This window comes from Athene noctua, chromosome Z, assembly GCF_965140245.1.
Source record: "Athene noctua chromosome Z, bAthNoc1.hap1.1, whole genome shotgun sequence".
In the NCBI taxonomy this organism is placed as follows: Eukaryota; Metazoa; Chordata; class Aves; order Strigiformes; family Strigidae; genus Athene; species Athene noctua.
In genome coordinates this window covers 59,457,403-59,577,059 of record NC_134077.1, presented here as the reverse complement: position 1 = coordinate 59,577,059, position 119,657 = coordinate 59,457,403, and the positions used below count along the sequence as shown (strand labels likewise).

Genomic DNA, 119,657 nt, shown 5'->3' with positions numbered 1-119,657 from the left:
TTAAATTGCATAGCTTTAACAGCTTGACACTGATTTAAAATATCTTAGCAAAAGGGGATGGATGCTGATGGTGTATATTTGCATCTCCCTGCAGTTCTGTTAAGACTCCTTACTTCTGCCTTTATGCAAATATTACATCCTAACTTTACCAGTTTTACCCTGATTCACCTTATATCTACAACACCAGACAAGCTTAATGGTGAAACAAAGCAAAAATTTAATTAACAAGACAGGTGAGGCTTGGAAATAAAAAATTTGAAACAACTTGTTACAAATAAAGCACAGTACAAATAGCATAAAATATAATTCTTGATCTGTATTTAACTAGATAATTCCTTCATAGCTTCCTCAATATTCCTCATCTGGAATTCTTTCAGTGTGACCCAGCTTGAAAAAAAGGGGTAAGCATCTGCAGAATATGTTACATTCTCGACGCTCCCGAGTGGTTTCTGGATCCTCTTACTCACATGACTATAAAAACCATTTGTTTTGCTTTGGAGCTGTCATTCAGATGTCTGAAGGAAGATTATCTGGAAGTTTATCCAGTGATACTGGCTACCTTACCTTTTCATTTTCAAATTTTAGCATCTGGGGGGTTTTTGGAAATGCAGAAAATGTTTGTGGGTGTTGTTTGGACTGACTTGAAATTCAGTTTGCTGTCAAAACATGTCCAGGTGTTTAGTCCTATTTCTGTCAGAACATTAAGATCCTATATTTCAAATATTCCCAAAGAGATTAAGTCTACACATACAATTATAAGTCCACATGCCTTTGACTATAAAATATGTTTTCTGAACTATTATTTCCTTTACTGCATTCTCTTATTAGTCATTATATAATATCCTCGTTCCTGTGCATTTATATACTTGAGAAAGACTTCTAATGAAAAAAAAAAAAAAAAAAAAAAAGCAAGAGAACATTCAAATAATCTCTGAAAATCCATAGTTAGACCATGTGTAGTAAAACATGAGTTTAAGAACTCAGAAAAAAATTATAATTATATTCTATAAAATTCAGTTGGTATACTTCTGTACTTCTTTAATAATGGAAAGAAGAACACCTTGGGAGGAATGATGAGTATGGTATGGTATGCAAGTTAATGATTCTGCAAGTACTCACAGAAAGATGCAGGGAAAGATTTGTAACGAGATGTTTCACAGCTGCATTCAAATCAGGACCATACCTTTTATGGAACTGTGTAAGTCTCCATCTAAAATTTAAGTTAATACCTCACTTTCATTTATTAGCCATATTTGATATGTTTGACTGGATATATGAAAAGGAAATGGACATACATGGAGAGCTGATTTATTAATCTTACCAACAAAAATGACATTTGTCACAAACTGTTCATAAACAAAAAACTTTGTAAAGAGAATGTCTGTAACAACTCCAGTGGGATGTCCTGTGGGGGAGAAGTGGAGAGAGCTCTGTGGAAGTGGGGCGGTGGGGCATTTCTCTCCCCCTCCCTCCTGTTTTTGCCCAGAGACAGAACTTTAACTGTGCAGATACAAGTCAGAGAAAGTGAGAAACTTCTGGAACAACCTACTGCACATGCATAAGAAAGACTACATCAAGGCAACACCCCACATGTGTCTTTGTCCAGCCACCACCATGGTCTATGGATCTTGGTCTTGGTCTATGGACCAAGCTGGGTATTCCGGTACAACGCAGGATCCAAGGGTGGTGACTTCTCCTTTTCCTATCCCCTCCCCCTCTCTTTTCTCTTTCTGCTCTCTCTTCTTATATATATATATTCATGTGTATAAGTTTTGTAGGAGTTGAATTGCAATAGGTTGATCATTGATGGGTCATTAGGAGAATACTCTCACAGCAAAGTGTGTTTATTCATTCCCAGACTGCTATGAGTCGATTGTTGCCAGATTGTCTCCCTTCATTCACTAGAGTGGTCAGTTAATAAAGTCACCAGCACAATTGTTCCTCAGAGTCATTGCGGCTCATTGCTGAGCAGAGATCGGCTCTTCCACCAGTACGCAGGCTCTCAGGGAATTTAAAAGATTCATCCCCCTCATAACCCATCACGTGAGGTGAGATGAGACATTACATAAATATCAAAGATGCAAAGGCAGTATTCAAAAATACAAAAAAATAAAAACATTAATGTCGTATACAGAGTCTGAGTGTGATCTCCGGGTGAACATTTGCTACGATACAGGCGAATTGCACACTCCCTTTTATTTGTTTCTCAGGGTCTCCTGACTCAGAAGTGATCAGATTTAGTTAAATACTTTTACCGCAGCGCAACTTTTTAGTGTAGACAAGCCAGACCCAATCTGGTTTGTGGTTACCTTTTGTGGCTATAGGAGTTAACTCTCTCCAAGAGTTTACTACTCACTGCCCTCGTTGGTGTACCACTTAAACTGTTCATGAGGCTGCCCTGAAAACTGGGTTACTAATCAAATCAAATAATCATTTTTGTAAGTCAGCTTGGTGTAGCGATCCCATCTACAGCACAGTCCCACAAAAAATTGTATTAGCACAGAAGGGGGAATCAAATTGTGACATGATGTAGGAAAGGGCAGCCAGGATCAGAAAGCAGATAGAGGATGCAAACCTCTGAGGACAGACTTGCCACTGGAGTTAACATAGCACAGGGCTACATCCTATATTTCCGTTTACCCTGGGAGACCAAGTACTAAGCAGAGATTAAGGACAAACTACCAATTTAACCTCATGGCACCCTACTGCTTCTCTAGCACAAATATACATTACTTCATAGAGAACACGGACAGTTTCATTTACACAAGGTCTCTTTACATCACACAAGTCTTGCAAAGAAAAGGACTTTAATTTAATTTAGCTCTATTTAATAGCAATAAAATCAGAACAATACAGAGTAGTTTTAATACATAATAAACTATGAAAATGGCCCCAGTACAGTCAGTTTCAGAGAACTGGACTCATTTCTATATGAGCTTGTTAAACACTGCAGAAGCTTCTGTTGTTAGCAAACATGGCACATTTTTGTTTCTTTCTTCAAATCTGTACCTCCCTGTCAGAGACACTTACTATTTATTCACAGTGCTGAAGCATGCATGGCACATAAAAGATGAGCATGGAAATACACTATTAACCCTTTACCACAGCTGATATTCATGGGAAAACCTGTAATGAAGGAGAAATAGAAAGTATTGGTCTGCATACCCTTCCTCATACTGTTAAATTGGTAACCCATTTGATATAGACATCTGCCAACAAGATAAATCTATCCAAAGGAAATAAAGATGACCTCAAAGAATGATAACATAACTATGTTTGTTACAAACCTTAGTGCCTCAGTAAATTTACAAGCATCTGTTTTGCTTGTAGTCAACACTTGTTACAGTGCCACAACATATTCACAAAAAAAATAGCCACTGTAATTTCTTTCCTGCCACTTCTGCACATCAGCTGTGAACCCTTTCTACCACAAATGAATGCCCTGAATGTTTCCCTGTTTCAAGGTGCATTTTCCATCAGTTTCTAAACATACTGCAAAACCTAGAGCAATAAACTATTTTCTGCCAGAAAGGTGATACTTTTCAGGATGAGATTGTAAACTGCCATTTTGTTTTGAGGCACAGAAAATATATATTCTGCCCTGTTGAAGGACACGTTAAAATCAGGCAGTTCTGGAAGTAGATATGAAAACAAGCTGAAGTCATGACACTCTAGCTATGCCAGTAAAAATGCCTTTTTACTACTTAGGTCAATCTTTCCCTAATGTGCTGCATTCAAATGAGTCAGACGACCCTGAAGTGTGTTAAATTGTAAGTCTGTGCCTATCATCCTCATTATCCCACATCTTTTTATAGCTGAGTGGATGATTAGGCCAGTCATGACTGGGAGTGGTGGGAGACTTACACCAGGAGGTGGCCAAGGTGGGACGGGGGTCAAAACCTCCCTGAGGGGCACCATCCCACAGCAGTGCAAGCAGAGAAGGGTGGGGGCACTGGTACTGGGAGGACACTGGTGAAGGTGGGAAGGCATAGTCAGATAACAAATCAAATTGATTAATTTCATGCAAGAAAATCTCAAAAGCTGGCTTGCATCCTTTTTGAATATTAACTCCCAGGTCAACATGTACAGCTCTTGAACACTGATTAGGGAATGCCGTGTAACAGTAACATGAGTAATCTTGTTCTGATGTTGCACTGGTATTCACAGATAAAATAGCAACAACTCAAATCTACTTGTAGAAAAAAACCTTATTTGGGTAGAAGTCTCTTAGCTCATGAAAAGAAATTCTAGCAGCTAAGTTGAAACCACATGAAATTCCAACAGACTTCTGCAATTACTGTTCATGAAGACATTTGTAGCTTTTCTGACATTTCTGAAATACCCCAGTTCAAGTTTCTCTGAAAAAATGGAATTTAAGCTAAAAGTACAGTGGGATGTATTTTTCATTATATTTAGGTGCTTTACACTCCTCTGGTATACAGGATCACGAAGTTCAGAGGTAAAATATCAGAATTCTCATAAAGAAGACATTTTAAAATTTTTTCTAGACAATTAACATGGATCACAAGAAATTAGGGTGATATATATGATTTAGAGGAATTTACCCAAATTGCTCTTGATCACTGAATCTATCCTCTATCATTAAACAGAATGTTTTATTAAAAGTTCAAAACTGGCTTTAAATTCCTAAACATTCATTAATTCTAAATCCATTTTTTATTAAAATGGGAAATATTTAGCAGAGTTTCTGCACAACCATATGTTCTGTTCTTTAGACCATTTCTGCAAATTTGTAGCCACAAGCATTTGGGAAGCGCATCCTAAGACACGTGTATATCTATTTCCTCTAATGATAATGTTACTTAGAATTAGGTAATTCTGCTTAGAATCACATTCTTGGCTTTATTCTAGCCAAAATGAATGGCTGACTGAATGGTTGTTAATACAGCTCCTTTCTTTAATAACATCCAATATCACATACTGACAGCTATGTCTGACTGCTCTCAGCATCTGCTATGCTGACAAACGGTCACACTGCTCAGAAAATTGCATTTGCTGTGACTGCACTCAATGGAGGGACTCCAAATTTACTTCTTAGTGCAACCCTTTATTGCTTATTTGTTCTAAAATGAGATTTAAAAAACCACACTAGTTGTTACATCTCTTGAAGTACTTATTTGTATAGTAAGTGTAGCTGGAGTAGCCAAAAAGGAGTGAATATAAGTCTTAGCCTGCACAGGCTGTACTAAACTCTTGTGCCTTTATGACTCCACAGCTATCGATGCCGCATGTAAATCAGATCAGGTCCTCCTAAATACCATGCCCACTTCAATGTACTCTACTACACCAAGTAACACTTGCACAAGACATTATCACTGAGAGAACATAATGTTCAACGGTGACTGCTTTTCACTCCAAGGTTTCATTGCATTTTTCAGGCAGCCTGTTTGCAAAGGACTTAGTAGGCACAGGTGGCACAGCTCAAAACTTTCCTCATGACTGCACATGTCAGAGGAAGTTCAAAGGTTGCAATCATTTTCAGGGACTCCTCTCTTTGGACTTTGACCATTGCATGTTCTTGGAGCAGACCTGTCTATATCTCATGAAGGCACTAGGATCGTAACAATTTCCATATATTCCCTAGCTAGCATCTGTACCCTACTTTGGTTCCTCTGCTGTCATGGCAAGTGGCAAATTCTAGAAAACCAACAATGATACCTCTTTTTTTTTTTTTTTTTTTTTTATTCCAAGGGAAATCATAGAGCAAAGAGCACCAAAAAAGAGCACCAGAAGCATGTTCTATCACAGTCAGGAGTTAGAAAGTAAAATCCCAAATGTGACACTTCAGCAAAATAACAAAACCCTGAGGCAAAAAAGCAAATTCTGCAGAATGACCAATGATGCATGATGCCTTTAACCAGAGGAATCAGTCTATTCACACCTCTCTGTTTCATATTGACTGTAAAATCAAGTGAATACAATACAAATGAAAGGAGTCCATGGAAGAACAATGCAACAAGCAATTGATTCAATGACAAGTTCTTCATTCAGCCACTGAATGAAAGATTATTAATAATACTTCCTATAGTCGTACAATGTACCCAACTAGTGTCTGCTCCTAGGAGCTAATAAGTGTCCTCAGAAGACAAGGTCAAACAAGCTAAACACACCAGAAGTCTTTATTGTAATACTGGGAAAAGCCTAGTACTAGGCTTCACGAAGGGGAAAAAACAAAAAACAAAACAAAAAAAAAACCAACAACCCACAAACAAACAAAAACCCCCACAAAAAAAACCCCAAACATACTATTTAGATTCTTTTCAATTAGTCATATGACAAACTTCTCATAAAACACATTTGCCTCAGGGTTGTTATGAGAATATGAATGAAAAGTTATTTTTTAACTTCCATACACATTCAGCCTCAGTTTTGTGAGCTGTGTGCCAGAATGGATGCCAATCAGTGTCAGTGATATCAGTCTTTGATACACAGGCATCCCTTCATTAGGAAATATTTTGAAACTACTAATTCATTCTTTACTGACCTCTTGAACAGCTGCTGAACAGCGATAACTTTTATTATTTGGCAATCCTGGGCAAACACATACAAGGGTTGAAGTTTTAACAAGTTAACTGCAGGCTAAGAGTTTCCTAGACTATTACTGATGTCTTGAGATACAAATTCAGCAGTTCAGCTGATGAGGGAAATAAATATTCTTGTATCAAGAGAACATATTAAAAACTAAGTAAAACATAAAATGTTTTGAAAACAAAACATGAAGACCTGCAAAAATACACACATACATACAAGCCAACAACAACAACTGGAAAAACACTAGTATGCTTCAACCCTGGACACACAAACTGAGGTTTGAAATACGTGTTTGAAACCCTACAATCACATTCTCATTAAAAAGCAAAGCTATAAATTTAAACACCCTTGAATGAATGATTTGCAACATCTAAGATCCTTTGAAAAAACATCAGTAAGTGTATCAGAGACTAAAGCTTGTCTTAAAATTACTATGATCTGGGCAAAATGCAGATCATCAGGTACTGAAAAAATTACAGAAAACTACACCATTATGACCTGCAAATGAGCTTGTCTTCACATAAGCTTTGATAGCTGCCAAAAGACAAAGGAAATTTTGCAAGAGCTTTTTCAGACTACCTTTGTCCTTGTTCCTAACACAGCACTATTGTGTCATCATTTATCAAAGGAAGATCCTTGGAAAAATCACAGCCTTGCATTCCTGAGCAGAGACAACTCCAGCATTGCTGTGATAAGATGCCACAATCAAAGTTTTTATATTAGTGATGTTCCTGGTGCCTCAAACCCTGGCCCAGTCTTCTAGCCATCCCCAAGAGGAGGCAAGGATGCTGAGCACAAGGCATGAAAAAAGCTTTCTTTTCTTTGCCTCTTAGTGTTTCTTAATGCCTTGTAGGTTTCAGGATCCACTGACTGTGCCTAACATGATGTGTCGCACAGTCCTAGCCAAGGCCACTGGGCCAAATTCTGGGGAAGAATATGAGTTTTCCTAGTGCATACTTGTTTTTATTATGTGATGCAACACTCATCCATTAATTTCAGCTCTCCACATACATATATATCTGTCAAATTACATTAATTGACTTAATACTCCTAACTTCTTCAGAAGTAGAGAAAGATAATTAGTTTATTATTTCTGTCATTCTCTGACTATCACAAGGAAAAGTGTTGGGAAAGAGCTTTTGTATATCTTCAAAACATATCCCTGTAAAACTATGAAAAGCTAGAAACATAGGCAGTGGTGATGAATGCTGTATCTCTAGCGCAGAGAGAAAGAGAGAGAGAGAGAGGTTTTGTTAACTATTTGGATTATGATTTGATGTAAGAAGCTTCAGGCCGTGAAAACTTCTGAGAAGCTGCAGTTTCAGCTGCTATCAGCAGATGGAAATGTATGTGAGTCAGTCGCACCTTAATGCAAGAACTCCATTCACAACAAAACCAGCAGTCAAAGAAAAGTTACAGTCTCATTACTTAAGAAATCAGAGGACCACCTAGCAGAGGTTTTGCTTAGAAGCGGCAAGAGAGCATGAAACTAAACATTAATCTTGCACCATATCAGTTATGTCCCTGCTTTCTATGATCCGTTAGATTTAAATTGATCAAACATTTGGATGGCAGAGATAAAATACGATTCTTGGTCCATGGCAGTGACATAAACAATGTTCTCTTCTGTTTCAGGGTGTTTGTATGGCTCAAGCAAAACAACTTCAGAATGACACCCAAACTGCAGCTAACTAGAGGAGATAAATGCTCTGAAGACAGTCCACTTCGGGCGTTACATGCAAACCTCAATTGTTTGGCTATTGTTTCAAACAATAAATGGATGCTGACATGCACAAAATGCACTACTTGATGATGCAAACTAGAAAAAGGAGCAAGAACATATATATATTTTATACTAGCTCTTCTTCCATCTGGCAGGAAAAGTGGGTTTAGAAACATAATTCTATCTCCATGTATTCAGAAGGCACGTAAATAAAAACCCTAAATGTGGCTGTAGTACTTAAACATCTACAAATAGTTTTGTGAACCTGTCCTTACAGGACCAATATATACCAACAAACTGTTACAGAGAAGACAGACATAAATACAGAGACAAGCAGGTGACCTTGCCATTCACCTGTCCTCTCTTCTTAAATAAAGTCCAGTTTTCCTCTAATAATCAGTCACATAAATTTATTTACCTGTAACATCCCTCTAAATCTATGACTATTACTCCCATCTTCACCATAACATTTGAAGATTTCCATCCAAGCATATAAAAATATGTAAGGAATAAGCAAGAGGAGCTAGAAACTTTGGCCCAGTCACAGAGCTAGAACATCATTGGCATAAGCAAATCTGTCCCAAGATACTTTCAAAAGCAGCAGAAAGGATAAGGAGAGGGAAGAACCATTACAAGTGAAGAACTAGGGTGCCAAGATATATATTGTGTTCTCCCGTGGACGGTCTGGGTGCAGATGTCCGGGGGTCTAGGTCCTGGATGCAGTGGGAGATACAAAGGTCCTGTTTGGGATGCATAGTGAAGAACTTACCCTACAGTCCTGATAAAGTATTGCCACCACCACCAAAGCTCACAGTGAAAGCTATTATGAAGGAGCTAATATGAAAGTGCTTGTAAAAGTCTGTCTGTATATATGACGTAGGGAAAGTGCCAGTAGGTGGCACTCAAGAATATCTAGCACTCAGCCTGGAATTGTTAAGGAGAGATAAAACCTGCTATTGTACATGCCTTCAGGTTTCTCTGCACTGCTTTTTACATGCAGGAGGAAATCTGAATCTCTTAGGGATGTTGCAAAAGCAGGTGGAGGTACAAGACATCTCCAATACCAGTCCATACAAGTCTGTTCCTGGAGGCCTTTGTGGTCCCCAAGCTGCTGGAGGGACCTTGCAGCCTCTATGCTGAGTCACCAAAGTTTCACTGCTCCACTGAGCAAGACGCAAAAGTCAGTTAATCAAAGTCAATGTGCAAATCAGAGTAGGTGTTAACAGAGGAAAGTGTTTTAGAAAAATAACCAATAGAGAATGGCTGTGCTCTGAATGCACAGTTCCTTCTTGTCTTCTGACAGGATGCAACTTTTTGTAGTGCTTCTTTAAAGAATTTTCTTTTACCAGCAACGAGCTCAAAATTACAGCTGACCATGTTTTCAGTCCCTTGGAGCAGCAGTGGTCTGGCTGTACCAAAACAGCTCAATGAGCAGAAGCAGTGTACTGAAGATGCAGCCTGCAGTGCCTGGCCACATACATACCTGGAGGTGGAGAGGTAGTACTGAAGCAGACCCAGGCTTCAGCAAACCCTTCCAAAGAGCTCTGACATCTTCAGTGAAGAAACTGACACTAAAACGTTCATAAAATCCAGTATTTCTTTAAGTTTGTGCTTCATGTAGCAGCTAAATAAAAAAATCTTGGAGGGGATCAGTTAGTCTGTCAAGTATGTTTCTTCCATAAGGTCCTTTACAAAACATTTTATGTCTTGTCCTTTTAATTATTTTTTAAAAATAATGAGGTCTTGCTGAAGGCTTGAATTTCCTTTAAATTTTCATCTCTTTCTAATTATGAAGAATATTTTTCATTGTCTTCATGTAAACAAAATACATGAATTTAAGATGGAGAAGCTGAGCAGTGGTATAGAGACAAAGCTTTTTTTCTGGAGCTTTCTGGAAAGGTTCTGCAAGTAAAGCAGACTTAAATTGTCCTTCTAACACAGAGTAGAATGTAAGTCATTTAAATGAGTCTGTGTTTGAAACAGGGTAGAAATCTTCCAGACATTCAGACATTCAAGGTCTAGGAAACTTAATTTCATTTTCACTGGTGTAAACCCTACATACCCTAAAAAACATACTATAGTAAACTGTACAAATGAGACCAGACTTATGTCATAAGAAGGAAAGACATGAAATTAATTACCACAGTGGAGCCTCACTAAAATTTTTATGAACTTTGGATTCAGGATTTTCATTTAAGTCTGACTTGGGGATGTGCACATATATTTATGGGTCATGTTCTGCTCTCTGCAGTGTCACCCATATGCAAAGCAGTCTTCAGTTTCAGTACTGTAAACAAAAGCACATTTAACCCAGATGACACGCACAGATCCTTTAATATAAACACTAACACCAACCAGTAACCACAAAATGCAGCTGATTCAAGTCAGTCTGCCAAACACAACCTTTTTCACAGCCATTTTATCAACAGCCATGGTCTATTGTAGGCCGTTCCAACTCACTTAGCAATTATTATTTAAGGATATTCTCCTCGTAAATCACAAAGGACCTTTTCATTGTAGAATTTCACCATACTTCTGTTTCTAACAAATCATGGACTAGTTCTTTAAAAGTTGTTTTGAAAATTTAAAAAGACACAGGTTTCACTTGCCCCTTTTGCATAATAGAACTGCAGTCTGAAGGGAGATGGCAAAAAGGCTCTGCCTTGCTGACCTTAAAACCACAGAGGCAACCTCTTTCATGTGTCCACTTGTGGGAAGAGTTTGTTCCCCAGCAGGCAGAGGTAGGCCTGTCACTGGAGTGCATAAAGTGATGGCTTTAAATGAAAACATCAATGTCTACCCAAAATTTCAGTCATGTTTTATGATGTTCCAGTGTCTTTCCCTTGTTATACTTTAATTGCCACAGTAAATGGGGCTACATGTTCCCCGTTACACAAAAACCTAAAAACCTGTAACACTGTGAAAAAGTGCAATTATCAGAAAATATTCATTTTTCCCACAGAATTAATGTGTCACATCTATCCCTCTGTATGGTACAGCTGATGTAGAAAAAGGGATCATGTTCTCATGTACAGCTCTGGGGAACAGTTGCCTTTCAAACTGTACATCCTTCATATTATGACATAGTATCTGTAAATTTTTAAGTCACTTTGGTTCACTATTCAAACTCAACAGAAATGTGAAGGATGAAAGTCCTGAACTGGTGCCTTTTTTTTTTACTAAACAAACGCTTTCCATGAGCAAAGAAACCTTAAATGTTATAAGAACAGATAAATTTATAAGATCGCTAAATCCTCAAGCCAGGCCACAGCAATTGTGGTCTCATTTTTACTATATTAGCTTTTCTTTATCCTGATCAGGCAAAATTGGGAATACAAATAAAATGCAAATAAAAGATATATATGTTTGATTCAGTTTTGGCATAGACACAAATTGGTTTGTATTTTATTCCTCTTCTTTCTTCCATCCCTACTTTTTAACTGGTAGCAAACAATAGCATTGCTATACTGTCAATTTATTTTGAAGTTTCACAATATTCAGTATTTCTTCTAAAAATTGTCAGTCTTCAGTCATCTGAACATAGCCTCTCTTTCAAAAACATAGCCCTCATAATAAGTCTACAAATATGCTCTGAAAACTGCAATTGCTAGAAGGTATATGTAAACATTCTATATGTTGTTACTTAGACTCTTGATTTCAGAACAGTTTTGGCTGGCATGCATTAATAAGATGACAATGTTCATTTTTAATTGAGAGTGCATCAGATTCTGAGCTTCCAAGAATTCTAGATGTGTCTAAGTTATCGCTTCTGCTTTTTTTTTTAACTTCTTAACATTTGCTAGTTCTTACTCTTTTTCTCATCTGACAGAAATTCTGCTAGATCATCTATTTGTCTATACAGATCCCTGAACGTATTTGGGAGTAACTCTGGCCTGTTGCATGGAGAAAGGACTGCTACTGTTTGGGAGACTTGGATCTAATATGAAAATGCTTGGCAGAACATCTCACCTCTCGGTGGTCTTACTTCCTCATTTGCTACAAAGGGATATCACCACCTTGAGACCTAACGATACAAAACTGCATCTGTACAAGCTAGGCTGTAGTTCACAAGCTACAGCAAGCATTCCTCCTCCGGTGAATTTGCATCCTGGCTACACTGCTGCAGGGTGAGTAAGAGAATACTGCAATACTTTTGTGTCTTCTTTTATTTCTACTTCTGCATCTTCTGGTTTTATTTCACAGAGATTTTTAGGAATTAACTGAACCATACTGTAATTTTTATTTAATGTAATTTTTTTCTTCTGAGTCTCTGCAAGAAGGAAATGAAACCTTCAGAAAGTGTAGCCACCTTCTCATAGTCTACAAAGGGCCACTGTTGACCAGGTCCAGCTCACTGCAGTAGAGGTTGCTCAGATGACTAGTGGAGACCCTGGGTCAGGTGAACACCAGAGTACATGCTTACTTTGAAGCATGTGAGCAGTCTCATCCAGGAAAACAATTAGCCATTAAATGTTTAAGTAACTAATCTTATTCCTACTTACCAAATGGCATGAGCATGAGCTGTTTGTTTCTCAGCAAAGCCAATGGCAAACCCTGCACAAAGAGCAGACCACGTCAAGCTCAGTGAGTAGAGATCAGCCTAACCGCATGCTCCAAAGAGCCCAAATCAGACCGTGGAGGTCTGTGGGAGTCTTCCTATGGATGGCAGGGCACTGCTGAAATTCACTTTTTCATTATTCTGGTTTTGGACATGCACTACACTGAAAACCAGTTTTGAATCTATAGAAGTGATGCCATCCAGAAGTGAGCAAATATAAAATCTTTTGTAGGAATTATTTTTTCCTTAATGTTTTAGTTGGTTAGAATTAATGATTAACTTAATGAAAATTTCTCTCTTACTTTCTTTTCAGCTTATTCTCTTACAAGACAGTGGTCTCTCCTTTGCTCCTTTTGTTTTCATTCCTTTTTCTTGCCCTCATAATTTAATTTTAAAAAATACTACATGGATGACATATTTTCAACAAAAAAGATTGATTTTTGGTAAGATGAAATATCATCAGATTTTGTTATTGAAAGATCTGAAGAAGTTGCACAGTAGACTCTGCTCAATCATAAAATGCACCAGGTGAATTTTGCAAATTTCTAGTGCTGTGTTTTATGTATAAGGCCTACTGGATTTACTCAGGCAGGACAATGGACATGGACAGACAAATATTCAAAAAAGAATATCAGATAACTTTCACAACTAGAATTTTAAACTGAGCAAAACTAATACAAAAGTTACTTTTGTACTTGTAGGTTACTTTTTCATTGAATTTCATTTTTAAAGTCAAAAGTTCATTGACACAATTATATAATGCAGAAGAGAGAGATAGAAAAAAAAAAAAAAGTCATATAAAATCCCATTTTCATGGATGTCATGGTTTAACTCCAGCACGCAACTAAGCACCACACAGCTGCTTGCTCACTCCTCTCTGCTCCCAGTAGGATGGGGAGGAAAATGGGGAAAAAAAAAGTAAAACTCACAGGCTGAGATAAGAACAATTTAATAAATAAAATAAAATTAGTAGTAGTACTAATAATAATAATAATAATAATGAAAAGGAATATAACAAGAAGAGAGAGAAATAAAACCCAGGAAAAGACAAGTGATGCACAATGCAATTGCTCACCACCCGCTGACTTATGCCCAAGCAGCAATCTGCTCCAATCAGACAACTCCCCCTAGTTTATATACTGAGCATGATGATGACATGGAATACCCCATTGGCTAGTTCAGGTCAGCTGTCCTGGCCATGATCCTTCCCAGCTTATTGTGCACCTGCTCAATGGCAGAGCACAGGAAACTGAAAAATCCCTAAAGAAGTATAAGGGCTACTTAGCGACAACTAAGATGTCAGTGTGTTACACCATTTATATAATGCCCAGGTCCCACACTTTCCAGTACCTCCCAGTTAATCACTACCATCTTTCCTGTTTCTTAATACCTACACACAGAGAAATCATTCCAACAGTCTACAGGCCATCCCTATAAAAAGTCTGTTGAGTTCATTCAGTCCATGATTTTGGGCTCCATCTGTCATAACAATCTCTCTGGGCAGGAAGGATGGTGCAAAATCCGCTCAGCTGTCACAGCAGGACTTCAGTGCAGGGCAGCAGGTGCAGCAGGATGGTGTGTAGTGTTGGAGTGTTGCACTAGTGTTCTAGTTTCATCACTACTTTGCTCGGTTTTATCAAAGTTCATTCTTGGTTAATCTAAGTGATTCTTACTGTAATACTTTGATATGGCATACAAAAATTATAGTAATGATTACCTACAGTGGCAGGGTTAAATAGCAATCGACATTGTACAATTTAATTTATTTGCTATTCTCACCTAAAAACAAAATCGAATACTTGAGGTACACGTAAGACTTCCCCATCCTTCTGAATCACCCATCAAGTGCACCCAGGTCCTTGAGCTAAAGCAATCCCATGACTGGGTTTGCCTTTGCCTGAGGGAGGAATAACCCAGACTGTTCCCTAGCATATTTTTTTATGTGTCCTACAGGAAATTTACCTGCTTCTACAGTACATAAGAGTTCTGATTGGGCAGAGCCAGCTCAATTGATACATCCTCTAGTTCTGACTAACCAGGTGGCCTTTGCTAAATGTATATCACAATGTTTGAAGGTGCCCCTAGCCATTGCTCTCAACGTAGTCTTATCAGTCCATTGTATCATTCAATTTTCCCAGAGTCTGCTGCATGATACTGGATGTGATATACCCACTCAATGCCATGCTCTTTGGCCCAAGTGACTAAGAGTTTGTTTCAGCAATGAGTACCATGGCCTGACTCAATTCTTTCTGGGGTGCCATGTTGCCATAAGACTTCCTTTTCAAGGCCCAGGATAGTGTTCCAGGTGGTGGCATGGGACACAGGATATGTTTCCAGCCATCCAGTGATTGCTTCCATCATTCCAAGTAAATGGCGTTTGCCTTGGTGGGTTTGTGGCAGTGTATTATAGTCCATTGGCCAGGTATCTCCACATTTATTTCAGCCATCATCCTCCATAATACAGAGGCTTTAACCACTTGGCTCACTTGACTGAAGCACGTTTCACATTCATGGATAACCTGTGTGATAATGTGCATAGTCAAGTCCACGCCATGATCATGAGCCCATCTATATGTTGCATCTCTTCTCTGATCACCTGAGGTGTCATGGGCCCACTGCCCCATAAATAATTCACCTCTATGATGTCAATGCAAATCCACCCAATCTTAGAAGCCTGATCCACCTGTTGGTTGTTCTGATGTTCTTCAGTGGCTTGACTCTTGGGTACATGAGCATCTATGTGATGTACGTTAACAACCAGGTTCTCTAGCTGCAGCAGCCCAGATGGGCTTGCCTCTGTGTTGCCAATTATTCTGCTTCCATTGCTGCAACCACCCCCACGGGGAATTTGCCACCATCTATGAGTCAGTATAGAGATAGAGCACCAGCCATTATTCTCATTCAGCAATGTCTAAAGTCAGCTGGATGTCTTTCACCTCAGCAAACTGACTTGATTCACTTTCTCTTTCTGCAGTTTCTGCAACTTGGCACAGTGAGCTCCATACAGCACCTTCCACTGCCTATGTTTTCCCACAGTGACAGGACCCATCAGTGAACAGGGCATATTGCCTCTCATTTTCTGGCAGTTTATTATACACTGAGGACTCTTCAGTACACATCACATTCTTCTCAGGTGACATTCCAAAATCTTCGCCTTCTGGCCAGTCCGTGATCAGTTCCAAAATTCCTGGGCAACTGGTGTTTCCTATTTGACCCTGCTGTGTGATCAGTGCCATTCACTTACTCCATATGACATCAACTGCATGTTGTTTAGAGGGAACCCTCCCTTTAAATATCTAGCCCAGCACTGGCAGTCAGGGTGATAACAGGAGCTGTGTTTCACTACCAACCACTTCTGAGGCAGCTCAAACTCCGTCATATGCTGCTAGTATCTCTTTTCAGTTGGAATATAGCAAGCCTAGGATCCTCAATATCCCCAACCCCAAATATCTAGGGGCCTGCCTTGGATCTCACCAAGTGCTTTCTGCCAGAGACTTCAGGTAGGACCATTCTCTCCAGCTGTGGTGTAGACCACGTTTTTAACATCTTGTCCTGCCCAGACCAGTCCAAGAGCTACTACATGAACAGTCTCCTGTTTAATTTGTCCAAAGGCTTGTTGTTGCTCATCGGCCCACTTAAAATCATTCTTCTTTCAAGTCATTTGATAGAGAGGGCTTACAGTGCTCAAGGGTAGGGAGGCTCTGCAGAGAGACCTGGACAGGCTGGAGCCATGGGCTGAGGCCAACTGGAGGAGTTTCAATAAGGCCAAATGCCGGGGGCTGCCCTTGGGCCACAACAACCCCCAGCAGCGCTACAGGCTTGGGGAGGAGTGGCTGGAGAGCTGCCAGTCAGAGAGGGACCTGGGGGTGCTGACTGACAGCCGGCTGAACAGGAGCCAGCAGTGTGCTCAGGGGGGCAAGAAGGCCAATGGCATCCTGGCTTGTGTCAGCAATAGCGTGGCCAGCAGGGACAGGGAAGGGATCTTACCCCTGTACTCAGCACTGGTGAGGCCGCCCCTCGATTCCTGTGTTCAGTTTTGGGCCCCTCACTACAAAAAGGACATTGAATGACTCGAGCGTGTCCAGAGAAGGGCAACGAAGCTGGTGCAGGGTCTGGAGCACAGGTCGTACGGGGAGCGGCTGAGGGAACTGGGGGTGTTTAGTCTGGAGAAGAGGAGGCCGAGGGGAGAACTCATCGCGCTCTACAGCTCCCTGAAAGGAGGGTGCAGAGAGCTGGGGATGAGTCTCCTGAACCAAGTAACAAGCAATAGGACAAGAGGTAATGGCCTCAAGTTGCACCAGGTAAGGATTAGACTAGATATTAGGAAGTATTTCTTTCCAGAAGGGGTTGTTAGGTGTTGGAATGGGCTGCCCAGGGCAGTGGTGGAGTCCCCATCCCTGGAGGTGTTTAAGAGTCGGGTTGACATCATGCTGAGGGATATGGTGTAGTTGGGAACTGTCAGTGCTAGGTTAATGGTTGGATTGGATGATCTTCAAGGTCCTTTCCAACCTAGTTGACTCTCTGATTCTGTGATTCTGTGACTGTAATTTGAAATATTCATTCTCCAAAACCCCACAACACTTAAGAAAGCTTGTGGGTTTTTTTACTAGCTGGTGGAGACATAGATGCTCTTTTATTGATCACATCCATTGGGATGTGATTACATCCATCTTGACATTTTATTCCTAAAAACTGGATCGCCTGTGCAGGTCCCTTAGCCTTAATTTGGTTTATGGCAAAACTGGTTTTCACAAGAATTTGGATTATTTTCTTTCCTTTCTCAAAACTTCTTCTGCTGTTTTGCCCCATATGATGATGTCATCAATGTATTGTAGGTGTTCAGGAGCTTCACCCTGTTCCAGTGCAGTCTGAATCAGTCCATGGCAAATGGTGGGGCTGTGCTGTGTTTCCATCCCTGGGGCAGTTGATTCCAGGTGTACTGGACACACCTCCAAGTGAAAGCAAACTGTGGCCGATACTCTGCTGCCAAAGGGATTGAGAAAATGCACTAGTAGTATCAATTGTTGTGTACCACTTGGCTGCCTTTGACTCCAGTTCATACTGGAGTTCTAGTATGTCCAGTATGACAGCACTCAGCAGAAACATGACTTCACCGAGGCCATGGTTACTATTGTTACTCTCCATTCTCCATTAGATTTTCACACTGGCCACAGGGGGCTGCTAAAGGGTGAGAATCTTGCTGATCATCCCTTGGCTCTCTAGTAGACAAATCGGCATATGGATGGGAATCAGGGAGTCTCAGTGTGATATTGCTGCCCATGGACTATTGTGGTTACAATTGGCAGCCATTGTTCTTCAACCATCAGCAGCTCCACATCCTTCAAGAGACTAGGCAAGGTGGACACCTCTTCAATTTCCAAGGCAGCTATATCAAAGGCCCACTAGTAGTACCCTTCTGAGTTCCTGAAATACCCTCTCCTGAGATAGTCTGTGCGAAGGATGCACAGAGCCTCTGGGCCAGTCACAATGGGATGTTTTTGCCACTCATTCTCAGTTAGGCTTATTTCAGCCTCCAATACAGTTAGTTGTTGGGATCCCCCTGTCATACGGGAAATACAAATGGGTTACACCCCTTTATAGCTTGATGGCATTAGGGTACACTGTGCACCGGTATCTACCAGAGCCTTACACTCCTGTGGGTCAGAGGTGCCAGGCCAATGGATCCACACAGTCCATTTTTGTGGATCACACTCTTTATATACTGTGGGTATATATTTCATTCAAATTTCAGTACCTATATTATTGAACTAACATGATCAGTTTATATCCCTAGGTTCTTTCTGAAGGAGTGAGAACAGAGGTGGTCCTTCATAAGCACAAGCCTAATTGGTGTTCTCTGAATTAGATTTAGTATAAGTATTGGTGATTGTTTCTCTATTCGTTTCCTTTACACTAACCATTTAAAAAACCTTATTCATATACACACACTGTTTGCAAGGGTATTGTACCTGGATTCTGTGCCTTTCAGAGTAATTAAATCACTATTGTCAGTAAGTTAATTAAGCCAGTGCAGAACACACAGATAGAGTAATATTGCCAGTGATGACATTATATCAAGTCTCAGATGCTTTTATAGAGGGCCTGCTCAAGAAAAAGCATTATCCTCCTAGCTGTCAGAAAGCCTCAGAACAAAATTTTAACCAGGGGTTATCATGTGTGCTCTGTCTGCATTTTCTTATGATTTAGACAGCAAACAGTTCAGCACATGATTTTTGTTTTGATGCAACAAAAAATACGAATTTTATATCATGGCTCTCTCATTATTTGTGCTGATCTATCATGAGTCAATACAAAGAGCACAACCATGATAAAACGTACTTCAGGGTAATTGCCAGCTTGTGACTTTATGTCAGTTACATTAATTAACTGCACTGATCAGTGCTAGCTATAAAAAGCTCGCATGTGCTCCTGTTTATACAGTGACCCATGATTTAAAAATGGAAGTTGTCCTTCCTGTTTTTAACCACGCTGTTCTGTCATGTGAGAGTTGTGCCACTCTTGCAGACAAAGCCAAGTGTAGCTAGGTTACTCATTGCCTCATGAGCTAAGAAAACTTTGTTCTGGACTATCAATGTTATCCCAAAGACCTCAGCTAAATCAATTTTTGGAGCGCAAAGGTTATAGGGATTTTCTAAGGACGGTTTCCATAGCAGAGGCATGTCTGAGGGCAAATAAAGTCCTCTAAACACCTTACTTTGGCTCTGGGACAGAACACAGAGCACAAAGGAAGATACTCACTAAAATGCAGCAAGTAGCCAGTGAGATTCACGATGTTTAGGTAGTTGGGCACTTAACACCCACTGAAGCTTATTGGACTTAGTCAGTTAGAGGCAGTTCCTGATGACATCTTCATTTGAGCACCCAAACACTGAGCCACACTACATCAGTGGGCTCTCATGAAAGCACTGGCACTAACAATTAATATCAGCCTCCACCGTGAGTCACAGGTACTAAAATGTATGTGGGAACACTTGTTGCAAAGGCAGAGACTGGCTCTGGAAACAATTCCACCTACATTTTGTATTGTAATTTCCTTCGAACTCATGGGATTCCTAAAAAATGTATGACTATACACTTATGACACATTAAAATCCTATACAAAAATTCCAAGTTTAAATGTTTCCCCATTTCAAAGGCCAATCCCTATTCATGATAGACCCCCTCAGCAATGTCATTATTCCTCATCTTCATACGAATATTTTAGAAAATTTTAGAAGAGTAAGCAAGAGAACAGTATTTTTAAAATCATCAGGAAAATCAAGAGAGTATGTCATTTCTGTCATCTTCATAAATATTCCCAGGTCATTTTTCAAAGAAACACTCTACTCTTTTAATGTCTTGTTATTTCAAAATAAGTTGTGTACTTTTGCATGTACATAAATAAGAACAGCTTTTCTGGACCAAACCAAAGGTCCATCCTGCCTGTAACAGTGGCCATAGTCTTCCAAGTTATGGAAGACGGGTGTGGTGGTTTAGGCTCTGCCAGGACCCAAGACCACACCGCCGTTATCCTTCCCGCCTCCCTCGGATCTGACGGGGCAGGGAGTGAGATACAAACCCCGGGGCTGAGATAAGTAAAAATTTAATACAACAGTTAACAAATAATAAACCAAACAACAACAACAATAACAGTAATAACAATGAATAGAATAAGAGATATACTGCATGGATACAGCGAATGTACTGACCACGAACACAACACGTCCCCCCAGCTCTTCCCGCACTTTGGCGCCCGGACCTGATGTCAGCATGGTATTGAATAACACAGCTAGAGCTCCCTGCCCACATTCTGGGGAAACTTAACCCTATCCTAGCTGAACCAGGACAACGGGCATCTCTGACTCTTTCCTCTAGTACCCTCCTCACAGCCTCTAACCTTCTTTGGTTCACAGACTTCCCAATGCTGACATTATTCCTGTGCATTAACCAGGCCTCAAGGGACTTCTCTTCCATGAATTTGTCCCTCAGACCATGCATTATTTTGGCACCCTTTCACACCCTGCCCCCTATCAGACTGATGAATCCGCACCTCTATTCATACCAAATCCAGCCCCACTTTTGTTCCCTCCAGCACTCATATTGGAAGAGACCACAAACGAATGACCCTGCCTGATGCATTGCATTCATGATTTGACAGAACCCTGAGGACAAACCACACCTGCCTGATATGTCAGAAGTGGCTGGCCTCTGCCAAGTCTTGCCATGTGTCGTGCGGTGCACGAGCCAGCTGAAGGTTTGTCATCAAGTTGCTATGGAGCTCAGTGGCAGGGTGGTTTTCTGCCTTCTTAACATTAGCTTTCCAAAAGTCTATTATTTTCTAAATAAGTGTCTTATTTAATTTGCATGTAGAACTGGTAAAAGCTACATAATAGACATCAGCGTAGATGTGAAAGAATTTCAAATGTTTTATTTCTGGAAGATTCAATGTGAGCTAATTTAGTGTGCTGGGCAGTGAATCAACAAAATCATTTCAGTAGAAGAAAAACTGAATCCAGACCTTTGATGGGACTTAATCCACTGACATAGTAGCATGGTATGAGGAGAAAGGAGCTACCTCAAGCTTTTTTCTGAGCAGTAACAGTGAGATCCTATGGGGAAAAACTAGGATAAGTCATCACAAGTTACAGTCAGAGATGCCTACTGAAAAGTGAAGCAGGGACAATTTGGACCCTTGGGATCTCTACACAGAGGCAAGCATGATTCCCAGAGCAAAAGCCACACATTGCCACTGGGAATTAAGAGGCTGGCTCTTGTTTGGTTTTTTTTTTGTTTATTTATTCATTCTTGCTGACTTTGTCTTTCCATGATTGCTAAAAAGAGAAGTAAAAACTCCAGCATCTACTGAGCCTAATGAGCAAAGTTCTTTCTTCTACAAGGGGCGAGAGGGAGGTTAGCTTTTTACACACCAAAAAAATTAGTAAAGTGATCTGCATCACACTGTAATGTTCATGTGTGCTGGCAATGTGATTTTCAAAGCTCACTTCTAATGCCCCACGTACACTGGAAAGGCTCCTGCTGCCAGGGCCTCTGTCTGCAGTCTCACACATTTTCTCCCCCTTCTGCTCCCACCCCTATCTGTTGACTTTGGGTAGTCTCCCTGGCTGAGACTCAGAGGCACAGGTACAGAAGCATTTTGTGGTCTCGTTGACTCCAAGGAGTTGAACAGGTGTCCTCAGCTAAAACTTATCATATGGGGATGGGGCTGAGAACCTCCCACCCCTGCAGGGCTGTATCTCATCACTTCTGACTATGGTATAGCGGTGTTCATGCTATGCATGCTGCAGCACAGGGATGGAAATTAATGTCCTTACACAAGAGCTCTTACTGAAACACAGCATCACCCTGCATCTCCTCTTGGTCTTGGCTCTTTCCCTTTTTCAATTACCCTCTACCATATGGCTAAATCTTTACCTACCCTTTCCCTGTTTTTTTCCCCCTTCCGTTCATCTCTCCTTTCCTTAAGTTGCAATAAGCGATTCCTCTGTCACAGAGCTCTGATCTGCACATGTCTCTCCTCCAAGTCCAGCAAGTCTTTGACACTCTTTTGTGTTCACCTGATCAGTGTGTTCTGTGTAACAGTCACAGGTGCACTGGGGGAAAGAAGCAGGAGACACTGGAATTGTTCAATGCCCTCAGGGAATGTCTGTGTTCACTTGCCTTAGGCAGCCCCTATGGGACAGCTGAATTCTTCATTCCAGGTCTGTATTCCAGAAAATTTACTCACTCTCTGTTTGCAGATCATGACACAATTTCAAGACACAATCCTGCAAGCAGAAAACAGAATGGTCAAGTTTTAAATAGTGTCCCTATGTCCTTTAAGCACATTCACCCATCCATGGTAACAGTACCTTCAAGCAGCAAAGCCATGCACCAAATTGGTTTGCCTTCCTAAAGGAAGCTATAGTTGCTGATTGGGGTAATTAGAAAGTACCAATTCACTGCAAGACAAATACAGGTGAAGCCACACCAGTGACTACTTTTTTGATTTTGCCGATGGGACAGAAACTGTGTTACTGCATAAGCCTCCATCCCCTTCAGGGGCAGTCTTAGGAAACCACAGAGATTGCCTCAGCTGTCCTCAACAGCCACTCTTCAGCAGGAAGAAGTAGGCCCAGCAAGCCTGACAACAACAAACCCTGTTCTGCTATTAATGGTCACAGACACTTGCCTTTCCTCTAATCCCCTTCCCTTGGGCTGCCAGGACTTGCTGCAGAGCACTGAAAAGAGGGTGGTGGCAGCTGTCCCTGCTCCCTACTCAGGTCCACACAGGGCAGCACATCACAGATGCCAAGCAGCTGTGAGGGTTGTCCTGAGCTGGACAAGTCAGCTGCTAGCATCCTGTGACTTTCACATCCATCATCTCCTATCACCTGCTTGTAGTGCAAGCAGGCAGGGGAGAGAGTGGAAGTAATTTGAGATGGAGGAGTTGGCTCAGAGAAAACTCAGAAGACAGGGAGAAGAAGACTGGCCCTCATCTATAGACTTTCAAACCACCTTTTAGTGGGTGTAACCCCATTTTTATTTTGGCCTTTGCACACAATACATTGAACTCTGTTCCTTTTCTGCTATGTAGAAGGTAGGTGGGTACCCCTGAGCCCTTGGCATTTAAAACTTTGCAAACCTTCCAAAATCACTTGCAGATGCTTAACTGTTTTAAGAAAGCACTTGTTGCAGCAGCACAAGTAGGTATGTCTATGTGTACAAAACCAAGTTCCCTGCCTGTTTGTACACATGGATGCTGTAGCTCTGTGTGCCTGGAAGCCACAAAACTCTTCTTTTTGAGACTCCAGCCAGAGCATCACTCCAGCATATACTGCACCACACAAAAAATCCTTGCGCTGTCCCTGACACTAACCCTACTCTCAAATACACAGAAGAGTGTTCCTGTTTGACCAGGGCTGTTGCCTGTTGTAACTCCTTAAATCAAGAGATCAACAATTCTGTCATCATAGAAGGAGTAGCCCGGTGCTCAAATCTGCGTCAGAATTTCAAAACAAATATTGAGCAATGTAAGAAATGACACAATATTATTACAGGTTTTTTACTGGTGCAGTTGGATGAAGTGAACAAAAATAGAAGTACCAGCTGGTTTTGAACAACTTTTTCAACCAATAACAATAGGACCATCTGCTGAGTCACCCCGGAAGATGCCATCGCAGCCACACCTCACAGTATTTCCCCAGTCACTAAGAAACAGTCTTCTCTGACTAGCCTATTCCCCATTCTGTTCCGGATTACCCAAGAAATTAATCAGGGGCTTATCACACTGTGACTGAAAAGCCTGAGAGGTATTTTTTTCTTGGGAAAAAAAAAGAGCAGAAAGCTGAAACTGGTAAATGAGTTTAGCAAAGTAAGGACTCCCAGCTCCTTTGACACTTTTTTATTTCTCATTGCCAGAAGATATTCTAAGTAAGGCTGCCCAAACTGGCAGACACAGCAATCAGGTAGCCAAGGAAATGCCAGGTCTCGATCTACTTTCTAACAAGCTCTTTCCCCAGATCTGATACCAGGTGATGCTCCCAATTAGTCTGCATATTAAATAAACGGTGGACATGCACTCAAAATGCCTACTTTCCATGCTGCTACTCTGGCTTTAAATTTATTGCCTAACAGCCAAAGCATTCATATTTACAAATGACTGCAAAAGCAATATGCCAGTGCACCTCACCAAAGCAGCTATATACCTCTTTAAAGAGTGGATCTGATTCTCCTTTCCATTACACCAGGTTTACACCTGTGTAGTTCTGCTGATTTCAACCAAGGCAATGTGAGGATTCTTCATTTCAACGAGAAAACCAGATCTGCAGTTTGGATGAACAGTGCTAAAATCATGAGCCATTACAGTCTTTTGTTACCTAGTAAGTCTTTGCTAGCAAAATACAACTTCTCGTGCTGTAAAGAACAAAAGCTGAGCTCCGTGTTAACTTGAGAAAAACCATGGTAACTGCTGTCACCCCTCCCTGCCCCTCTATACTACATCACGCTGGCTGCAGGCACTCTGGGAGCATTGAAATGAGGCAGTGCTGCTGGACAGGGTAAGGCAAAGACTTTGTATCAGGAGGTGATCAGGAAGGAAAGCATAATGATGAAGGCAGAGTTCCCTCCGAAACAGGTTATTGATTAGTAGCTGGGAAAGACTAAGATGGTCTACTACATGTCATGAACATGAAGAGGGCTCTGCTGAAGTCAATAATCTGGGGCTGATTTACATGAGCTTAAAAACAAGTCAGCTGAACTCAGCAAAACTATGTCATTTTGCAGGAGCTGAAGATTCTGTCTGTACAGCTATGTGTCACTCATTCCACTAAGCCTGGTCCTGCAGGACAGGACACCACAGGCAGCCAGGGCTCAGGAACTAGATCTCCATCTCAATATAGCTGTTCCTGAAATGTCTACACTGTGAAAAGTCTGTTTTCTGTTCCCTCCTTTTTAAGTATTAATGCTGAATGTGGCTAATACTTCTGTAGTCATGTGATGCATCCATTGGTTCCTGTGTCCTGTTCATTGTGACTTTTTTAGACTAGCAATTTTGATCTGGAAGCCTGATGCCATTTAATACATGACTTTCATAAAGTCTGAATAACCCATATGGTTTTGGTTATATTCAGTAGATCTTCAGCTATCTGTTTTAGGCACTCTCTCTGGTAAGATAAGGGAGGGATAGTAGTTTGTAATGTGTCCAATGTGAGGACACAGAAAACATCAGTTAAAAATCTGCCTGAAGCAAGCATTCTCATAATGTTCTTAAAATACTTTCTGCTTTCACTAAGATAAAGCCCTTAGTTCTTAGGCAGAAGACAGTGCGCAGATCACACTAGATAGAAAAACAACCAAAAGTGGGGGAAACTGAGACGTTTTCAATTTATATTCTTCCCATCACAACAGTATCTCAACAATGTGGTAAAGTAAAACAAATGGCATGTGGGGCTCAGGCACAGGCATGAGGGGAACACAGATATGTCCTAGAGACCTGTATAGGTCTGAATGCACCTTATCCTTCAGTTTCCAGTTGTCCCTCATGAGATGTGTGGGAAGGGCTGACAGTAAGAACAATAATTGGCATTCCTGAGCCTGTAAAAAAGGATATTAAGAATTTCACCTCACACTGTCCTCCTCCTTCCCCTTCAATAAAAGCAAGAAAAGATTGAAATTATCAAGCGATACTACTTTGCAGCTTCAAATTAGTAAGAACCTTCCACTGGTACATAGAGTTAAGGTTCTGCTTTCCTTTCACTCGTATCAGCTTCCCGAGGAAAGTATTCCTCCTGTTAGTCAAAAAACTTTTGTCTTTTTTTGTGTCATATGCTTAAATAAAATATTCTACCAATACACAAAACCACTCCAACCCCTGATTCAGATATCACAAACCAAAACTGTATCTTTGTTTTCTTGTTTTTACGACGTCTGAGCTAATGCAGGAGAAATTATTCCCAAATTGTAAGCCTGTTTTGAAACTGGCTATATTTGCAGCTCACAGAAACCTCCAGTGTGTGAAAACATTCATAAAACTTGTCAAATTTCCCTGAGGTGGATTTCACTGAAGTCACAGTAATTATTAAAGCTTTAGCTATTTTGTAATACCATCTACACAGGGTACACTTTGCTAAGACACTAGCAAGGTAGGGAAGTGGTACACATCTCATTGTGCAACTCATCTAAGGAATATGCATGACAATTCCAACTCGCTGTACCACAAATTCTCAATACAAGCAAGGAAGCATTTCAGACCCTCACAGAATGCTTATTTAATATCAAAGCACTTAATTGCTTCGCTGTCATAGTCCCATTGCCAAAGCAATTGCACCAAATGGGACCTAAAACTACACATTTTACCTAACTGCATTTAAAAAATGAAACTTACCCGGAATGAAAAAGAAGCAGATCTTAACCATTGTTCAGTGCAAAACAGTGCTGGATGAAGATCTATACACTTAGCTACTCTTTTAGGCCAGGACAGAAGAATAGCTAGGAACAAAAGGTATTCTTGTGAATTAGAAAGCACAGAGCATTTCCCATTTTTCATTGTCAAGAGCCATCTGAAATGACTTCTTGCGGATATAGCTCTGGAAAGAACACATTTAGAAAGCTTTTGTTTCAAGAACAGGATCAGCTCAGTCAGTGAACTGGTTTTCAACTACTCTACAGGCTTTAGAGTTGCTGCGTGGTTGTGAGGGTAAGAATCTGTTCACAGTTTCCTGAACAAGGAGACAGACTGTGATTCAGACTACTTGTACCCCTTGTATTGCTGGATATTTACAACCTTTCATCTTACAAAAGGTTGTCTCACTTGTGTGTTTTGAAACACAAGACTTCACATTTCTGGTTTATTTTTTTCTCATCAGACACATCTGCTGAGAGGTGAAGATAAATCATTTAAAGTAGAAACAGAAATATTTGATAAATACTGTCCAAACAGGTCATAGAAAGAAAATCACAGGAGCAAGTGAACTATTATAAGATAAAGCTGCAACTTCTGAATATTAAGTATTGACTGGATATTAGCTACCAAAAATCCCAAAACCCTTTCAAAAACCTGTTTATTCAGGTTTGTCCACAAAACCCCCCAGACATCAGGTTAGGTTTTAGCGTAGCCAGTTCCCACACTTTGTGAATCCTGCCCAAAATCTAGAGTAAAGCCAGAGGCAGAAGACAGACCTTTGCAATCCAGGCTGAAATCTGTCTAGGTTAACTTTGGGTAGTGAGTTGCAAACAGTTATGTAGAACATGCTTGTCTGAGCTAACAGAAACTCCACAGTCAGATTTGCAACCTGAGGCAAGAGGTAGGCAAGACACACTGAAGTGCCTGCTCAGAAAGGCAGGATTCCTGTCCACCTGTATGAACACAACCTTCTGGACCCTGTTAATGTCAGTAAGAGCAAAGGCAGAGCTACAAACTGCTTCAGTACCTCAACGCCGCATCTTCCTCCCTGTAATTTCTGTACTGTAGTCAAGGTGAAAATTAATATGAAACTTCTCCAATTAATTTTTCAAAACCTGTACTGAACTGCTCTCTGTAGAGATGTTAACTGATGTCCAAAGCCATGTTGCCATGGTAGGTAGAGCATGGGCACACAGGAAGCAGAGTAAGAAGCTTTTCATTTGAACCTAGGAGATCTCACTCAGCAAATCCTTAGTTCAGGATTTGTTTGGAGGTTTCACCATCTGCCAATGCAGTATGACTCTCAGATGGCAGTCTGAGGCAGTGCCTTGGTAAACCCCCTCAGGACTTGCTCTAGACCTCCGAATGACTTCTGGTTATAATCGCTGGAGTCATTTAGCAATCTCAGTTATTAAAAGTGAGGATACAGATTTGTGTGTCTCTCTCAGCATGCAACAAAATGAGCAAAAAAACCTCTCAAGGAGTTGTACACAGTGACTGTGATATGCAATAATCTCACAATCAAATCTGAATAAATCTAGTCTAAATGTAATGCTGCATGACATTGTATGCTTGCCAAAATAGACTTGTTAATCATGGAACAGAAGAATTCTTGGCAGGGTTTCAAAGCTAATTCAGAAGTTTATTAGAACAAGGCATTAAGTCATGGAAAGGGAAAAAGTCAGAGACAACAACAGCACTACTCATCTATGTTAATCATTCTTTTAGCATATTACATAGCAGACCAAAATGGCAAAGAGGATGGGTTAAAATCAACGTGCTACAGGATTCCTGACAGAGAAGGTCCCATTTTGTAGCTTGCTGAGCATATATTACAGCGGGTGTCATCTTTTTAAGCTTTATTTTTCCTTGAAAAAGGGAAAAGCAACTTATGGAGACACATTACAGAACGTTATGGTTTACCTGGCATCAATAGTCTTTATTAATAGATTGAGAATAGCTACATTTTCTCCATATTTCTTTACTATCTTCCATCCAAGGATCACAAAACAAATAATAAAATTAGTATATTGATATATATAATTACAATAATTGAAGTGTATCAATACAATATCCTTTGTCTCCATCATGCTAACCTGGTACACTATTTGCCTATGCTTGTGGCACCAAGAAGTAATGCCATTTTTATTGGCCTAAATGAGCTTCAGGAAGACATAAATCACAAGCAAACATGCAGGAGGGGAAAGACTGCCCTCTTCCCATGCAGGTAGGACTCTGTGCTCTCTCTGTCCTGACAAAGAAGTATTCAGGCCCCTGTGAAGGACAGCATGGAAGCAGTGGGACACATTGGGACAGGGTTTGGAGGTCCTGTTCATACCTGCTCACATCAGAATGGTTTGCTGAAAATTTGGAAAGTGCGTGTTGTCTACTACCTTCACTGGGCAGACAAGCAAAAAGCTGTCATGGAAACTGCATGACCATGTATGTCAAAACATTGCCAATTACTATTTCAACAGAAGCATGTTGAGCTTCCAGGTAGTATCTGATACCCATTGGATACTCTTACCATACTTTATCAGGGAAGCAGAACTTATCCCAACCACTGTATGAAATGGGTTGGCAATGTACATAAACCCCCTTACTAAAGTATTGAGGCAAAATTCAGCCACAGGGAAATTAACGTGCTGAAGGACCTTGAAAAAATAACAATTTCTTTTGAAACAACATTGCTTCAGCTCTTCAGTTGTAACAGCTCATGGAGCTGATTTGCCTGTGAAATTTTTTTTTTCTGTCTTTCTTCAAGCTTTTGTCCTAGATGAGTTCTTTAATCCAACCCACAGACAGTTGGCATCTTTACAATTGAAAGTGTATGTAACAATATTGAACAAAATCCATTCATAAAGGCACATTTTTGTGGGACAGTCATTTCACTTGTGACAACAAAGGGCAGAGTTAAGGATTTTCAAATATATCAGGATAAGAATAAATGCAAGGGTTAAGAGACTCTAACAAAAGCACCACTGTTAAAAGAAATATTCATTAAGTCACAGTTTGAATTTCCCTATGAAACCTACCTTTCAGTAAATGATAGTTTCGTCTTAATGTCCAAGGACTATTTATGAACAGTTTTTGCTATGCAAATGCAGTCATCATCAACCAGCTAAAGAACTACATTAATTTTTCTATTGTTTAGTTGGGGTCTCTAACAGGTGGTATAAAAAATCAGTACAAAGTTTGATATGTAATCTGGTTACAAACCACAATACAACTGCAGTTATAATCAGTTCCAATCAACAACCCTGAAAATTGTTCTGCATGTCTTCTGAAAATGTGTACGTGTTTTCCCAGGTGGGAACACTGAATATCCTCATAGATTTCAAGGATACAACTCTCTGAAAACAGATTTTTTTTTAAAGTTTAAAAAAAGTGTAAAGTTATTGAGATTTTTAAACTGCTTCTAAATAGTACACATAGGACAGAGAGGGAAAACAGTCTCCAGATGATCTATTATTTATTTACTCTGCAGAAAAGAGAACTGTTAAAGAAAAAAGGTGAGTATCAAAGCAATTAATAACACCTTAAAGAGGAAAAAAGCCACACAAACTGGCACTATAAATTGAGGGTTTGAACTCAATTACTGTATATCTTACTGTTCAGAAACTGAATCTAATGTCATATGGCAGAGAAAATGGGTGCTTCTTATAGCTGGTAACCCAGAAAATGTAACAATGTAAATTAATTGTTTTTCTATTGTATGGCATCTGTAAGAGTTGGTCAGAAGATCAGCATTGTCTCAACATTGTCACCAGGGACATGGACAGCGAGGTACCCGACAACGGCCTGCTTGGCCTTGCCGATCCCTGGAGCGGAATGTGGTGCAAAGGCTCCGGGAGGCAGAACTGTGTGGCACGGCGAGCGCTGTGCAGTTCTCCTGAGCACTGACCCGTGTGGTGCAGGCAGTGCTGGGCTGTCCTGCGGTGCCTGAGCCGCGCAGTACCAAGAGTGCTGTGCTGGTGTTCGGTACCTGGGCCCAGCCAGAGCTGTTAGAGATAACCGCATGGCCGCTGTCAAAAAAAGATGGATCGCAACGGTTGCCATAACATTGATGAAGAAATCATGAACCTTAGATGAACTTGGCTTCATTATAATACCAAAACACACCTCCTGGTGGAAGGCTGCCCGCCTCCCAGACTGACCACGCCTCGGACACTCCCCCCCGCACATGTGCGATGGCCTCGCTCGAGAAAGGCAGAGACCCCTGAGGCGGAGGTGGAGCAAGGTGTGTTACTGAGCATAAAGGGATGACTTCTGGACAACGAAAATTGGAAGCTTCCCCACCAAGGACCATGACAATTGACGACGCAGTATCAGCTGGACCCAGGACCGTTAGGACGTCGTGAGATCAGCGGTGGTAGCTATAACCTCTCTCTCTCCTCTCTCTAAAACTTAACTTTACTTTTCTCCTTTCTTTCACCCGTCCCTATCACGTGCCACTTCACAGGCAACACAATAATGTTTCACTGTTTCATTACTGCTATCCCCTTTGGTGTTGGTCACCTTAATCTCGCACTTTCGAGATCATAGTAAATGAACCATCACGAGTCCACTGAGTGGACCATGACAGGCATCCAGTGAAATCATCTACATCAGTTAAAAATGCCCTTGTGCTTTACACCTATTTTTTTCTCATGATACCATCAAATAAAGAAGTTCTTCCAAGAAAAACCTCCCTTATGGTGCTTGACTTAGACACAAACTTCTGAGAGAAGGTTAATATGGAACAAAGATATACAACTATCCCTTCTTTCTCCTCCGTGAAGTTATGTCTTTGTGTGGTACTAGACTGCAACAGTTATGATTATAGGACTTTTTTTTCCTTAAAGTTTTAAGAATATTTTAAGAAATATTTCAAACTCATAACAAAAATGTGCAGCAAAGCAAAAAAACCCCAACACACCTAAGCAGAATGAAACAGGCTAATATTAGTAACAAAAGGCCATGCTTTGCCCAGAGCAATATGCTGTACAATGGAAGTGCAGTGATGACAGTCACCAGCCACATTGTCCTTCCTGTTCTAGATGAATCATCTCTATCTTCCTTGTCTTTACTCATACTTTCGATACCAGCTCCTTCTGATAATAGCCTATTTATCGGGGTTGTTGGACAATGCATCTCCTTATTAACACTGTCAAGAAAAGTGATTTTAATAGAACAGGCCTCAAGGTCAAACAGAATGGCTGGTTCGGGTGCATACTGAAACTACTGCTTCTGCTATTTGATGCCCTGTCCGGGCTCTTAGCAAACCTAGCCTCAAGTGTGTGGCCTTTTGGTAAGTGGCTGCTTGATAAAAATATGTTTAGTTCCACGTGAACTTCAGTTCTTACATCACTCTTTCCATCATTCTTCTAAGATTTCAAGGGCACAAATTGTTAGCCTGCATTTAATTTATGCAAGCATTGTGTTGGCAACCAAATCCATCATGAGCTATTTAAGCATTTTACCTCAGGTTTCATTCTCAGTTTGGTTGAATATGGCAAGTGCAATTAAGTATGAATAAACTGTCATGAAGACTGCAGAAAATGCACATCATGTGGGGATAGTTCATATAAGGAAGGCTTCTGTTTGGTATACCTGATTCATAGATCCCTTAGGGAAAGAAAAAAAAACCAAATCAAATAAGAGGGAGGTGGGGGTGGGGGGTGGTAGACAAATGCTTATCTGTAAAATTGGTGTTCTGGTTGATGATCTGGTTGGGGGTCTGCTACAGGCCACCCAACCAGAAAGACAAAGCAGATGAGATCCTCTATAGACAGACAGGAATAGCCTCATGTTCACAAGCCCTGGTCTTCAGGGGGTACTTCAATCACCTCAATATCTGTTGAAGGGACAACACAGCAGGGCACAAGCAATCCAGGAGACTGGAATGAGTTGATGATAACTTCCTTCTCCAGGTGATAGAGGAGCCAACAAGGAGAGATGCTATGCTGGATCTTGTTCTCACCAACAAGGAGGGGCTGGTGGGGAGCTCCAGGGCAGCCTTGACTGAAGTGACCATGAAATGGTGGATTTCAAGATCCCTAGGTCAGTGAGGAGGACGCACAGCAAGCTCACTATCCTGGACTTCAGGAGAGCAGACTTTGGCCTCTTGAGGGATCTGCTTGGCAGTCCCATGGGATAAAGCCCTGGAGGGAAGAGGGGCCCAAGAAAGCTGGTTAAATTCAAGGATCACCTCCTCCAAGCTCAGGAGCAATGCATCTCAACAAAGAGGAAGACAGGCAAAAAGTCAAGCACAAAAAGGACGCCTAAAGAGGGTAAAAGCAAGGACAGGTAGCATGGGAGGAATACAGAGAAACTGTCTGAGTATTCAGGAATCGTGTTAGGAAGACCAAAGCCCTGATAGAATTAAATCTGTCCAGGGCAACAAGAAAAGCTTCTATAGGGATATCAGTGATAGAAGAAAGACTAGGGAAAATGTGGGCCCTCTCCATAAGGAAACAGGACACCTGGTTACCTGGGATATGGAGAGGACGAGGTACTCAATGGCTTTTTTGTCTCACTCTTCACCAGCAAGTGCTCCAGCCACATTTCCCAAGTTGCAGAAGGCAACGGTGGTGACTGGGAGAATGAAGAGCCACCCATTGTAGGAGAAGATCAGGTTCAAGACCACTTAAGGAACCTGAAGGTGCACAAGACCATAGGACCTGTTGAGATGCATCTGCAGGTCCTGAGGAAACTGACAGATGAAGTGGTTAAACCACTATCCATCATATTTGAGAAACTGTGGCAGTTTAGTGAAGTTCCCACTGGCAGGAAAAGTGGAAATATGCACTCTATTTTTAAAAAGGAAAAAAAAGAAGACCAGAGAAACTACAGACCAGTCTCACCTCTGTGCCTGGCAAGATCATGGAGCGGATCCCCCTAGAAACTATGCTAGGGCACATGGAAAATAAGGAGGTGACTGGTGACAGCCAGCATGGCTTCACTAAGGGCAAATCATGCCTGACAAATTTGGTGACCTTCTACAACAGGGTTACGGCGTTGGTGGATAAGGCTAGGGCAAGTGACATTATCTACCTGGACTTGTGTAGAGCTTTTGACACTGTCCCACATGACATCCTTGTCTCTGAATTGGAGTGGCATGGATTTGATGGATGGACCACTTGGTGGAGAAGGAATTGGCTGGGTGGTCATGCTCAAAGACCTGTGGTCAACAGTTTGATGTCCAAATAGGAGTGATGACTGCTGTTCCTCAAGGGTTGGTACTGGTATATGGACAGTGGGACTGAGTGCACCCAATGACACCAAGCTGTGGTGCGGTCAACATGCTGGAGGGAAGGGATGCCATTAAGAGAGACCTGGACAGGCTTGAGAGGTGGGCCCATGTGAACCTCATGAGGTTCAAGAAGGCCAAGTGCAAGGTCCTGCACATGGATCAAGGCAATCCTAAACACAAATACAGGCTGAGCAATGAGTGGATTGAGGGCAGCCCTGCAGAGAAGGACCTGGAGGGATTAGTGGATTGAAAACTGCATATGGGCCAGCAGTGTGCCATCACCACCCAGAAAACCAATTGTATCCTGGGCTGCACCAAGAGAAGTGCAGCTAGCAGGTTGAAGGAGGTCATTCTATCCCTCTTGCTCTGCTCTCATGAGATCCCACCCGGAGCACTGTGTCCAGCTCTGGGGCCCCCAGTATAAGAATGACATAGACCTGCTTGAGCGGGCCATGAATATGATCACGGGCTGGAGCACCTCCTTTAGGAAGACAACCTGAGAACATTGGGGCTGTTCAGCCTGGAGAAGAAAAGGCTCTGGGGAGACCTTATAGTAGCCTTCCAGGACTTAAAGTGGACCACAGGAAAGATGGGGAGGGAGTCTTTATCAGGGAGTGTAGCAATAGGACAAGGGCTAACAATTTTGAACTGAAAGAGGGTAGATTTAGATTAGCTATAAAGAAGAAATTCTTCACTAGGAGGGTGGTGAGGCACTGGAACAGGTTTCCCAGAGAAGCTGTGGATGCCCCATCCCTGGCAGTGTTCAAGGCCAGGTGAGATGGGGCTTTGAGCAACCTGATCTACTGGAAGATGTCCCTGCCCGTGGCAGGGCAGGGTTGAAACTAGATGATATTTAAGGTCCCTTCCAACCCAAACCGTTCTGTGTTTCTGTGATTCTATGATTAGTTGTTACCATCCTCTGCCAGCCACAACCAATGTTGGAAAAGGGATTACAGGAGCACTCCCTTCTCCATTTCAGAACTGGTTTATTCAGCCAGGTGGTTTGAGTGGATAACTCTCAGCTCATGGGATCCCTTCTACTGGAACAAGACTTGGGGTTTTGACCTCTGCTTGGCAGATGGCAGCAAAAAGCTTGTAACAATAATCTCCTCATCTGGCCGAGAAACATTCAAAAGTAGTCAGTCCCCATTTTAGATGACCCAGGGCTTCTGTGGACTATGGAGCCCAGGAGGTGCTGGTCAAAGCACTCTACATACAACAAATGTCAAAAGAAAGCACTGACAGAGGAAAGATCCTCCCTGATAAAATCAACCCATTACTTTCAGATATTTATAGATTATCCAAGTCCTTGAACAAGCATCTTGAAATTAAGAGAGCATTATACAGTAGGCATCTCTGGACAGACACTATCAAGTAAAGCTGGTCAGAGCACCACCACAAAATACAACAATGTAAAAATACAGGCAGGTATGGTTAGCAGCTATTATTCTGTCAGAGATAAAATAGTTGCAGGCCTCAAGGCTGAGAATCCTGAACACTGAATTCACAATAGAAAAGAAAAAGTCCTCCTCAGAGTAGGATAGATTTATAAGGTACCTCAACCATTTAAAAGCCAGAAGTCTTTGATGAACAAAGGTTCACTAAGCTACAAAGAGATGATTATTTATAAGCATTTCAGTAGCACCACAAGTGAACATGCTGCTCTACAAAGTCTTCTTTAGGCAAGCACAGCATAAGCCACAATATCCCTGCCCTGCAGAGACAGCAGTCTAAGCTCATTTATTCTTGAAAACAATTGTGGTACAGTACTGTTAATTACACAGCTTAAAATATGTCTATCCATAGTCAATAAATGACTGATTTGACAATCCTTTCTTGTCCAGAAAGCAACAGAGTTGATCATTAGAATATATAGCTTAGTGATATAATGGTGTGCACAAAAACACTACTAAAATTTTCACACAAGTGTAACATTCTTATTAGGGCTCAATCAGAACTATTTTTATTTTTTTTTTAAATTTTTCTCCCCTTGCTTTCTCTCTCCCCTCAGTATTAACAACTTCATAATTATTTGTTCCAAAAGAGTCATTCCATTCAGCAGATACGTGTAAGAATATCTTAATACTTCTAGTAGACTCTATGAAAAAAAAAATAAAACCATGAGGCTATTCATAGATGCAATTATTTAATCCAGGCATCCCTTTCTGCAGTACTTTTAAAATAAGTGGAAATAAGGCCACCATGATAAGATGCAGTGAAGTCACTGCAATGATTCTTCAGCAGGTCCTCCTCCCCCTTTCTCTACCACTCTTACTTAGGCACCAAAGGGTTTCCAGTTTTCTTTTTCAGTCAGTGCTTCTTACCTGCTGACATGATTTCCACTTCCATCTCTCCGTTGATCTCCCATGACTGCTAGTTCTACCTAGACTTCCTTTTCCATGTTTTAAGCTACTGTCTTGAGCTATGGGAGGAAGGCAGACTACTACATGGTTGACTTTATTCTAGCTGAGTCTGAACAGACCCCTGTTTCAAGCTTCTCCTACACCGACATTGTGCTTCATCACTGCAAAATTGTTTCCCTGGACTTTTATATAGGTGTTACATTTGTTTGAAACTTTCAAGCTTTGCTGTGTGATGATCGAGTACTTGCAGCCCTCACCTTCTGTTCCCTTTTCAGATTTGCTTTTCCCCCATTTCTTAATCTCCTCTCCTGCAGAAAGATATTACTACTATGATAGCACTTATTCCTCCTTCTGGCTGCACAAAACACTTTATCTCACAGAAAATCTTTATCTATGGTAGTCATCTGCTAAATAGCTTCTTGAATTGATTCACATGCTTACCTTCTATGCCTTTGCATTTCTCTTCACAACTCACATCTATGAATTTGACCTTATTTAAATTAAAAAAAACAAACAAACAAACAAAACAAAACAAAACAAAACAAAAAAAACAAACAAACAAACAAAAAAAACCCAACCCCAACACCAAACAGCCACCACAAACGCAAAGAAGCTCTATAAACAACTGATAAGTTTTAGACCCCAGAGGAATTATTTTCCATGCATCCTGTCTATTTTCTTTGTCAAAGTGCCATATGCAATCTTGATAACATAGGCAGATAGAAATGTACAGGTGCAAGATTAGCCTTATCTTCTAGAGCTGCTATGGCAGTGGATATGGTAATGCGGAGTTACAGAAACTGGAAGCACTTTTTTTTTTTTTTTCTTCAGGTAACTCTGTTCATTAACCAGTGATTATTAACCAGTAAATTGGTAACTATGTCCATTTTGTGTGTGTAATCTTCTGAGATCTCCTTAAAAAGTTATGAAGAAAGCCAAGTGATGATGAACTACAGCACTTTGTTTCCTTTGGGGGTTTGGGTTTATTAATTTTTCCTGTACTTCCACTGATTTAGCAATGCAAGTTTAGGCACCATTCAACATAAAGGGGAAAGAATAAACCCATAGGAAAAATGGGTTGCCAAGATTACAAAGACAAAGGAACTTAAAGTAATGCACTTGCTTCACTATTCCACAGACACATGGTTATGGGCCAAATGGCACTGCTGCTGCGGCTGCTGCTGCTTACTCCAAAGAGTACCCACTTCCCACATGTCATGACAATGCATGTGAATTACAGTGCCAGGACTAATAGGGCAGAAATAAACTCTGTTCCTACAACTATATAGGCCACAGGGTATGAGCCCAAAGCAGATGAACGTTGAAGTGGTTTATACTCCATCCAGGCTGCACCTCACTTAGATTAACTACGGCCTACTTCAAAGAGAAATAAGCAGGGTTGCAAAATGAAGGGAGGAAAAAGTAGACTGGAGACATCCTAAGAGTACATTAACAGCCTCACCCTTTGGAACAAATTAAGATCCTTGTCCATAGTTGTTTGAGAGGATCATCTTTCCTCCATGGGCAAAATCTTCACAGAATCACCTGTAAAGATGAGGAAGATAAAGATGATTTATCTAGAATAGAAATTGCAATGTGGTGAGTGTCCTGCTTATTTCTAACTTCTGGTTCATTTTTTGTTCCAGAGCCATTCTGGGTCCTCCCACTATACCATCTACCTCTTCTCATGTCTGGGTACCCTATCTGAAGGTGATTTGCCTCTGAGAATAAGCAAGAATTTTGGGGCAATTTTGGTGGTGCACTATTTGTGTTAGTGTTCTCACTCCTGCTGTTACTGGTGGGACAGGACAGCAAAATGAAAATGTGTCACAGAATAAATGAACATGCAGGCTCTGCATGCTAGATTTTATTTGCTATTTATCTGTCCAATGTGCCTTGCTCTTCTTTGTCCAGTTTCACTCCCCTTCCTGAAATTGTGAGATTGTTTGGGTTGAGGTTTTTTTCATTTTCAAGATTCTGTAAATGTGTCTCTCTACATTCACTGTCTTTCATGGTACACCACTCCAATGAGCAATCACCCATGTCTCTGTGACTACCAGTTTCTCACATAGTCACTTCTATGCCTTTGTTGACAGCCCTCCTCCAGCCCATGCATGAACTTACCCAGAGGCCATTATTTCCACTTTTAATTCTCTCTTCAAATCCCACCACAAACACACTACCGGTGTCTTTGGGGTTTTTGTTCTTTTTCTTTTTTTCTTATGGAGAATCTTGTTTGTTTCAATTAGCTTTTACTATTCTCCTTCCCTCCTCTCTGCCACTTTGCCTTCCTCTTAGATGATGACTCCTTGTACTAGATATTCTTCTGGTGTGTTTGGAAAGTACTTAGCATGTCATTGTCACTCCTGTAGGAATAAAATCTTAATTAATTCCCTATGCAAAATCACGCCAAGTTATTTCCCAAAATCTATACAATCATGTGGTCACCCGAGTCTTACCAGTCAACCCTCTAGAACATTTCAGGGTACACTTATAAAGGACAAATTACATTTGTAACAAGTTCAGTCACAGTCAAATAAAAATCTTAGAATCATAACCACTTGCACTTGAAATCAAGACTTTACCCTTTAAAACTTCACTTTTAACTGTAGAGTATCAAAACAGAAAGAGTACTAAGAAATATCGACAGTTCTATGGGGACATGCTCTAATCTTTCATTTTTAATTTTATACAGATTTATTCACAAATAAGATCCAAGAAACAGTGACTGTTTCTTTAGTGGAAACAGGGTAGGTGCATGTCAATGAGAGGTGACTTTATTGAAGAATTTTGGCTTGAGGTTAGAAGGGTGTTGTGGACCCTCAGCTTCCTCAGAACAAAAAAAGTTTTCTGCATTCTATGACTTGGATCATCCTTGCTATGAACAGCGTCTGCTAATAACAGACAGTAACATCCCAACACCCCATTCCTTCACTCCATGTTACTCTTCTACAGGAATGCTCTTTAGGAGAAATTCATTGAAGAGTCACCTATTCTTCTGACAACCTTTTTATGTGTCTGAGTAAATCTGTTCAGGCATCTGAACTTTTTGACCCTACACCAGGAAATGTGAAAGCTGCTGACTCTCCCAGTCTTTGAATTTGTCTGTTTGGCTAATTCTCATGTCTACTTAGCTGGCATCTCTATGCAATTTGCTTTTGCCTTTGGGGGTTTGCAACCAGCCATGAATTCCCTTTGGCTTCTCATACCTTAAGCAGTTTAACCAGGAGAGACAAGACATTTTGAAAAAAGGAATCCTCAAACAATAAAAAATCTGCACTCACCTCTTTTCATTTAAACTCTTACTGGCAGTGACCTTGCAAGTAGAAGTGGTAGAGCTCAAGGAAAGGTCACGGGACTGCAGTTTGAGAAACCTTTGATTGAAATCCAGGTGACCTCTTCCACCACACCACCAATCTCTAAAACCAAATCAAGCTTCTTAAGAAATCCAGGAAGTGCTTCTCACCAGCTGAGCAATTTCCTAGAAACCTACTCCTAACAAGAATAGGAGTCTTTTTACTGCTCGTGTCCCCTGCTCTTGCCAGTTCCCCAACCACCGCCTGATGGAATGAAATGGCCCCACATACTCAGCAGGAGGTCAAGCTGAACTCTGGAGTAGACTACAGTGCGCACTTAGTGTTGCCTATCATGTCATTTATCACCTTTTTTCTTTTTTTTTTTTTTTTTTTTTTTTTTTTCCTGAGCAGCTCACAGTGCTTAACTTTATTTGGAAAATACTGAAAGGATTGTGTGGGACTCCCATAGGGAAGTCCCTGTCTACCTGGTGTCACTCACTCCTCATAACAAATACGGCTGTAGATTTACTCAAGAGTTCAGCAAAAGGTTACTCATGGATCACTCCAACTTGTCCATACTCATATTTGATGGGATTTGGGAACCGTTTGAAGGAGGAAAACTTCACCTTTCCATGTGCAAATATGTGCTTATCAGAGGAAGAATATGCTGGATAAGGATACAGACTCTATAACTAATGAGCACATTGAGTCCAGTGTGGGTATATCTTATCCTTGCCACAAACCTAAAAAGCCACTGTGAGTGATTAAGCCTTTTTTTCTTTGTCTTTTTTTTTTTTTTTTTTTAATGCTTGCAAAACTTCCCTAACAATTTGTTCTTTATCTGAGTACCATACAGGCCTTCAGCAGCAGCATGTACTAGATTTACTTTAGCACATTACATGGCAGAGTGTGTACTTCCTTTGCTGTTAAACATGTGCAATTTAATGAAGTCTTTAAAAAATATGAGATTTTTAAATGCCAGTTGAAACACACAAACAAGCAGCAATTTTTTTTTTTTTCCCCTGACAATGGAAATGCTACAAAAACAACTAGTTCCAAATTAATCTGAAACAGATGAGTATCAAAAGCAGTAGACAGGATTGAAAATATCTGGGGGGTGGCTTTCAAATAAAAAATGTCACCTAATTAATATCAAGAAAAGTAACCAGTTTACTTTTTTTTTTTTTTTTAAGTGATGTAACACTGCTATCGGCATCTGAGGTCCAAGCTAGGTTGGATGTGGTAGAGACTTCACTATAGTTCCTTTTTTGTGAGCACTGTTTGGCTTTGAATATGTTTTTTTGAGAAACCAACTGAAGCTTCACTTTCTATTACCAGTGTACTTTACTTAGCTCTATGATGGCTGCAAAGCAACAGCTGAAAAGTTTAATTGATTGGAGCTTGTCAAATGTAATGTAAAAATTGGAAGAAATTTACCTGCTAATATCTTGGAATGACAACTGATAAAACAGCACCTGCAATAAAGGAGGTGGAATGGTAAACACTCTTGGGTAATTGCTTTCTGGTATTTTTGGATCTCAGAAAGAGCAGAAGTGTGCTTTTTGTTAATTACATAGATTGCTGTAGTCTTTAAAAACAGGTTAGAACTTAGCAAACCATGTGCAAATAGCTCTTGCACAAAATCAATTTATGTGCCTGGAAATCCAGCAAAGGCTAAGGACCTTCCTAGATAACCGCCCATGTTGTCATCATCAGCCTGCACACATGAAGCTGCGAGAGTCTTATGCCGTCTTCCTCTATGGGAAATGACTCCTTTTACTCCCAGCTGAGGTTCCAGACTCAGTCACTTTCTCTCCCATGTTCATCAGATACTCCCTGGAGTATTGCATGTCCCTGTAATGTGAGATTAAAGAGAGGCAACTTGTTGACGTTAGTAGACTATGCCCACCTTCTTTTTCAGCTAGACGGATGACTTTCAACACATTATTCATGTTAAAATTAATTAATTTTTCCACAAATTTTTGGTTTGCCCATATTGCCATGTAATCATGTGTCTCCATGAACAACTCAGCAAGGGCTCAGTGTCTTTTGGGATGACAGAGCACAGAAAGAATATAAATATTCATACTCATGCTAGATGGAGAAAGATTCTTACTTCAGCCAAGTACAAGAGAGTAGAGGACGAAGAATATAAAATGTCCCAGTGACCTTTTCAGTCCCTGATCTTGAAGTCCAGTTTAAATCACACTCATAGTCATACGCATCACCCCATACAGATAGGAACCTCTCCCAGGATTAGAGAGAGTTCACACGCTCCTTTGCACTTCCCAGGATGCCTCCTACCAGCTAACTCCTCCCAACCTCCTTTTCTATTGGATGTGAGGGGAAACACACAGCTGGCCATTTTCCAGTGTTTGCAGCTTGTCTTCTGTGTCTCTTTGGGGTAGCTTTCCTGTGCTGCCTGCCACCCAGTTTACCAGACTGAATTCAATCGTATTTAAACCAGGGACTGATTAAATAACATCATTTCTCCTACACTATAAAGCTTGAGTCTCATTGTAATGAACCTGTAACAGTGGTAGATCTCTTAATAAATGCTGGCCTAGACAAGTCTAAATGAAACAGCAGAAAGTGTTTGTGACTGGTTTGACAACTGATTTGCATTCACTGGCAGAATACCACCATTCTTTAATCTCATTCACTGTTTATATGCTTGAGCTCTTATCTTGATGCCCATCACCAAAGCATCTGATGTCTCACAAGGATTAAATTAACAATAATAAATATCTCATCTTTCCCATCAGGTAGGAGTTGGAATGTGATTAGGAATAATTTAAGCCATTGTCACTCCTTCATTCCCCCCCCCCCCCCCCCCGCCCCAGGCAGCAAACAACTCTTGTTGACTGAAACTTGAGTAAACAGGAATATGATGAAACAAATCATTAAAGAAAAAAATTGGGGTGTGAAGCCCAAAGCATTTATAGAAATGCATTAGTCATACCTTGGAAATCAATCAAGAATTTGAGGATGGGGGGGGCAGAAGGCTAGAGAGGCCAAGAGGTAGGGAGAAGTAGCTGTAAATAACTTCCCTCAAGACAGCTGACTAACATACAGTACATGAACTGAAACTTGTTTATTTGAACCCGGTGAACCACATACAGGTTTCTACTGGTCAAACTTTGGAGCTGGAGGCAGATGCAAGTGGCAAAGGTTACGCCCTAGTTACCACCGTCAAAAAACACCATGTTCTCCTGCACCTTTCCACCCAGGGCTGGCACAGGGACGGCCAAGCAAAAGGACCTGTCCCTTAACCCCTGGGAAACACATGGGTGACAGGTGGGAACAGTCCTGGAGAAAAACACTGCACATCCCCCTTGGGCCATGTTTAAGCACCAAATATTTGGTACAGCGCAGGAGTAAAACAAGCAGATGAGGTTGGGACAGGCTGTTGTGGGGTTTCTCATTTGTTTACTTATTTCCTACAAATTCACAGCTACTGAAGGGGAAAGAAACAAGGGGAATTAAAAGGGTGCTTATCTCCCTCATCATCTCTCCTCTCCTCCTTTTCCTTCTCTGCCCATGTCGTTCTGTTGTCTTGTCATCATGTCTTTGTTGCTGGAAATGAGTGCTTCGGCAAAAAAATAGCACTGTAGCTAGTGAAACTCCCCTGCATAAATGCAAAAACCTAAAAAATCCCCCTAAAACTTCTCAGAAGGAATGCTTTAAACAGTTTATAAAACTGTAGGATCTAATTTTATCAGGTTTTTGCCAGTCAACTTCTGGTTATTCAAACATCTCATTAATGAGATTCATTCCTCTACAGATATTATCTCTCTTTTTAAAGTGTCTTCATTAAGAATTTTAAGGAGGGAAACACTAGAAATGGGCAGAAACAGAAAATTATTTTGCAACATTAATAAACTTTTCACATCCCAATACTAAAGGTGAGCTGTAATGAACATGTCAAATTACTCAGAACTCCTCTAATACTCTAAGCCCACATCATGGTCTGCTCTTGCTTAAGCACAGGTCAGTCAATCAGTCTGCTGATGTCTGCCCCACTTCATGACTGAACACAGAAGCTAATCCAAGTTAAAAACTGAATTAACTTGGTTCCAGCTACCTGAGACAGATCTCTGCTTCACGAGACTAGAATATCTCAAGGCACTGCTGTTGCACTGTTATGAGTGGAAATGTTTATTCATACAGACAAAACCATGACCCAGATTTTAATTGGAGGAGGATGAAGGCTGTACCTAATTGCCAGCTGAAGTGAGAATAGTTTTTGTATTCAGTGCACAGTAAAGTTAGTCCAAAACCACCTTTTCACACAAACCCACCTACTGCTATGGTACTGCCTTCTTTCCTTTACTCTCATAGTTATGTATATCACTGAAAGGAAATAAATGCTCTCTGTTGCCCATTCCTTACTGTAAAGGAAAGAGAAAAATAATGTCATTTTTACAGCTGCTCCGGATTTCCTGCTGAAGACCTCCCAGATTAAATGGCATTTTCTCCAAATAAAAATATTGCTTGATTTTTCTAGAAAAAATGCCAAAATAGCATTATTCTGTTTTAACTGCTAATTCGTCATGAAATCTCATTTGAGTATAGCCAAATAACAACTTGCAGAAGTTTCAGTACAGCAAAAGCAATAAAGCAAACTATGAAAAAAGAAGCTATTTGGACAGTGAACTGGTTCTTCAACAACTTCAATTGAAAATTAACATTCATCACAAGAGTAGAACTTTGTTATTGTTATTTCAAGAGATATGATTATTAGAGAAATAAGAGGTTAATATTTATAATGCAGGCTAATTTGATGGCTGCTCCAGGAGGAATATGGTAAGGCATAAACAAGTTTTGACTAATTATCAACTAGGTTAACATGATACAGTGTGTTTGTGTGTGTGTGCATTGGATGGAGATGTTACTCTTCCAAAGTATTATAAATGTGTCATATCTTCAATACTGATTACTCATCTCTGTTTGCAGACAGACTGAAAGTACTTGCTGTTAAGTGTATGTACCGATCTAGTCAGTGTACCCTGATGGATTTAGTGGAGAATATTGTCATACAGGGCACTGGTGAATCACATACTGTAGCTCAGTGAATGAATTCTGATTGGATTTTTAAAATCATCTTCTGTTTCTTCTTGTTTCAGTAACTTCACCATCCTAAGAAACTAGACCATGAGCTGGAAAACCATGTCCACAATTTAACCAGTATTGGCCCAGCATTACACCACAGGACACCTTAGTTTCTCCCCACTGCTTTTGTGGAAGTTCACAGAGTAAATGGCCTTGACAGCTCTCTGAGCCTGCAACAGCTCCATTAGTACTTTCTGGTGTTTATCCCTCAAAGGTCAAGTGACCTCATGTGACTGCACTTCCCTTGCTCATTGTGTAGCTGTGTCATCGTCTTCTGCAGTTACTAAGCTAAGTAGCTGCTTAGTTCTTCTACCTTCAGTTACTTCTGCTACTAAGTCCCACATGCAGCATCACCCTGGTCCCCCCAGTGATACCCTGGTGATAGGCCAGACCTAGCACCACTATCAGTCAGGAGCTACAACCAAATACAAACCATTACACTTACAATTTTAAAAATGCTTTCCACTCAACTTCCACTAACAGTGTGAGGAACCCCAGCAGCAGATTAGTAGGATGTTTTTATATTTACTGTGGCAGGAAAAACATCCACACTTCTATAATGTTGCTTCAAAACAACTGGAACATTTTGTTTAGAGGAATTCTGTGCAAAATGAAGGCAGAAACCCTAAGGACCTTCACAGTTGTGGGTGCCAGTCTGTTTTCCTGACAGCCTTACAGGAGTAAAAAAAGAGCCAGGTTTTTTTTTTTAAATATGGGTCAATGTGGATGAATTAGCAGTCTAAAAGGCTTGAGAGCCCCAAATTTATACCTGCAAACTGAGGGCTCAGCCACAGACACCATTCCCAGGGCTTCTACTTCTTCCATGGAAAGTTTTTATGCGGGAGAGCTGAGCACGCACACGACCAATGTGATCAAGCAATGCCCGTTTATTACAACTAAGAAAGCCCTTTTATAATGTTCTCCCGTACACGTGAGTAACATGCAGTACAAGTCCTCAAGATTGGACAGTTAACTTAGCCCGCGCTTTAAACCTTCTTAGGACTGGATAAAAGTGCCCCATCAGCCTTGCCAGGCTTCCTGCCTTGGGTAACTTCCTCTTCCGTCCCAACCCCTTCCGGGGGTTGTTTGTCTCGTCGAGTTTCTCCCCCCTCATTCAGGGTCACATCCTTATCGCATTCTTGCTTGGCTGAGGCTCTTGTCAGTCTTGTTCTCATGCAGGATTGCTCACATGTCCATTCTCTCGCAGAAAGCCCTCTAGAATCCCAACATTTTTAAGTCCTGAGAGCTGCAAAAATCAGGTTTCAGGAAAATAATTTTCCTTTGTCCTGATGATGCCTTGCACTTGGCTGAGACAACACACAGCAAGCTAAGGTGTCCCAACTCCAGAGTCACATCCCAGGAAATGGCTGTCCAGTGCCTTGGCACCCCCAGCTCTTGGACCACTGCTTATGGACAAAATATGTCCAGGACTGTAACATGCAGAAGGACTGCCTTCCACATAAGAAGGGTAGAAGGGGAATGAAAACAAATCCACTTCCAAGAAATAACATTAACACAGATCTTACCTAGTGATTTAATAAGATGTTTTGTCCTCTATGCAGTAGTTTCCTCCTGTGACTATTTCCTATTAACATCTTTCTCCAGATGAATTTAATGACAAGATTATGATTTTAAATGCCTGGAAGGTATGCCTAACATCCACAGCAGTTCAGCCTGGAAACAGTATGCATAGAAACTGGAAAATTTTGACACATGTATCTGCTCCGAGATGAATAGAAGAGATAATCTATGCACATTGGGGTTTAAGAAGAGTCAGTAAACAGATTTATTTCAAAACCTGAAAAGCTGGAAGCTTAATGGAAGGGTTGGACAGGAGTCATCTCCACCTTAGTGAACCAGATGGCTTTGTCCATTTAAACACCCTGTCACTGCAAGATTATTTTGAAACAGAGGAACCTTGGACCAGCCAAGAAAGTAAACACTCCTTGAACACACATTTCCTGAATATTAACAGATCAGAATTTCTGGACATGAGTGAGAAGCATCGCACAGGAGACAATAAATTATTATAACACACTTATCCATGTCTTCTTTTGTCTTAAAAGATACAACACTGCCTGTCTGGCATTTCATGTTAATAGACTGAGAAGCAAGCTGTTGATGCTGGGCCTAGAATTTAGCCACCCAGGCAGACATGACCCAAGTCATGTCACACAGTGCCTATTACTACAGGACCACATCCCTAGCTGACCCAAGGAGTCTTTCTAACAGGCCGTTAGGGAGCTGTGGTTAGACTCCCAATCCCATGAAGGATCATGCAGATTAGTGTGGGGTGACAATGGCTTCTATTCTTCTAAGTGTAGGTGCCAGATGTACAAATTACAACTCTGCACACCCCCACAGATTCTCATCCTATCCTGTGACTTCTTTCCTTCCCATCCCTGATCAACTTTGGTGATCCAGAATAACACTATTCCTTGACATCAGCACAGGTTAAAACACAAGGACTGAGCAGGTTGCCATGCTCAGAACTTCAGCTCTCATTCTTCATTTCCAGATCTTGTACAAGTCTACACCAGGGCCTAGTTTGGCCTCCAAGTATCATTTTTGTGCATGCAAGTAGGTGAACTGTACACCCATAATCATCCCATTTTACAATGGCTGTTTAGTTCCCAGTGTATGCATTTATTATGGGGGGTTTTGCTATTTCTAAGAGTTTAGCCTTTGTTCCTGAAGAAGAGAAAAAAAAAATACTGTGAACACTAAAAGTTTAAGCTAGACAAACATTCAAAGAAGCCAAAGTATGTTACCATTATACAACGGTTTAGAGGTCCTGTGATTTTTGAGTGCAAGGAGTCAACACTACAGGGTTGCACATGTACAATCGTTTTTCTTACAAAGTGCAGCACTGCGCTTCAGGAACGAGGACAACGAGTTCTTGAAAAGGTAGAATGTTTTTTCCCTAGTATCAATGAGGCTCTGCATATTGAAACGTGCCCATGTTTGATGGGTTAAGGCTTTATGCAAGTGGTACTTGGCAGACATGAACCAACTGCTGAAAACAATCCCATCTGTAAAACTGCATCAATTTGGCTGGCACCGATTTTCCTCTCATTATACCATGTGCTGGCTGATGGAATACATATAATAAAAATTAAAGATAGAAAAGATCTATTAGCTCATCTATCCTTCCAGTCTTATTCCCTGCCATATATTCAGCACTACTTTCAAGTCCTTTTATCAAATTTGCATACCGACTTCCACCAGTTCTTTTGCATTACACAAGCCTAATGGCTCCCAAGTTAGAAAACCTTTCTTCATGTGTAGCTTTTGCCTAATTTCATGCCATTACCTCCTTGGCATGTCCTCAGCAACTTCTCTATATGTTTAAGTCTCTTTCCACTTGTTTCCACTTCTACCACATCATTCCTGTCAAATGCCACAGCAAACAAGCAAATTTGCAAAGGTGATGGCTTTTAGCATCTTCAAAAATTTTCAGAGCAGCTCTACATAGAACAGTGGCTCCTGGGGTGGATGATGATCAGCTATTAAAAGGAAAGGCAGAAGTACACAAAACTACAGTGACAGACTTCTGCTGGAGGCATGACTGAGGAACAACAGGCTTTTCTGAATGTTGCTATATCTCACACAGTCTGCTTATGAAATGCTAACAAGAACCTACAAAGAAAATACTGCAAGTCAAAATCTGAGCATTCTCCTTAATATTTAAACCTTCCTGTAATGGAAACTGAAAGATTTCTCCAACTGGGCAACACTTCTCCATTCTTAAAATGCCACACTCATCCATGGATATGCTGGTTACAAGTAGACATGGGTATGTGTTGGTTACAAGTACACAGGTAGCTTCCTGATGCAGCCTTTCCATGTAATATATTTTCTATTCCATTTCTATCTTTCAGACTGAAATTGCAGGTCCTGCCATAAATATCCCACTTTAGAGCATGCCAGTTGCTCAGTATGCCGAAAGTCCAGTTTAAGAGACCCAGCTCTAGACAGCATACTTGTATTCACTACCTTCCTACCTGCACTCCTTTCTTCCCACTACAAAGGTGACAATGCCATAGAAATTAGAAGCGTTTGGTGGCTTACCATTTGCCGTGAGGTCATTCAGCATTTGATTTAACTGAAAACTTCAGTTGTCTCCACCATCTTTCTTCATGAAAAATTTGCCCTATGTGGCACACAGGAAGATGCAGCTCAGGACGGTGGTTTCTCATCTTCTGATAGTGTGATATCACAGCACACCCACTAGTGCCAGGCAGTGGTCTGAGCATGAGTAATACACCTCATTTTGCTGTTACTAACTATAAGGCTTGAAAGCGATGGTGAGCAAATTTTAATGGGTTAACAGCACATAGTACTGGGTCATAAAATCAGAAAAGTAAAAGAAAGGGAAGCAGTTGTAGTTCATCTAGTCTTGTGATAGCTTGTTCCCTAAAACATATTTTCTAGATTGTGGCTGTCTCAAATCAGTTTCTTCCAGTTTCTTTAAAGTGTTACATCCAATCTATTATCATCATCAAAGACACGTCAATACGGCAGTCATCACTAGTACTAAGCAGTGACAGGAATTAAGTCTTATGAAGGATTTTCACTTTTTATTTCTTTGTATGGCCAACAGCCCAAAACTTCAAAATTCTTCAGGAGAAATTCCAGGACCTGGAGAAAAAAGGGAGGTGTTGGAGGGAAGTGTTGGAATGGTTAAGACAGTTTAAACTCATCCTGTAGTAATGTAAATTTTTCAACTGTTATATTGCATTATGTATATAAGGCATACTGAAATGAAAAGTCACTTATTAAACACTGTAGATTTTCAGCTTAAATATTGATCGGGAAACTTCTTACAGTACAAACATTTTTCTGTTGAATTTTTTTAAGAGACGTTCCAGCCAGCAAAATAGGCTTGATATCTTCAGAACTTTGATACTTTTTACTGCATGTTTTCCAACAGAAAACTTGTCAGAAATGTAGTCTTGCACATTTTTGTTGTTGTTCAGCCATAGCAAATGCTAGTCTAGTTTTATGGTATGTATGTTCCTATTTTGATCGTTTCATGTGCACCAAAGTATATACAGTGTACACCCCAGAGTGTATTCCATCTTCTAAATCTAAGTATAAACATTTTCTAATTCAGAACACATATAAACCTGTTGCACACACCTCCTTAAAATAAATTTTATTCAAGAGAGAAAAATACATCATGTTCTAGTTTAAAAGCAGGTGTGGGAGTTTTCTAATCAATTCTGAATGGAAGAAAGAGGGATGCTCTGCTGTCATTTAAAAGACACTTGTGCAAAACTGCCTGTAATTTTATAGTTCCACAGAGACTTATCACGGTTCTAAGTATTAAGCAACACTTACATTTTAATGACAATTCCCCAAGGGACTGTGACAACTGCTAGGGTTCACAGAAGAACTTCACTGTCAACAGTAAGAAAAGTTCAGCTTTGGCATAGAGTCAAACAGTGCTGATGTGGTAGGATAGGCTCCACCTTTAGTTGTTTACACTTACGATAATATTTTTAAAACGGCCCAAGCAAATCATATGATCCTGAAAGAACAGAGAGAGACTACAGTAGCCTTAGAGAAGGAAATTAGCCCAGGGTTTTCTTTTCTCATGTTGTCAGTTCAAGAAAGGACAGCAGAGGGCCCTGAATTTTGAAAACATGTTCAGATTTAAATAAAGGAACAAATATTTTCAGAATTAGGGCTAATGTTGAATATTAACCAGATACTGCAAGTTGCTAATTCATGTATTTCTCTCCAGTGCTCCAGTGGAGCCACTCATTATTGCAAGATCGTGTTATACCTGCTCCTCTTACTCAGGGAGATACATGGGGAAGATGCATGGTGTCTTTACATTTTGCAAAATTAAATAACAAGGCAACAGCATACAACATAGCTTACAGAAACCTTTTGTCAAGACACTGCAGAACAAAGCTTTAAAGCTTGGGCTGCTAAACTGCACCAATACAATCTGCATGCACACCTCATGCACATGTAAAATAGATTCTTGTATATTGTGTTATATTTATTTATTTGTATTTTGGTAATTATGACAATGTGCTTGGCATGCTTTCACCACGCACAGAGAAAAGACAGTTTGCACACACACATGCACACACACGTAGTCTTCTTTCATGCAGTTTAGGAGAGGGTTGAAACTGTGGCCTTTCATAATATATAGCAAATAAGTAAGCAGCAGTTAGCTGTAAGACAAAAAGTAATTCTATCTCACAATAGTCAAACTCAGCAAATGTGGCTTCTCTTTATTAAATTTTGGGTTTCATTACAAAGAAAGCTGGACAATGAAATTAAGACAAAATTGTGAACAGAATAAAGGAGTTTGCTCCCAGTTGTTACTCTCATCTCCGAATTGGCTCTACCAGTGTTTAGAGTAGGTCTGGTTTTATTTTCATGCACTTAAATTATCATTTTCCCCACAGAGCCGTGAGGACAAAGAACTGTGACATTTGTGTAGCAATAATGAATCAGTGAGATAAATGTCCTGCATTCTCCAACCATTTGCTGACAAGCTTTCTGAATTAGTTTTAAGGGAATTTGCAGTCTCCTGGCCCAGCAGCATCTCTGAGTACTGTGATGGTGTTCAGAGGCCTGGCAGCTCAGCCTCCATACCCTGACACAGTCGTAACTCTGGTCTGTGGCATTTTATGGCAATATACAGAACTTGCCGTTCTGTAGTTAGGCCGTAACTTGGCACAGAACTGGCAAGACAACACAACTTTTATTTAGCATAATTAGTCTGGGATTGGTAGCTAATTCTGTGTAGCTTTTTCCTAGATATTGTGGCAATGAAATAATGTTGTTAGACTTCACCACCAACTTATAGCTGTAGCCTTGGTGCAATACAGCAGGAGTTATCCCAGCCTGTTGAATGCCAACATAATTTTATTTGGTAAAGAGAAGCTAAATTCTAGTGTCGTGGCCAGATTTATTCTGGCTTTGGATCACATCAAACAAGTCAACATCTCTCTAAAAAGAAGTCTAGAGGAGTTGTAATGAATAAATACAACTCGCTTGTGCAAGCCCATTTATTTCAGTGATACCAACTCAAGCCAGCTCAATACAGAAAAAGATTTAGAGCTCGTCTGCTTTCTTCAGGTTACATCAAGGTGGTGTACTTCATTTTAAGTGTACCATCTAAGCAGGCACACAGTGGTGGCATCCTAATACCTTCCATTTTACAGTGTTAGTGCTTTCAGACAAGGAAGGTTTTCTCTGATGGCTTCACTTGCTTGCAACAGTGTTGACCTCCATTCACAGTGGCATTTTTCTAGCAGTTGGATGGGGGCCATGAAGCAACTAAAAACTACTGCGCCCCACTTTGGGATTACACAAGAAAAATTGTGGGAAATCCTCCTGCCATATCGTGACCTGACTTCTGAACAACCAGAGCCAGTGAACAGCCACAGCCACCATAAAGGCAACTTGCACTTCAGACCGATAGTCAGGCAGACCCATTACACACATGACGTGTGTACATTTGACATGATGCTGATTGCTACAAGCTGGCTGCAAGCCAAGCACTGTGTTAGTCAATAGCTGTGACAGTGGCTTTAGTGGCCACAATCACAGGTTTCTCTGTCTCATCTGCAGCTGCCCAGGAAAGAGAACAACCATGAGGCCAAAGAAAGGGAAGAAGCCACAGGGTAGCTGCTTCAGCAAGGACAACACAGAATAGCTTCATTTAGCACACTGCTGTTCTGAGAGAAAAAAAGAGGCATTGCCAGGGAGATGAGCACAACTTGTGGATGCAGAAGATGGACATCTATGCACTTCAGCAACAGGAACATACACAAATCCTGCAAGCATTTAGAGCACTTGAAGTTTGTGATGCTTCACTGCTGTCTGCAAATGCTAACCAAAGAAAGCCTGACAAGCAGAGCTGTTGTGATGAATCCCTTACATTACAGATATTGCCACTGTCTTGCCATCAGCAGTCTTCAAGATTGTTACTGACTGCTTGGATGCATGGACTTTACTGTGTGTTCTCCTACTTTTTTCTAGTCTTCCTGTTACCTTCCAGCTACCACAGCTGATGAAGACTTCTTTATACCAGGAACTGTCTAACAGTCATGAAAGCAGCTGCAGGGTGACTACAGAGCATGCTTTTGGGAAACAGTGATCCCTGGTGTGTAATATCAACCTCAGAACCCAGTTCTGATGTGTTGCCTGCAATATTGTCTGGAGCAGTATAGGAAGCATTGCCGAGAGAGAAAGACACCAATTTCAGGCAGTTCGAGCACGTTAGAAGATGCCGCTTCCTAAGGGAGAATTGCTGGAGATACAGTAACAGGGATGTCTCAGACATGCAAACATTTATTTGGCAAAAGAGGCTTTGCTTAACATATTGGGTCATTTGTCCTAGCTCAAGGGGTGTGACATCACTAGCTAAGGTCCATGGTCACCTGGGCCCACGCTTTTGCTGCATCTTCAGTGTGTTATTGAGGGTACAGTGCTATGAGATACTGACAAGAAGGTGATAAGTGTACCTTTGCTATGTGATCTATTTAAGCATTTTGGCCTACTGGCTCAAAGGAACAGCTGCTATTCTACGTGGAATACCTCCTCAAGGGCTTTGTAAAACGGCATTTTCTTAAAGAGCACTCTCTGGCAACGAACACTTGGTTTAATGGGCAAAAAGAGAAAATGAAATCACATTTGAACAAACAGTATCTCTGTCTTCCTTAAACTGCAACTGATTACAGGCTGTGAAAACATTTAGCATTTTAACTGTAGGATCAGAGAGGTCTCAGTTTGGAAACTTTAATCTTTGGATTCAAAGCTCCTGATTGTCTCTTAAAACCCCCTCCAGAACCCCAGAGACTGAAGGAGTTCATGAAGCACCAGCTTCACCTCCAGAGGAATCAAAATAACTCAGCTTCCATAGCCCACTGTTTTCACTACTGAAGGATTTACTAGCTGAATGGTTACGACACATTATGTTCCTTGAAGGAGGGAGTCATTCATGCCTGTCAAAGGGAACTCCTCACCAAAATTCACTGCCCAGTAGCAGCAGCTCTTCTACTGATCCTTCACAGAGCTGCAGGAAGTATCTCACCAGCCCCTAAGTTTGTTGGACACTTCCCAGTGTCCAGGTCTATGAAGACTGCCTGTATATACCTCTGATTTTTTATTTCCTTTGAAGCACTGCACCGTATAGCTTCACCCTCATCCACTCTGGTTTTCCACTCTCTCATTGCCTCCACTCTCTCAATTTTCATGGTATAAAGAAAGGAAAGTTCATTAAGTGGAACAATGTCAATGTACAGGATACATATTTCTAGTTAAAGAAAATGCAAATGCAAACCTGATTCATATTTAACAACAGGGATATTTCTTAGCTGCTTCACTACTCTTCACCTACAATCTATCAGTCAGGCCTAGATGTGACAGTGGGGAGTAGGGTTTGTATGTGCTATGCACGTATTGTGGGGCTCTAAATCCTTTGCAAGAGCCTAGGTGAACACTCAGCTGCACGGCAATGCCATGTTAGGACAAAACACAGTCCATAGCATCCCCTGTGTCCTGCTTTCCACATAAGGGAAGCCCAAGCACAGAGGTGAGAATGAAATCACAGTGCTGTCCAAGAACTCCACTGATCATAAGGTTAGGACCTGGGAAGTAGACCCCAAAGGACATTTACTCTGCAAGGTAAACAGCCTCCATTACCCTGCCCCTGTGTAGTGTCCTCAGCATAGGATGGTGTAGCTGGAGGCCTTATTTTTGCAGGATGCGAATGAGAGGCATGACACACACCAATATGGTTAACAGTCAAGCTCTGATGTTTATTAGAAAAACAAATTCTTACATATTCTTGTGACAGCAAATCCATGTGTTGCTCTGGCGCATGTTCATTTCAAAAACTCGTTCCTCTCAGCACTTTCAACAAGCGCTACTAAGCGTGCACAACTGGTAGATAAATTTCTGCTTTGTTATTGTAAAGATTCCTTTCTTATCTGTTTCTTCCCTAATGAGCAAAAATACTTTCACTTTTAGTCGTCATTAATCTAGATGCCGTTAGTCTTCTAACACAAGTGCATCATTAATTTAGACATCGTTAATCTTCTAATTTGAATGCTGATGACACTTTTACATTGTCAGTGACGCAGACGGTTCACAACCTGGCATACGCACCCACAGGATGGAGTCCCTTCCACCCAAACTGTCCACTCCATAGTCTCTGTGTCTAGGTGGGACATCCAGCATGTTTACCACTGGGCTTGTATGCTCTGGAGCAGCATCAGCTGCCTAAAGCAATCATACATATTATTAATATAGGTGAAAGAAACCTGTTGCTTTGCTTGACAATGCCTCTTCTTTTTTCCCAGCTATTATGAGAGTTTCTGAGTCACAGGTTTTTATGGGCAGCTGTTTCTCATGCACAGACAGGGTTTTCAGAGCCTGCTGCTGATGGGACTTCTGGTTAATGGAAAGGCAGTCAGACACTAAAGAGGAAGAAGTAGAAGAACCACAAGAAAGCACTCCTTGTTAGTTCATTTATCCACAAGATATGTTTCTGCAATTCCTTTCCGGTTCCCTGATTATAGAATTTTCCTTCTTTAGCAGTTCTTAGATTTTGCCTCCTTGCCCTGCTGCCTTCTTGACTGTCCTCCATGTGTAACACCTCCAAGCCCAAGCCTCTCTCCTTCATTTCACTGTGCTCACATAAGGTACCAAACATTCGTTTGCAGATGCTGTGCAGCGTTTAGCAGCAGTATTCCAGAAAAGCTCTGATACACCTTCTGCTGCTCATCATTCAGATTTTATGATAACAAAGCCAAACACAAAACCCAGCAATATAGCAACTGGTAGTTATGTTAAGCTAGGGGAATATGCTGCCTATATGCAGATCTTTATGCAGATCTTTTTATATCAATGCAGCTTGAGTTACTACTAAGTAAATTCAACATGCACAGAAGTCCCCAGGTAAAATCAAAAGTCCCCAGGTACAAAATTAACATTTCCTTGTTGTGCCATCCATGCTGCTAGGACCTGGTCACACAAAACTGAAATCAACTGAAAGTATTTATTAAGAGTTAATGCAGACCAAAGTCTATCACAAGATTGTTCTTGTGAAATAGAAAAGGAGGGCAAACGTAAATGAGGACATATAAACCCACTTGAAATTAATCATGACTTCGCACGTAAATTGGCCATCACTCTATTTGTACATACGTCATAGTAACTATCCAGTCTACAGCAGCACCCACAGATTTTTAACCAGTATACATCAAATACACATTGCCCATGTCATTGTTAATGTCCCTGGCCTACAGACATCCCTGAAAATTCCACTCCTCTCCTCCAAACTAAAATTAGCTATGGATGTCTCCCAATATTTTTTGCTCAGTGAAAGCCATATATTGTGAGAAAAAAGTATACTGTATTGGACAACATATCATGAAGCATATTGTTTCACTGATGAAGAGCCTTTTCAGATGATGATGAGATGTCTTAGTAGATAATGCTCAGCAGAGGAACTGATAGATATGTGGAACAAAAGGGTGGGTAGTTGAGCCACTCTCCACCACCCCACTGCAGATAACTCCAAGTCTTGCTGTATATTGGGTGTGGTCTTTGAGCTAGGCATTTCTGCTAAGCATTTTATCTACATGGAGAAACTTATGGGTGAAACAACGTTGGTATAATTATCTCAGTAGAGCTCTATCAGCAAAAATCCTTGCATGAACACTCTTCTTTCTGATTAAGACTACTCATATGGGAATTTATTCCAGCATAACTATAGCACTATAATTAGATCAATCTAGTTCTACTGTCAAAAATTCCCATCTAGAAAGTGCTGTCAAAATTACTAGAAGAAACAATATAAATTCACCTTAATTTGTTCAGCCACATTTCTTCACTGCTATTTTTGTACACAGAAAAAGAAAAATAAATTTATTCTCTGTATAATGCAGAAGGGAGAATTTTTTACGTTGTCTTGTATCTTCTTCTGTGTCAACAGTAATTGCTATAAAACTTCATACGAAGAATATGGTAGTATAATGTAACTCAGAACCCAGAGAATCAAAAGGCAACACAGAACCCCAAAAAGACTCAACAGAGCTTGGTGAGATACGATTCAGGGGGAAAACAGCAAATTTCCCATTTGTACTAATTAAATGTAATCACAGCTGACAAGTAACTGCTCCACCCCAGGGTCTTACCAAATCTGTTTGAAAGTTCTAATTCTAGATTAAATCAAAGTACAAATAGTTCCAAAAGGCATCAGAGATAGCATGGTCACTGCTGGAATATTAAAATATAACATCAGCCATCTGACACAAATCAAGTGATTTCTTATCTGGACAGTTCTTGGCATGATGAAAACCCCTGTTCATACCAGTTCAATACCATTCTTCTCCTCTGCCTGCACTCAGTAATTTGCTGAATTTCTCCACAGCCAGCAACAAACTGTGGAGGTGGAACAATGAACTCTTTCATGGCAAGAAAGAGAAGAAAATAAAACCCCTTTCACTGGACATCTTTTGCTCTTGGTTTCTCTCTTTTCCTGAGACAATGGCTGCCGCTGCATTTTCAAAAAAAGAGGAGGCTAAAGAAGACATAACTAAAGTCATAATGGACAAAGAGGACACCCTTTTCATAGCACATCTCTTAGGTATACAGTTTCAACATTCAAAGAGCTAGATCCTTAGCAATTATAAGAATGCACCCACTTGTAAGTGCTGAAGGATCTCTGCAGGCACTCACCGTTTGACACTGTCTCTCCCTGCACACTATAAGGCCTTCATGATGCAAGTCGCTGCAGTGGGACAGGTGCATACTCCCCTGACGGGAACTGCAGATGGGCTCATGTGGGCACAGGGCACTGCCATGCTGGAGCACTGGACTGGGGAGAGAAGCCAGCATTCCTCACCTCCACACACACATGAGAAAGCCAGCGTAACCCTACTGCACAGCGTACAGAGTGATGCACCAGTCAGATGCACTACAGCAGCACAGTGCAGGCACCAGGCTGGACAGAGCTCCTCCTTGTGCTGCAGGACTGTCCATTCAATTGGCTTGACAGACCCATGCTAGTGCTGTTGCCATCATTCTAAAACATTCCCAGACAAGATAAAAATATGTTGATAAAAGTATAAAGCAGAGACCAAGCCAAGCAAAGCTGCCGGTTCTCTCTCTTTAAGACATAAATAAGTAGTAAAATCAGTGGAGCTCATGGTGGGTAAAGGAGTTTCCCCATCGTGGAGCAATGTGTTAAACTGGAGCTTTCTTCTTTCTTACAGTGGTACAACAAGAGGTCACATAATGGTTTCCATAAGGATTCCTGGATTATTTTTTTTTAACAGAATCCCAACAGAAGCTTATGGTTTTAATTACAGCTGGTGGAGCTGGAATCTGTATTCCATCCTCTCAACCCCAAAGATCTTTTTCCATGAGCCTTTGATTTTAAAAATATTTTCTTATTGTTCCTCTGAGTCTTTTCAAATGCCTGCTCTTCTTTAAGAACAGTGTCTTAGGCTGTCTCAAGGGCTTTTTTAAAATATTAATTTATTTTCTCCTCCAACGTATTTTTTTCATTAGAAAAATACTTTGTCATTTTCTACATGATCTGGGTCCTTTGAGAGGCTCAGCAGCACCTGCAAAGTGCAAGTGCTTAGCTCCCCTATGAAGGAGAAGTTCAAGACAGCATCCCTCAGAGAACACTGAGAGGGAACTAGGAAAATGCTGAATGCAATTCCCATCTAACTGAAAAGCAGATGAATAGCTGCCATGAGAACAAAGGCTGCATTCACTGGCAGAATGAACTGAAACTAATTCAGCATTATGGATCTGGAACTTTGATTCTTCTTGAGGCATCTTCAGATTTATATTCAACCTCCTAAACTGAAAAGGACAGGAAAAGGACAGGAAAAGGGAGTTGAATGTCACCTGGGAAGAGAGGCCAGTAGCCCAGGCTGCTTTACACATCTCTGATTTTGCTGTTTAACATTTTAGGAAACTTAAGCCGCTTGGGTTTTACAGCTACAAGTCACTCCTTTAGTACAAATAAATGAGAAAAGTGTTAGGACTCCTTATCTCTGCTAAGGACATATATGAAAGGTCAAGGAAAGTTCAAGAAGATGGCTTCTTCAGCTTAAGGAGTTACTTCCCTTTTTAAAAATCCCAGGAAAAAATATCCCTGTATTTCCAGCTTCATCCACACCATAAGAAAAGCCTGATGCAAGAGAAAAGTTAACAATGCAGAGGTAAACACTGAAAGATTCATAATATGGTAGCATAACAGAATGCAAAATTTGAAGCAGAAAAAAAATGTATGCAACAATTACAGCTGACAGCTGTATATAATATAATGCATAACCTCAGGAAGCCTGAACTAAGGCTGCCCCAACAACCCCAACTTTATTAAATATTAGGTTTCACAATGTTGGTGTTTCTTTCTCAGAGGTTTCTGGACTGCAATGAATCGACTATCAGCTTTGCTTGTGACTGTATGGAAAGAACTATTTTTTTAAAGATCCTGGCTTCAAATACAACCTTGAAAAATATGGTTTTTTAAAATACTCTAAATAATTTTTGTGGGGAAAAAAGAAAGTAGCAACTTACATTAATTTGCAAAGTTTCAAATTCCATGATGTCTGCCTGTTCCTAAAGTCAACTAAAATGCTATGGTTACAGTGACCATGAAAATGTATACTGATTAGCGCTCACTTTTGAATTTCATAAAAAAATCTGCTAGAAAACATACACCTTAACTGCCAGTTATTACACTGAAAACCTAGTCTGGTTGCTGATACTTTAAACTGCAGTATTTCCAGTATGAGAACTTTTCCTGTAAGCTCTTATTCAGCAAAATTCTGCTGATCTGATGAATGAAGCCATTATTGCTAAACACCTCCAGAAGTTCCTCACAAATGTACCAGCATCTTCTCTCCTTTCTGCCTAGGTGAGCGTGCACAAGCGTCAGCAATTCAGCAAAGGGAGTCTGATAAACTTAAGATTGGTGATTCTCTATGATGCACATCTAACACAGATTCACAGGCATATCTCCAGCTCTTTGGTTTCTACCACTCCCAAATTCAGGAATTTTGCTTAACAATCCTTGTTTCCATCTGTGGCATTTGTAGTCTGGTTGCCAGTCAAACTCTAATACACAGAGATCCTATGAATATATAATGACATAATATTTCCCATTAAGTTATTCAGCAAAAAGAGAGAACCAGCTGATGATACTAAGACTCACAAACGGGACATTGCCACCATTGATGGATCTTAAAAAAACAGCTCATCCTGAAATACTTTGAAAGCTTCAAAAATAAGTGCAAGACTCAAGTGTTGTCTGAAAAGTGGATTTGTCACTTGGCGTGCAATAGGTCGTCATACACTGAGGAGAGACATTGCTTCTTTATTTTATGCTTGCACAAGCCTAGGTGCTCAGTGGTTTCCCACCAATCAAGCACACCAGTAGGACTTTTTGTGCTACACTTATACAAAAACTTGCAGAGTTAGAATTTTCCAAGTCCATCCTCTCTACAATGATTGGTTTATAATATCACTGACACAATACTTCTACTACTACACATGCTCAGGGGAAGGGTCTTCACCTGAGCAAGGGTATTCTTGACCTACAGGCATCATTTTTGCATTATAATGAGGATAGTTCAGCCAAGGATACGTGGACCTTGAGTTTACTTGCCAAGTTGGTGATGTACCCTCTTCAAGGTCGAATTGCTCTGGGATGTCCTTGCTCAGAGAAGGCTATCTACTTGTTGTTCTGATTAGGGATGCCTTTGGCTTTAACATATACAAAGAACTTTCTTGACCTAAGCATTGTTTTAAAAGTTTATGCTTCAACAAAAGGTCACAATGTCATCATGCTTGACTGTTACTACAGTATTTTGTCATTTGTCACTGGTTTGGAAAAGCTTGTTCTAATAGCTGGGTGATTTCAGGCATGCAATGTGACTTCTTCAGGATAACCTTTTAATCTCATAAGCTTGATTTCTTGCAGTGTAAAGTAGCTTAAAATAAAACAGAAAACCAGACTTGCAATAGTTAGATCAGACTGCAAGCTTCTCTGATCAGTGACAATTTTTTTCCTCCAAAGTGCTAGGTTTATAGAGACTGAATTTTGTGTTGTTTTAATGACAGCAAAATTCAAAAAAATAACTATAGGATGTATCTATTTTGCTTTCAAATACAATCTCAATCCAAATTTCCTGGTTAGTTAGAAATAAATTAGTGTCAGGGTCACTAGGAACTGAAAAAGCATGAAATTAGAAAGAGTTCATGTAACTTTAGAAAAAGCAGATGAAAAAATCTTTAGTGAAACACTGGAGCTCCTGAGCCAAGAGAAACTCATGAAGATGGTGCACAGGTAATTTTCAGAAAAATCAAAACTGTTATTAGCAAATGCTAAGATTCTTCAGTGGGTGATAAACACTAAGATACAGCCCCTGTCCATTCCCCCAACCAGTAATAGTTCATTTTGTAGCAGACATGAACCAATATGTCGATTAATGGCGTGATCCCCAAAGCTGGAATACACTGCAAGTCTTCACCAAAGTTTTTCATTTCAGTAATATAAGCAGCACAGTATATTGAAAACCATGTAGGTGAAAATCAACACCTTAGATACTCCAAAAATTTTATCTGGCCTAGTAATTTGCATTGCGTATCAGACATACAGTGACTCACAGTAACTACAGACATGTAGACAGAAACAAGACTATCTGCAAATAGGCTGCACATCAAAGATGAATATAGACCTTCGCAGCTGGTTTGTTATCCTTTGACCCGCTGGGACTCAGTTTAAATGCACATTTTAATAACACTGTGGTTTCCTGAAAGATGGTCCACAGGATTATTTCTGCCACCAGCCCCTGTGGGCTGCCAGATAATTCCTTCGATTAACAGGGTGTGAACAGAACCCCATATGGCCTTTTTGTCATCCTTGCATTACCATGCAATAGGTTGGCTTCCCCTGTGCTCCATCTACACACTGATACATAGTTAGTGTCATATAACTTAACACTATTCTGACCACAAAAAGGTAAAGACAGTGGCATTTTTACATAATTAAAAGAAGGAATAAAAATTAATTCAATTTTTATAATACACAATTAAAACTAAATTCACAATTAAAAGAAGTAATAGTTAAATATATTACAACGGCATGGGGATGGGGCTTGACATCCAGGGCTAAAAGCAGGAAAAGAAGGAAGCACAACAAACTTTCCCAAAACACATTTGAGATGTGAAAGTAATAAGGAGTTGTATCTTTTCTCCAAAACATAACAGTAGGTAAAAGGTAGGGAGGAGGAATCAAGCAAAATGTCATACAAAATCTACTGCTTACACCGTGAGAATTAATTTAAAATTTTGATTAGGGGAAGAGAAGCAAGCAGAGTATCCAGACACTGGCATCAGGTAAAACCTCACCCAAAGGCAAACAAACATATCCCAGTGGGCTCTGCAGATCTCTGCAGCTTCAAGCCTGTAACCAGACAGCAGTTCATTCATTTCCTTTAACAAAAGCCATGATTCATGACTGTAACCTCCCCAAAGTCACTAATGCACCAGCTTGGCACAACCGCTTACAAGCATGACTAATTTTACAGTTGAAATGAGCAGAGTCCTTGCACAAAGGGGAAACGGGAGCCAGAAGCGTGGAAAGCTTTCCACCACCCTCCTGCCCAAATCCACAAATGAGAAAAGGCAGTGGCATGCATACAAGCCAACCCTTTGTCTGCTTTTATTCCTAGAGCACACACTAGTGCCACTACAAAACAGCTGCAAGCTGGAAAGGGACTCAGCACATTCACACTGATCTGCTCAGCCAGGAGTCAGGCCAGAAGTGCCCACTAATTCCTGGCTATTTAATAGCAGCACCAAAATCAGTGTGTTCTGGCTCTCTCTTCATGAAGGGAATGGTAAAATAAATCCATTAAGCAGTGGATATGCCAAGATGAGTTTCTAAGTCATAAACTACAACATTTTCATTTGATGAAGCTGGGTTTTAAATTTTCAGTATTTCTGCTAATAGCTGCAGGGGCTGCTCTAAAGTCGAAGTAAAGAGCCTTCATGCTAGTATGAATGAAAGCTAATACACTGAATGTGTAGGTTAAATGGCAGGGTTGTCATGATTTCTGTATCACAGGAGGGAGACATGGACAGATTCACTGTGACCCTCTACTATGGAGGATTGCATCACCATGAGAAGATGAGAAGTTGATGGGGAAGTAATGCTCTGGCCACCACATGCAAGTGGGGCAGGAATCCTGGGCAGGCCATGGCCAACATAAGCAAGAACCCGACAGAGCCATGCTTTACCTTGCCACTGCCTTTCCATTATCCCATTTTCAGTAAAGGTTTTTGGGCGAGACATCTTAGAAAATCTCCATATACAGCATCAATTAAAAGCTTCTGGTACACTCACAAATAGAGAGGTCTCAAGTCACTTGGACAATTCTCAGGATTTCCACAGAAAAATCACTGGTATTGTATTTGAAACCTTTCCCAACTTACCTCATACTTATTTCCCATGCACTAGATTCATCAAATCTAGGCCTAGGCTAGAAACTTAAAAATGTATTTATTTTCCACTCGGTGTAGCTCTGTGTAGTGAGAGACCACAAGAGCCTAAACTGAAATAAAGACAGCTAAACTGGTTAGACTATGGGTAAGCAAATACCATGAAGATCTTCCCATTGTTTTGTTGAGCAAACACAGAAGATGAGCTGCTCACGCAGCACCCTCCCTATTGCTCCTATAATACCATCTTGCCAGCAACATTAATCTAACCTCCAGCAGGCAGTCACCAAAAGGCTGTCCTGAACTGACTCACTCACAGTCTCACCAGACATGGGCAACCCCCCATTTGTGCCCTGGCTGGCAGCAGTTCTCCCCTGCATCCAAGGAAACATCTGGCCACTCTCTCCTGTCTTTCTGTCACAGGACAGAGTCCCAGAACCTGAATTTACAGCAGAAGAAACCAGCGTAACTCCACACAGCACTTGAGTTAATTTTGCTGTGCAGAGGAAAGTGACTGATGCCCAACGTTCATCCACAAAACTTCGTAAGTGTCTGTTGGAAGGGCAAAGCGAGGTATTATGACCAAAAGGTTCATGTCAGTGTTGTTTTCCATGGGAAATGCTCTGAGACACTGAAACTACAAGCAAGAGTTATACTAAGAAAATCAGTATATATTTTGTACTTCTCTTTCATTACTTTATATTCTTTTGTAATTTTATCAGTAATGACCTTAGCAGTTAGACTAACAATCTTCAAAATGTTCTGGGATAGACAGCCTCAAGTGCAGAGGGTAAACACACTGTTTCCTTTAATGACTAAACATTGGTATTTTTCCCAGGGTATAGCTAACAGAAGCAGAGAGTGACAAAATACAGATTATAATCTCTTAATGGTTCAGATGTCCTGATGCCCTGAAACCGTTAATGCCATTTTCTATGCTTTCGCACCTTTGGTAGCTTCCTTTGGAAGAAGTACTTCTCTTCATTATCTGTTAGACATAAAATCAGCCTCCCCAAAAGAGAACAACTGGTATTTGGTACCATCTACCCACAGATATTTCCAGAGGGTTCTGATTAGGTTCAGTAAATGCTGCGTTTATCTGTCTTTGTCCATCTACTGTTGTCCTAATTGCAAGTATGCAATGTGCAATATTATTTACATTTTGCTCTGCTACGGTTAGTGAGAGTTTCACCATGAATTACAAAAGGAGCCAAGCTACATATGAGATAATATACCAGCCCTAATAGTACTCCTCTGTCCGCTGTTGTGTGAGCTGACACAGGCAGGACATGGGAACAGCCACAAAACCATGGATGAAATGTAAAGATTAAATTTATTCTCATTACCTCACAACCTGGGGAATCTCTGCAACAGCACCCGGGCAGAGACATGCAAGCTGGTTTGCAGGTACTGCAGAGCTCGGTCTTTGTTAGCCAAAAGAAGAAGAAAGGAAAGATCTTGAACCTGCTGTTTTCACCTACATATCAAGGATCTTTGCAAGCATAGTCCTCCACTGTGTTTTGATCTTTCCCACAGCAGGGCAGGAATCGCAAGGCTGTTCAATAAGGTGCCTCTGAGTATCCCACAGGCCTCTGTTAACTAAACACACATTCTACCCATCAAGCACACAAAGCTGAAGTACAATTACTATATGTGGTTTTCAATACCCCAGCTGCAAGTCACTTGAGCATGTTTACAATCCTTCTCACCAATCTTCCATTGTATCCCCACATCTGTCATCTTTAATAATTACTTCTTAATCTCAGTCACATAATTTTAACTACTTTGGGGTTCATCATTTTGCGACCGATGACAATCACATTTATGTTTCTTTTGGTTCCTTGAATGACTCAGGCGATTTCCTAAGCACCTCCCTTTCCCCCCTTGCTCAGCTTTGATCCCATCAATACTTGGTTGCACTTCCATTTTCCTCATATGGCTCCAATATCGATGAGTATGCAGGTCAACTATAACTGGGCTATGCACCTTCTACCTCAAGTGAAGTGGGCCCCCAATCTGAACCCTGGATCTCAGCATCATCCCAGTTTGTACCTGATGAGCAGCCCTGGAGAAGAAACAGAAAGTGGCAGATACAACCTAATAGCTGGCGTTTAAACAAGTAAGAGACATTTAATTAGTGGATTTACTGGCAGACTCAGATTTACTTGCACAGCCTCAGTAGCACAGGTTCCCTGTCTGATCTCCCTTCTCCCTGGTAAGCCCATCCCACACAGCAGCACTTCCACTCTTAACTCTCTTTTTTGTCAAAGGGTGTGAGTTTCCACTGACATATGGAAAGCACTTTTGTTCTCAAATGGTTTCTTAATTTTCAAAGGACATGGGAAGAAGGCTAAGATTGCAAAGTGACTCAAACCAAATTACAAGATGACAGTGTTAATGTTGTCTGCAAACAGGTTACAATGCAGACATCTCTGTTTTTGCCAGAGAAAACTTCGCCGTACACCAAGTCTGCTGTCTTATACTGACAAATCACTCCTGTTCCAGCAAAGTACCTCTGGTACTAGTATAATAAAACCCCTCCCCTATTCCTGAAAGAAGCCACATGGATGAAAACATACTTTTGTCATTATAAAAGTGCTGGCACCAGGAGAGCCTGTAGCACAGTGTCAGTCTGAGATAACACAAGACACATCCGTAGCATAAACCTGCCCCACAGTTATCTAATCCCTAATTTGGCTAAGAGGCAGACAAAAAAATAGGTACCTACCTTATTAGCAGGCTGTCTACTTAAATATCCACCAGCTGTTTTCATTACTTTCCGTGGACTGGAGCAGTGAAAAATTCCCAAGTATAAAGCTATAAGTTTACAAAAAGAAAGATGACACAAATATAATTTTAGACTATTAGTTATACTTTAGATGTATCTTTTTTGCAAGTGAAATCAAACTTCATGAAGCTCTTCCATACTCTATCTTTGTTTCGTATTTTATAAGCTGTAGTAATCATTTTCTTCAAAACACTGCTCAGGTGTATTGCCTCTGTCTTGTAAAAGCTGGTTCCTTTGTAGAAATCAAAAGGAAATGTTTTCAATATTAAACTACACTCATGGGTGTAATTATGGTCCACTGTGTTTTTCAAATGTTGAAGTGATAAATCAAATGAAGTAGAAAGATGTCAGTAAGATAAACCACCTCCTTCAACAAATAGCTTGACTAGTAGAAGAGAAGGGAAAAGACCAGACTAACAAGATCACATTCAATTACTTGCTGAAAACTGACCACCTAAGAAAGGTACCTGACCACTGAATCGCTTCCCAGGGGGAAAAAAAAAAAGTTTCTCTTATGCGTGCCTAGTTGGAACACACTGAAGAGAAGGCTTTCTTCAATGTGTACAAAAGGACCTTTCACAGCTTCTTTCTGATGACATACTGATGGTAGAGAGAATGCCTTGTGAAAAAAACCCATGAATGTTCTGGAGATGTTATTACTGTGATCTTGGGGACACAGAATTGGATGGGCAAGCAGTGACCTCAGTTTCCACAGGACTGAGATTCCAGAGCCCCAAAAGTTCAGTGCAATCTGACAAATTTTCAGCAAACTCCTCAGTGACTATCCAGCTTTATAATCTGCCTTAGTCATAAACTGTGCGACTTAAAAAATAAAATGTGATGCGGATAATAGGAAGGTTCTCAACAGTGGAAACGCAATAGAAGGTACAATGCTAAAAGTTTAAAACAAGTACATTAAGCCCAGGTATTGAAAAACTAACAGGATGAAAAGATATACAGGATGCTTAGACATACTGCAAAAAGAAGCAAGAAAAGAAGTCCAAAGAATTAATACTTCCTTGGAGTTCTGGTAAATTACATATTATCCTATGTGGAGAAATCTTTGTAACATAGCTTAGTAGCAGTAGTTATTTGTTGTTGTTGTTCTTACTGTTGGAATGCTTATTTTACAAAAAGCCAATAGACATTTTCAGGCCTATGATGACAGAGTATGCAAGATGACTGATGGGCCACAGTGAATGAAGCTGAAGTGCCAGGGGAGGTAACACTGGCTTTGCTCAGGATAGGCCTGGAAATCTCCATTAGTACTTACAGACTGAATGCCAGCTCTCAAAGGAGATTCTCTCTGCCTCTGCAGATTTCAAGCTCCAGAATATCAAGCAATCAAATTTACCCAGGGGCAGAGTAACTAAACTACCCATCCAGTCTCTGCCGATAGCACAGTAAAAATAGTGATCCAATGCCATGAAGAGACTCATTCATATGAGTAAATTTGCTTCTCAGGATCATACAATATCTAAAACCAGATTTGAGATTGCCCTGGTTTGAGTAAGTGGCAGGGTTTGGTAGCAGGGAAGGAAGCTACAGCAGTGGCCCCTTGTGAGAAGCTTCTCAAAGCTCCCCAGCTCCGAGTCAGACCAATCTTTGCACCAAGACCGGGCCAATTACCCATTAGTGACAATGGCTGAACCTCTGTATTTAAGAAGGGGAACCTGGGAGGAGTTGTGAGGAGAATTTGAAGAACATCTATGTGAACACTGATGTCAGTGGAATAAAGGAGGAGGAAATGGAGGAATAAAGGAGGAGGAAATGGGGGAGGAGTGCTAGAGCAGAGGCTCCCCTGTATCCCCTGGTGAGATGGCAGGGCTGCCCCCTGCCACCCATGGGGGTCTACGGTGGAGCAGATGCTGATTCGCAGCTGTGGGGGGCCCCACGCCGGGACAGGTGACTGCACCAGAAGAAGGCCGGGGCCCTGTGGGAAGAAGCCCCCGCTGTTGCAGTTCAGCGCTGGGAGGATTGCCACACGTGGGGGTGACCCACACGCCCATGGGAGTGACTCGTGTCGGAGCTGGTTTGTGGGGGACTGTCTCCTGTGAGAGGGGGGCTGTGATGGAATGGGAGGAATGCCAAAAGTTCCAGCCCCCTCCCTGAGGTGGAAGTGGCAGGACTGACTGCAACCCCCATTCCCTGTCCCCTGCACTGCTGGGATGAAGGAGGTAGAGATATGGGAGAAAAGCTGAGCCCAGGAAGAAGGGAGGGGTAGGGGAAAGTATTCTCAAGATGTGGTAATGCTTCTCACAGTCCTACTCTCTCTGTTGAGTAGTGTTGTTAGTGTATGTGTTAAATTTATGATCTTTATTTTTGTTCCTCTAATGAGCCTGTCTTTTACCTGTGCCTTAAAGGATGACATCATCCCTCCCTGTCCTCATGTCAAGTTCCTGGGTCTTTTGCTTCCCTCCTTCTCAGCGCTGGGGTGGAAGGGAGGTGTGAGCAGCTGCATGGTGCTCAGTTGCCCTCTTAGCTCAAACCATGACAGTGAACTAGCATGGGCAGGCTGGGCTAATCTTTTACGAGGATGAGTACTGTGAGCACTGAAGCAGTCTGCTAGGGATTAAACAAATGGCAGGGCACCAAGGCTCCTGGGGTCCTTCACTGACTCTCCCATTGTCATAATACATGCCCTTGTCCCAGTCTTTTAGGTCAACGTGTTCAACTAAACTTAGGTACATACATCCGTATTTACGTATTGACTGCCCTTCTAGAAGTACTCCCACTTTCCCTAATTCCCACTTCGATGCCAGAATAGCAGGCCCTCTCCAGACCAGGAGAGAAATGCATCTTCTCCCTAGCAGCTGGGGCTTTCTACAAGAAGTAAATGTAATGAGATAATCAGCAGCAAATGGTTATGTATGTTATGTATCAATACTATAGGTTAATGTTGTGATGACTGGATTTCTTTATTTTAGATTAAAATGCAAGGGAGCATGCAGCATTACCCAAAATGGCACGACAGTCTGGCAAATGAACACAGTTCTCCCTGCTGCATCTTCATTCCCTTCTGTTTCATCACTGTCTTATATTCCAGCCCAGATAAAAGCTATCTTTATTCTTTTATAAGCAAATTCTCTTTATTATTTCATTTGTGGTAAGACTACCAAAGGGAAAAGCAGAAGTTAGAAACTGATGCCATCAGATACCTGGAACGGTTCGGGAACAAAGAAATCTCCTAATGCAGAGAAATTAAGAGGCAGGTAACATGAAGTTTTCTCTAGGCTTGCAGTGCCTTTGGAGTGCAATAAAGGAAATGCTTTCTCAGAGTTGCTAATCTTGCTATTCAATATGTTTCAATCTGCATTCTCAGCAGTGGTTGTGGGCTTTTTCCCATAAGTATTTTAATTCTGGAAATGAAACTTGAATGACAAACTGACATCTTAATGAAAATCACCTGCATTTGTTTACGCTTACAAGGCCTTTAAAGTAGACTAAGTTACAGAGAGTTTAAAGACATGCCAAAACAAGCAGATGGACACTTGTGAAAAGAGTCTGAGGCAAATGGCTTGTGAGTGAAAGATTTGCATGAATGTTTTTTAAATTCACAACTTAAGTAAATGTCTTCTGTGGCTATATGAAACCAGAAGCTGTGGAAATTAGACTAATAGACATCTTGGTTTTCTTGAGTTGCTACATACGTCATAAAAGTCATTTAAGATTTTCAAAAGCTTTTAGGAAATTTGACTAGTTGGATCTCTAGGTTCCATACCTTGGGTACCTTGAAGGACACATTAGGCTTGTGTCCTAATGTGTCTTACAGGTGTGGCTTACAGGAACTTTACAATCATCTTCTTTAAAGGATATTTCAGTCTGGGTATGCACCAGACTGACAGCTTCTCTGGAGAAGTAGTGTTTTAAACCCTGTGTGAGTTACAACCAAAATACTAGGGGATACATGAAGATATTTTAGCTTTCTAGAGTGCTTGCAGATCTGGTGTTACCTACAGATTTGGTGTTATCAGTTAATGAAACTCTACTAATGAGTAACTATGTGGTTACAGAGAAGTGCCTATTAAGTCACCTTAAAGCTGCAATAGCTTCAATACCATGCCATTTCACAAACATGCATACACTACAGCATGTCGAAGTACTATAACTGCATCTTCCACATGTCACAGAACATTTTAAAAATTGACAATAATAAGCATCATATCAGAACAGTGTTAGCATTTTAGTTAAAAAGGGGTGCATGTATGCTTTCAGTTTCACCAAACAACTTTTATAACAGTGCTCTATGAAGGTCATATGTATTATACAATGTAGTCCAAATTTTCAGTTGATCCTTACTGTCCCAGAAAAGCATTTTATCATTAAAAAACACGGATTTGCAGAGAGAAATTATGTGTATACTGATCACTTTTCATCCAGTTTTGCAGGCATGCATGTATTTGTGGACATCATTTCAGACACCTGAGAATAGAAGCAAAGCTCAAACAAACTGCTTTTGATTTCCCAATACTGAAGCAGGCTCTCCTCAGCACAAAGATGTAAACAAGAAAAACAGAATATTATTACCTACCCTGTTACTTCTCTTAAAACATGCATTGTTTCTATTTAAATGTATGTCCACCTAAAGTGTCTGAATATTTTTTGTTTACTTATTTAGCTTATTTTAAGAGCACATAAATATTGCTTTTGAATTGTTTATTTTCCTTTGAAGTCAAATTGTATTTAATAGTTTGCTTTGTTTAAAAATTACTATTTTCTTTTGTCTACAAATTACACAGACTGTTATATACCCATATCTAGCACTGACATCCAAATAAAATTATAAATAACACATAATACACAATGTGAGTAATGCTATAAAATAATATAATAATATAAATAACACTTAGAATCAGGGGCTATCCATAGCTTCCAACACAAAAGGTATCTTTCACTCTCAGCAAAAAGCATAATTCCTATCCCTCAGTTAAGCACTGCTGAAAACTTAAGCAGGAGGCAAATTTTCAAAGACCAATAACTCAGTAATGCTTCATATAATCTATAGTCTTCTGAAGTTAGCAGGACTCTGTCTTATTCCTGTTACTGGGGAACATTTTTGTCCTGATATGCAAGTTTTAACTACGCCTTTAAAACTCCAACCTTTTAAATGTTCCATATTGGTCACAAAATAAATTTGGCGTCTATACATCCAAGACCCTGGAAACGCATTATTACAACTTTGCTACTACTGCGTGAATCTCCATATTACAGCAGATGAAAAGCTTTTTCCTTTCTATCTCATTGATCAGTCTTAGCTCCCAGGCATGAGAATTCCTGGGCCTCTTTTGTGTGAAGGATCTAAGCAGCTTAAAAGGGTAAATTCCTTTTATGGTTCCACCAATTCACATTCACAATTTTCGTTCTCTGAGTAAATTTACTATAAGTTGGTTTTGACCCAATACTATGGTTCTCATGGGGTTCCCACAGAACAGCACATGAAAGTGTTGGGGTATAGGGAATGGAGATTAGAAATTATTTTCTGAGCAAATTGATTAATTATCCCTGAGCTCTTCCCAGAATTAAGAGAAAACAAAAATAGTATTGTCCTGAAAAATCCTGTGAAGAGAGAGTTAAAGCTGTGTTGTTTGTGGGGTCTTTTTCTTCCTTAAACTGAATGAGGACATTCATAGACCAGTAACAGTGGTGTCCTGGCAAATATTTACATCTCTGTGGTTAGCAAATTATAAACTTCATATTCAAATTAGCTGAAAAGAATCCCACTCTGAAAAGACAGAAGGGTGACCTGCTCCAAATTAAGTCCTTCCCTTACTGGAGGAATCTTTTTCTGTCACATAGAAATCTGAAGAATTGATGTGCCCTGAAGAAATTATCTTTCATATCAGATATGTCCCAGTTTGGTCAAAAAGGAGGAGTTTACATTTACAGCAGAGAGAGAACTGTATAAAGACAAGGCAAACTTCATCCACAAGTAGAGCTCAGTAGTCTAGCAGGGTCTGTACAGCTACACAGACACAAAAGAACCACCAACTACATGACACATTGCTGTATTGATCAAACAAGCAGATCATCCTGAGTACCATCATACAACACACATGTGAGACAACCAAATGACAAAGCCCAGTCAGCATGGGTTTATGAAAGGCAGGTCCTGCTTGACAAACTTCATCTCCTTCTATGACAGGGCGATGTGCTTATTGGATGAGGGAAAGGCTGTGGATGTTGTCTACCTTGACTTCAGTAAGGCCTTTGACACCATTTCCCACAGCATTCTCCTGGTGAAACTGGCTGCTTGCAGCTTGGATGGGCGCACGCTTTGCTGGGTAAAAAACTGTCTGGATGGCCGGGCCCAGAGAGTTGTGGTGAACGGAGTTAAATCCAGTTGGTGGCCGGTCACGAGTGGTGTCCCCCAGGGCTCGGTTTTGGGGCTACTCCTGTTTAACATCTTTATTGATGATCTAGACGAGGGGATCAAGTGCACCCTCAGTGAGTTTGCAGATGACCCCAAGCTGGGTGGGAGTGTTGATGTGCTCGAGGGTAGGGAGGCTCTGCAGAGAGACCTGGACAGGCTGGAGCCATGGGCTGAGGCCAACTGGAGGAGTTTCCATAAGGCCAAATGCCGGGGGCTGCCCTTGGGCCACAACAACCCCCAGCAGCGTTACAGGCTTGGGGAGGAGTGGCTGGAGAGCTGCCAGTCAGAGAGGGACCTGGGGGTGCTGATTGACAGCCGGCTGAACAGGAGCCAGCAGTGTGCCCAGGGGGCCAAGAAGGCCAATGGCATCCTGGCTTGTGTCAGCAATAGCGTGGCCAGCAGGGACAGGGAAGGGATCTGACCCCTGTACTGGCACTGGGGAGGCCGCCCCTCGATTCCTGTGTTCAGTTTTGGGCCCCTCACTACGAAAAGGACATTGAATGACTCGAGCGTGTCCAGAGAAGGGCAACGAAGCTGGTGCAGGGTCTGGAGCACAGGTCGTACGAGGAGTGGCTGAGGGAACTGGGGGTGTTTAGTCTGGAGAAGAGGGGAGATCTCATCGCGCTCTACAGCTACCTGAAAGAAGGTTGCAGAGAGCTGGGGATGAGCCTCTTTAACCAAGTAATAAGTCATAGGACAAGAGGGAATGGCTCAAATTGCACCAGGAAAGGTTTAGACTGGATACTAGGAAGCATTTCTTTCCAGAAGGGGTTATTAGGTGTTGGAATGGGCTGCCCAGGGAGGTGTTGGAGTCCCCATCCCTGGAGGTGTTTAAGAGTCGGGTTGACATAGTGCTGAGAGATATTGTGTAGTTGATAACTGTCAGTGTTAGGTTAATGGTTGGACTAGATAATCAACAAGGTTGGAAAAGACCTTGAAGATTCTGTGATGCTGTGAAACAGGCACTGCAGATCCACCTGTTTTCATAATGCAGCTTCTCTGCTTACCTCAGCCCTCTTACCTCATCGTTTATCAACACTAAAGTCACAACGTCCACCTGTAAGTATTTCTGTCCTTGGTAAAAAATGAAAACATATTTGTTGACCCTCTAGAACTAAGACGTGGTCACGTTTCAGGCTTTCTATATCTGGATAAGTGGTCATACCACACCACAAGTACAGTGTGATCTCTGCCTATGAGATACCCAAAAGTACAGAGAAATCTAACATAGAAAATGGGGGCCATATTTAATTGTCAGGTTAAATAAAGTAACAGGTTGGGCAGAAATTCCCTGCAGTCTGAGTGACCATATCTGGCTCCTATTTAAATGTAGCAAAAAACCCTAGAAAATTAAGATTATCAAGAAAAGTGGATGTACAGCACCAGTACTGCAGTTTTCTCAGGAAAATCATTGTGAGGAAGACACGTGGCTGAATAAAGCAAACTGTCTGTCCTCCCATATCATTGAAAAAAAACCAAACAACAACAAAACCCCTAGAAACCCCCAACAGATAACAGATGCATTGGTACGCCTTGCTAACACTTCAGAATGACGTATTCAACAGTGTTCAGCATTGCAATAATTCTGCTCTCACCCCAGTTTACAGTAAGAGTACATTAAAGTCACTGGAATTTCCACTTTCAGCTGTGATGCAACAAGAATTAAAACCATGCATAGATTTTCTACATTTCAAATGTTAGTGTTTCTTAAGCACTTTTTACCAGTTATCATTCAGCTATTCCAAATCTCCACTGACGCAACTAAGGTCAGAACTGGGTCCAAGAAAATGAAAAACTGAAAAAGAAGTCTTTTTGTTTATTTACCTGTCATCTTTCAGGCCAGCTGAAATGAAGACCTGTTACCAAAATGAACCAAAAAAATCACCAAAACCCAAATCCAAGACATCAGAAAATGTACTGAGAATCTATCTCCCATATACACTTCTGATAAAACATAAGGGTTTTTCATTTTTATTTTATTGATGTATTTAAGTGTAACACACCCCTTTCTCAAAGAATTCATAGACAGCCAAAACTGAAACAAAGAACATGAAAGAACATGATGCAAATATGGAGCAACTAGGGAAAACCAAAGAGAGATCTCAAGGTCATTACATAGATCAATAGCAGAAAAATTTTTGAAGATCATGCAAAAAATTGAAGTTGTTTACAAGCTTTTAAATTATTCTATTTATTATTTATGTTCATTATCAAAAATGCTATAAAAATAATTTACCAGCAACAAAGATTTCAGTAAATGAACAATGCACATATCCATTTCAGGACACGTGGCTGATGATGTTGTTAGTGACATTAATGTGATCTTTATTTTTGGTCAAGCAATATCTTCTGGTGAATAATTTGGAACGTATTATTTTTATGAAAATGCTCATCTATCTCTACTCATACTACATTCTATAAATTACATACTTCACATATGTCAAACAATTATGCTCATAAAGCCAAAATTTAGTCTGCAGCAGATTGTAGACCAGCTGAGATACAAACAGTGTATCCCCAACTCATACTGTATACTCATATTTCAGTACATCCCCATGGACTGGCAGCAGAAGATTCCACAAAAAGCTTCTAGAAGTAGAGAATGGTCTCCAATTTGATGTGCTTAAAGCTGAATAATCAATGCTTAATACAACATGGTCAATGTCTGCAATATATTTGAGTCTTAGTTAAAAAGCTTTAGTAATTACCTTATGAAAGAATCAATGTATTTCTTCAAACACAACTAATTATGTATGAGATCTGAGCACACAACACAGTGCTAATTCTGTGAATGCTGTGAAATTCTTTTCTTATAGCAACCAGGTTTGGTGGATGTGATTGACATTTAGATCAGTGGTCTGCAAACTTTTTTCATGATGAACCCCTATCAGTAAAACCTTTTTGAGCATGCCCACCCACCACACATATATTTATTTAGAAGGTACTTACGTGTGTTACTGAGGTTCTAATATTTTCTTCATTCACCCTAATGGATCATCTCGCACACCCCACTTCAGAGACCACTGATTTAGATGATCTAAGTATCAAACAACTGCAGTGCTTTGGATGACAAACACCTGGGCTTCTTCCTTGCAGTATTGCAGAAGACAGTTGGATGCAGAAATCTGTAGTCCCTGTGGTCAGATATAGTTTGCCAGTCACAAATACAGGCTATTAAACTATGGATTATATTCTGCATATTGATTTCCATTTTAAAATAAGGCAGCAATTAGGGAAACTAAACTAGTAGTCAAGCCAGCCACCTAGTAATCCATTGATACAAAACTATCTAAAGAACCAGCAGAAAAAAAGCACAAAGTATTAAAGTATCAAAATATTAAAAAGAGCTCTTAAGGGGTGAAAATGAGACATAAGAGAGCAGGATGGGAGGACTTGCACTAAGAGTGGGCATACTATGCAGAATAGCCCATGAACTGATGTGTCTTTGGGAGCCCATTAAGTTCTGAAAGTTAACATGAGTTTGGACAAGACTGAGGTGCCACTAGCACAACAAGGAAAGGAAACTGGGAAGCACTGGCTAGGATCAACACAGCCAGCCTTATCTGAGGCACTCATTCAATGCATTCACAGAGGTTCATAACTCAGCATGACTTAAATCCAGGCCTGCTCTAGGCTGTTCAGGTAACGTAGATTACCTTTATCCACTCAAGAAAGTGGACCTTTCAGTCACATAAAGGTCTTGCTATACCCAATTATGCGATTTCTTCATTGTAACTAGACTACTATATTGTCCATGTTTGAACTACCCAGGATTTCAAATTAATACAAAATATATAGAAGATTTTCCTGCCAAGCCCTTTACCACTGTTCTGCGGCTCAGACTTGCATCTTATCAAGCAACAAATAGAACTGAATTTGATAATTAAAGCTCAAAAACAACTTAGGACCTGCCTGCCTAGGAGATGATGGCTTTTGACATGTGGCATTTCCACTGATCAGAGTTTAATGAAGACAATAGACTTAGATATTCAGAGTACATGCAACAAGGTATTTTCCATGCAAGCATTGTGGTGGGACAGCTTACACAACTGGAGTATGCTGCGACAGACAAGCCCTGCAGGAGAGACAGGCAGGGAAGAGAAGGAAGGGGGCTGCCCTCTGTATGAAGGAACAGCTCACATGTGTGGGACTCGGGTCTGGGTGACAGCTTGTGGGTCAGGACCAGTGGAGATGTTGCTAAGTGTCACACTGTGGTGGGATGTGTTACAGACCACTGATCAGAGTAAGGAACTAGATGGAGCTTTCTCAGAACAACCTGAGGAAGGTTCTGTGTCACAGACCCCCATCCTCATTCAGTAATTTAATGCATTGGGACACCAGCCATCCAAGCGATTCCTGGAGGTTCTCAAGGATAACTTCTTGTTACACAGGTACTGGATGGGTCAATCAGGGCCAATGGACAGTGGGTGATGCTGTACTGACCATGAAATAGTAGAGTCAAGTTCCTGAGAGAGTTGAGGGAGGAGGCCAGTAGCAGAGCACAGAGCCCATGCTTCAGCTGAGAAGACTTCGGGTCATCCAGGCAACTGGCAGCTGGGATACTATGGGAGTCAGCTCTGAAGAAAAAGCATTCCAATAAGGTTGGTTGGCCTTTGAGAAGAGCATCCTCAAGCACAAGAATGGCCCACCTCTACATGCAGAAAACCAAGTAAGCATATCAGGAAACCAGCCTGGCAAAACAGGAAACCCATGACAGAACTCCAACACAGCAAAAAAAAAAAAAATAAAATCAGCATACAGAGAATGCAAGCAGAGACGGCCAACAAAGGGAGACTCGAGAAACACTGCCCAGGCATGCAGGGACTGTATCAAGTGAAGCCAAAGCTCAGCTGGAGATAGAACATAACCAGGAACATCAAGAGCAACAAGAAGAGTTTCCACTATTACATCAGTAGTAAAAAACTAAACAGAGAAAATATGTAACCGCTGCTGAATAGAGCGGATGTCTTAGTCACAGCAGACACAGAAAAGGCTGAGGTACTCAGTGCATTAATTCAAAAAGTATGTTCTTAAATTTAATTTCAGTAAACCCATATAAAAAGCAATTAAAGCAGAACTTTTCTCAAATAGAATGAGGCAAGTTCATTAAAATTGATACTCACAAATGCATCCTTGAAAACAGGTTATATAAAGATTTGCCAGCAGACCTTCCTATTCTGTAATCATGCAAATAATGAGTCATTCTTTCAAACCCTCCATGGTAATAATAATAATTACCATTATTATCTAGTTGTACCTAGAAACAGGAGCTGTATCTAGGATCACAATATGTTAAGTAGTACACAAATAGAGAAAAGACCCCAAAGAGCCTGTACTATAGTCATTCTCTACATTCCTTCTACTGCCTACAGTGAAGATGAGACCATTAGAGTATGTGTCATCACTCAAATGTCAGCATTACTAAAGAAAAGTAGGGGGGAGAAAGTACTGGCAGCCTTTTACTACCCTCCTTAGGTAAAAGCTCAGAATTATGTATCATGAGGTAGACTAATACACTTTACAGGAGGAGAATCTGCTGGAAAGTTAGGCACTTGTCCCCTCTGTGTCAGACTGCTCAGCAACTATCTCCAAAAACAACACATCTCCACCAAAACTTTTCAGAGATGCTACATTTCACCTCAATGTTCTCCTGAGGGCAGCTGCTCTTCATCAGGGGGCAAGCTTGCTCTTTCAGAGGAGTGCCCAGAACCTTGCTCCATAACCTGTGACCCTCAGATTTCCAAACTAGGCATTTCCTGCCTCCCTCACCTGCCAAGGTCCAGGTGCCTACACCCTTGAACAATTCACAAAATACAACCAGGAACAACAGCTGTAAACCAGTGGAAGGTATATGTTTCTGCTTTACTCATTGACTTACCTGAAAAGACTTGCTTAAAATTCCCTCTCTATAACCAAAGTTGCCTGCTTCCTCAGAAGCACAGCTTGTCTATGATACCACTGAGTGGACAAACACAAGGTCCAAAATCATCTGCTTTTTCTAAAGCTGTGGTTTCTAAGGATGCAGGTACCCTTTTGCTCTCTGGGTAAAATGCTGAAGAGTGGTCTACCTTTACAGGTTCCTCATATTCCTATCATGCCAAGTTAGAAAAGGTCTCCAAAGCAGCTTGCATGAACCTCATAGTATTCTTGAGGGTATCGAGCTCTTAAAGGATAAGGTAATCTCCAAAATAGGGGGTAGAATTAGCTCTTTAGCATTGAATTAAGTAAAATGCATGGTTACTTCTTTATTCTGGTTTGTTTTGTTGGGTTTTTTTAAATTATGTGAGAGTTTGCCCTGAAGAAGATTATGATGACCCAACTGGCAATGAAATTCACAATCAGCACTTTAAATTGAAAGTTCTGTTTTAGGGCAATGCTTCTGCATTTTTGCTCTTGATCTCACAAGACACCTAGATCTTGTAGGTAAATTTAGGTCAAATAGAAAAAAAAAAATTAAAGGGACATCTATTTTCCTTAAGATACTGTGTAGTGGGAACGTGTCCCAGTGACTTCAAAGCAAACAAATGGTCTCAGAAGTCTAAGCCTTGAAGTTAGAAATCTCTGGTAAATATGCATAGGGTCACAGAGATATTTTTTCTGTGGCTTGGGAAACTGGAGGGCATCCCAGTTTGCAGAACGCCATAAAAAAAATGTGATACTCTTACATACTCGTGCACTCTCCTAGTGTCTAGGCCTGACACTTGCAGGAAAAATACTGCCTTTCTAAGACAGCTTACATATGGAAGTTAAAAACTATGAGAAGAACACTTAGGCAAAGGACCTCAGTAGGGAATTCCACACATTTTGCGTTCCTCTGGGGTTCCTTATCTTTGAGACAAACTTTGTCTTTTGATGTACCGCTTGAGCAATCACTCTGCTTTTTGAGATTTACCTTGGAAAAAGACAGAAAAGTTAATAGCTTTCAGCTGAAACTGCTCTTTGTCCTCAGCCCTGCCATTGTAAAAGAGGCCAAAATCACTCTCCAGGGCTACTAGTAGACCAATCTGAATTTTCACATGAGGTTTACTGTCAACCTCAATTTTGGTTCTGGTCATAAAGTCTCTGCAAGGGAAAAATAATACACAACTTCTTTTTTCAGTTTTCCCTTCAAAGTGATAAGGATATCCAACTCTCAGCACTGAGTCTTGAGAGCAGCGATCTCAGAAGATTTCTCTCCTACATCATAAATCAGGAAGCCATGCTTGAATGTTTTCTTGTAATAGTTGAAATATTTTGTACTACCAAGTAGCAACTACCAGCTCAAACACTGCAGATAACAGGAGCATTACTCCAAACATTGGTTATATAGAAGCTGCTGTTCCACTGCACAATAGCAGCCTTCTGCAGCAGTGCCCCATACTTCTGTAGAGTGGGCTATACTGCAGCACTGAGCAAGTCCACCTACCCAAAGTCTTTGGGTCTCATGAGACGCCTCTCTGTCAAACAAGGAAAAAGATAAACTCTAAAAGACACATCAGGTAAAAAAACAAAAAAAAACAAAACAAAAAAAAAAAAAAAAAAACCACAACAAAAACACCAATACTTTCTAATGATTTCTGGGGTGTCTTTCCCATAGAGCCATATGTTCCAATTCTATCTCTTTTCTTCCAATTAATTGGGTTAGAGGAACATAAATATATGCCCCAATATACTGTTGCCATAGAATATCACATGGCAGAAACTGTGTTGAAGAAAAGTTGAATTACTCAGAACACTTATATAAAGGAACTTGGATTTTACAGCTGGAGATGTTCTATCCTTGAGAAAAATGTATTATGCTTGTATGAAGCCATTTATTTTCCACTTCCCAGGAACACTGCCTTAAAAAAAAAATATTGCCCATAGTTTACTATGCCAAAGCAAGTAATAATCATAACTACCAACAGTGTTTTGAAGCCACCAGGTGCCCTGTGCTGCTCTTGGAGTGAGAAAAAAGTCTAAAATGACAAGTTTTATTCTCCTTCGATCTATTTCTCTTCCCATGCTGCCCAGGCTTTCAAGACCTTCTAATTTCCTCTCCAATACAACTCAACCATTCCTTCTGTCTTACCCACCTAGATCAGTGCCACATCCTCTGAGTTTAACAGCTTCATCAACATCCAGTAGACATGAAGTCTATTTATTGTACCTGTACCATCTTCAAAACACAGTTTGGGCATGCAGAAGAACAGAAATATTTAATCTGCAGGTTCAACGATTCACAAATTTGCAAACCTGAATGCAGATCAAGGTCTGGTCTTCAGGTCCTCCCTGTGCCTCTACATGGTGACAGACAGTAGCTAGTAGCAAGCCCGCACAACATAAGCGTTCAGTTAGAAGATACGTGGCCCTCTGAGAAATGTGGCAAACCCCTAGGGCAGCCAGGGCACGAGGGGGAATGGGTCTGCTGGACAGCGGCCACAACCCTACACAGTAGCCTGAAACATACGTGTTTCAAGACGACACCTTTGCATAGCACAGAGCTTATTCCGCTCTTGGCCGAGTACATTTACAAACACGCAAAAATCAAGATTTTTAAATCGCTCAGCTCGCAACAAGCAGGACTAACTTCTCAGCACTGACATCTAGCCGAAAGAAACCATCACCCAGCAGGCAGTCATCCCTGCCTCCGAGGCACCTCTGTCACCACAGCCCACTCGTGGGGCCTGACAGACCCTAGAGAAGTTTCCCGGCATATATTTGCCGTACATCGCATTACGTACATCGCCTTGCCTTAGCATCGCCTTACGCCTAAGAGATTGTAAGCCGACAAGAGCCAAGGCACCCAGCCAGGGCTCTCATCGCGATCACGTTCGGCGGCCGGCGCTGAGGCACTCCGTACGGATCCCGGGGCGGACCTGGAAAGCTACCGGTGAGCGGCCGCTCTTCCGCCCGGCCGCCCCGTCTCCACCGCGCCGGCCGCGTCCCCGGCAGGGCGGGGCGGCCGCTCCGCACACGGCTCCTTCCTCCCTACCGGGGCAGATGTAGCTGCGTGACGGCGTCCTGCCCTGCCCTGCCCCGCGACCGGCAACGGCAGCGGCAACGAACTGCAACGCGGCCAGGCTCGCCGAGACTTTCCCCGACCCCGCCTCGCCTCACTCTCCCTGCGCGGCAGCCGCGCATGCCCCGACGGCCCGCGGCGGCGGGGAGGAGGCGGAGGCGGAGCGGAGGGCGGGCACAGCTCCCTCCTCCTCCTCCTCGTCTTCCTCTTCGCCCTCCCCGCTGCGCCTTCCCGCCGCCCGCCCCCTGCTCACGGTGCGTCTTGACTCGCGCCGCCACCGTTGTCTGCCCGGCCGTCGCTGTCGACGCGGCCGCCGCCGCCGCCGCTGCGGGAACAAAGGAGGGAAGCGGCGGCGGCACTGCCAGCTCCGCACCCCCGTCCTGCGTTCTCCCTGCAGTCGCCCGGAGCCACCCGCGGCGCCTCCGCTGAGACCCGCCGCGGGGTTTCTTGCCCCCGCCGGGAACAGGTACGTGAGGGGCGGCGGGCTGCGCTCGGCTTCCCGGGGCCCTCACGGCGGCGAGGGGCTGTCAGGGGCTCCACGCGGCCGCCCCTTCCGCATCTCTCGGCGGCCTCCTCTCGTCCGGCCCGGGGGCAGGCCGCGGCCCGGGCCGGTGCGGGGCAGCGCCCACGGCGAGACAATAAGGTTTCCTTGTCCGGCGGCGGCGGGCCCGTGGGGGCCGGCAGCGGCGCGGGGCCTGGGGGCGGCCGGGCCGGGCGTGACTCAGGGGTTTGCGAGGGGCGGCCCGGCCCCGCACCCCCGGCTGGGGCACCCCCGCTCGCCGTCGCTGTTCCCCAGCCCGGCAGCCTCCGGGGCTTTTGTGTTCTGGTGTCCTCGGCGGGGGGGTGCAGTTAAGCCGTACCGCGCTGCGGGCGCTTGGCAGCGGCTCCCCCTTTGTCTGACTCACCCAGCCGGGCTTCACCCTCCTCGGGAAGCGCCCGGTGTCGGTCCGCCGTCTCCGCCCCGCTTCCCCCGAGCGCGGCCGTGTAGGGGCGAGTGCTCTGAGCTGCCTCGGTGAACCCCTCTTTGTCTTGTGTTTCTCTTGCTTAATTGTGGCCCCTCTTCGAAGGGAGGATGTTGAGATAAGTATTTAGGTCAGCAAGCCCATCGTTGACGCAGTTCTCGGGTTTTATAGTTGATATCAGTGCACGTTGGGGTCTTTATTTCCGTCGTTACGCTAGAATGCGGGATGGGGCGGCGGGGCCTGCGGTAGGGACCCGGGCTGTGCCCGCGCTGCCGGCATGGGTGGCCCAGCCGTCGCCTCGGGGGTGGAAGGGCGGCTTCGGTGAGAGGCCGGGGTAGTGACCGGGATTTTACGGTCCCCTCCGGGATTCGCTGGTAACGGCGAGGGCGAGCGGTGTGAATTGCTGTTGGAGTTCACATGCTGAATAAAAGGGCTCCGTTTCGTGTCCGGAGCTCCCAGGGCTAAGCATCGCTGAGGTTAAGACCTGCTCCTGTTGGTGGTAGAACGAGACCTCTTTTTATTCTATTTTCCTCCCCCCAGATAGGCATAGCTGAGTTTAACCACCCACCCCCAAGGTTGTAGGGTGCATTTGTGAAACGGTGGCCGCCCGCTAGGCCTTGATCGCACCCAGCCGTCCTCCGTATGAGCTGGCAGCGAAAATGGCTGTTGGAGATGACGGGCTGGTGATGCCGCATTTTCTGGGTTGCATTTCAGCATCCGCACTCCCCACTGGAAGGAAAGGGCGTCCGGATTTCGCGGGCGGGCGGCGCAGGAGTCAGCAGCCCGCCGGCGGTGCAGACGGGACCCGGGGGCGGCGGGGCGCCCGCGCCCCTCGCGTCGCAGCCGTCTGACAGGCGGAAGCGCCGGCGCTGCCCACGTGACCCGGGCCGCCGCCCCGCCGGCGGAGCGGGACGCGGCTGGCGGAGGAGGGCGGAGCGGAGCGGCCGGCCGGTGCGCCCGTCGAAGGGCAAAGCGGCGGGAGCGGGGTCAGCCGGGGTGAGCGCACGGCGGCGGGCTGCCTGCGGGCGGCTTAAGGGGAAACACAGGGCACAGCCGCGGCACTCCCACAGTGCGGAGAAACGCGGCTTAAGCGTCGGGGTTGACCTTCCAGTTAGGGGCGTGCATCCCAAGTAGTGGAAGGATGTGCTGACAAAGGAGCTGCGGAGACTCTGTTTTGTAGTAGGTTAATAGCAGCATTAGCACCTAAAGCTCGATTTAGTAAGTGGTGAAACATGTTCGCGAGCATGCTAGTTTGGAAGTGGAGCAAGTCAGCCGAGGTTGGTGGTGGCAGTGTGTTTGGTAGCAGTTTGAGTTTACCTGCTTAATAAAAGAGCAGAAGTACGGGCTTTCCTTGTATTATATAGACATAGGCCTACGGTATAGACGATGGGATTTTTAGATTTCTCTAAGTGCGTCGTGTTTTTTTCTGACTCCCTTGACTCGTGTGTAATGGCTGTAAAACTGCATGAGTGTGAGTGTGAAGCTATTTTGTAGTCCTGAAAGGAAACTGTTTATGCCTGGAAGGTATTATAAAGGCATAAATAATAGTTATTTTTACCTTGAAAATGAGGTCCCATGCCCACCAGCAGGCAAGCAGATTAATTTTTCTTGTTTACTTTCTCATACTCTTGGTTTACTTTTGATCCCAGAAACTAACTAGACAAAGGCAGCTGTTAGTTACGGTTGTCATACTAGTCTAACATAAGTTTTTCTGCTTTTGTAGTGTGAGATTTCATGATTTAAGAAAATAAGAAGAATAATACTTATATAGAAGCACTTCTCTATACACAGTAATCAATATACTTTAGGTGTTTTCAACTTCTCACAAGCATTAGCATCAAGTATCTCTTACTGTGACTGTTCCTGAATAGGAAGAGAGCAATCTAGAAATTACACTAAAATGTCTTCAGGTGCCATGTATAGCGCTTCTGCTAAATTTAAATTTGGGAGGACAAGTGCCATATTCTTACGTGTCCTCAATTTGTAGCAGATTGCTTGATTACTGTGTTCCGATTTTATTGCCCTTGGGAATCAAGGATTTCGTTGCTGTTCAGTTTTTCTACTAACCTTGCTTTTCAGAGGTTAACCAGCAGCGAAGGTGAAGTATTTTTATTCCTAACCTCGGCAGTTCCTGGCAGAGTTACCATTGTCTGCCTTCAGGAGGCTCAGAAGCCTTGCTATAACTTTATTAAGGATCTAACTGGCTTCTTTTTTTTTTTTTTTTAAATGCGTAGGCTGTGTAATAGAACATATTCAACATTTGTAAATTTAATTTCTCTTGGAAGAGTAAGGCTTAGTTTAAACTTATTTCAGAAATGCTTTTTGGGTTCTTGGTTGAATTGCCCATTGTACACATGTTCTTGCCAGTTAGTACTTAGTATTGGGTTTCATACACAGTTTAAGGAGTATTCACAGTGTTGTTTTGGAAATTCCTTCTAAAGATAGGACTACAGACTTTAAATGGCTGCTGCCAATACTTCAGGGATTTTTATTGGGTTTTTTGACAAATGTGAGAGTAGGAACTGTTAATAGTGGGATTAGCATCAAAATTATGTGAGATCAACATTACTGATAAAGTGGGGCTCTTCTGCTGGAGTTGGGGGAAAAAATAATCTATGTTATTTGCCAAAACTGTTTAGTAGACATGAACTTGGTCTTGCTTTTTCTGCGTATCCCTGTTAGTGCTCAGAGGTTGATAATAAAGGGCTTTTTGGCTGTCAAATTGAATTTGGTCATAACCTGCCATTGTGCAGCTTTGTGCCCAACAAGTACATTATTTCTCAGTATTACTATGATGACACTTTTGCTTCTCTTAAAGGTTCATAACATTACTTAGCAATACCGTTGCAGTACTGAATGGTATATTATCATACATATAACCCTCTTTAAGAATGCTGATACCACTTTCAGGGTGGGGGTGAGGGGTGTAGGGTGAGCAGACATACTTTAATTCTATAACCCCATAATTGATTTTGGTGAAATGCCAGCTCCTAATGCAGTTCTTGGTTTTATTTACAGCATCAAGATGACTCAGGAGACAAACCAGACCCCAGGGCCCATGCTCTGTAGTACAGGATGTGGATTTTATGGAAATCCTAGGACAAATGGGATGTGTTCAGTTTGCTACAAAGAGCATCTTCAGCGACAGCAGAATAGCGATAGAATCAGCCCAATGGGTAAGGGTGTGGGGCTTTGGGGTTTTTTTTAATACTTTTAAACTAAAACATAGAAGGTGACAAGGAATCCCAGAACATTTTTTCAGGAGAACTTCTGAAAACTCTATTAAAACAATGAACATCAAAGAGAATACTACTTTAAATCACAGTAAAGATGAAAGATAAAAATTCTGTGTCTATGTTCTGGTCCATTTGGCATTCAACCATAGCTTGCTTTCCGTCTCTGTTAGCATATTCTTATACTATGTCTGTATTTTGATAACAATATATTTAGCCTGTCTTTTAAGTAAGAAGTTGTATGCAGAAGCAGTGAAAATTGTATGCAGACGGTTCATAGCTGTATACAAGACTGTTTGGCTAACGTATTCTACAAATTTTTCATAATTAACTTGTCAAATTCTTGTTACATAGGAACAGCCAGTGGTTCAAACAGTCCTACCTCAGACTCTGCATCTGTACAGAGAGCAGACACTAACTTAAACAACTGTGAAGGTGCTGCTGGCAGCACATCTGAAAAATCAAGGTAAGATAAAGGTATTACTTTGAGGTTCGAATGAGCTGTGAGTGTGCAGCAAGTGGAAGGCCTGCAGCAGTCCTGCCCTATTGCAGTGAGTTTCTGCAGAGGAAAAAGGGACAGTCTACCTCACAGTGCTTTATGAGTCTGTGTAAATGAGAACTGATTAAAATATTTGGTGTTTGATGTATTTGATTTATCTGGAGAGTAAGCCACAGGTTTACCCATTTTCTTCTAAGGAAACTAAAATAAACCATGTGTTTTGAGGATAGTAATTGAACGGGTAGTTTATGAATGGGTCTGGACAGTTTAAACTTTTATTATGAATGCAAAACTAATGTAAACAACATGTTTCACTGTACTTAAACAGAAATGTGCCTGTTGCCGCTTTGCCTGTAACACAGCAAATGACAGAAATGAGCATTTCAAGAGAGGAAAAAGTAACACTGAAAACAGAGACTGAGCCAGGTATGTTTGCAGAGTTAACAGCTGGGTACAACTGGGGACTTAACAGAAGCTGATGGTTTGTTTACTTTCTAAGTAGGTGTCTCCTGTTGTGGTGTGATGGTCTTGAGGAACTGTTAAGGTCTTTGTTAAGGATGCTCTTCGAGTACTCTCTTAGCAGAATGGAGAAAATGGGACTAGTGCCACAATAAAGATAGTAAAAAAGCCTGACAGCCGTGAGGGTGGTTTTGGCTCCCAAACTTTTTTGAAAGTAAAGCACTCTAAAATTCCATTTGGGTGAAGTGATTAATTTCTAAGTAAAAGGTTGGGATTTCTGTGTATTACCTGGCAGTACAATTCCTGCTGACTCAAGACAGTCAAAATGGCTTGTTGCATTTGAAGAATGGAGTTCTTAAGAAACTCCATTCTACAGAAGAGTGAGACTGGGGTGAAGGGAATAACGGAGTTTAAAAATACTAAGAAAAACTGTTTAACGAAAGCATTGCTTTGCAGTTCTAGGATACTTTCAGTCTTATTTGCTGGGTGTGAACTGCCAATTTAAGTTTTACTCTTGTACTGGAAGGTTGTAGCTCTGGTAGTTAAAGTGTAAACTCTTGGAGGGAAGGCAGAGAGGGGACAGCTTCTTATTTAAAACTAGTGAGTGATTGAATTCATATAAATTTGAGCAAATGTGTATCTTAACACACTTGTTCCATACTTATACATATCAACACTTTTTAAAATTAACAGTTCTGAATATCTTAAAACGCTAAAAGCTGATGTTTAGTAGGAAGTCTGACTCAAGCTGAAGATAAAATTTAATTTTCTTAAGTTTTTAAGTCAGATGAAAATTGCAGCAGATGCTGCTCACCACTCTAAGAGTGGTTTTGATCTAGATACATTTTTGCCAGCGGAGACTGCTCTCATGCCTGATATTTAATTCCTCAGTATTTGTTCAGACGACTTTATCATTTGCAGTAAGTCATGCTAAGTCAGGATCCTGTGACATGAACTTAAGTACAATGATAGAATATATTGGGTTTTTCATTAAGTACAGACAATTTTTTGCAAGTATTAACTTCCTGTCATCTGAAGAGGCTATCTGTATGTAACTAAGAAGTAATTTAGACTTCACTACAATATTTATAAACTCATCTTTGTTATGATTTCCTACATTAAATGTGTCACGCAGGAAAGAGGAATACATAAAATGGTGGCAGCAGTGAAGTAATGGGTGACTTTACCCTTACTAGAACTGCCAATAGAATTTGTCATTTTGCCAGGTGAAAGGACAATCTTCAGTTATTGTTGACATACTACCTGGTTTTCTGGTACTGTGGGTCAACTCTATAATAGTGTCACACAACACTGTACTGATTGGAATAGGGGAAGAAAATCCAAAAGCCTCTCAAGATACCTACATATTGTAAATAATCTCACAGATTCAAACTAGTAAAGGCTGTCACAAGTTTGCGTAGAGATGGCTAGAAAAACTACGAGAGAACTTACTGTGTCTGGAAAAAACTTGTGGATCATAACTGCCTTTCTGAGTACATACCTGTAAGTTCGTGAGACAGCCATAGATGCTGTAATGCCCAAGTTTCTTTTTAAGTGTTATGTTTGGCACAGATTGTAGACAGCATAAGATAGTGTCCTTACATACTATTCTTAGGGTTTGTTGGACATCTAAAATACACTGTTGCCTGTATTCAGTGGCAAGAGAAACTGGCCTAAACCTTTTATAAAAATCACTGTTGTGTCTGGACTAGTTGCATTTTTCTTTCCAGCTTTTTCCAGCAGCATCCAATGTCTTTTGGTCTCTCCTCTTAAGGAGGAACTGAAACAATGGTAAATAATTCAATCACCTCATAATGAAGGTAATACTTTGTGAGGTGTAATTCTCTTAAGTTAAGCCCACAGTCAGGGAATTGCAAATGTAAACACAGTCTAGTTGTAAGTGCAGTTTGACCCTAGTAACTGAATTTCATAACAATCTATAGGAGAGTAACAGATCACAAACAAACGATGTAGCCTTCAAGCAAAGTAGCTTGCTCTTCTTTTAATGTCAACAGTATGATGTAAGATTCCCTTCTGCCAGATTGTCATGGGCGAATGAAACTTGGGATATTTCCGTTACAAAACAGAAAGTTAAAAATAGAATTACATCTGGTCAACCGATCTATCTTTTTAGCAGTCTGTAGCATAAAATTATAGTTGCTTGATGTTGGAGTTGAAGCAACTGACTTGCAAAGATGGTGAAGTTGAGAACAATGAAGCTTAATAGATCTATTTTTCTTGATTGTTGTTGTTTTTTCCTTCACACAGGTTGAGGTTGCAACCTGTATTCTTATTCAGAACAAATTCAGTGCCAAGACAATTAATTGCATTTTAAGATTTGAAGGAAGAAAGGCATGTTGGATGTAACTGGCCTAGTTGGTTGTAATTCACATGTCTAATGTGCTATGTTTTCTTATAACTTAGTTTCTTAGTTCAGCAGTAATTGAACAGTGGCATGTGTTCAGTGCAGTTGTGTCTGAACTGCTCATAAATCAGAGACATCTGAAGGCCTTTATGTCCAAACTGAATTTTCGTAAGTGAGCACTATTTACAAAATACTTTCTATAGAATTTTGGTGAACTTTTACACTTCTTATGGTTTGAATTCTAATACAGTCTTGACCGAAGTCAGATTATACCCAAAGCATTCTAGAAATATGATTTATAGTTGCTTTTTTTACCATGCTGAGTTGCAGGAATTAAGTGCAAAACCTACCAAATTTATTTCCTTTCCTTGTGTTAAGCTATAAGAGCAACATATCTACTAAATTGATGAGGCATAGCAGAGACCTTCCTCAAGACATGTGGTAGCTTGTTTTTTTTTTTTAAGCAGGTATTTAAATGGAAATAAAAGATCTGTAGAAGAAAGAAAATTGAGTTATAATAACCATGAAAAATAAACTGGTTTGAAAGCAAGTATGCTTAAACAATCATATTGTTTCAAGTTAGAGCATATTTTTAACATTTTGTTGTACTTTTTTTAATGTCATCACCTTACTGAATGATGAGCTTCTGGTCAGGTCAGTCAATGTTTCCAGATGTAATTAGTATCAGCATGTGTATCAGAAGCTCGGGGTTATTTTTTTGTTTCCCGGGGGTTTTTTGAACCCGGTAGTAGCCCTGTTCCAGGGACTAATGTGATTAACTATCATTTTGTGGAGCCACAGTTGCAGAGTAGCCCTGCTTATAAGGAAAGTAAACCAGAAATTGAGCTGTCATCCTGTGTAAACTGCATATTTAAAAAATACGCAAATACTATTCACTTTATAATTCCATACATATTGTAGATTACATTTCTGTTCCCAAATCTCAGGTTCAGAAGATAGCAGGCAGTGGTGGTTGGCTCGCTTGTCGCTTGTCTCTTGGCTTTCTACCAATATAGAGTTATTTTACAGCTGTCCTACATTCAGGTTGAGACCCTGTTAGGGGTTATCATCATTTGTATTGTAGATAGAACCAGTGTGTTCTATCTGTGATGTGTACAGTGGGTTGCAGGTAGTATTGTGAGTAAGATACAGAGTAGACAGCTAGCTTATGAAATAAGGTAGGCTCAAAATGGTAACTGCATGGTATTCCTTAGATCTTGTTGTAATGAGTGCCTTGTTAGTTCTGATTTGTTTTCACGCATGGCTATAGTATTCTAACAGTGTTGCTATCTGTAGACAGTTCCTTTGTGGCTGTTGGTAAAATTGCTCTAAAAACTGGGTCTTGTGTGGAAAACATTGAGCTCATCTTCATGTTTCCCATGTTTGCTGTGGTTTCAGTGGATGCTTCTGACTGAAACAATTCTGAAATGAAACCAGTAGTCTCTTCTAAGCCCTGACACTGTCCGCCTTGGAAAATAATACTGGGGACCCAACTGTTGCTCCTGTGCTTGTTGGTGATAGGATGCTATTATTATCTTAACAGCAATACACCACAGCCATCCAAGTCTTCATAGTGACCAAATTAAACCATATTTCAGTGTGATGCTGAAACTGGGGTATCTTTACATTTTATTAATGTAGCAGTAAAAATGCAGAACACTTCTATTCCCTTTCTTTGGCATGAAATTAAAAATTATGGAAGTTTTTTCTGCAGCCTTTCATCATGGGCACCTGGGTTGGCATAGCAATTGTAGTTTGAAGAACAAAGTATTTACACTCAGAAATCTTGATAAAGCATAAATAAAAATACTGTCCATCTTTTCAGACTAAAATTTTATTTACATGTCTACTGTGTTAATATACAATATAAGGACTGCAAAATCTCTGGCATAGCTTTCTGCTCTGGTACAGCAGAAGTGCAGTCTGAGTTCTTTCTGATTACTTTTCACTTTACATTTTTTTCTCTCTTTTAATTTTTCCAGTTCTTCCACGTTGAATGTTGGGGTTAGCTGCATCAAGTCAAAATCAATTTGTTTTTTCTATGCTTTTATGACTTTGCTCTACTTGCTACCACTTACTAGTGCCTTCAAAGTCATGATGTTGAAGCTGTTGGGATCTTACTTTGGTTAAATTTTTAGTCAGAGAAGCTTCTAAAAACTTCGGTGTTACTTTGCTAGACCTTTCTTGTTGCTTTTGATATGGAGAGGTTTAAAAATAAATACTGCTTTATTTTCATAAGATTTTGTTCAACTGAAGCATTGTATTAATTTCTTTCCAGTGTGAAATCTCAGTGGGAAAATACCTAGGGTAGGCATGCTCTTTTTCAGCAGCCATACTGGTTTAGATGAGGAAAACTATTGTCAGCTTTGAAAATCCTCGTTTTGGGGTGGTTTTTAATTTTGAGTGGCAGTCCCATGTAGTTACTGTGGCTTAATACTTTGGGGTCTGAGAAGAGCTTTGTTCTCCAGTTTCTAGGACCTTTCTGCATATTGGTTGAGTAGCTGTCATGCTGTGGCATGTGGCTAACTTCTCTCATCAGTAGACTTGCTGTTCCCACATGCCTTTGGTAAAGATGCATCTTATCTTCAGTCTACATGTGAAGGAAATTTTCCAAAATTCATGATGCGATGTATGTATTTATATGGGTTTTTTTCAGGCACCTCTCCAATACTAGGAATATGTATGTCTTTATTATCCTAGCAGATGGGTGATAGTCTTCCTTGTGTATGATGGTAATACATCTTACAGTATCTATGGGTAATAATTTCAGACCAAAATAATAGTTCATAAAGGCCTGCCCAGTTCTGAAAATCTGTTGCTCCTAAGTTTTTTGGCCTTGTCATAGGAGAACTGGTCTGGTAAAATTCAAGTAAAGTAAACCTGATCAAGTAAAATAAAAGGTAACCTCTTGAGCTAAAGGTTGGGAAGGGAAAAGACCAAGGTAATGGAGAGGGGTACATGCCAGCAGGAGCACTGTTAAAGTGAAAACCTGTTTTAGTGATGAGGGGTTTGCTTCATCAAAATGCTGTTACTGAGGAAGCAGGTCTGCAGGTGTCAGTAACTACTATTTTCCAACTTTCAGCATTTTTTCAGTTATTCACTCTGGTGATCAGACAGCAATCATTTAGAGCACTTTACCTGATGATTAACACTGATTTCTGGTATAAAATTAATGCAGTGCATTGAGCACTGGAGTTGTACTCACCCAGTTGGATTTGGCTTCTGTGCTAAAGGAAACCTTTTGTGATAAGAAATTGTTAGGATGTATCTGATGCATTTATACTGGCTCCTCTTATCATGGCAGAACAACTACAGTTCACAGTATTTTTCATCTGAGCCACAGGTTGGTGAAAACGATTTTTGTTCTGTGCTTTAAGGAGGGGGCAGTGTAGGCAGCTTTGCCTCTGTCCTAGTCATTACTCACAAGCACATTTAAGAGGGTTTAATGTGATAAATACTCATCATCAGACTTAACTCTGCTGCCATAAAAGAATAGGAGAGTCCTTTATCTTGTCTTCCCCATTGCTGCATGTTGAGTACTGCTTTTCCTTCTTGGAACATGATTTAGTTTCCGGGGGAAGGATCCTGTTCAGCAGCCCTTTCAGGAAATGTGCTGCTACAGTTTATTAGGATCACTTTCATCACTTCTCCAGTTTCAGGGCTTTCAGTTGTCACAGTTTCTTCATACAAAGTAGGAAGTATTCTTGTGGTTTTTTCCCTTAGATGGATTTGTTCTCAGTGTCTTTGTTTTGCCTAGTGATCTACTAAGCTATATCTTTGTCTTGGTGATTCCTGGGAAGTTGTGGTTTCTACTTTGCTTCCTTGTTGACATGTTAGGCATGGTAAAGGTTGCTCCTCTTCTTGTTTTCATTTTCTCTTAGTGCATGTTGTGACACTGTTGATTTGCCCCTTCTGCATTTTCTTTTGCATCTGATTGAAAAGGCACGCATGCTCCCAGTGCTTGTATTTATAAGTTGGTTCTGATGCAGATGAAGTGTGCCCCTGGCTAGCTATATACCAAATTGCAAAATGTGTAAGCATTTCTCGTTCCTCTCTTTCATCTGCTGTGGCTTATGATTAACATTCAATTTTTAAACAGATTAGAAATATAACAAATCTAAAAGGAGTTTGACCGTAGTTTTGGGGAGGTGTTTGGTCTTTCTTAAAGTCATAGCTGATGGCTGGTAGCAAAGGTGCACAGTATCCAATGGATTTATGCTATTTGTGATACCACTTTAACCTGTTTTTTTGGTCACAGGCTCTCAAATAGATAACTGATACTGAATACCGCTTCCTTGGGATTTAAAGACAAGTTCAGAGGATCATATCTGTTCATCTAGAAAATATTAATCATCCAGAAAAATTATCAAAAAACCCAAAAGCAGCAGCAGCAATTACTTCAAGAAGTACCAATAGCAGTAGTGATTGTAGTGTTAGTACTGTAATAGTTTTCTTTATCCCTCAGACTTGGCAAAATAGAACTGACACTGAACATTTTTAGAAGAAGATGAGTGCAAGGTGACAAAAAATAAAGGTAGTAAATGGCCTTAGTTCTTCATTAGGACTGTTGCTGTAATGTATGCAAAAATATTGACAAGCATTGTTTTACTGCATGAAATTTTTTGGTGATGAGCACTGAAGGCTCCTTGTTACCTCTGACAGCTTGTCACTTTTAAATCTTGTTTTAGATTTTGAAGTCTTCACTCGGGACTCTTATCATATGGTGAATTGTGAGACTTTCTGTGTGTTAATGGTAATCATGAGCTGTTTTTTAGAACATGGTTTTAGAACCTTGAACATGGTAATGCAAACGCCATTTTAAACAAGTATGAAGAGTAAAGATAGAAAAACAGTCAACATAACTGTTTTCTTCATGTCTGGAAAAAAAAATCCACTTTTCATGTGATACAGCACTTACTGATTCAAAAGAATCTCAGCTAACAAATCCTATTTGTGGTCTTGAAATTGATTACAAGTAGGTCCTTAAAGCTTATATACTCCATTTATTCTGGAATGCATTTTGTAGTTTGTTCTGTTTTAGAACAATAAATGTAATCATAAACTGGGAGTGTTCAAGAAAGCTGTACCAGGAGTAGGTGTTAGTTGTGTACAAATACATGTCTCAGCTCTTCTCTGTTCCAGCTGGGATATAAAGAGGATATTCAAAAAAAGTTTGATTGAAAACAAAAAAACTTTTTTAAACAAAATTACCAGATTCACAAAAGTTCACAAAAGGACAAATTTTTCTCCTTCAGAGAACTTAAGTAAAAGGTGACTCAGGTTTGTCTGAAAGTGTTCATGACAGACGCAATAGAAAAATGACTCATTTTGACTATACCTGTTTGAACTCTAAAGCTGAATACAGTATAAAAATACAGATATTCAATATAAATTACTTCAAATTACTGGAAGTGTCGAAAACATGAGGGCTCTTTTGAACTGTGTGCTTGCTAGCTTGCTGTCTTCTGAACTGTTTTAGGCATCTGACTTGACAAATGTAGTGGTAGAGTAATCCAGTACTATGATAGTAGCACATGACTGAATTTCATTTGTTTCTAAAATATGTTCCTATTAGTTATATTCTCTACATGTATTCCCACTGTTCAGCAACTTTAGCTGTGACAGTCTTGTTACTGTTTAAATATTACTTGATCATATGATTTTTGAAATATTGGATGGGTCCATGGAACTTCTGGAGTGCTTTCCAAGCCCTTAAGTATACACCTGTACAGGTGTAACAAGTGCTTTATTTTCTGGCTGGTGGAACTGTGGGGAAAATCTGATTGTCTTATGTAGAGACAAAAGGCAAGGTAGAGTACCTAAAAATCCTTATTCCCGATTTTATACTTTTGTAGATGAGTCTATGTAGTACTTTAGACAGCAAACACTGGGGTCTTAGGGGGAATCAATCCTTAAGAAATGCATGTATACAACTATATAGCTAGTGAAGTCAAGAAAAGAAAACCTTTATTTCTTTTGCTTGCTTTAACAGTTGTTACTCAACCAAGCCCATCAGTTTCTCAGCCTAGCACATCACAGAATGAAGAGAGAGCTCCTGAACTGCCCAAACCAAAGAAGAACAGATGTTTCATGTGCAGGAAGAAGGTTGGCCTTACAGGTATGAGAACACTTTGTAATTTTGAACAGATCTATATCATTAGTTGCCTCTTGTTAAATTAAACTTGATGAAATATCTGTACCATTAAACTTACTTGCTTCTTCAGAATCCAAGCAACTTAGTACATTTTTCTTGCTCTGCCTGTAAGAGTAGACAAACATATCCCCTTTGTAGTGACTAAGCCCTTAATTTACAACTTCATTAGACATGAAGCTTCCTAGTGATTTTGTTTCTTTTTCTGTGAACAGGATTTGACTGCCGATGTGGAAACTTATTTTGTGGACTTCACCGTTATTCTGACAAGCATAACTGCCCGTATGATTACAAAGCAGAAGCTGCAGCAAAAATCAGGAAAGAGAATCCAGTTGTTGTGGCTGAAAAAATCCAGAGAATATAAATTAACCTGCTTGCAAAAAGACTGACTGACTTTGTTTAAATATATCCTAGGAAAACACAAAAGAGCAGGTGCATGGCCATTTTCCTTTGTTCTCCAAAGCTTTACTTTCAGTCTTGTCTGTCTTAATGATATTTCAGAATGTTTGGATGTTTGTTACAGGCAGAATTGGATAGATACAGCCCTTGAAAATACGTATGCCCTCACCAGAGTATAATTGGATGATCAGAAACCTGCACAGGAATACACAGCACAGAGGACAAACTCTCTCGTTCACATGTGCCAAACAGACATATGCTATCTGCAGATTTGCAGCAGGTCTGCCTTTTGAGATGTGTTTCAGGTCTATAATCTTTTGCTAATGTTATATGCCTGTTTTGGAGAAGGATACATCAAAAAGGTTGGCAGTCTACTTCTGTAATTTAAAATCTCATTTGAATTTTAGTTTCCATGCTCCATTGTTTTCCAGCAGAATGTAAGCTATGTAGAGGAGTCCAACATCCTAGTAAGGTGCATGTTAGAGCCAAAATCAAGAAAGTCAGTTATCAGTTGCAGTGAGAAAAATGGAAAAAATCAGATACATGTGAAAACTCTTTTGGAAAAGATGACATTAACTTTAGGGTAATGAAAATAGGTTCCCAAAGGAACTGTCCTGATAGGAACTTATGAACTGGCCTGCCGAAGTTGTCTGCTTTTCCTTGCATAGCTAAAAATGTTGTGTAGCACAATATTGTAAGATTGGCTTACAGAAAAAAGTTACATATGTTTTTAAGCATACCACAGCAGTTCTGTCAAGCAACATGTGTCTGAGCAAGCTGCTGAAGTATTAGAGCAGTTTTCATACAATACTTATGTTCTGTGTGTTCTGAGTTCAAAAGAGTATTAGGAGTTAATTTTTTCTAGTTTTAAATGTAACAGTTGCACAGGTCTGCATGGAAAACCATATACAACATGGCTGCTGTAGACTTAAGTGGTAGCTGGAACCACTCTTGGAGGGCTGCTTTTATCATATTTAATTGTACTTGAGTGTGGGACTGTAGTGTTCTTGGGTGTATTGCATGGGCTGCATTATCTACAGCATTGTACAATAACAACTAGAAAAGGCAGTATACTTCACTGATGCTTGTCTGATAATATCACTTCTGTGTTATAATGGAAGGGGTTTTTGTGGTGTATGAAACTTGTGGGTTTTATATAAACAAGTACAATTTAGACTAGTGTTGTGGTAATACCTGTTCTCATCTGTAAATAGTTATGTACACAAGGCACTACTGAACTTCTGATTTTTATTGCAGTGTTCAGTCAGTTTTCCTATTAAAAACATCATGGTTTTGCTTCTAACTTTGTTCTTCTGAGTTATTAGATAAGCAAACATGTACAGATAGTTCATATTTATGTATTGCACATAATTCTGCTACCCAACATCTATGCTATATTGTATTATGTAAATAATAAAAACCATGTACAGAAGGAATCACTTCCTTTTGTGATAGTTCATTGGTTTTAGTTATTTCTGTAATCAGAAGGTGACCTTGTAGAGGTTGCGGTGCAAAGTTAGCACTTAGTTCTTACAGATGTTGTCTTTTATGCTTAAGTCTGCCTAAGTCCTTGTTTCTTATTTGGATAGAGCAACTTCTTTAAGGTAACTTGCATGAGCAGCTGGAATACAGATAACTATGCTGGCATTTCTGTCAGGAAATCAAAAACAGCAGCGTGCTTAACGGGAGCAAAGGAAAGCATTAGCAATAACCTTCAAAGGATTTTTTCTTTTCCCTACAAAATTTTTCTGGTGGATCTGTTATAATAGAGCCAGTATGTTGGTTATGCCATTCTGTCCACATCTTCACCAGCAGACCTGGGCAGAGTTATTGTCAGGGTCAGCATCCAAATCCAAATGTTAAATATGCCAGATTTATCCTTCCCTATGAGAAGGACAGAGCACACGGCACATCTTGGCTTGGAGGAAGACATCTTCACTGCTGCATAATGCGTAAAAATTGCTTATATCAGAAATGGAAATGTACATCCCACCAGTAAGCTGATAATCGTGATAAATTACTAATACAGCTGCTGCGTATCCCTCCACTAAGGGAACACAGGCATGCTCTGGGACTTCATTTTCCAGGATTAATTTTATGACTTAATCATGAAACTGCTTTAAAGCACTGAAATTATCACCTTTCTACCTTTTGTATTAAAGTGAAATCAGCTATTCAACTGCAGTATAAAATGCTATTTTCTTTTTTTTTTTCTGAGAATGTCCCGTAACTGGCTATTTGAGGAGAATGCATCTGGCTTTCATACTGTTGTGACTGGTGTTTTAGGACAAGTAATAGTACTGATACTGGTAGTTTATGATGGTCTCAATCTCACTGTCTGCTTTTTTTTAGCTGAACAAAGGCTGTATTTGGGAAGACTTGTTGAAATAATTGATCTCTGTAGATCTGAGGAGAAAAGTATAGAATGGAAGATCCCTCATTGTCCTGTAATATCACATATTGTATGTAAATTGACCACAAAATCCCCTGAACTTTCTTTTAATAATTTATCTAGTATATCTTCCTTGGCAATGAGTAAGAATGTAGGTGCAGAGTCTTTCAGATCCCACTTCCTGCTGCCCCACTTGGGGACTGATACATATTCCTAACCAGTCACAGTCAATTTTAATACAGTGGTATTAAAATGCTTTAAGAAAAAGAGTCCATCTTCTATAATGTCTAAATACAAGCTGTTCATAAAGCTGCTGTCATTTGCTCTTTCAGTTTAAAGTGACAAAGAGTTACAAATAGTATACATGTCTTCCAAGAAAGAAACATGACTGCTTCACATGACACTGATCCTCATTTAATGTTTGGCTGTTAGACAGAGATGTTCTTAACTTAAACTGTTCTGGGAAGAGTCTTCCTCTGTCTTGAACAAGTTTACTGGGTGATACGGACTTTCTTTAGTTAGGGAACAAAAAGGAACATACAAATGAGTAAATGCAAGCTTCTAGGTGACTAAAAACTTTGGTAATCTTCAATCTGTGAAATACTTGCCTAGCTCGTGTTATGGTTGTGCAATACTATGTTCTACAGCACTCTGTGCAAACTTCTGACAGCCATTAGCTGTTGAACTGGTGTGTACTGATCTTCCTGTAGTGTTTCCAACCTGTTGCTGTCAAGCTGATGACTTGATTGGTTGTGGTACATAAGGATGCTATGGGGTTAAGAAGCCCTCACTATCTTCCTGGTACTTAGTCCTTTGAAAACTTGCTTCTGATAATTAGTTACTCTGCCACAAGTTTCAAAAGATCATTATTTGAAAGTGTAAGGGCATGTCTTAGACATCAGCTTGTATTTGTTATGTCTCTTAGTCTCAAGTCAAATAAAGGATACTTAAGGCTTTGACTCATGTCTGGTGCCTGTAATGCATCAGAATGTATGTTAGTTTCTCGGTGTTCCTAAGCAGCTCTACGTTATCATCCAATGCATATGCTTGAAGGAGGAAATGCACAGCAAATAAGGAAATTCATTTGTTTCAATATCCAGGTGTATTAGGCGGCAATGATTCAGTAAGAAAAGGCACCCTGCCCTCTGTACAGATATGTGATTTTTAAGTTTGTTTTATTAGTTTCTCAGCCAGCCAAACAATGAAAATGCATTTTCTCACAAATGACCTATTACTGACTCCCTTGGATCTTTCTCATAATTAAACCCAGGAAGTTTGATGGACTGTGTTCTGATTCAGGAAACACAAAGGGCTCTGACAGTACACCTGCAAGTACCTGGATTCCATTGGAATTATTAATAAATAAACAGTTAACTGAGGGGAGCAGTTAGAAAATCTGAGCTGGAAAAATCAGAGTGACAACCTGTGGAAGTGTTAAAACATAGTCCAGGAGCAAAGTTCTCTCTTTGAGTGTGGTGTGGGTTAGTTATCACCCCAGTGAGGTCAATATCTAAGAAAAGAGTTTTAAATACCATTTCACAGCCCTGAGTTACCGCTTAATCTACTGTAAAAACTTGAGCAGAATGTGCATCAGCCTTTAAATTGCCTGTTGTAGTAGGAATTTAGTGATGGTCAAAGAATAAGAAGGGTTGGTTGGGGTTTTTTTGGTAGACTGAAGAAAATACAGAGCCTGTTCTTGATTGAAAGGGCACATCAGCACAACGAAACAGTCAAGGACCAGATACGTAAAGAACTAAATTCAGCGGAAGAAGCAGGTCTTGGCATGTGGGATGAAAAATAGCAGAGTATCAGCAGCCTATGATTTAAATTAAAATAGAGGTGTAAAACTGATTATAGGTGGCAGTACTGAAATAAATGCAAGAATCAACACCTACGATGGCAACCCAGAACACTGGCTTGACTGCCTATTTGTGTAGATACAGATCTGTACCATTTTAAAAAAAAAAAAAAGTGTTGATTATTGAAAGGACCAGAGTCACAGTTTCCTGAAGAAGCTGTGTCTCACTCTTGCCTTTTGTACTAGATGGTAGGATGTAGATGACAGATTTTTTTTTTTAATGCCAATTTCATTTCATTGTATATTTCTCTCCTATGAGCTCATGGCTTGTATTGTAGCAATGTTGGAAGCTGGGTTTCTCATGACAATGTTATTTTGGCTCAAGCCCCCTAAGTAAGATGCCTGTATCTCTACTAAACCTCCTTGTAGTCCTAGCTTTTTTTCTCCCTGTATCTACAACCAGCTTGCAGGATTTATTCCCAAGTAGCAATAAGCCTGGTTATCACAAACTGAGGTTTATTCATTATGGAGAGGGAATTACAATAGGATAATTATATTTGGTCTTGCACCTGTGCATAAGCATGCAGGGTGGACTATATTGTATAACTAGTTTTGACCCAAGTCAGGCTAAATCTTGCACTTAACTGACAGTATAGGCACCTGAGAGGGTTGTAGGGTGAAGTGCCCCCTTCTCTGTGGGTGTTTCAGTGAGATTACTCATGGTGCATACCAAGTGAAGGTATTTACAGAGCCCCCTTCCTCCTGAGTTGCCATTGGGATGCCTGTAATGCTAAATGACTACCACTGCAGTCATTTAATCCATACACAGGTGACAACATAATTACATCACTCTGACTGTGGAGCAAGTTCTTACTGTGTTTTGTTTGCTTTTTGTTTTTTTTTTTTTGACATATAGGGCATTGTGTGTTTATTAAAGAATTTTGTCTATGAAATATAAAATGTATTAATCTTTTTTAATATCTCAAAGGATTCAACTGAACACAAGCCTGATGTTCGCCATGTCATATACTGTAGCTATAAAGTGACCATCTCTGTATAAGACCAGCCTGAAGATCAGCATATGACCTTCCCTCATGATAGACCAGAGCCATGTTTTCTAAATGAACCACCAAGGCTCTGTTGCTGATGAAAAATGTTTAAATCCAAGGGAAGAATTAAGTCACTGACTGTGTAATAGCTACTTAATGTAAATGTACTTACCTAATTGAACTCAAGACACTTTAGCTGCCCATGGCTTCATTTGCTAAGCTGCTAAAATGCAGCTGCCTCTGAATTGGTTTTACTCTCCTCCATACCCACAGCCAGCTAGCCTCACCGTGATTTGGTTTTCTGTTAGGGAAAAGTCAACAGTTTTAAACTGCTTTGTTTGGGGGTTTTGTTAGGTTTTTGAGGTTGTTTGTTGACAGAGTTGTGAGCACTACTATGGTAAGTCACTTTTAATCTGCTCTTCCTGGTTCATGTGTTTCCAGGTTCTTCCTATAGCTCATTCTGATGGTACAATAATGAAATCAGTCTAAATGGAGACAACATGACCTAAAGGATAAAGTGAAGCCACAGTTCAGTATGAGATCCTGCTCACAGCAGAACTGTTCTCCCAGCTTCATTTTCCTCACTGCAGCCATAGGTATCTCAGTCCCTTTATCCAGTGTCTGAAAGTTAACATTGTTAGCCAGGCATGTTTAGAGGTGTGTGTTGGATTTCTCTAGATTGGTTGATTTTGTTTTCAGATTTCATTGACAGTGGTCTTCACGTGTAGTTAATTTGTTTTCTGAATGCATTGTGGTGGTGATGTTTATCAGCTTGGTGTACTTTTTTGTGAGGTGTTAGAGGCACAAGGTGTTTGCCAAACTAGTGCATGGCAAACGTGTAGGTAGAAAAATGCTCCCTACAGCTCAGACCTTTCAGCTTCAGAGACATACAGTGCCCCTCTCAAATATTGTTGCCTGATTGGTGATTTTGCAATATAGCAAGACAGGATGAAGTTCTGCTTCAGTGGAATCTGCACTTGTAATCACCAAGATTGTAGCACAGATCTGCGGAAGAGAAAAGCAATTTAATTCACTGTTCTTCATTACTGTTTACCTACTTTTTGCCATAGTGTATGTTGATATTTATATTGTTTAACATCCACTCAACCTGCCTCATTTGCTGATCAGGATTTTCCTTGAGTGGCCAGCATTTTTACTGTAGATTTGACTGAAGTTTACTTTAGTACGTCAGCAAGAAGTTGGGCACATGATGAATATGGCCTGAGTTCCCTAGGGAGCCTGTGAAACGGTTTGCACACAGGACTATTTGACTTTGATAATGCTTCTGGGAGACCAGGTCAGACTAGGTTTAAACAGGATTAAGCTAAAGTAGATTTTCTTTGGTTGTATTTAAAGTAGTAGGGGATTTATGAGGGGAAAGTAGGTTTATGACCCTGGAAAAATCTTGATCCTTTTCAGTCTAGTTACACTCTTCAGAGTGAGACTGAGCTGGCTCTTTTGGTTGCTATACTGGACTCATCTGATGGGTAATATCCATACAGATTTGTCTACTACCAGAAGCTCACCTTTTCATTGACCTTATAGGATCAAAGACTTGGATATTTTGCTGCCAGTTCAGTTGCCACAGCAGCTCATGGAAAATTGACCAAGTACCAGATTTAGTGAAAGGAGGAGGCAAGGGCAGGCAGGAGAGGTGAGACCACCACACACAGATTTGCACAGCCTGCCGAGGAACTGCAGTTTAGTCGCAGTGCCAAGACTAATTAGCTGGTAGCTTCAAGCATGCAGCAGTGATGCAAAAGTTGACATTTGTCGTCATGGCTTCAAGGTTTTCTAGCTTAGTCTGACTCCTTAACCTGCAGGTTGCAGAAATAGGTTTACATTTGATTTACGGTAATATTTTTGCTGATATTAGTAATTTAGTCTCTAACATGTAAGCACCTTGCAATAAAGGACCAGCAGCGGGAATAGTTCACCGGCTTCTCAGTAAGATTTTCTGTCAGAGTTTGGAAATCATACTATGTTAGGAAATTTTCTTGAAGTACAAGTTAATTTACTCAGTGTTTCATGGAAGCAGAGGTTGTTAACGGTTTGTCGTCTGGTGACAGTGAATCACAGGTCAGCACATGAGTCATTTCTCAGTGTCAACCTGCCTTCAGTAAATAGAGGCATTTAACACTCATCTGCAAATAGCTGCTGGAGATCAAAGGTTATATCAGTGAATAATAACATTAGGACTTTTACAGCCCTCTTCCTCTTTGTTTCCCAGAGCCCTTCACAGTGGTGGTAAGGGTTGCTCTTCCCAATGCACAGAAACGAGGATGAAGTGTAGAAGGGGTCAGCAAGGATACAAGCCTGCAGTCCGGCCTCCAGCTAAGCCATATTACCAGGCTACTGCCACCAACTGCTTGACTCTCCTACAGCCCTAGTTTTTCACCCCTTCACCCTAACATAGGCAATTGCTCCCTGCTTTTCATCCAAGTGATCCAAGTTAAAAAGCCACATTTTAAAGAGCAATACCACAGATCACAGTGAGGGTAGGTGAGTAATACTGCTGGGAGCAGAGGTACAACATCTGGGGATGCCCCAAGTGCAGACCAAACCCAATCTTTCAGCAAGAGGAAGAACATCATTCATGTCCTAAACTGCTCCTGGCTGCATAAAGCAGCAGTGATAGTGCCAGGTTCCAGACACAGATCTCCGTGCTTCTTCAATGGTGCCTCTGCCTCATCCCTGCTTCCCCTGAGTTCTGGGGAGGCAACAGCTGCTCCCCCTCCCAGAGGGCAGGAAGGACTAGGGGAGGTGCAGCAGCCCTTTGGTTGGGGCCTGAGCAGGCACAACACTAGCCACTCCTTCATCACATTGTGCTAATAGGCAACAACAGAAGAAGCCCAGAGGTAACCATTCCTATTTTTACCCTATGGCAAACACTGCCCCAAAATATCTGTGTACTCCAGTATGCTTCTATGAAGGCTAAAATCCACCCACCACCACACTTTGTCCTCAATCAGGCTATTAAAAATCTTCAGTTGCTGGCACTTCAGCTCAGGACATAACTGTCACACCCATGCCAAACAATAAAAGGAGCAGTAGGTAAGTATACCCTTACCCTGTTACACTTCTGCTCCCAGACCTCAGGAAAACCCTTATTCCATAACTAATTCCTGCCGCAGCTTCGTTTGACCTTCGCTTTCCTTTTCCATTTCATCCCCCTCCTGGTAGCACTTTAACACTGAAACAAACCTGTCTGTGATTTTCTTAAAGCAGTTCACATAATTTGGAAAGCTGTGAAGGGGGTATTATTTTTTAACTAACCATGGTGAAAGGTTATACCAAGAACATATCTTTGCAGAGCTTACTACTACTGGAGAAAGAAAGTTAATATATGAACAGCCTGCTTCTGAGTATAAGTAGTATGCTGCTTTGGGCTACAAATAGAGGGCTATTTTTAAAAAAGCTGACAAAAGAATGTCACTATTGACTGCAAGTCATAAGCAGTCAGGGTGATTCCACTTTATTTCTGCCAACTATGCCTTTTTTTAGGGAATGTTTTACTAGCATCAGTTAAGTTGCTGACTTCTGCTTATTTTTTTAACCATGTGCTCCATGTTAGATGGAGTACAAGCAAAGGGATTGTATAAAATTCCTGTGTTTTCCCAAACCTGGTCATTGTGGGTTTTTTAAAAGTCTGTTGTTCAAACACACCTCATTGGTGCACAGCTCTGTTCTAGATGAAAGCTGGATCTGAAAATCCCTGCCCCTCTGTCCCACCCAAGTTGTCTCAGTGCTGTGTGTAGACAAGCAAAATCTTGTGGTTTTCATCTATCAGATGCATGCTTTTATGTTTTTAAAACCTTTTGTGTATGTAGGGTTACAGTCATGAGCATTGTGTATAGTTTTTTCGTTTCAACTTCAAGGAAAGAACTGTTCTCAGCCCGCAAAGGTAGTAAGTAACACAATGAGCTCGAGAGTCTGATGCAGCTTAAAATAACCTGTGGCTAACCACCATCTTCCCTGTGCCTCAGCTCCCTGCTGGCATGGCCGAAGTGATTGGAGGGTAGGTCCAAGCACTTCACAGAATCTGCTGGGGAGAAAGGGTGGCCAGGACAGCCCAGCAACATCTCCCTGCTGCAGGTTGAGCCCTGACACTGCCATCCCTGTGCTAGTGGGAGTTGCACTTGCCATCCCTCTCATGTCCCTCCAGCAGTCCCTGTCTGGCTGGCAGGGCCCTGGGAGTCTCAGCCGTACCTGCTGCCATGCCACCCCCAGCCACCCTGTCCCATCCTGGCAGTAACTTCTCCTGTCACAGCAAGACTCACTTCAGTGACTCAGCATCGGAATAATAGCCTTTTTTTTTTTTTGCTCCCCCTGTGTATTTCTAAGGAATTTCAATATAAGGAAGTTGCATTCAGAAGAAAATTAAAAAGAAACTCATCTTAAGGTTCCCCTTTCCCAGGGCTACAAACTAAGGACAAAGCTATCCCATTTGTTCAATTAAAGAAATCAGGCACATCAGCTACCCGATTTGCTTAGTTAAATAAATCATCAGGCATATCATTTAGTCCCAGGACAAGGTTTCAGGGCTTAGTAAATATTTTGAGCAGGCGTGTTTATTTTATCTGTGCTGATAGCACCAAGCTCCAGCACCATGAAATCAAACAGCTTTGACCAGACGCTGCTGAGCACTATAGTTCAGAGGGACTTTGAGTAGCCCAAAAGGCTATCCAAAGGGCAAGCACCCCAGCGACCGTCTATACCACACCACCACTGTGATGCCATATCTGACCTGATGTGAGATTTTACAGCAAAGGTTTTGCTGCTTGCCCATGCAAACTGCAAGGAAACACCGTAAGAAAAAAGGGAAAATTAACATGAAATTATTTCTTGGCAGGAAAAGGGGTGAGTGGTATTTTTTTCCGTTTTATGATTTTGTAGACGTTTGGAACCAGGAATTTGATGTCATGCTTAGGTCATCTGACATGGAAGCAGCAATAAATAAAATAATTTATTCTATTTTTACAATGATACAATAACATGTTAAAATAATAGTCTTAAAGCCCAGTGTACAAATATTGTAACTTCTGGTGTCATGTTTAACTGTTATTTTAGTATTGAAAAGGCCATGGTTCCCTACAGGTGATCATCCTCTGCACAGTAAGTGGACCAAGGGAAATACAGAGGGGAATGTGGGAGCTATTTTTGACAGTGAGAGACATCACATAAACCATGATCATACTTAATTTTGACTGATTATTAGTTTGTATTTGTGTGGGCAGTGGAAGAATTTGCTTATTAAATACCTCTTTGAAAGCCATTAGCTCAGTTCCCTTATTTTGGAGTTAAACATGTAGAGATTTAGTGAACTCAGCGAGTTCCCATCTCAGCAAATGCAAAAGACGGTTCAGTACATTTAGCACTGGTATCACATATACAATTAACACTTCAGAAGCCTGGCAAAATAAGAGAACCACCCAAATCAGTTATTTAGGTAATATTAGTAACCAGGGTGCAGTATTCTTTGTGAACAGGCAAGATTCCCCTTTATAAACATCTTCCCACGAGGCTGGAAGTAGTCTGTAAAATTAGGCCTGCAGAAAGATTTAACCTTCCCGAAGCAGCATGAACATTACAGAGGGGAGCAATATGATGCAATCTTTCACTGCCTATCAGAGCATGTTGCTTAGACCTTTATAAGCAGTCAGCAGTGGCTTTCTTTTGTCCAGAGAGGGACAGAGCTTGCAGGTGAATCCTAGAGGCCAAGGGAGATGCACATTGTTATATCCCGTCTCTTGGCAGAGAGGCAGCAGAGTCCAGCTGGTCTTTCCTGGGCTCTGCCAAAGATAGAAAAAGCAATGGAGCCATGCTGATTTTCTTGCCCTCTAGTGTAAAACAATGAGTAAGTCTTATTAAAGGACTGTCATGGTTGTTACAAAGTAATTCTTGGTAAGGTCTAGGACCCTGGGTTTGTAACCTTCTTCCACAGGAGAAGGCCAGCTGAAATTTTCATGGTCTTTGTATCTCTGAGAAAGCTGGGGTTGCATCTTGAGTTTGGAAAACAATTTACAAATGCTTATCCTTGCTATATAGTAATATCATGCAGTTCACCCATCTGTTCCACATTTGTCACTGTGATATTTGAATGTTTACCTAATTGTAATTGGAGGACAATTTAGAAAACAAAATGTAACTGTTCTGAGTGTTCATGTGAATAACAGAAGTGAGTATGAATAATGATCCAAAAGGACATTTTGCACTTTGTGCATCTATTCACAGTCAAGCTATTTTAACTTTGAATTTGCTGGGGTCAGAGCTCAAGTATGTCTGTAGTTTGATGCAGATTTGTGATTTGCAGATTTGATGCAGGAGTTGTGAAGGGTGATGCTGCTGTCAGCTATGGTGCCTGTCGCTCTTTTGTCCTCAGTAGGAGAGTAAAATAACCATGTTCTTATTGTATACCTTTTCTGTCAGTAAGGATCTCTTTTAAGAATAAGGTTTTATGTAAGGGCCAATGGAGAGAAAGAAAATACTCTCCTCTTGCCTCTCTCATCTCTCTCTGTGCCTTGGCATACAATTACTGCTCTCCGTAGCAGCTCTCATCCCACACACCGTGTTTGTACAGGGAGGAAGAAACTGTGGACACTTGATACTGATTAACATAACGAGTCTTGGATTGAGACAAGGACATTAGCTGTACAATATTTTTTCTAAAGCCTGGCCAACCCTGAATCTGATATCGTCCTTCAGCAATGCCCAACTCAACATGTCTATCAGCCTTGGCACAGAGACACCGGATATTTCTGTGGTGGCAGAAAAATCCCAAGCTGTTTGTGCTTTGCACAACATGTACAAAATGTTCTGCTGCTTCCAGCTCTATGAAATGGTGTGGTTTTAGGGGGGTATATGTAGGACTGGCTGTTACTCCATGCTTTCTCTGAAACCAGTCCAGTCTATTTCACTTGGTGTTCATCCCTAAACTTTCTCTGTCAAACCAAATTTCAGAATAAATACATGAAAACACACTTTTGATAAATCCAAGCCAAAATGCTAAGAAGCACAAAACATTCCTATTTTTCCTTGAAACTGATTTTAAGGACAGAGATGCTAATGGAGAAGATGACACTATATTATTCACTACCTGTATAATTCCCAGCTTGTAGTCGAGGAAGCGGGGCTGTTTAGACATCCATTTTAAAACAAACAGAATTGTGCCACCTAACACAAAATGAACAGGTATGACTCACAGTAACTGGATGTTACAGAGAGCAAAAATGTAAATATTTCAGAAAGGATTAGACAAACTAAGGAGCTAAACCAAACTTCCCTGATATAATGTTGGCTTTAAACGTCTTTGTCTTGTTGGATGAAACTAGGAAGGCTACAAGGGAAGGCTCATGCTGTGTCCTGTTGTCCTGCACATCCGTGTTTATCAACCTTACTAGAAATAGGACAGATGTGCTAGATAAACCCTTGATCTGACCCAGCTCAGTCCTTTTTACATCCTTGCATAAGGAAGAGCTCAGTTATCCCTGTAGGAGGACAGATGTGGTGAGCAGTGGCTGGTGTGCCCTTAAGGACATACCTACTCTCCACATGAAGAATGTAACTGTCGACAGCTCTGAGGTTCCTGATGTCACTACCCTTTGCTGTAGTTTTTTCCAAATCAATTATTTTAAATAAATTTTAAAGGGGTGGGGGGTTTTTTGGTCTGAAGATGGAAGGGCCAGGGTCATCAGTGTGACAACTGAAGTCCTCTCTGGATTCACAGAAGGGGTATCGTGTTGGAGCAAGAGTTGCTCAAGCCACCTTGATGCCTAGTTAGTCCCACCACAGCCTAATATGCCCAGAGGATTTACAGATAACATTTGCCAGGAGAAAATCAATTCTATTTGCAATGAGTAAAATTTTACTTTCTTTTTTTTTTCTATATTTCTTCTTGTCATTCAGTTGCATTTCAGTTAGCAGGGGCCACTGAACAGCCATTAGCTTGCAGCAACTTCCTGCTGCTGACAGCCTAAACTGGATTTAGTGGATACCTAGAAGTGACACTTCATGAACTATTTATAGGAGCAGCTGTTTTTCAACATCCCAGGAAAGTGATTCCAGATTGACACAGGGATCCAGAAAACCACTGCTCCCATGATCTCTCAGCTGAGCACTTACCTCACTTGACTGCTCAGAGATATGAACTATTTCACTTGAAGCCCAAAGTTGCAAAATTCCTACTAAAGAACATTCTACTTAAATGATGGATAAATTCCACTGGAACTGATGAAATATTAGTAATAACACTTTTATCAAAAGACGTTTTTCCACCAGAAAATGTTTCACATGAAATTTCACAAACAGCTCTGTGCTGAATGTTTCAAGCAGGGCAATTACCTGTCTCTTTTTGCAGGAAAAACCTGAGCTGATGTTGCTGACTGTGATGAAGAATCATTTTGCATCTTTGCTGTTTGTATTTAGGATAACCAGGGGTAGGTGGCCACATGTTTGGTGGGAAGCTGATCAGTTTCTGCAGCGCCATCTCCCTGGAGGGCACTTCATCTGTGAATCCACACCATCATTTCAGGTGACCCCAAGCCCAGCCTGTGCCCAGGTGAGAAGCAGGAAGGGTGCCTGGGACCTCAGTGTCCCCGTGGTTTACCTGCTGCTTTCATGGCCTCCATACCAGAAATCACCCATCAGTTTAATGAGGTGATGTGATAGTGAGGTAAAGCCATTTCCTTTCCACTCACAACCTGTCCCATGCCACTCCTACCCCTGGGCAGCTCCCACTAGTCCAAAACACCTCAATAAGATACAGCCTTGGAAATACAGTAGGGAAATGCAGGAGGAAAAATCTTGTTTCTTCCTTCTTTTTCCACTCCCACTCTTCCCTTCATTATTTCTTTTGTTCTTGCTTTCCTTTTTCTCTCTCACTTTCTTCCCTTTCCCCTGCAGCTCCTCAAAGGGTTTTACAAAGCAGAAGTAATATTACCAACCAATATTTTTCTTAAAGAGAGAAAAAATCTGAAGTGCAGGGGTTTATGAAGGTTGCTCATGCCATGTCCCACCTCCCACTGTCTTACCTTGTCTCAGTTCCACAATGAGTACAGGGCAGCAGCAGCTCTCAAACCAGGCAGAGGTGCAGCCAAGAGCTGTCTGTGCATATGAACTGCTTTGAGATGGCTTTTGTATCAGAAGAAGCGTAAGCATAGCAATTTGAATTTAATTTTATTCTCGACAGTTTGAGATGGCATTGAGGTGAGGATGCCTGAGATGGTGTTGAGCTGAGGATGCTCTAGTGATGGGGGCACCAGCCCGAGTGCAGGAAAATGTGCTCAGCTCCCTGCTTTTTGACAGGCCTCCAGTGAGAGTTTGGGCTGCTTGTGTAGGCTGTCTAAGTGATGGAGGGTCTAAGTGACCTCCCAGACTGTTCACACAGAGTTCAGCACAGCACCACACTTGGGGGAACAAGCCCCTGTAATAAGCCAAGACAGCGAGCATTTAGCACACGCGTGGTGTCAGCTTCTCTCACCTACTGTGCCTGGAACAAATCTCGCCCTTGTCACTCCAACCCACTCTGTGCATATCCTGACTTTCACTTTCAGCCCCACAGGTGGGTACATGATGAAGGCACAACCTTATTGGATCCCTCAAGCCTCCTCTCTCTCAGGGACTGGAGAGGTCAGAGCAGAGGATTGCAACAGTTCATTTCTTTATAGGTTTAGGCTTAAAATCTGTGAATCTTTCTGCAACAGCATCTTCTGCACAGAGTTCAAACTCTTTTCCCTCAATTATGCCTCAGAGTGTGTGAATCTTCATATAACAATGCTGGATATGCCCCCAACATATGCAGCCCTTCAGCTGGGGTAGGGAGGATTGCTCAGCACTGGCTGGTGTGTGCTGCAAGACAGCACTGTTCTCGTTTGGCACATCTGTTTGCTGTTTCAACAAGCCATAAAAAATACAACAATAGTGACTCCTCCTCAAAAATAAAAGCTCAGGGAACAGTTTTTATGGCACCAAGTTAATACAAGAGTCATTAGCACTGCCCACAGCTAGCTGGTATTGATATTTTGTATGAATTAATAGAGGAGTTGGGTTTCTTACGTCTGTGAACCTTCACACCTTCAGTGTGCTGGGAGGTTGAGATTTGTTTAAGTGGGGGCTGACATGAAGCTTTAGCTACCTTTTTAATACTTCCAGGTTCTAAGAAGCAAAATACCTTTTATATTTTGAGATGGTACCTCTAGAGCAAAATATGAAAGGAAGAGGCACCGATCATATCTCCTCTGGATTTCATGGCATTTCTGGCCATATTTTTAGGTTAATCCCTAAAGGACACTTTTAATCAGAATTAATGCAAGAGTGCAGTCACAAACTCTTTACTTTGGAATAAAGACAGGTAATTACAGAGTACAAGCATAGGGTAAGAAATTTTTGTTTTGCTTTTTAACTGTGCTCCTAACTCATGAACTATAAGCCTATAAAGCTCAGTTACAAATGATCCTATATCTGATCCCAAACCAATGAGAGTCTTTGTATTCTTCTTAATAGCTGTGGGAGAAGACTGATGAAAATTACACTGGTAATGTGCTCACGATGATTCAATGGCTTTTTTTAAAGCTTGCAAATTCTGTGTTCACTTCTGCACACTGTGACTGCATCAACTCATTGCAGTAAAACAGGTAATTGTAACCTGAGATTTACTGACAACATACCCAAAGGCTATCAAATATTCAAACTGGTTCATAAACACTCTATAACATAACAACTGCGCTCGCATCTGGGGTTTTGTCCCGATCCGATATCGGGGAGGGTTCTTAAACAATCCCGAGAGCGAGATTAAGACACAAACGAGGTCAGATGCTGCATAACCTTATAAACTTTATTTTCTATAACAACTAATAAGAGCGATAGGACAGAGAGGAAAAGAAAGGAAAAGGTAGGAATCCCTAAGCAAGAACATGGTAGAGGCTCAACTAATTACCACCACCACGACCAGGGATCCGGCGATGTTCTGTCAGCCCGATGATGCTCCACATTCCTGGCTCCGAGTTGGTTCCCCTCTTTGAGTTGGTTCCCCTCTCCGAGTTGGTTCCTCTCTCTAAAGGAGTACACAGTCTGTCTTTTGTATAGTCCCCGTCCCCACAGTTTGTCCGCCCATTTCCACGGGGCTCGTTGTTGTAGGTGCCACCCCATGGTCCTCCATGCGCGCATGCCCGGGTGTCCATGGTGGTCGTGCTGGCGAGGGGCCGATCTGTCTCGCCATGGTTTCCCCTCCACCCGGCTCACGTGTAGGCGCAGCTCGATGGGGGACTGCTAAGACTGCTGATGTTCTCGTCTAGGGCGGATGTGGTTTTCATCGGGGACTATGTGTCTCCTTCAAGATGTGCTCCTTTATGCTGAGTCAGGAAGTGGTCGTCGTGGAGACAGCGATGTTGAGACATACTAAAAGTCCAAAAAGTTCCTTACACCACCCCGTGGCTCAACATCGCTGTTTTCGTGGTGGTGTGAAAGATAACAGTACAGAAAGTGGAGAGAGAAAGGCTAGAAAAGTGCACGATACAACAACAAATGAATTTTTTTCTTTTTGACAGACCTTTTTTTTTTTTAAAACACTATTCTTAACAACAATAGATAAACATCTTTTAACACTATTTTTAACAACAATAAACATTTTTAGTCTAACAAGTATATATTCTTTATCAATATTTTTTTTAATTATCAATATTTTTAACAATAGTGAACATTTTATCTAACAAACATATATTTTAACAATATTTAAACATTTTTATCTAACAATTTTAACAGATATATCATATTTAAACTAATTAACCTTATAAAACTAGAACATCTTATAAACTAATTTTAAGGCTCTGAATCTGCAGAGGGACGCAGCGACAGTCTCCATGGAAAGCACTTACAGGGACAAAACAGAAGTATGACAATAATAAGCAAGATAATAGCCAATAGGGCAGAAACGGCAACATGAATTAAAAGTAATGCTAAAACACAGTCCATCGTAAACAAAAAATACCACAAAATGGTCAGGGCCCTGCAAGCGTACGTGGTCTGCTGCTCCAGTCTGCTGGGATTGGGATCAGCATGAGCAGAGGGAAAAAGGGCTTTCCTTATCCCAAAGCGCATGTGTCATTCGAGCCTGGAAAATTCTATTTTAAATTTAAATCACAACAAATAAACAATACGATTATTTCTAACAATATTAAAACTAATTATAAAACAAAGACATCTTACAAACTAAACTCGAGATTCAGGAAAATCATCAGAAGAACACGAGGGCAGTTGAGATTCGGGTAAAGAGGTGGAAGAACATGATGGCTGGGGCTCAGGAACAGCGACAAAAGAACATGATGGTTGAGGCTCAGGAACAGCGGCAGGAGAAGACGATGACTGAGGAGGAGACGCAGGGGAATCAGCAGAGGAATGCAGCGGTTGTTGCTCAGGTGAAGCGGCAGAGGAAGACAAAGATAGTTTACAAAAAAGTCATTCGCAACGGCAAAAAAGAAACATTACAATAACAAACAAGGCAATAGCCGACAAAACAAGGATTAAAGCTAATGCAGAAATGCAATCCATATCCATGGTTGGGACAGATTGCAAAAAATTGCGGAGCTGCAAAATGGTGGTCTAGTTTGCCTGAGTTGGGGGTCCATCTATGCAGCAAGAAAATGGATTTCTCTCCCCCAGCCCAAAGCACATGTGTTGTTTAGGCCTCAAAGCACCTATCCTAAATATAAACAAGGATACATGTGTAGCTGTATATAAGGTTTAAATGATTGATACAGCGGTAGACTTTGATTGGTGAAGAGCACGAATCTGTTTTACACCATCAGGTGAGGCAGTAGATGTAAATTGCATGTTGGATACAACATGTTGGATTAACTGAACAAAGCAAGGAATGATACAGGGCAAAAACATCAAGGCAGCAAATGCACATAACAGATAAAATAAAAGCTGTTTTACCCATGGTGCTCCAGGTAACCAAGACCATAAATCACCATTCCAGCCATTCCATGTTTGAACAGGGACATGGGCCAATTTGTGCTGAGGTAAGGGGTGTAGAAACCCACAGCCAGCTTGACAATCCTAGAGGTCCTCCACAAACCCGGCAGTGACTTAGATTAAAGGTTTGGCTTACAGTTTTTGCTAACAAAACAAACTCATTGTCCTCAAAGGGGTCATATGGGTTGAGGGGAGATGGGGGAATTGGTTTCCCTTCACTCCCATGGGTAAATGCACAGAATACTATAATAAAAAATAGCATATACATCCTGACAAAATTACACTAAAATCTGCATCTGCTTCACTTCTGTGGGTGCATCTGTGCCGCTTGCTTCCTCCTGAAAGTGAAACAAAAGAACAAATTCGCTTCTCAGGTTAGAAAGAGGGAACAATCCATCTAGTGTGAATCTTGTGAGTTTTCCCACAGGCATCTTTTGCTTTCCAGGTGTATTTAGTAAGGGGTGTGTCCAACACCAGTGGCACTTTGCCCACTGTGGGGAGTTCAACCAAGACAGGTTGTCCTGGGAAATGGGATGGATTGCTGGGATGGTCGGGACCATGTGGGGCTGGCATGATTGCCGGAGGTTTAGGACAGAATGCTGTGATCTTTGGGCATCCATTTTCCCCCAGTGGCTGTTGATGCTGGTCACTGCGTCCCACACCCGCTCATCCCATCCTGGCTTATGTGGTTTGAGGAAGTGTTTTAGTAGGCCATTTGTTCTTTCCACAATTCCATTCACTTGTGGGTAATACGAAGTATGAAACACCCATGAAATTCCTTCCTGGGCTGCCCACTCTTGGACCACTTTGGCTGTGAAATGCGAGCCATTATCTGATTGGATCGACTGTGATTTGGGGAAAATTCCAAACCGTTCTTTCAGAGCTTTTACTGTGTTTTCTCCTGTTGCTTTAGAACATGCTTTAGCTTGCACTAGCCCAGACACTATCTCTACACCTACCAGTATATAGTATTTGCCTTCTGACTTTCGAAAGGGACCGATGTAATGGATCTGCCAGGCCTCCCATAGGCTTTTTCCCTCTCTTAAGTGCAGGGGGTCACTCCCCAGTGGATGTCTGTCCAGACGGACACGGCATTGTTCACAAGAAGATACACAAGTTTTACACTCTTCCCTGGTAACTGGCCACCCTCGGGCTTGTGCCTCATAATACAGGTCTTTAATGCCTGAATGTTTCCTTTTTACATGTAGCCATTCTAACAGGCGTTCCCAGTTTTCTGCTATCTGAGTGCTTTGTAGGGGAGCCAGCCGAGCTAGTTCATCCACCTCAGCGTTCCATCAGCTCACTGGGGTATTATCTTTTTGATGAGATGCTACCCAAGCTACTGCAAATTTCCCTTGTCTGGCAATGGTAAGGATTTCCTGCCATTTTTCCTTTTGCCATACGGGTATTCTGTTGACCTCCCATCCATTTTGTTCCCAGAACGGAAGCCATTCAGTGCAACCTTTAAACACAGCATAAGAGTCAGTATAGATATAAACAGAAGAAGCAGACTGAACCTCGTGTTGGAAAACACTCCACACAGCAACTAATTCTCCTACTTGTGCACTACCTTCTCCTTCGGTAATGATCTGTTCCTTGGTGTCTACCTGAAGTGCCACAGCTCGGTATTTCTGAATTTTTCCCTCTCGCTTTGATGAGGCATCAGTAAACCAGACATTTCGCAATTGTTCAGAAAACGGAGGAGCCACTTGTATTACAGGCAAAAGCTCGGGTGTTTCCCTACTCGGGTCTACCTCATCCTGTATATTTAACACTTCTGTGGCTCCTTCAGTTACAGAAAATTTCACAATAATGTTCTATTTGTGCATACATTTTCGCACGGAGGCTCTCTGGGCCACCCTGTCAGGGGGTGGAGTTCCTGACAAAACTGCTTTGATCACTTTAAATGGACCTCTGAGAATTACAGATTGTTGCCAAATGGTGCGTTCGGCTTCTCTTAAAGCTAGACTGACTACAAATAGACCTTTTTCCCAAGTTGTGTACCTTTTTACAGCGTCTTTGAAGCTACAAGAATAAAAACCAATGTGCCTAACAGGACCCTCTGAATCCTTTTGCCATAAGTGAATGGACAGTCCACTCTTGGCAAATCCCCATTCAATTTGAACTGGATCTGCCGGATGAATTGGACCCAGGGCTTGATAGGCAGTCGCTTCAAACACAAGTAGTTGTAAAGCCTCGTCATGAACCTGAGTCCATTCCCACTGAGCTCTCTTTCTTAATAAATCAAATAAGGGCCTAGCAATAATTGAAAAGTCAGGAATGTGTTTCCTCCAAAACACAAGCAATCCTAGTGCATGTTGCAAGTCTTTCTTTGACCCTGGCATCTTGATCTGATCAAGAGAGGAGAGAGTATCTGGGGGAATGTACATCATACCTCCTTTCCACCAGATCCCTAAAAATTCTACCTCACTTGAAGGTGTCTGTATTTTCTCAGGTGGGATTGTCAACCCTGTGCTTTCTAGATGGGTGATGATGTCCTTCTGAGTTTCCCTAACTTCTTCTGCCTGACTTTCTCCTATTAGTACATCATCTATATATTGATAAATCTTTACCTCTGGTTTTCTGGGAATTGTTTCCAGCTCTTGTGCTAGAGCATGGTGAGCTAGCGTGGGGGAATGCTTATATCCCTGAGGGAGTCGTGTAAAAGTGTACTGTTGCCCTTCTCAGGTGAAGGCAAAGCGATCCTGGTCCTCGGGTTGTAAAGGGACCATGAAAAACATATCTTTGACATCAATTGTAGCCATGACAGGGTGGGACCGTTCCTGAATGGTTGCTATTAATTCAGCAATGTTTGGTACAGCAGCTGTTAGTGGACCTGTGTTGGCATTGAGTCTCCTGTAATCTATTGTCAATCTCCATTTGCCATTAGGTTTTTGAACTGGCCATGCTGGAGAATTGAAGGGGGAGTGAGTGGGAACTACAACCCCTTGTTTTTTCAGATCTTCCAGGACTGGTGTAATTCCGTCCCTTGCTCCTAGAGGCAATGGATAGGGTTTAACATTTGTCACTTTAGAAGGAGGCAGGGCAGGTGCTGCTTGCAATAAACGCACCTCTGTGTCTGATCTTTTGGTCAATTGCCTGATCTGGGAGACACCAAAGGACCACGAGTTCCCCTGGGTGTCCCTCCATTGTCTGCCCTTCAAAACATCTATGCCTAAGAGATTTGTTTGGAAAGATCCTATGGCTACCATAGTGTTGACTGGGTTTTCCTCTCCTGGTAACCATAATTTTACTGAAGTCATAGGTACTGACTGTGTTTTTCCCAGGGCATTTAGGACAATTAAATTTTTGGATGGAATTGCGATTCCACATTGTTCCGCTTCAGTCCGCTTTAGTGCAGTAATTTGTGCCCCAGTATCAATTTAAAATGTTACCGGTCTTTTCTTTGGTCCTACAGCAACAGTAATCAGTAAGTCTCCTTCTGTGTTGCAGGTGAGTTATCTTACAAACATCCATCCTCCGCATCCCCCCTCACCTTTGGGGAGCGGAGGGTCTGGTTTCCCGTCACCTTCTCTTCTCCAGTCGGCTCCTCCCCAAGGTCTATTAAGGGTGGAGCACTAGGGGTTGGTTTGGAAGTGACCTTTTGCTCGGGCCATTTCTCCACAAGTTGCTCTAATTTTTGACTCGTTGAGTCCATCCATCAATTTCCGAGGAATGCCTTTCTGATGAAAATTACACTGGTAATGTGCTCACGATGATTCAATGGCTTTTTTTAAAGCTTGCAAATTCTGTGTTCACTTCTGCACACTGTGACTGCATCAACTCATTGCAGTAAAACAGGTAATTGTAACCTGAGATTTACTGACAACATACCCAAAGGCTCTCAAATTTTCAAACTAGTTCATAAAACAGTCTATAACATAACAACTGCGCTCGCATCTGGGGTTTATACTGCTTTAAATAGGTAAGTCTCAATATAGTACTCTAGCAAAATGCTGCAAAAGCATTTCTTACTCTTATTTTCCAAAATAAAATATTAAATAGCAGAATTCCTATGCTGAAAGCCTAAATGGGCCATTCTATTAAGAACAGTAGTCTATAAAGAAGTTTTCTTTCATTTATCTTTTCTCTGTAGTTTGCATGACTTGTGCTGATAAGTTGGTTGATGAAAGTACAAAACAGCTTTATTTCTTGAGCACATAATTTTGCCTAAGTTGGTAACAATTTGCACATAATTCTCAACATTTCAGCATACAATTCTTCACTGTCATTCTTCTGTGGTAATTTTTGTTTTAAGGAAATCCACTTCTGATGGGTTTCAGAGCTGCTTAGATGGGGCACATTTTTATGCCTAAACTTTGAAAATGAGGGAAGTGAAGAAAAACACATTAAAGGAGATGTGACTTTGTATGCTTGCTGCCAAGCATAAGAAGAAAACATTTCAGGATAGTCTTCTTAGAAACAAAATTTAAAAAAGCTTCTTGAAGCACCAGCTTTGATTTATCAAGCCAACGGATCTGGTAATAAAGGTACATCAAAAGCTGTAAGAGTTTTGAATCTGGAAACAGATCACCTAAAATAACGTTATGCATACTAAGCAGAATTGGCAAACCCCTGTGATGGGTGTGCCCAGGTTCCCCAGGGAACAGGTAAGTTCTCTGCATGTCTGTCCTGGTCTTGGCTGGGATAGAGTTAATTTTTCTTCTTAGTAGCTAGACTAGTGCTACGTTTCAGATTCAGTATGGGATTTGGTATGAGAATGTTGATAATACACTGATGTTTTCAGTTGTTGCTAAGAAATGAAGTTTCCAACTTCCTATGTCCTACCCGTTTGCAGGTGTACAAGAAGCTGGGATGGAGCATGGCCAGAGCATCCAACCCAAAGTGGCCAGTGGAATATTCCCTATCATGTAACATCATGTCTGTATATAGAGGGGGATGGCCAGGAGGGAGGGGGGTTCTGTCTCGCTTCCAGGACTGCAGTTTCAGGATCTTGGCTTCTCCAGGATCACTAGCCAGAAATGGGCTGGGTTATCAGTCAGCAGGTGCTGACCAACTGCATTGTGCATTATCCATCTGTACTTTCTATTATTGTTATTATTGGTTTATTTTGTTTCAATTATTAAGCTGGTTTTATCTCAACCTTGAGTCTCCCAACTTTTACCCCTCCGATTCTTTCCCCCATCCTCCAGGCCCAGGAGGATAAGCGAGTGGCTGCATGGTGTCTGGCTGCCAGCCAGGTTAAAACCACGACAATCTCCAACACTTTGCTGCATATTCTGGTCTTCACTGTAAATCATCAGTCAGCCTGTCACCTTTCCTTCTCTCCTCCAAAGTCAAAAACAAAGAGATGAGGATCAGTGTAAACACAAGGCCTCTTTATTTTGTTTCAACAGTACATGGCTTCCCATTTAGCATGATCAAAACCAAGCAGAACAGTGGAAATTGCATATACCATTTTTCCTAATACATTGCTCTTCCTTGAAACTACACAAGTACAACAGGAAGGATAAATTCAACATTAACTCCAGTTAGGCGTTTTTCACAAACAAAAGAATGAGAGCCTACGCACAACAGGTGAAGAGCAGACAAAACCAAGGACCAGAATCAGAAAAGCTGACTCCAGTGAGATGTGAGCTCTCCTTTGGGGAAAGAAGGTTCTTGAGGCAAAGGCTGCAAACTTGCAAGAAGTATGTGCAACTGCTTTTTAAAAGATTCATCAGCAAAAGGAACACACAGCTCAGCTCCAAAGCCACAAGGCCAGATAGGATACAGAGATCAAAGCCTTCACTTGTCACTAACACCAGTCCTTCCTACTAAAGGCTTATCTCTAGGGAGTTTTTGTACATAACTGTGCCTAGGAGCATTTGGCTAAGCAAAGCCTTTGGCAGCTTAAGTGTAGGTCAAGGTAAAAATTTTTTATATTTTTGTCAACTGGTCACAGTTTATGTCCTGGTCTTGGCTGGGTTTGATTGTTGCCATCTGACTCAAATCATTAAGCCAAATCACTGCCTAAGAGCTGCAGACACATAGTAACATCTAC

At 41.2% G+C, this 119,657-nt stretch overlaps 1 protein-coding gene and 2 long non-coding RNA genes across 4 annotated transcripts; 1 reads left to right on the top strand and 2 right to left on the bottom strand.

Moving 5' to 3' along the window:
• Positions 1–22,510: 22,510 nt before the first annotated feature.
• LOC141973963 (uncharacterized) lies at positions 22,511–39,937 on the bottom strand. Its single transcript, XR_012635637.1, has 4 exons — positions 39,615–39,937; positions 38,455–38,696; positions 37,793–37,875; positions 22,511–22,618 (listed from the first exon to the last, which is right to left on the bottom strand). It is a non-coding gene; the product is annotated as an uncharacterized LOC141973963 (long non-coding RNA).
• Positions 39,938–40,035: 98 nt separating this feature from the next.
• On the bottom strand, positions 40,036–81,746 carry LOC141973962 (uncharacterized). The gene is made up of 6 exons (XR_012635636.1): positions 81,631–81,746; positions 76,841–76,974; positions 75,347–75,531; positions 50,082–50,271; positions 48,810–49,379; positions 40,036–41,480 (listed from the first exon to the last, which is right to left on the bottom strand). It is a non-coding gene; the product is annotated as an uncharacterized LOC141973962 (long non-coding RNA).
• Positions 81,162–96,748, top strand: ZFAND5 (zinc finger AN1-type containing 5). Of its 2 annotated transcripts, XM_074933060.1 has the most exons (6): positions 81,162–81,843; positions 85,358–85,515; positions 85,927–86,038; positions 86,400–86,497; positions 94,888–95,013; positions 95,262–96,748. In XM_074933060.1, the coding sequence occupies exons 2-6, from the start codon at positions 85,365–85,367 to the stop codon at positions 95,408–95,410; spliced, it is 636 nt and encodes a 211-aa protein (XP_074789161.1). In that variant the 5' UTR covers positions 81,162–81,843; positions 85,358–85,364; the 3' UTR covers positions 95,411–96,748. The 2 variants fall into 2 exon arrangements, with proteins under 2 accessions (XP_074789161.1, XP_074789159.1); XM_074933058.1 differs by lacking the exon at positions 81,162–81,843 and having other exon boundaries at positions 85,339–85,515.
• The last annotated feature ends 22,909 nt before the right edge of the window (positions 96,749–119,657 follow it).

What these genes read in the sequence shown, in the direction of transcription:
- ZFAND5 (XM_074933060.1), top strand. Translation starts at nt 85,365, where the DNA reads ATGACTCAGGAGACAAACCAGACCCCAGGGCCCATGCTCTGTAGTACA. An exon ending in AGCACATCTGAAAAATCAAG is followed by an intron (nt 86,039 to 86,399) that starts GTAAGATAAAGG and finishes GTACTTAAACAG; the next exon opens with AAATGTGCCTGTTGCCGCTT. An exon ending in GAAAACAGAGACTGAGCCAG is followed by an intron (nt 86,498 to 94,887) that starts GTATGTTTGCAG and finishes TTGCTTTAACAG; the next exon opens with TTGTTACTCAACCAAGCCCA.